Raw genomic sequence first — 144,179 nt, forward strand, 5'->3', positions numbered from 1 at the left:
GCTCATGTGTATCCGGCCTAAGGCTGGATTCACACAAGACGGAAATCTCGCGGAATGTCTACAGCCAGACTGCGCAGAAATTCTGCGAGATTTCCGCAGCTGAAAGGCAGCTTTAAAACCCCCGCCATTTTCAGCCTGTATTCTACTGTGGAAATATCTCCCCATAGAGAGAAGAGAGTCCGCAGCAGAAACGGACAAAATTGACGTGTTTCGGATTTGAATTCCAAGTCGCATGTCAGTTTCCGTGCGGCTTGTTCACAGGGGACAGTGGGCAGCGTGTGAACGAGATTTTTGCAAATCTCGTCCACTTTGCTACTTAGTGTCAGTTTTAAAAATGCATGCAGAATTTCCTTCAAGAGGATCCGCAAAATGTTTTTTTCACCAGGTACTTCTGAGTGGCCACTGCTTCCGAACCCAATGTTCAGTCCTTGCTCTGGAGTCCTATTCACACAAAAAGCAAGGAAATTTGGTGTAGCCTGCTTGTTGGCCGAGCATTATTGCAATCACCTTGAAATCCCCGCACACACACCATTCATGAAGCTTGTACTGCACACTTTCCAGCAGAAATGTAAGGTTTTCGTATGTCTTTCAGTCACAGAATGTGCTACTGGAATAGATGGATGTTAGTATTGTGTAATAAAACACCTTTTAAACTGGATTTGCTGGGATCTATGAACCACCTCCACTTTCCTGAATTGTAGTTAATGTTGAAGTGTTTCATGACTGCCGGAATGTCTCGACAATATACCAAACCGCCTTCCTCAGCAAAAACAGAAGCAATTCTGCTTCTCTGTGTGTGTACAGGAGAATCTCGTATTAGGTCACAGTAAATTCTTTTGTGGACGTTGGGATCCTAACAACTCTGATGCATCTTTAGGTAAATTCAGATCGCGAACCAAATCATTCAGTTGATGCTGGGTTAATGGTACTGGGGTTTCATCCTCCATACTGTCTGGTTGGTACATCTGATCACTTGTATCACAGTCTGAATTGGTGTCTGTTGGGGGCTTGACATTGGATGGGGATGGCACAGGGATGGATTCACTATGGGGCACTTGTCTCATGGCAGGTGGCATATTGGGACACACAATGTTACACTTATGGGTACGGCCCATGATCTTGATTGTGCAGAAGTAGCAGTCGTCACTGATTTCTTGGCTCATGCCACTCCATGAGTACACCGAACGACATGAATTCCCTTTTTCCACTTTTCCAGTTCCATAACACCTCAACCCCTCCACACATGCATGGCACACCTCGTGAGGAGCCCACGCTTTGTTCTGATCTGCTAGTTTTAATCCCAAAGTATTGAAAATAAGCATTTTTCACAGAAGACGTAATATTTTGCCTCTATTTTCCTGTCGTATGTATAACAGCCACAGCTATAGCAAAATATGTCTGGATGATTGACACAACCACGTGAAGCCATTGTACACGCCACAAAGAAACAACCAAACGGTCACTAATGATGGGAGAGGTAGCGTGAGGTATGGGTCATACTGGAGTGCCAAGATCTCTCATGTTTAGGCTTTGTGAGTGCGGCAAATCTTGCCGCGATACAGATAAAGCAATTTCATTTTCGTAATCAGCTATGTATTTATATATATCTATTTCTTGCACATTCATTACATCCCTCGAGAAACACACACGTTGTGAAAAAACCTGCCGTGATATCAAATTTTGAAGGTCATTTTAGAAATTTGCGGAAAAAAAAAATCCTCATTCCAATATTCCTCCTTATTTAAAAACAACAGACAAAAGTTGGTACGATGCAAGTTATCCACCTGCCCTATCTCAGCCTATTCCTCAACTACGCCTCTGTCTACACCCTCCAGCACTGTAATATGGAAAAACTTGACCAACTGCGACAGCTGCCTCTTAATTGAGACTATTTCCAGGGTAATGGTCTGGGGTTCCTTGCAGCAAAAAAAGATCCCAATCAGTGGGATTCAAAGGTAAAAAGAGGGGAACCTCGAGTGCTGCCCCTGGATCTGGCCCGAGTCAAATCAGTTCTAAGGCACAATAGATCCACAACCACTGTGCGGAAATAATTGAAGGTTGAGTGCAAATTTCATTTTTGGACATTTTGGTTTCTGCACTTTTTCATGTTTTGTTTATTTTCTTCTCCCCAAACCAAACACACTTAATTATTTTCCCTAATTAGATTTGTTTTAGTAGTCACTGGGGTCTCATTTATCAAAACTGTCAACGAGGACAGACTGACCTTGTTGCCCGTCGCACTTTTTTGATGATACATTCCCTTTAAGAGCTTCTGTGCCATAAGCAAGACCTTCTATTAGCCTCTGTAACTTCAATGACCCAACTCATCCTGTAATATAATTCTATGGGTAGACGTAAGAGAGTCTCCATGTTTTCCACAGGCCTTATAAATGCCCTCTGTCTATAGGTTTAGCCAATATGAAGTAGAGTTTATGAGGTTCGCTTTTGTCTGCTGCACTCCAACATGTAATCACGGACGATGTGAACTTAATATCCTTTCAATAGGTAAAGAAAGCAGAGGATTACCTGCGGTATTTGTGACATCCAACCAACATGCGCTTGATATGGATCTTAACTAGAGATGAGCGAGTATACTTGCTAAAGGCAATTGCTTGAGCGAGCATTGTCTTTAGCGAGTATCTCCCCGCTCGAGACTGCAGGTTCGGGTGCCAGCGCGGGGGAGCGGTGAGTAGCGGCTGTCAGCAGGAGGTAGCGGGGGGGGGGGGAGGGAGAGAGAGATCTCCCCTCCGTTCCTCCCCGCTCTCCCCCGCAGCTCCCTGCCCACTGCCAGCACCCGAACCTTCAGTCTCGAGCGGGGGAGATACTCACTAAAGGCAATGCACGCTCGAGCAATTGCCTTTAGCGAGTATACTCGCTCATCCAAAATCTTAACCCCTTAGTAACAAGCCCATTTTATGCCCTAATGACCAACCTGTTTTTCAGGGTTTTGGTTGTTGCATTCCTAGAGCAATAGCTTTTTATTTTTTTATTGATATAGCTGTATGAGGGCTTGTATTTTTGTGGGACAAGTTGTGTTTTTTAATGGCATCATTTTTGGGTACATATAATGTATTGTATAACTTTTATTACTTTTTGGGGAATTGGGAAAGAAAAAAAAAAGAAATTCCACAATTGTTTTTTATATTAATTTTTACGGCATTTAGCATGCAGAATAAATAATGTGAAAATATGAAAGTTTTATATAGTTTTTTTATGTTTTGCTATTTTTGTACACTACAATAGTCTTTTTTTCTTTTGTGTTGCAACGTTTCAAGAGCCATAGCATTTGTATTTTTCCATCGATGGTGCTCTATGAGGGCTTATTCATTGTAGGATGAGCTGTAGTCTTCATTTAGCTAGACATATGACTTTTTGATCAATTTTTACTCTGTTGTTTTCCAGAGTCAATAGTAACAAAATCTGCAATTCTGGTCTTTTTATTTATTTTTGTTTTTCATCATGTGGTACAAGTATGATAAATTAATTCTGTGGGTAAGCATGATTACATCAATACCAAATGTATATAGCTTTTTAAATATCTTTCTACTTTTTCACTCTCCTACTTAAAAAAAAGTGTATTTCTTTGTATCGTTGCATTCAAAGACACCTAACATTGTTTTTCCATCCACGATGCTATTTGAGGTTGCTTTTTCTTTTTTTTTTGTGGGATGAGTTGTACTTTTTATTGGTACAATTTTGTGATTCATGACTTTTTGATTGCTTACTATTCATTTTTTTTAAGGTGACATTTACAGTTACCTATTTTTGCCATATTTTTCATTATTTTAATTCACGTTGTGCGCTGTGCAGGTTAAAAAAATGTACTAACTTTTCTTTGTGGATCATTATGAATGTTACAAAATCAAATTTGTGCAGATTTTTTTTATTTGGTAAAGGGAAAAGTAGGGTTTCGACTTCTTTTACTTTTTACAGTTTTTTCACTTTTTTTCTTTTTTTGTCCCAAGTTTGATCATAAGACAACCAGTATGTGGACAGAGCTCTACAGTATGAGATAAAGGATTTGCCCCGCTAGAGGCTAATCGTATATAGGTAAAAAGGGAGGGGGACTTACACGGTGCATAGGGGAGGCTCCAGGAAGGAACACTCCACCAGCACCTCAATATCCCAGTTTGCTCTTCAATGCGTGGTGGACCTCTGTCACCCGTCTTTATCCTGTGGATCCAGGAGAGCTGGCTTGGGGAATATATTCCAACTTTCAAATAAGTGGCACTGTGCTGAAGTGTACCATAAGTAAAAACAAAACGTTCCCTGCGGTCCTTAAAGTAGTCCATCCAAGGTTACAACCAAAAAAGTATTTTTTTGCGACAGACATAGACACAAGGTGGGAATGCAACGCGTTTCAACGCTCTACGGCGTCTTTCTCAAGCATCCTGCATTACCTCATGCACCTATTGCTTCTGTCCTGGTCTTTGGAGAGCTGTCCTGACTCTTGAAACAGGACAGGCATTGGCTGCTTGAATGGGGAACTGGATGGGTCTGCCCCACTGCTCTTCTCCACAGTTGACTGTCTGGCCAAGTGTGTAGAGCTTAGGAGGAGAGATAACATTATGCTCGAGAGCAGCATATGAGGTAGGCTGCGGTGCCAAGAGTGGTACGTGGTTAACTGAGGGATATGTCCTTAAATAAAAGCTCAAAGAGTGATGGGCCTGCAAATGCTCTTAGGCAATCTGGTGCCAAGTGGGAAGTTCATTGGGCTTATGAAGAAAGCAGTCTGCAGAAATATTATTCCCTTCTATCTATTTGGGTACAGCTTTAGGAACCCATGCTTGTGAATCAAACAGCCGCAGGACCCATTTTATACTTCTTGCCGTTTGCATTATATATGTGCAATATGTCAGTATTATGGATTATATTGCATCAGTATTACAGAGAAGCAATTCTGATATTCTGACCTCTAAGGAGGAATATGGATGATGTAACATCTCTTCGAATTTTGGATGCCCTACTATACAGATGCATCTGTATTTACACAGACTCCATAGACTTTCATGAGTGTTTTACATCTGCAAAACGGATGAAATGAGTGCATGTGAATTTTTAAAATACATGTGTATTTGATACACCCAAGGCAATAGACTCCCAGGGTAGCATTGGCCCTGTATGATGCACCAAACATACCCTTGTGTAAAAAAGGTCATAATTGGAGGGAAATTGCCCACCCAGCATCTAAAACTATAGTTAGAGTCTCTTCACATCAGCGTTGAAGGTTCCATTTGGAACCTTCTTTGCTGAATTCCATTAAAATATAGGATGAAATAGTGCAACATTCATCACTACGTCGTCCTGTAAAATGCCGGACGGACAGACTGAAACCCAATGAACCCCATTATAGTCAACGGAGCCTGTTCAACGCCATGGTTCCATCATAAGATAGTGACGTTTTCCTGCTTCCATAGCAGGGCAGGAAAATTAAAACCCTTTATGCGGATGTGATGGAGCCCTTACTTGGTCCCTGGCGACTCAGAGCTTTATGGGGGTCTTCATACAGATGTCTCCTATAAGGTGGCAGCACATTCGAACCTGGAGCAGAGCGCTCACACTTTCCTGTTCAGGATTCTGCCTTTTTGCACCAATTGTGAATGACTTCCAGCTCGGAGTTACTCTATAGAGGGGGTTGTAAAATTTGTCTCTGCTATAAGTTCTAAGGACTTAACTTTGCATTCCTCTGAGCAACTTCAGTAGATGAAATTAATTATCTGTCTCCCTGCACCTCCTCTTGTGCCTGAAGATTACTACCTGCAGCACATTCCTCATCCTTCGCTGGCTGGCTTTTTTTTAAGACATAACAAAAGGCATAGTGTCTGCTGCTCTCTGCACAGACCGGGAGCGCGGTTTGTGTGCTGCATAACAAAGAAATACAAAGCACACTTTGTGCTAGCAGGGTGCAATCTAATCCATATTTGGTTTAAGCATCAGTGTTGGCAAAACCCACTTGGCCTTCACAGTGCATCTGATCCATTTTGATTATATCCCATGATGCAATACTTCCAGCGGGATATAACAATGGCCAGTGGATTTGCCAGCAGTCCTGCTGTTTTTCACATACGTGGTGAATGGCTGGATTAGAAGGGAATGTTTCTGATGGTAGACAGGATGGGGAGAGGATTGCATTGGGTCTCTTCAGAGATCAGAGTAGGAAGCAATGTCTCCACAAGATGTGTGAGAAAGGGAAAATGCTGAAGAAATCCCACAAATATCTATGAATTCTCTCAGAAGACAATAGAGGGGAAAATGCACAGATGTTTGGACCATAGGAAGAGGGGGAGATGTCATATAAAGTTTACAACTGCAAGAAGACAACGCATCCCTATTAGGCTGGTTTCACATTTTGAAAATCTCTTGCGACTTTGGTGCATTGCAAGACTTACAAAACTCGCACACATATAAACTCCATTCTTTTGAGGGAGGCGAAGCAGAAAAAAAATCGGCGCATTTCCCATATTTTTGCATTTCTCAGAACGCATCGCCCATTGTTCTCAATGGGACAGCAAAACCCAATAAAACAAAATGGGGAACATTTGCCGATCCTTTAACACGGCTGAAAGCCGCACAGGAGGATCGCTACTTCACAGAAGTGATGGGAGGCATTTCTGCCTCACACCCGCGTAATAACACACGTTAACGAGCACATTATCAGGCTGATTTTCTCAGCCCGATATCGCACTCACACGTAGGTAGCCTTAGGCTGCATTCACATGGGTGAGCACGATATCACAACGAGAAACCCAGACAGATATCGAGTTTGTTAACATGCAATTTTCATAGCAATGCATTTTTGAAATTGAAATTGAAATTCTGTGAAATTGCAATTTTCATGTGCGTACTTTAAGGGGTGAAAGGATCGCAAGCAGAGATGAGCGAGCGTACTCGTTAAGGGAAATTACTGGAGCGAGTATCGCCAATTTAGAGTACATGCCTGCTTGCCCAAAAAGATTCGGGGGGGCAGGGGGGGAACGGGTGGGAGATCTCTCTCTCCCCCCTGCTCACTCCCGCAACTTACTGCTTACCCCCGCCGGCCCCCGAATCTTTTCGGACGAGCAGGCATGTACTCGAAAATGGCGATACTCGCTCGAGTAATTTGCCTTAACGAGTACGCTCGCTCATCTCTAATCGCAAGTGTTTCCCATAGACTGCAATGGGAAAATTGCAAGGCACTTGCGTACACATCACATGGCATGCAAGTGCCGTGGAATTTTTTCCAAGTTCCCATAGGAAACAACAGGCGTCGCACAAAACTCATGCGAGTTTCTCGTTCATGTGAATAAGCCCTTAAACTCTTGTATGGAAGCAGTGATGCATACATGGACTTGGGTCAGTTGCTCTGTGACGGAAGATGCAGTCTTAGTCTGAAAACACTCTGCCATGTGCGCAAATACGTTCAGCAGTATGGAGCGTAGCTGCATCTGAACGAGGGAGATTTTTCCTCCCTCGCCGGCAGTTCAAACTCCACACCAAAATGCAGGAGTTTGAATAAAGAGGCGAGAAGACAGGGCTGCCCGATCTTCCCCATACGATATATTCACTATGTGGGGGGGGGGGGGGGAGATAAGACAGGTCTCATGTAAATCCCCGCAGTGAAAATGACACTCTAAGGGCTCTTACCCTCTTGCATGTTTTTAATGCTGCAATACCACTGCGTTTTTTTAGCACGATTGTCAATGGGACTTTCTAATGTTAAAAACACATTGCACAAAAATTGCAAAGCACAAACTTGTGATGCGTTTTTAACATTAGAAAATCCCATTGACAATCGTGCTAAAAAAACGCTGTGATATTGCAGCGTTAAAAAAATGCAAGTGGGTAAGAGCTCTTATTGAGATCAGTGGTTTCATTTTTGTCCCGCATTATCACAGCTGTATAAGGGTAGGAAAACACACCCATATGTTTAAGCCCTTAGGCATTGTTCCACATATTCATCATAACAGAAAACCACCATGCTCTGCAAGATCCATCACACAATAGACACCAGTGGCATCTCAGTTGCAGATGTGAATATAGCATAAGTTATTAGGCTGCTTATAACTCTGATGACCACTTGAATTAGAGTCTCCAAGATGTCCCGTCTTCTGCTTTGGTCTTCAGACTTCTCGATGGAGTGTCTATGAACTCTAACATCTCCGTCCACCTTGTTGCTGGTGGTCTTGCTTCTTTCCCTTTACTCTCCCATAAACTTGTTGTAGTTTTTTAATTGAACTTGATCTTCTGACAATAGACTGGGTTGTTTAAGAATCGACTTTGGTAGTAAATTTACTATTGAAGTTCAAAAAGGCCTGGATGCCATTCTTGAGTGTTACAATATTATAAGCTATTCTCTCTTGATTACTGGAGATGGGTTGTTGATCCAAATCTAATTGCCAGATTTGAAGTCGGGAAGGAATTTTTATCTGAAAGGAAGAAAATTGGCTTCTATGTCATGGGGTTATTTTGATTTCCTTTAGATCAACATTGTGCGATAATAGGCTGAACTGGATGAACGGATGTCTTTTTTCAGGCTAACAAACTATGTTATTCTATGTTCACACCTGCACAGGACAGTCCATTCAGAGCCTCTGGTGCAGACCCGACACAAGGTGCCACACAAAATAACACAGCGTGCTGCACCATTTTGTCCAGTAAGCATCATAGGGAATGCCTGAAGCCGGGCAGACTCTTTTATAGTCAATAGGGTCCATCTCGCGCTGCTCGAGTGCGACACAGACTGGATCTGGTACTTTAGATTTTTTGTTGTTCAGCTCTGAGGACAGAGCCAAGCAATGGAAAGTTGTAATACTGGTGTGAACTGGGACTCAGTATGTTATTTGTTTTTTTCCTTTATTGCTTATACAAGACTAAACTATTGGGCAAAAGGCACTATTCTTTTCTTGAACCATCTCTACATTTTAAGGGAGAAAAGCTTGACCACTACACCCAACTGAGCATTGTACAGTGGTACACGGTATCCCACAGCTCCATAGTACAGGACAGCAGAAACTCCATGTACTGCAATACAGCATGCCAAACACGGCTATGTGCATGAGGATTAAGCCTGAGGGAAGATCCTTAACTAAAGGGCCTTTTAGATGGCCTGATGTTTGAGCAAGAACGTTCCTAGGAATTTTCGTTTGCCCTATCATTAGGCCATGTGAAGGTGCCGCCAATCACCCTCATGGTCATAATTGGTGGCACATCGCCTCGAGTGAGCGGACTGGGAAATGTGCCACCAATGATGAAGTTCTATACCAACAATTGCATGAATGATCATTTGTCCTCTAATTCTCAGTCGGCTCGTGTGAAGGCCCAGTAGTTGAGCACCAAGCTCACTGATAGGCGCTCATTATTGCTGTCACAACTATTAATGTAAAAGAACCCTTAGATACCCTGTGATCAACTGAGCTTGATTCACCATAGTGGGAAAACTCATATGGACAGGTGATAGATGGGGTTTTTGAGTGTGTCTAATGGTAATATTAATGGTCCTAATGGATCCACTATTAGTTTCGAGGTTTCATTGTGTACCCCTTATTTGTCAAGGGTAAACTCAATTTAGTCTATGTAAGACTTTGCCTGAGGCAAAAAGCAGCAGAGATCCGCAGCCATGTGTAATACAGTAATACAATGTAACCTCTCCACTTCAAACGCTTTTTCATGCAGAGATCAAATGCTGTGTTTTGTATATTGTTTTATACTCATTGTACTCCAATAGATAATCCCATCAAGGGCTTTGAGGGCAGCCTTGATTAGAACTCATCTATTCCATCTATTGAACGTGAACCAGACCTGTCTCAAGTGGCTTTACTTTGTTTAAAAGTACAAAGAGATAATCAGCTGGGTACCTAGAACAGGTGCTGCATACACAAGTCCCTGAAGGCTACCAAGCTTCAATCTAATCAGCTTCTTTCTGAGAAAATTCTGCAGCATTTAATAGAAGAAAAAAAAGATGAAAAAAAGTGAAAAACCCCTGTTGTATAAACAGTTTTCAACTGTTGCAACTAAATGAGTTGAATTAACTGATTCAAGATCTAATATCCTGGATAGTTTTATTGGGTCCTGTTCACTGTGTAGTAAATTGGAGATTTGAAGATTGCATTCACACATTGCAATACACAATCTAGGGCTGCATGTTTTTCCCCAACCGCAGCTCTAGTTTGATGCTGATTTTAAAAGAAAGTAGCTACAGTATGTTGTAATTCTTGAAAATTCCTCAAAGCAACCCCCATAAGGTTCAGGCCAAAATTCTGAGCCGGGATCAGAGAGGAAATTACCTGCACTTATTGTCTGCGGTCCGCCTACTCTGCTTGTTTTGGGTCCTGTTTTTGGCTATCCAACATGATTGATGGAACCTTCAGACTACCTAATTCCAACAACGCATTGGTAACATAGTAACATAGTATGTAAGGCCGAATGAAGACAATGTCCATCTAGTCCAGCCTGTAGTGTTAGACTACCGATGCAATTATTCCTCTCTCTAATTGGCCCATGCTGCTATTGGCCAATCAGGGAGCAGATCTGGACAGATAACAGAGAACAAGTGTAGATGATATACCCACCGCCTTCTCCGATCCAGGGGCGGAATTTTGTCCTGAAATCGCAGAGTAAAATCCACAGTAATTACAGCAGACATGTGGATTAAATTTTAACAAATCTCATCTGTAGGGTTCAAATTTTTTCTTTTTTTAATAAATGTTTTTGTCTTGAGGTAAAGATTTTTAAATTTTCAGCATGTTACTTTGTATTTAGACAGAAAAAAGACAAATGTCTATCTAGTTCAGCCTATTATGCTTCAATGTTGATCCAGAGGAAGGCAAAGAAAACCCAATGAGGTATAAGCTAATTTTCCACTTTCTAGGGAAAATAGCATACATGCTATTTAATAATTTGTTCAAAGGTCTATTCTGATATAGAAATCAGGCTCACAGGCCTGTAGTTTCCTAGATCCACCTTCTTCCTTTTTTTTTTTTTGAAGGTAGGGACATTTGCCCTTTTCCAATCTTCTGGGATTTCTGTTCTCCAGGAATTTTCAAAGATTATGGCGAGTGGTCCAGCAATTACCTCCGCTGCTTCCTTTAGTATCCTAGGATGTAATTCATCTGGACCTTGAGACTTGAAATCATTTAAGTTAGCTAAGTGTTCTCCCACCATCACTCTGCTTATAGATAGCCTACATTCTTTTATTCCCCCAAAAGCACAGGGAGGATCAGTTGATGTTACATCAACTTTCTGAGAGAAAACAGATACAAATAAGGAATTTAAAAGTTCGGCCTTCTCATCATACCTAACCAATTCACCATTTTCATCTTTTAAGCATCCAATAGCATCTTTGACTTTTAATTTGCTTTTGACATACCCTCAAAATCCTTTTTTTATTGCTTTTGGCCTCTGTTGCAAACCTCAATTCATTATTAGCGTTAGCTTTTCTGACACTTGCCCTACAGTTTCTGTAGACCGCATTATATTCTTTAGATATTCCCCCCTCTTTCCATTTGATAAACATATTTTTGTTTGTTTTTAACATGTGTGCAAGTTCTGTGTTTATCCATCCTGGTCTCTTTGAATGCTTCCAATTCTTCCTTCTTTTAGGGATTGTTAACAATTGTGCTTTGAGAATCTCATTTCACAATATTTCCCAACCCTTCTTGGACATTTCTGTCTTTAAGAACATCCAGCCATTGGATTCTTCCTACTCTTTAAGTTCATTAAAATCTGCCTTTCCGAAATCCAACCTTGAATCTGCCTCCCCTTGTTATCCAAAATTCAAGGACAGCATGATCACTGCCTCCTAAGGTCCCAGCCACTCTTACTTCCTCAACCATTTCCTCCCTGTTGGTACGAATTAGGTCCAAGATAGAAGATCCCCTTGTTTTCTCTTCTACCTTTTGGAAGATAAAGTTGTCAACAAGAGCGGATAAGAATTTGTTGGATCCATTACTTTTACCTGAGAAAGATTCCCAACAAATGTCTGGATAGTTAAAATCTCCCATGTTCACTATGTTGTGCTTTTTTGAGAGCTTGGCCATCTGATGTAGAAAGAGTTCATCAATATCTTCTGCTTGTCCAGGTGGCCTATAGTAAATGCCTACAATAGTGTCCTTTCTGTTGTTCTCTCCTTGTATTCTTACCCAAAAAGTTTCTACAGAACTACCATGCTCTGAAGCTTGAATCTCTGTGGAGATCTGTGCTTTCCTAACATACAACACAACACCCCCCCCCCCTTTTTTTTGGTCTGTTTCTTATAAGCAAGTTGTATCCTTCAAGCCTTGTATTCCAATCATGTGTATCATTCCACAAAGTTTCTGTGATGCCTATGACATATTTTTCTTCCTGTGTTAGGAGCTCCAATTCTCCTTGTTTGTTTGTTTGTTACAAGGTCATTAATAAATATATTAAAAAGAATTGGACCTAGTACAGCCCCCTGTTGTACCCCACTAGTAACGGTGACCCAATCAGACTATGCACCATTAATAACCACCCTCTCTTTTTTATCACTGAGCCAGTTACTTACCTACTTACACACATTCCCACACAGACCAAGTATTCTCATTTTATATAGCAACTTTTTATGCAGCACAGTATCAATCATTTTGGAAAAATCGAAATATACAAAATCCAATGACTCTCCTCAGTCCAGTCTAGATCTTACCTCCACATATATACTGATCAGATTGGTTTGACAGGAGCAACCCCTTATATGTCCATGCTGATATGGAGTTATGCAACAGTTTTCATTGAGGTCCTCCAAGCTAGCATCTCTTACAAACCCCTCAATCATTTTACCCACAATAGTAGTTAGACTTACTGGCCTGTAGTTTCCAGCTGCACTTTTTGACCCCTTTTTAAATATTGTCACCACATTTCCTGCATGCCAATGCAGTAAAACAGACCCTTTTATTATAGAGTCCTTAAATATAAGAAACAATGCTAAGGTGGATTTGCACTTCTTCATGAGTTAGGCTGGTGACATTTAATGGAGAGTTTACTTTATAACTCTGCATTTCACTTAACTTTTCATTTTCCTGAGTGAAGACATTGATGAAAACAACTATTTAATAGATTTGCTTTTTCCTCAGCACCCTCTACAATTTTTCCTACATAAGTTTTTATAAGGCTGGCTAACAATTTTACTATTCATCTTTGTGCTTTTTAAATATTTCAAATGGTTGAATTCCAGGATGTAAATTTGCATTACTTCAATATAGCAGAGTGCAATCTGCATTTATGGTTTTTGGCATCATTTGCAAGTAGATTTACAGCAGAAAAAAATTGTGTGGACCCAACTTAACTGTGTCAGGTGCATCATCTTTTTTTGTTTATTGATAGGCTATGCTACTACATGTAAGTGTCTTTTGGAGCTCTGTGTCATGTCCATTCTCTTGGTATACTAGTCGTATTGCACCCCCTTTCTTAACTGCCCCTTCCAGTACAGGCTCCTTTGCATTTTCTAGTCACTTTTAATGCAGCAGGAGTGAAGAGTCTATTCCTGGACCTTCAGGTTCTGTATCCTGCTCTCCTAGGCAGAATTTCATTCACCCAATATATATAATAGCATGGCCTAGGACAGGGGTCCCCAACTCCAGTCCTCAGGGACCACCAACAGGTCATGTTTTCAGGATATCCTATAGTAAGCCCACCTGTGGCAATGTCTGAGGCACCGACAATAATTACATCACTTGTGCAATACTGAGAAAATCCTGAAAACATGACCTGTTGGGGGTCCCTGAGGTCTGGAGTTGGAAAACACTGGCTTAGGAGGTTGGGGCCATTTCCCGCAGGGTGGGGAGGAAAAGAAAAGATAGCCTATACTCACCCCTATTGTGTTCACCCCTCCCGTCACTCCAGGCCGTGCCCCTATTGTCCTCAGCTCACTGCTGAGTATTGCAAACACGTGCCGCCTAGCACATGTGAACAATCACTGGCCTCAGCCGTACCAAAGATGGGTATGGGGATTGATCACAGTGATCACGTGATATGATCATGCCACCTGGAAATAAGCGGGGAACTAAAGTGTCAGAAGTAGGAAAGAAAGAGAGGAGTATACTTTTTTATTTTACTGCATAAAATGGGGCATTATTGACTGGGAGATATGTGAGGACATTACTACTATCACTGGGAGAGGATAGCTGAAGGGCACTATTACTGTGAGGGGGTCACTAATGGGTCACTAGAGAGAGTACAAAGGGAATGGCTTGCTATAAAAGGGATGTGGCTTAACACAAAATAAATGCTGTCTGTCCCCTTATTTACATTCTTTAAAAGTTGGAAGGTATGCTATATTTATGTATGCATATGAATAAAATATACTGGGAATTTCTAGCCACATGATGCTGACCAAAATATTCATCCATGCCATTCTATAATTGGCTGCACATGGATTTGTGACCTCCTGAAACTTTCTCCTCCACTAACCAATCACAAGCAGCCTATTACAATGTTATTTCCTGTTTCCTTGATAAAACATCAGTAGTATCAATACAAGGCGCCAAAGATGTCATATAAGTCTAGAGCGTCCTATAATTTGGGTCTGGTTGCACCCTTGTTCTAACCACACTAACCACTTTCCAAAGTTCCTTATTATTACATTTGCTTTCAAGAGTTTGGCCGTTCTTCATACAAAATATGAAAGACAGGATCCTGTGCAGTCGGCTTTTGCAGAATATATGCAATCTGAGAGGAGAGAGGTAACGATGTGAAGAATGTGAGCAACTGGAAATAGTTAAATCAAATACAAAATCTTGCTCTGCAGAGAAAATGGTGATCAAGAGCGAAATATACAAGATTCATCATCTTTCAGGATCTTGTCGGAGTGTGAAGATCCTGACTGTTCTGCACTACTAGTGCTCGGTCGACCTTCTGCTCAGTCTACACACAAGACAGACATCTGGGACACATCCGGCGCTGGTGTCTAGGTTCTATTCCTGTTGCTTTTTATATCCATTGTTTTTGGCATTTGTGGTGATTTGGGGGGAATTTTGCCATTGTAGTGACCTGATCTTACTGGAGTTTATGATTTCACTTCCATGTACAATTTTTCCACATTGACTTTGAAAATCCATAATATGGGTGCAATGTAAAAACCGGGTGGAGTGTAAAGATTCAATAAGTACACAAACATCTACAAGTGTTCATTCCGTTGCATGCAACTCAAAGTGTTCCTGAAGCTCATCATAATCCCTTGCACACAGCCTCTATGGACTGTTGTACAGGCTCCATCGAACTCGGTGTTGAGATACTTAGAGAAGTATTAATTAGAGTTGAGTGAACATACTCTGCCGAGCTTGATGCTCATTCGAGTATTAGCGTACTCGATGGTGCTCATTACTCGAACGAGCATCAAGCCGTGTTCGACCCCGCCCCAGTTTTTGGCCCCTCCCCACATCCAAAAATGCTCGAGTCTCCCCTTTTTTCTCCATATATCGGTATAAGGGCGGATTCACACGGGTGTATTTTGATTTTAGTGGGTTCGCTAACATTTCCTTTTTTTGCACATAAAGAAAAAGCACAGCATGCTCCACTTTTGGGCGCATTTACGGACCAAAGGACCCCGTAGAAGTGCATGTGGGGGGGGTGGGTGAAAATGCACAAGGAGATGCGCAATACGCTGCAAAATTCTGTGGGAAAAAGAACACATCTGGAACTCATTAAGCAAAATAGCCATTTAAATTGGGGCATGGTTGTGTCCCGTACACAAATAACTATGCCATGCAAGCACAAACAGTATAGTAAAATATACCAATATGTGCGCAAAAAGTGCAAAAATGTTTCACTGAGTTGTGCGCAATTGCACATATGCCTGTGTGAAGCTGCACTTAATCAGACAGAGAAAATTATCATGTGAAGTCAGAGATCTATAGAGGTACAGTACAGACCTCAGACACCTCTATAGCAGCCCCATTGGGTTTCATACAAAACTGAGACATAATATGGCCATGTGTATGAGCCCTTAAAAGGGTTGTGCTAAGACAAAACGTAGGATATGGCATAACTTTTTGATTGGTGGGGATTAGACCACAAGAATCCCAACTGTTTCTAAGAAACAGGTGTTGGATGTTGCTATATGAACAGAACGGTGCTGCCAATAGAATAATTTCAACCTGAGCACCGGAGGTAACAGAGTTCAAGAGCTCAGCAATCTCTGGCGCTCCCCATTCAGGATCCCTGTTCTCGAGATCAGTGCGGGGCACAGTGGTTGAATCCCCACTAATCAGGTTATTCTCTATATTGTGGATAGGGGAAAACTTTCTATCTTGGCACAACCCTTTAAGGCAACTGTTTTAAAATGAACAGTCTCTACTGATAGAAGCCTGGGTGAGAAGAATCATTAGATTAGATAATTAGATAATTTTATTATTAAGGTTCCAAGTAGTACTTCATAGAGGTACACCATTAGCTTACTACAAGGCCTGTGGAGAGGCCAAGGAACCCTTCCCCAATCAATAACTCTAGATTCAATGGGTGTGGTAATTCCATCCTACTTCCGAATCTTGGGGGAACCTAGGGCACCAGAAGGCATCTTATTTTAATCTCTCAAGAGGTTGTCCCCTCTTCTGCGTACTTCCCTGGTAACTCACTTTTTCAGCTCTATGGTCAATGACTAAATAAAATACAACTGAGGAATCTAGTCTACAGAAATTAGCATAAAAAACCCTGCAAAGACCATTTCGAGAATTCTACAGTTTCTTTGCGCTGGCATTTCCCTTTAAACACATTTGATATTGTACAGGACTGCTTGGTTTAGTCCCTGTACGGTCTTTAATCATCAGCCAAATGACAGTAGGTTTCTTTCAGTAAATATAAATAAGGCTGTTTTGAATAGTGCCCATTCATCTGCCAGGTGCGGGCACATTGATAGTCTGATACTTGCTAAATAAAAGCTACATAAAATCAGTTTCAGACAGTGTGTAAGACAGTCTGTAATTTACCGTGATGAGTGAAACCACGATGACTTGATCTTTTCCAGCGCTGACAACCAGTATGGAAGAACACACAATGGAAATAAACCGGGTCCGCACATTCCAAAGCCGCAAAAAATGGGGTCACACAGAGTGCAGAGGACCGGTGAAGCTACACTAAAAATGTTGGCATAACCAAGTCAAAAAATACATAAAAGGCTTCAGTAAATAAAACTAGCAAAGAGTGAAGATCTGAGATATCATATCTATCTGTAAATCTATATGCATTCTGTGTTAGTCCACTTCCTCTGACCTCTCCTTTTTACTAACCTACAGATAATAGAAGGGGGGCAGATAAGATAGTAAGTATGACTGCAGGATCAGACTACACGGAGTATGTTTGTAGTCTGTAACCATGACGACACAGTTCTGCATAGGAGAGGTATTCACAAAATTGTAAAATGACTTCATTTTTAGGAAGCGTGGGGCCACAGAAAAATAGTTGCAGGAGAACACGCAGCCCGATTATGACCATGGGCTGTACATGTACTGCATAGCTGCTAGAGCTTGGAAGACCTAAATCAGTTCTGTCTGGGACTAATAATCCTAATAGCCCCAATAATTTGGGCTCATTTAGATATGACATAGGCCAAAATCTGCACTGTAAAAAACAAATATAAACTTTGAACTTCACAGAGGTCTTAGATAACCTCTTGGTTAACATATTATGTAATAACATTCATTAAAAAGGTACACAAAATGAGTAAAAAAGGATCCAGATCAGTCAAAACTCTACAAATCATATCAAAATGACAGATACAAAATGAAAAACACATTAGAATACTTAAAAACAATAATTTGTCTTGTACTGTATGCACAAAATTATAAAGATAGTATAAAAAACAGCTCTATAATAGGAAACAACTTACAGATTATTGGCATAGCCCAGGTTTGATTGTTAAATCATCATGTCAACAAAATAGCTAAAAAGGTTTTGGCCATTAAAAGGGTATTCTGGGACTTTTACTGTTGGTGACCTAACATCATGAATAGTTGATGAGATCCCCGCCAATCAGTTGATCCTCTGGGTCGCTGTCAGTGTAGCAGGGCCGATCATCATCATCGGTGGTCAGGGCTGGAAGTTTAATAGATGGCCTTACTACCACTGATATCAATGGGAGTGATGTCTTCTAATTACACATCTGGCTCTAACAGCAATAATGAACCGGAAGTGTGATGAAAGCCATCGCTTCCATTCATTTCAATGGGAATGAAGCCACTTATTACTTGGGGCCCTGGTCATCCAGGACATCTGGCCTTGTCGCACTTATAGTGGGATGAAGAATCAGCTAAATGGCAGGGATCTCGAGTGGCGGGCCGCTGACTATCAACTATTGATGACCTATACTGGAGGATAGTTCATCAATTAGTAAAAGTTCCAGACAAACCCTTTATTAGAGTCCTAAAGGGAACCACTTACATCCTATGAGCATCAACTAAGCTGTGGTACTTATAGGACAGGAAACAAGGAGTCTGAGGATATGCTTCTAAGGTTGGGTTCACATGGGACGGATTTGCCGCAGAAATTCCATGCGGCAAATCTGCCAGCGGCTCCTAATCCCGAGATTAGCCAGCCATGTGGATGAGATTTTGCAAAAATCTCGTCCACACTGGGCGGCCAATCCATCACTGGTGGGCGGATCCAGCACGGAATTGTCAGCCGCAGCATGTCAATTCTTTTTTTTTTCCCCCATTGCGTCCTCACTCCTCTCTATGTGGAGAGAAAGCCACAACGGAATGCTGGTGACCGAACTGTGGCTCTTCTGTGGAAATCTTGCGGCTTTTGGAGCGGCCAAGGTGCGAGATTTCCATCCCCGTGGAAACCCAGCCCTAAGAGTATGTTCAGATGGCGGAATTCACTGTGGCATTGCCTAGGTAAATTAGATTTTTTTAAAAGTGCCTTTATGACGCAGTCTTTAGTGCTGATCTACAAGTGCATTTTGCCCTGTCAATGGGCAAAATCCACATGCATAAATGCGATTTTCAGTGTTGGAATTTGCATGTGTATTTTGCCTATTAACAGGGTAAAATCCATGTGCGGATTCACAGTAAAAACCACGCCAGAAAGCCGTGTATTTTGACACTTTTTGAGCCAGAATTCATATAGAATTTGAGTCAGTCTGACTCTCTAGTCAGTGCACGCGGATATGTACTCGATGGGAGTGACTGAAGGAAAGAGTCAAACAGACTGACTGAGTGCCAACTTCCCCTGGTGACATTGTGAGAACGGGGAGTCAGGTAAGTATAAAATGTACATCCCCGGACTCCTTGTTCCCAGTCCTATCAGCACCATAACTTAGTTTATGGCCCTTACAGGACATGACAGGTTCCCTTTATGGCCCCTTTGATCAACCATGAATTTCCCTGAGCATCTGATGAACGAGGAAATGCTTATTCATCGGTTGACTGGGTTATTTATGCTGCCAAAAAAAATGCTTGCTGGTCGGCAGCACACCTTCCCGTGTAAATGTGGAGATGTGCCACCGACAAAGACATTCTATATGGGGATGAATGATCGTAATACCAATCATCTGCCCATGTAAACATTATAAATGACCTCTGATCAACATGCTCATTGCTGGTTGTCGCTCGTTGCCATAGGTAAATGACAACCTTGTAAAATCACCTTAGAGCACTAGTTAAGGGGTTCAAGTGGCCACTATCTGGTCCTAGTACTCACTCCTAATTCCAGTCCTTATGACCCCCGAACAGGCCTGAAGGGGGGAGGGCAACAGGTTTCTCTCAAGTCAGAGCAATAAGATTCATTATGTGGAATCTCTGGAGATCTCCCCTTACTGTAGCGATGTATAGTCAAGCATTCATATTTGGAGAGGAGTTCTGTCATACACATAAATGATACTTCATGTGTAACATACACATCCTCTATGAAGAGCAGTAATTTAGTGTGAGGCTACAGGATGAATTCCATAAAAGTTGCTAAAAGTACTTGTGGATCGTTGTATGTGGATCAAAACTTTGTTCAATGGGTACAGATTTAGCACTCTCTTTTTTAACAATACTTTTTATTGAGTTTTCATTTATACATATAAAGGCACAGCAGTATGGAAAGATTTCCAGTTCTAATCCACAAATGTAGCCACAAGCCTTGCATCTTCTGAAAGGGAATATAAACAGAATAATAGCATTCCATTGTTATTTTAGTTCACAGCTTTCAGTGCTATTTTCAGGAAGAACATTATAAAATGAACAACAATGGCCTGGCCAGGGCCAAACAGTATTTGAAAGGGGGAAAAGAAGGGTTGGATGGTGGGGTGGGGTGGGGGGGTATTCCCTCTCTCTCAGGACCACTGACCCTAGGGGCAAAGGCACCAGGTAATCATGTTTAGGTTAATAGGTTCATCCCCGTCGTAGGAAGGGCATAATTTATCCATGGGGTCTATATATAAAGAAAGTTACCATATTTATCTTCTGCTATCGAGGTTAGCATTTCGTTTATCAGATACCAGTGCATGCGGCGTTTAACTTCAGAGAAGTCCAGAGAGCTTTACACCAGGAGTGGGCAATAGTTTGTTTAGTGGCTAAGAAGAGGAAAGAAATCAATTTTCGAGAATTTGGGGACATATCCTTGATCTTTTTGTTCAACAGGGCCTCCCATGGATTTTTGCGTAGGTTGTGATATGTTACTGAGTAAATTACGGAGTATGTTCCAATCCAAAGTCTTTTGACTCTGGGGCAGGACCACCATATATGGAGCATGTCTCCAGGGAAAGAGCAACCTCGGAAACATTCTTTGGGATAGCCAGGAACCGCGTGTGCAATTCGAGTGGAGACCAAATACCAACGAAGAAGGATTTTATATGAAGTCTCCAACATTAGTATGTCACAAACCCCTTGATTGGTAGAACTCAAATTTAGCACTCTTTAACATGACTGCAGTAACACATTGTGACAATGCGATTAACAGCATTGCAGCACATTGTTGCCATAATGCGTTAAATGTTAAGATTTAATACAACTTTATAAATAATAAAAATAGAAGGACTGAGGAATGGACAAGAGTGGCGCCGCTTCTGAAAGGACAAGCTGGCCTTTGTCTAATCTTGGACAAAACCTTTAAGGCCTCATTCACACGAGTGTTTTTATGTGCCTAATTTAGCAGCGATAAAAAAAATAAAAAAAAAAAAATCGTGAAGCGCTGAAGCATTGGATTCCAATGTAGTCATTCAGATTACAGATTTTTAGCAGCGTAAAAACGTTGTGCCAGAAAAGATAGAACATTGGCGAGCAAATACGATTTTGTACATGGCCGGAACAGAAAGGTCTTGTCCTATCTTCAAATGGGAGTTGCCGAAAAAGGTAGGGTGAGGGAGTTTAGCAGTGTCCCAATGCTGCGAAAACATGACTGCTGGCTCTATTGAGCCATTAGAAGTAATTCCGAGGATCTATGCTGACTGAGGGTTTTCCGGACTGCGGCGTATATACGCAGCAGCTGCTTGTGTGAACGGACAAGAAAACACACATTTTGGCCACGACTTAATCCCAACTATTCTTCGATTTTCAGCCGCGGACAGTGTGAAAACGCATCGCTCGTGTGAATGATGCCTAAAGGTCACACCAGATTTGTCAATGGTCTCAGTTAGATACTATAACTTCAGGAAGATTTCCATGGTGCCATTCTTGTTGGCCTGCAGCCAGAGCTGTTACTAGGGTAGCTGTTCCTAATACCTTCAAGTGTTTCTACATCCGTGACGCCCAAGAGTACTGAGGCGCTTACTTCCTCCAGAAGGAGGAATTGTAATTAGTTACTAACACTTACCGGCCACCTACATAGCAGTGGATCCGGATGAGGAGGTGAGTATCAGACACCTTGCAGGGGCAGCATGTACATGTGCAGTGACTATTGGGCAACTCCATGACGAGCAATAAGTATGACGGTACTTCCTAGACAAGCCCTCCATACTAGGCACTGTCTGGGAAACATTATGGGTCCATTCTAGCTAGGGCACAGAGTAAGTGGGCAGTCTGGCAGATTATGAAGGGAACATTCTAGTAAAGGTTTTAAATGATGCTATGCCCTGGTAGGCACTGAATATAGGCGCAATCAGGAAATCCTCAAAACATGAGCTGTCGGGAGGTTGTGTTTGGGAAACACTGCATTAACCCTTTCCAATCCAATTTGTATCCTGGTTTTCCTACGGGGCTTACTCTTTTTCTGATGTTATACAATAGCGCTATATGCTGGCTAAAGCCAGTACTGCATGAAGTGACACGTTGGATAGGCTCCGACAGCAGAGAGACTGGCAATATACAGTAAGAGAACCCCGACAGACGTCTTCCAACATCGGAGCTGTACAGCCTTAAATCATAATGTCTTCACAGGTCAGACAGTGGATTGGAAAGGGTTAAAAGGATGCCATTATACACTACGCGATGCCACCTACTACGCAATGCCATTTGTTTTAAGCAGTACACCAGTCAGATAGAGGAAGATACTAATTTGTCCTTCATTTGATAATGGAGGCATGCTTAGCACGGATGTTAAGAGCTTTCCCAACATACACGCTAAACATAGGAGAAAGCCATAATGTGAACCCGGCCTCAGTGTAGGACACGTCAGTAGGTATTTTGTATGGAAGCTAATTAGCTTCTATGGTGGTCCCCCGCAATCGTAGAATCTGGCAATGTGATCATTGGAATAACAGGATTTGTCACATGACAGAAGTGTTACTTTCTAAACGGTTTCCTTTCTCCCTGTAAATAAACACAAGTTATCGAAGTTCTAGATTTTATTTTGAAAAATATACAATTCCAAAGAACAAACCCAATAATATCCAACAATATAACTAGAAATCCTTCCTGCTTCTTAACATATCAGTGGTCCCAAACAGAGTCCCATTAGTAAGGTCTATTTCTCGCTGGTTTAGTCACATCACCCTCTCAGAGCTTTTCTATTTGTAGTTTTTTTTTTTACTAAAAACTATTCTAGAGATAGTATGATTGACGACCAGGAAGACTCATCCATTATTAGCATACACTTCATGTTCTAAAGTCTTTGTAGAAAATGTATAAACCTCTATGAACAAGGTTGGCACTGCGTTTGAAATAAAGCAGCCATGTTTTTCTAAGTCTGTACAACCCCTTGAAGAACTGGGCAACCCCTTTAAGTGCTGTTATTCTTCTTTCGGGTCTGCTTCATGTCGTTTGACCCGCGAAGCCATCAAATGATCCTCCTCTGCTGTTCCTTCAGAAACCTGCCCAGCTCTGCTATATCATCATCGCCAGTCTCTGCCCAGCTCTGCTATATCATCATCGCTAGCATATAAACAGTTAATCCTCCTTGCTCTAAACTCGGCCAAGCATCTCCAGTTTCTGATCAATCATTGTTTCTATATACCCATTTGCTCCCTCATTCTGAGTCTGAGGTTCTGTATTGTCTCTATTTAATAGTTCTGGTTGCCGATTTGCTGGTTTTGAGGATACGACCTCTTGAAACACTGTTCATTGTCCCCATATTTCCTCCTAGTTCTGTTCATGGCTTGTTTTTCCTACCTTCATTGCAAGGGTTATCCCACTTTGAGCTGTCCTGCTGCAGGAAGCAGTCAGCTATGTAAATTGCATAGTGGCCCTAGTTGGTACTGCAGGTTGAGTCCCATCACTTCAATAGGCCTGCAGTACCAACTTGGGCCACTGTGCAATGCACAGCGCTGTCTGCTTTCTACAGTAAAACAACTAGAAGTGGGACAACCCCTTTAAAGACTGTTTTACATTCATTTCTTTCTCTGGTCACTGTCTGGCAACTATTAGATGTTCCACGGGGTCTGTAACAGTTACCGTGTATAATTGTAGAACATGTCAAGCGAGGTGTACATCTAAATCAGAAGTTCTGTTTGGGGTCTCCGATACCGATTCATCCAGAATTTCTGGATGAAATAGTGCAGTATGCAGGAAAATGTCCGAATGAATTACGCAAGTCACACAGATCCCATTGTAGTCAATAGGGTCTGTTCAGCACAGGTAGGTTCAACCACAGGACAGATCAATGCAGCCAGGGATTTCATTTTCCGGATTCCATAATGGCGCAGGAAGACAGAAAGCCGAACAAAGGGCTTATCAGTGGTATGAACTCCGCTTAAGGATAGTTGCACACCACCTGTTTGTGAGGTGTGCCCAAGAGCCTCGGGCGCAACTCGAATCTGACAGCAAATGGTCACAAGTCCGTGTGCTGTCTGATTTACGCAGAGCCAACCCATTAAAATGCATTGGCGCATCCCATTTCTCATCTGTAAAACAGACAGGAATAGGACATGCCACAAGTTATTTCACATAGCCAGTCACTCCACGTGAAAAACCATCAGTGAGCATGTCCTCATAGGTATAATGGGGATGTGTGCTGTCTGAGGACTAACAATGACATCACATAGCCCAAAATACGGTAGTGTGCAAGTGGCTAAAAACACATTGGGGCGTAGTTATTAATACCTCTTACCAAAAATATGCAATTTGACAAAATTGCTAATTTGTTTGTTTTTTTTTTATAAAGTGAGTGTTGTCTAGTGTTAGGCGACACGGACTGTCAGATTTACTATAATTTATGTAAATGCTAACTAAAACCTACACTTGCAGCTGGTGTAGACTTTGTTCTGGTGCACAGAGGTGCTTCCACATGTAATAGAAGCCTTAAATGTCAAGTCAAAAACCAAAGAGTCTAAATTGCTGTATAACCTGTCCACAATAAGTGTGCTAGGAAATGCAAATGTGAATCCTATAGCAGTATATTAAGAAGGGAAATAGTTTTCTGATTTAGGACACCTCTGTTCCATAAAAGGGTTGCCTGGTTTAAAACAAAAACGGAGTTAAGGGGGAAGAGGTCCTAGTACCAGACCTGTGAGGCTACAACATGAGGCCACACAGATACTTATGGTTTCACAGACCCTGCAACTTTATTGTAAAGTTGCACTAATTAAAAAGAATGGGTTATTACAAGCGGTGTTCTATATTCTCTGCCATCTTTTACGCCGAGTCCATAATGAACGTCTCAAAGTCTGGATCCAGATCTGAAACAAGCGCATCCACAAAGTCATCTACTGACGGACACTTCTGAAGCATGCCTGCAAAAAAACAGATCTAAGCATTAATAGGTAGTGGGACACATTAAATAACGTTAAAACCTTTATCCTGCACTGAAAGAGCCCAACAAGGGGAAACAGTCTCTCTGTAGTTAGCAGTTGTGCAGTACAGTGCAGTACTAGTACCGGGTGTTTCTGGTGGTGGAATGCACCACTCACTAACATAATATAGTGAAAGGGATTGGAGTTGGTCATAGGTCCTAAGCCAGCAGCCATGTGCTTACAGAACCAGGGATGATGTCACCGTCATGTGATAAGTCACCGAGGCTCTGAGCTCCACCTCTGATCACGACGGTGACATCATCACAGGTCCTGTAAGCACACGGCTGCTGTCAGGCTCTGCATGTTTTAGGACCCGCTATGACGTCTCAGTCATTTGATCAGGGGCGGAGCTCAGAGCCCTGGTGACAGATCTAATGATGGTCACATCACCACATGTAACTCACACAGTCACTCACAGACAGGTGGTTGTTAGCATTTTGACTAACCCCTGTTGAACTGGGAGTATGAAATTAGTAATTCATGGCTGCCATGTATATTTCAACCTCTTAAGTTTGTTCTCTGTAGGTTCAGAAGCCCACATGTGCTTTCTCCATCATTTTATCTCATCTAATTAAAATGTTCGCAAAGTGATAGTGAGGAGTCTGAGTAGAGGTTGCCTGCTTAGTACAGTTACCTGTTATCACAGAACTATATTAACAAGCCACCCTAACACTCTTGTTAATGTAATTCTGTGATTACAGCAGCCTCTGCACTGAGCAGGAAACTGACTCATCACTATCACTTTGTAGGTTCAGAACCCCACATGTGCTTTTTCCATTATTTTAGCTCAAGTCTATTTAGAATATTCACAAAGAACAAACTGAAAAGGTTGAAATACACATGGTGGCCATGAATTACTCATATTATACTCCTAGTCCAACAAGTGTGTAAACTAGAGATGAGCGAACGTGTTCTTAACGAACACTTACGCACCCGGACACCGGCTTTGCCGAGGACTTCAGTGTCCGCGCGTAAAGCTTCGGCGGGCGGCGGGGGCGGGGAGAGGCGCGGCGGCGCGGGCGGCAGCAGCGGGGAACAGGGGGGAGCCCTCTCTCTCTCCCTCTCCCCCCCACTCCCCGCCGCACCCCCCCGCGCTGCCACGGCGACCCCCGAACTTTTTTCGCCCGAGCACGGAATTGCTCGCAAAGTTCGGTGTTCGGGCGAAAAGGGGCGGAGCCGAACACGTTCGCTCATCTCTAGTGTAAACCCGTCTCCCTCCCTCTCCCTGAAATTGAACAATCACTCTCTGTAAAAGGCCACAAACAGTCATTAGTACGCTAATAACTTGCTGTAGCAATTATTTTGAGCGACTATTCAGACGATAGTTGTCCCATGTAAAGTCACCCTTAGACACAAACACATCTTGTAATTCCCTGTCAGGTAAAGATATTTCCAGTTATTTTAGCCACCTCTGTATCATCTCTCAGCAGGGAGGAAGTAAAGCGCTGCAGTACAAGTTTTCTCCTATATTTCCCCTATACTGAAATCACATTTTAAGTGGATCACTGAAAGATCACTTTAACATATAGTTGCTCTTGTTAGGCAGACCGTGGATAAAGACATCCCACTCAGTTTGGAACATGATTCTGGTAACAGTGTACAGAAGAACTAGAGATTGATCCAGTAAGTGTGAAATTTTCTTAGTGTCAATTTTCCATTTAGTATTGATGTATAGTGACTAGAGATGAGCGAGCGTACTCGGCCACGCCCCCTTTTCGCCCGAGTACCGCGATTTTCGAGTACTTCCATACTCGGGCGAAAAGATTCGGGGGGCGCCGTGGGTGAGTGCAGCGGGGAGTGGGGGGAGAGGGAGAGAGGGCTCCCCCCTGTTCCCTGCTGCTTCCCCCAGCGCCACCACGCCTCCCCCCGACCCCCCCCCCCCGAATCTTTTCACCCAAGTACTCGAAAATAGCGGTACTCGATCGAGTAATTACTCGAAACGAGTACGTTCGCTCATCTCTAATAGTGACTTCACTGAGCTGTAAAATATGTAGACACCTCATAACTACAGTGAGACCAAAATACTGTAGATGAAAACTGAGACTTCACAGAAAGTAGTTTTTCTCCTTGTGGAGAGCCAGCTCATACAGAGTCTTGAGAGCAGAGCATCCTGGGACAAGGTATGCAAAGTAGATCTCCTAATAAAGTGTGTGTGTGTGGGGGGGGGGGGGGGGGGGGGGGAGGAACGCTCCCTCTAATGCCGCCTAAAGTCGAATCAAAGCAAGCCGAAAAAGTATGGATCCGCTCGTAGGTTGTCCAATTTAGGCCATCAGGATTTAGAAGGATCTGTTTGAAAATGCATGCATCAAGTGTTAACACAAGCCATGATGCGATTGTGAACAGAGGCTTAAAAGTATTATTGACTCTGCCTCGGGAACTTTTCAGCACCCTGTAGTAAAACTATATGAAACCAGGTAGCTGTTCAAAATCTAACCAACGACGCCTCACTTGGGTCTTGAGAGTTTTGTTTCTTTTGCAAAAAGATACATCCAGTACCCAGAAAAACCTGGTGCTTTCCTGAAACTTGGCATAAGCTGGCACTATCCCTGGAGCCAGAACTTGAAGCACTTTACAGACTCCTTTGCTGCTTTGATGTGGTTCTTTACGAAAATAAAAAAAAAATCCTCCCATGTAAAAGTAAACATGACCTCGTTGTGGACCGCCACACCTTGTGTACATCATGCAAAATAGAAATGCCTTCAACAATTTGGCTTTTCTCGGAATAATTATAGGCAGTGTTTATTAAAAAATACAATCTCTGCCCTCTATCCTTGAACAAACATTGCCGGAGCCATTCCCCGAGCCAGCCTGCAGCTCTGACAGTTGAATCGGCAGCAGGCAACGAGAAGAAAGAGCCGCAGGCAGTAAAGAGCAGTTATACAGATTGTTCCCTGATACATGCAGTAAGCTGCTTTATGCAAGTAAAGGCACGAAGAATCAATAGTATCAGCATTAGCTCCGACGTCCAAATAAAAATCTAATTACTAACATATTCCCGGTAGAAGATCGTTATAAAGAATGCAGATAGAATCTTGTTTAACCTCTACATTCCAAAGACCATAATACAAAAGTGAACACTCATCCAAAGCCCTTAGAGCTCGTATTCCTGGCCTCCATCAGGGTGAGAAGAAATCAGTATAGTAAGGGTGATGCCATTTCCACAGAGCCACTCTCATCTATAGGTTGTGTTTGGTATTGCAGGTGCCTGAAGAGGGCCGAACTGCAATACCAGACACTTCCAATAGATAAGAAAGCTACTGATGTACTGCTGCTAACATGAAAAATGGATCTAGTACAGTTGTAGAAAAGTTTAGCTCGACTCTTAATACATTAAGGAAATGTCCTGTGGCACAGGTAATTTGCCCTCACAATAGATTTTCAATAGCTTGTTACAGAAAGTTATCATAGTCAAGTTAAAGCGACTCTCCGATCCTGGACAAACAAAGATGGCCGTACTGCTTCTCTGACTGCCTGATGCATACTGTGCATTAGCATGCATCATTAGTCTAAGCCTCTACGCCTGAGCAGGGTTGGCCAGCCGGAACAGCATGCATCTTGGACTACCAATACATACTAGTGCACAGTATGCACCAGGTAATCAGAGAAGCTGTTCGGCTTTCTTTGTTTGTCTAGGACCGGAGGGTTGCTTCATTTCACTTAAAAGGCCCCTTAGTGTACATGAAAAAAGTTTACGTTTACTTCTTATAAAGATAAACCCGCGGCTCCTCTATCCATATAACAATGTGTCCTACTGCTGGGCATTGGGTAGATCCAAACCCCTATCACTAAGCACATACAGTATATACACACCCATTTGCTTGAATAGTAGACGTTGTAGAGATTAGGGTGGATAATGGACCATGGGTATAGCTTGATATTTACAATGGAAAAGCGGTTACCAGGGACCCATACCTACCATGTACCTTTTGGGCCTTTAGGCACCAGCGACCAAATATAGGTGCTCGTTTCACACCCTCTATAATGTATACCCCTGTAGTGTACTATATGTACACTATTCTTTAATGGAAATTGAAACATCAAATGTTGTCATAGAGACCTGGGGACAGAGATCCTATAACTATAAAGCATAACTACTATAAACTTTCAGGTGACTTTTCAGAATAGGCTATCATGTGTTTGTACAGGCATTGTATGCTGCATTTATAACCAGTTTCCTCTCTCCAAGCTCTAATTTTCAGTTTTCCCTGAGCTAGTGGGTGGAGAATAGCTGCTACGATGTTTTCCATACACTACACACAAAGCATAGATGCTGCTCCTCTGTATTTATCACTCGAAGAAACAGCAGCATAGAGGACATTATACAGCAGTACAGAGCAGTGCAGACGTGATTCAAGCACTGGGGTGAGATAAAGCACTTATTAGAGGCTAGAAGAACATCAATCTTTCCCGTCAGCAGCTCCTTCCTTCTCTCCCCCCTCCTGCTCCCCCTCCATTCTCCATTGACTTCCATAGGCTGCACCTGTAACTTTATTTCCCAGTGTACAAACCTATACATAATTTTATTAGTACATTTAGAGGAAATTATAAAAATATATTACAACGTTTCTTATTTTAGCTTGTACTATTGAATTATGGATAAAAAATCTAAAGTTTAGTTGTTCTCTATTTAAAACAGACTTAATTCTTTTCAGATTTGTGATTTTTTTATTTGTTGGTTCTCATTGTAGCTCTCCCTCCGAGGGCGAGTGCTGGAGTAGGGGAGAAGTACATGAACAGTATCCAGGGTAAGGCCGTCTGCACACTGTGGAGCGGGAGCCAGCAGCAGAATCCAACCCCGACTGCAGCCGGCGACCCTGCGTACCTGTGTTCTTTCTTTCTTCTGTACTGTGGATGTTTGCGGCGAGCTGCTGTCAAACACGCGCAGTGCAGATTTTTTTCCCCAAGTATTTATTTTTCCTGCACCGTCGCTAGATGATGACTGGGAATCCGTGACCTGTCTGCAAGGTTAATTGTGGATGGGCCACAGGTCGGATGGCTCGACTGCAAGCCATCTGTTCTAAGTTGGAGCATTCTGCGATTTTTCCTCCGCTCGCGGAAATTGTAATTGATTTCTGCAAGTGTGCAGGAAAAAGCGTTTTTCCATAGCATGCTATGGACGGTATTTGCTGTGAATCCACGGAGCAGATGCCCGTCTCTGATTCCGCAGCAAAAATCCATTTGCGTGCAAACGGCTTTAAAAGGAGCTCTGGGACCTACAAGGGAAGATGCAAAGACCAGGATTGATGAAAAGCAAAAGGAGCTGCTGCTTCAGACTTTACCTTGCAGGGGGGAAAAAAAAGACAGTTTTTTTCCCCCTAAGCCATTTTTTTTGGAAAAATTGAAGAAAAAAAAAAAAGTGTAGAATATGTTCTTTTCCAATGATAAAGAATATGATATTCAGACTATATTACATTAAATAAAAATGGCTTTAGAACAAGAACTGGGGGGGGGGGGGATTATTTTCCCCCAGGGCCTTCCCATCTCTACTCAGTACTAAGGAGCACAGGTGTGTATTATGGAGCCAAGAACCAGGTCTACATAGATGTCTAAATAGAGTCTGCAGGTTAGTATTTCTCAACCTCCACATCTGTACTCTGTAGTGTCTGCCCTAGAAAGGCAGCGCGCGGTATCAGTTATGGGATACCGTACATCAAAGTCGAAGCGAAATCAATGGGAGCTGCACCTGCAATTACAAGTGCCGGCCACTACATGGGTTGGAGCAGGGGCTTCCGCTCCTACCCCAATATATATCGGCACTGACAGCAGGCGCTGCCTGGAAAACCCCTTTAAAGTAATGATACCATTTGCCTGCCCAGTCTTTGCGGAGGAGAAAAAAAAAGTCACTGTATTCTAGAAAGGAGTAAAAGTTGATCAAAGAGGATAACATGATGACCGAGCCAAGCAACAAAAAGTAACAGGATATCATCAGCGATGCAGGACTGGATGTCAGCGGAACATTATATCCCAATCCCTGGCTACAACACAGAAGAGTTGACCTGGAACAAAAGTGCTGAAATCAAGTTGATTCATTATTGCCTTAAGAGGGATATTACAGTTTCAGCAAAAAAAAGTGTTGCTTCTTTGTATTTACAATTCTCTATCTTTTATACATCAATTCCTCACCGTTTAAGATCTCTGCTTGCAGTCATAGAATGGATATAACTCATGTGATGTTGGGATAACTATACTGCAGCGAGCCGTGTAGCTGTGTGCCCATCACACAACCAGAGGGGATTTTATCCACTGCTACTGAATGCTGCAAGCAGAGATTTTGCAAAAAAGTCTGGGAAGGGTACAGAAAGTATGTTGTAATATTGTACAACTTTTCATTACTCAAAGAATCAGCATTTGCAGAAGCATCATGGACGACTCCTTCCGGAACGCGGTCAACATAGCGGGTCTTTTCAGGGGAAGGCGCACAGCGCCAGGCAATTCGTTAGCAGGAAAAATGCAGCATATTTGTGGGCAGATTTATCCCTTCCGACTACGCATGCACCGCCTTGGGGGTCACTGGGCACACTGGAGACTTGGGCTGCGGCTGTGATGACGTGGAGATCATTTCCACGTCGCTTGCAGAGAAGGGGGGGGGGGGGGGGGGGGAGGCGTTAGGGTAGGGACACTGAGCTCCAGAAACTGGCCAGCCCACCACGATCGGTGCAGCATGCACACCAGACCAATCACATGCAGCATGGGAGAAAGAAAAAAACTCTTCTGTTTGACACAGGGTGGCCAGCAAAGCAACTGTTGCGATGCTCAATTCTGTATTGTTTTAACAGTGTTGGCAGAGCTACATGTGAAAACGCTGGTGGCAAATTCCCGGTTTGCTTTCAAGGAATATCTAACACTTCACAGAGTTGAAAGTTCACTAGAAGGCATGAAGTGTAGGCAATCCTCTGAACTAAAAGGGAGTTAAAAAAAATAAAAAATGTTCAGTTGATCAGAAAAATAAAGAAATTAAAGAAGAATCGCAGTCTTCTGCTCCAGTGGCACCCTATCCAGCGCTGACGTTCCGATGCCCACAAAGCAGCTGGTGGGCATTCAGGTGCCGTACACTAGTCATGTGACTATTTGGCCAATCTCAAGCTTCAGAAGCAGAGGTAGAATTTCCATTGAAGCTTGTGGTTGGCTGAGTAGTCATGTGCACAATGAATGGCATGAGAACAGCCACCAGCTTCTTCTGGGTTCGGAGCAGCAGCCACCGAAGCTCTAGTGGTGAACAGTGCGCCACTAGAGCAATAGATGCGTGTGGTTTCTCTGTTCAAACCTCAGCATTTATTATACATATGCCCCATTTACTTTAAAGGAGTTTTCTAATATTATACAAATAGGGGTGTCCTCATAGGTCATGTGTGTATGAATGGCACGTGATAACTGCCAATTTAATAGAATGTGACTGCTGCAGCATCTTGTAGCACTGAACCGGAGTGGCAGCACTGGAGCTTCGGGATATTTAGGAGGAGAGTATGTTTATTTCCCCTTTAATTAAAGCAACTTGCTGTACCTGTCCCTTGCCGAATTTTTTGTCAAAAAAAACTTTTAATTCAGAAACCACTTGATAGAGAAGCTGCTTGGTTCTTTGGTCTACAGAGCTTGAGCTTTCATCCTAAAGCAAATAGGTTGATGCTGAACTGTAACATCACTGTGTGAAAGGTTCTAGAAGGGCAGTAGTGAAGCGTCTACCATTAGTGGAGTTGAAGTAAAAAGCATATGACTTATTATATACTCTCTGGGACTTATCCTGGTGTCTAAGTCATTGGAAGTCTGTTTTTCTTTATCAGCAGCCCATCTCTTCTCCTGTCCAAATAGTTTGCTTCGATACATCAGAGGATTTCCTAGACTCAATACAACTGTAGCATACTTTCAGTAGTAAGTAGTAATAGGTCTGAGCAGGAACTACTACTTTGGTGGGACTATACAAGATTAGAAAATAGCCATTGACACTTCTGCCCAGGGAGCATAGCTATAGGGGGTGCAGAGGCAATGCCACACCCAGTGCCTGGAGACCAAGGCCCCTCTGCCACATAAAACAGCACCAGTATTATACATGGCACAAGATTAGAGGAGGGCCCTGTTACAGACTGCATGGGGGGCCCAGGTAGACCAGGGCTCTCGATCCACAGGCTGCATCTGGTATTGCACCCAGCCATACACATGAGCAGTAAATTAGTCTCTGCTTTCCAAACCAGGTTAGCTCTTTGGCATTAAAACATTAATTTGAAATGCAGTCAGCCATGCTGGTATTGTGCATTAATTATTTCTTCACTCAGGGCAATTAGGCAACACCCAGATAATGGGCTGAGCTCCGGAGCAGTAATCTCCACTGGAATGGAGCCATCTTTCCATTTCACCATGAGGCTAAATATCTCAGAACACAAGTATAAATATTTAGATGCATTCTTCTCCTAAACTAAACTGAGCTTTTGGCATCACGCTGAAATAGAAGTGGGTTTTTGAGGTGAAACCATAATTATATTTGTACATACACAGTAAAATTCCTTTAATCCAGCATCAATGGAATCTGGTAGGCAAGGACCACCTCAGGTTAAATGACACCTTGTGCAGAATGTCTTTTGGAGCCTCCCCATGAGAAGACTAACGGATTATATGAGGGAGACTTGCTTTAGTCCCTCAGCTTGTTACAAAACACCTGGACCTCCCGCACTTCAAATTAATTTAAAGGCAATGGAAAACTTAGTAAGATGTGTGTATTGATATTTTTTCTTCACCAAGCCGCTGCAGAAAGGAATGATGCGGTTTATCTGTTTTTTGCAGAGTTTTCCTTCTCATGCATTTAGAAAGCCTCATACTTCACTTGCAGGCTTTCCTACAGGTTTCTCTCCTGGGGTGGGGGTTGCCAGTATCAAACTGGTCTCTGTCACACACACACACACAAGTGCCAGGCTCAAACTCTATACACACAACATACATTACATACACTTTAGACAGAGAGGAATTATATAAAACATGAAAGTTAATGACTGAATCACCGCAGCTGCTTTATATAAAATGAATGCATCAGAAATTGACATTACAAATCAGGATTTCATTATAAAAATAGGATTTCAATTTAAAAAAAACAAACTTCCATAAAAATTATAATATATATATTTCCTGCTTTCTGCAGCTCAGCAAGGCCTCCCTCACACAGTCGCTTTTTACGCTCCTATTGGTTTCAATGGAGCCTTTCATAGAGTCGCTCAATCGCAGCACTTTCCAGCGTCGGACTTTTTTGAGCAAAGTCTGTTCTATTTTTGATGTTTAGCACACCTCATCAATGTTGACATATGCTAAACTCCACTGTCGGACGCAGGGAGCTGCAGACGAAAGTGAAAGTAAAGTCATGGCGCTTTGCTGAATGCCTGTGTGACGCAGGCAAAAAAGTGGTGATATTGCGATTGCCAGTGTGAAGGAGCTCTTAATGGTCACACGATTCTTCTGTTGGAGGACTAAGTAAGGCAGGATAGTAACACTATGGCCTCCGACACACTACTATGTTTTGGGGTCATGTGCTATCTAATTCCATGGACAGCACACAACCACCATAATAGCCTATAAGGCTACACACATGGATGTCTTCACATAGCCTGGTGGGCCCTGTGAAAAAGCTCATGGCATGTCCTATGCGTGGCAATTTCACGGATGCAAATTAGGACATGCTAATGCATGTCAACGTGCCGAGTACTGTGCTGGCCAGTGTGAGCTGCCCCGGAGTCTCTTGGCGAAACGCACTTATGGCTAGTGTGCAACTAGACTATGAAACACGTTTTACCGTACATCCCCGGATTCTGCCTGAATCCCTGACAATTGCATTCAGATGGAACTACAGGCTTTCATTATTCAAATGAAGTCCAATAAGGTCTCTGTTAAAAGCAGATTTCCGTCCCTTTCCAGCATTTATGCTGGAAAGAATAACGTAGTTGAGCAAGTTATTCTGTTTGGCACAAATGCCGGAAAGGAAATCTGCTTAAATGGAGACTTTATTGGTCTTCGTTTGACTAATGAAAAGCCTAATGAAGTTCCATCCTGAGGTTCCTTCTAAATTCCATTTTCAAGGATTCAGACAAAACCCCAGGATGTAGAGTAAAACAGTCACAGACTTCAAGTTGTACTCCTTTCAATAAACCTGGGGCATTTGGCATTGCCTGTTTTATCCCTTCCCAGTTGTGTCTTCTTTAACCCCTTTGTGGAGGGAAATGGGAAAAAAACGAAATTCTACCATCTTTGAGTGCGCCCTGTTTCTATAGTGCACAAGCTGCAACAAAAATGACACGATAACTTTATTCTATAGGTCAGTACGATTGCCTATAGGCATGGCTTGATAGGGAATCTTCTATCACAGCCCTGGGACCTTTCAAAAGGCTCCTGACTGCCATGACAACCGCACGGCAAACCGAAATCTCATTGTGGGGGGGAGGGAGGGGGGTACAGGACCCTGGAATATCGGTTGGGGCATTTAAATTCTGTCAGAATGGACTGCGGCATTTAAAGGGCTAACAGCTCAGATGAGCGGCACAGCTTATCGGAGCTGTTGCAGGCAGGTGCCGGTTGTAATAAACAGCCAGCACCCGCATTATATGGAGCAAGATTGCCCCGTGACATCCTCTCATACATACCCCGAAGCTGCAAGACATAACTGTATGCCCTGTAGCGTTAAGGGGTTAAAGCTTGGTCTTTCATAAATATAAGGTGCAATTCAAGGTCTAAGTTTTCCTAAAAAATTTTTCTTGGGAAAAGGAGCAGATAGGAACATGGAAGACATTTTAGAAGACACAGGATTGTTTGGGGATGAGTCAGACAGATGGCAGCATCACCCAGTGGACAGAACCCACATAACAGCGGCTGGAGTTAGAAGTGTTTTAAATACTTAAAATGTCACATTTCAAGAATCATCAGTTTTCTTCACTTGCGTGGACTGTCACCCATTGACATTGATCATCAGTTGAGGGAGAAGTGAGGTTAAGAGGTTATGGATGTGCAACATTTCTAAGAAGGCCAAACGTCAAGTGAGAACAAAGCAAAGAAGCCTTAGCCACACACCAGCCGGTCCAATAACATGATTGCATGGATAGAGCAAATAGTTATGGAGGGCCGCTGACGACTGTGGATGAGACTGGCTGCAAAGTCATCATTTTTGTAGGATCTGTACACACCATCCCGCGTGAAGATTCAGAGAGTCTCCTGAAGGTGGGTGCCATGATTCCATGAAGACAACTTCTCCTGCTCATCAGGTAGCCCTTATCCAGGGATTTCCTAATGCTGAGACCTTTGAGTGGTTCCTCATGCTCCCTACTCAAATGACCCTTCACCTTTGCCTTTTTGCTTTTTCTAATGATGGACGTTCTCTGTGGTTTGCATCAGTGGTGTGTCTATTGCATAAGCAATTTTCTAGTGGGAAAAACAGACCCCCTAAAAAAGGGTTTTAGCAGCCATACGATCATGGCATCAACATTGTGAAAAATGTGTACGTCAAGAGAGATTATGTTGAGAAGGAACAATACTTCCAGCTTTTTGGGGTAAGTGGCTTTTTAGAAAAATTACGAGACCGTAGAACCTCAGCGCTCCTCGTAAGTCTAAAATTACAGCTCTAAGAGGACCATAACCCCTGTTCACACTTCTTTTGAGTAAAACAATTGTCACAAATTTGGAAAGATGACTTCCTCACCTGTGTAATTTCCGCACAATTGGACATAAACTGAACAATGTGAGCCATTAAGCTCAGTTTCCCAGTTGCGTAAAAAGTAAGATAAGTATGTCTAGTTCATTACATGATCTCTGATCATTGTCCCGTGAATTGTACATACTTTGCCAATCACTATCACCTCATCATGTAATGAGCACCTCACCCATCTAACTAAACACAGGTCTATGTCAATCTAGGGTGACATCTATGGCTTATACACACAATGTCTCCCAGGGATTAAATTGATTTTAATCCTTGTTGAAGTGTGTCTAGTATTTGACATATTCAATAACAAATGTCCCGGCCAACTCCTATAGTGGATTAAACCAATCAATAGAAGATTGAGAAACCGATAAGGCAATTAATAGTGTCTACAGAAGCCAGTGCCGCCCTGCTGAATTTTAGGAAACTTGGATTCCTGTCAATACCTTCTTTCCATAACCTAGTTAATAGTAGCAAAGTACTCCAACATGGCAGAAGAAACATCCAGTCCTAGGGATGTAAAAATCACAAGCCTCCTGGAGCTAGAACATATGTGTGAGGAGGTCTTGTCTTTACTTCCACCATTTTTTATTTTAATGTCTGTACATGACTACGAGGCGGCCATCTTGCCTAAGCGGCAGTTAATTTCAGTTAGGGATATACTTTTACAGCAGCCTCATGGGCCACAGACACGATGGACAAGAATGTATTCATTGACTTCTAAGGGAGAATGTTATGGGTATGCACTGTCACCTGTGCAGAAAGAGGGAGGAGGTGAACTATACTCTAATCTATGCAGGGGGAGAAGCTGTGACTCGCCTATTGTGCATGGCTGGTCCTCTTATCTATATACAGGGGTTACCTTTCACTGTAATGCTGTCTGTTCAGAAGTGATCTCTTTAGAACAGGAAGTATCAACTATTATTAATAGGCTTAGTGGTCATTGTGAGAACTGCAGGAATTTAGGATTTTATTTTTTTAAATAAAATGTATGTTCAACATAAGATCCGGATTTAAACATTAGGGCGCTTTCTGATGACACCCTAAAAAGTCTTAGAAGCATATTTGTAAGGGAAATTATTTTTGCTTACTAATCAGGATTATAAAATTGTCCCAAAAGTGCTGAAGTGTAGGTCAGGCCCATTGTGTGCATCCTCTAGCAAGTTTCCATAGCTGATCTGGTGGACCTTAGGAGTTACTGACAAAGGCCAGATCTAATACCTTGTTCTTGATGAAGTCAAGGCTTGCTGTCCATTGCCTGCCTGTGATTATCTTCTATATCAGTGATGCACAAAATTTTCTGGTCTGAGAGCCACATTGTCATACTCAACTACTTCCAAGGGTTGGAATGAAACTTTAGCGCGCGTTCACAAGTCGGGGAATTGAAGATTTTCCGCGAAAAATAAGCAATAAAATACACAGATTCCACAACAAAAAATAGTAATGCTATTTGTGTAACACATGTGTTACAGAAACTGCTTACCACCCTGTGCTATGCTATTCCCATAACATCCATTTACTGCAATGGGAGTTACGAAAACAGTGCAAGGATGCCGTTCTCGTTAACCCCCAGTGAGGTGGTCTGGAAGCCAGCTGTGGGTTTCTCATCTTACAAGGAAGTACTGAGATGGGAATACCCCTCTAATAAGAATGTACAATATAATCAGAAAAGGCAGAGAACTCCGCACTGGCCTAGTTCAGTAGAGCTGGAGTCCCCATTGACAGCACCGTTCTAAACTTAAATGTCAGCACCACTTGATCTACAGCCTTGCATTATAATACTGTTTTATTGACTGCCAGAGCGCACACCTACTGCATTGACAGCTCACATACTGTGTAATTAAAGTGTCTTCTCTATATGTTACACAACACAGGAGCTTGTCGCAGCCTTCTATGTGAGCATCAGCATCAAAGAGTATTGTAATGCATGGCTATACACCATCTTACAAAGAGTAGTTGGACACCTAACCAAGAATCAAAACTAGTATTTATATACGTATGTTAATACTTAGTGGGGCTCCTTTGGCCTTAATGGCATTGGATATTCACTGTGGAATACTTTCTACTAATGTCCGATACACTTCAGCTGGTATTTCCCTCCATTCATCCTGTAAACACCTGGCGAGTTCTCTCAAAGAAAAAGGACACTGTTCATATTTTCTGACATTCTAGTTCGTCCCAAAAATGCTCAGTAGGGTTCAGGCTGGGACAATATGCAGCCAGTCCAATCGTGGAACATCCATATGTAAAACAGCACTGGATTTGTGACAAGGCACACTGTCTTGTTGGAAGGATGGCTGACCATTCCCAGAGTATTGTCAGCAGCATATTATGGTATAGGATGTGAAGGTACATCTCAGTGTTCATGGTTCTTGTCACTACAACCAACAGATTGAGATCATGCCACGTAAAATATTCCCAAGGAAATAATGAAACCTCTGCTGTACTTAATCGTTGGCACAACACAATCAAGCAAAAGACATTCTCCAGGTTAAAATCGAGAGGGATCCAACTCTTGGGACCCCCATCCATCAGCAGATCGTCCGTTCCACTACCAGTGCAGTGGGGCCAGAGGCCAACATCAGCACAGTAGAAGTGGGAGCAGCGGCTTCACTTCCATTGAAATCAATGGGAGCGCTGCACTTCCTGAGGAAAAAAAAGTGCAAAAGAAACACGGCGTTTCCACTGATTTCAATGGGAGTGCAGCTGGTAGTCCCACTGCCTCCCTTGCCCGCTGATGACAATGTTTGGCCCAACTGCATTAGTTGACAGACAGGTCTCCTGAGCAACAAATCCACAATGATCAACCACTGATGACCTATGGGGAGGATAAGTCATCAGTTGGAAAAAACAAAAACAAAACAGAATGCCCCTTTAACATGTTGTGAAGCTGCTGGGAGTTTGGGGAAAACATCCAATTGTGGGACAACTTTTAGGGACAGCCACAGCAAATTGTTAAAGGGCCACTGTGGTGTGATTTTTTGGGGGGTAATTTTGTAACTAGTCCACTGTATATATAAGTCGGCTAGCAGTAGGTTTGTTACGCCTTTCTATCTGAAAATTCCTGGAGTTGCTCTGCAGTTGGGTCATTGCGAACGCCTGGGAATTACTTGAATCTCTGTTCTCTCCAGGAGTCACTATTTCAGTCACCAGAATTTTTGTATGAGGAAACTGCATGGACTGTACCACACAAGCTCTTTACAAGGTTGAATAAAAACTAATATAACAATTACGATTATTATACCTCTGTCACACAGTTATAATGAAAACGATGACAGTATGCTGTATACTTATGGTATTTAGCTTATGTAGGTAAATATGGAGGTTTATGATATTTAGTATCCTTACAGAAGGCAGAGATGGTACTGCCTCTAGCTTTTCTTGTGATGCTGGGCTGAAGCATCATGGGAATGCTAGCACAGCATAGTAGAGAATGCGGGGAGAAATCGAAAAATCAAGTTGGAATCCGTTAAGTATCAGGAGGCAGCATTGCATGGAAGTGACTGTCACACTGTGGACCTCTCCTATGTGTATTGCAACAAGGTGAAGAGACAAGGTTAGGAAAATGTCTTTGCTGGAGTGGCCATTAAAGAGTAAATACTTTCAGCTATTTAAAACAAACTTAGCATTACTTTATAGGGCTGTGCTCTATTTGGACACATTCCTCATAAAAAGCAGAGCAGGCAATGGGTCAGACACGATCACGGAAAGGGAAGCCAAAACAATCCCACTATTTTAGAACCAGATACAACTGCAAGCTATAACAATACTCTTTCATGACTTGCTGAAGAAAAGTCACAGCAGGAAATGTATACATGAAAATGACGTTTATAGAAGGATATCCCCAGCTGGAAGGACATCGTATGGAATGACTGCTTATCCGTTCTCAACTGTAACGTAGCCAAAACAAAAGTATTTGCCCTTTTATGTGGCCGATTCAAATTCCCCACCCAGCGGGTATCTAAAGGATTATCGTTCAGTGTAAATAAATGTCCAGACTGAACGAACAAATGAGAATTTGTTTGCTTCTCGATTGTCATTTGGTTTTCTGACACATCGGCCCATGTAAACAGGCAGTCGCTCACTTATGAACGACTTCCTGTTTATTGTGAATTGAGGTGGGCCGGCCCAAAAGAACCCGAGACATTGTTCCATGTAAAAGGGCCTTTAAAAGGGGAAAACTTATTTCCCGTACAAATGAGGTGTCAATGATATGGATCATCTCACAACATCCAACACTACATACTTATGCATGAATTCTGATAATCTGCTACCATTTAGGACTTAGTGTGTTGGGATAATGTGAAGATCCAGATTATCAAAGCTTTAAAAGGGGTATTTTCATCTTGGCCAACACACAGCCCAGAGGGAAACACCACTGATTACAAGGTGGTTAGGATGACAGACAGCCAACCTGGCTAAGCTACACTTCTATGGGAGTTAAGGAAATAGTGTAGCGCAGGATACTCACTATTTCTATCCTTCCAGCCAGCGTATTCAGGGTGCCTGGGGACACTAACTCAAGATGGTACGGATTGCAGGAGGTGGGATCAACACCTATCAGACCTTCATTGTGGCCGTCCACGCGCAGTTCATCTGACGTCAAGAACATTCCACCACCAGTGACGTAGCTGACATATATAGAGAATACGAGTGGATTGGGTACGTGATGTCAGCGAACGTTTGGCCATTTGGACAGCGAGGGCTTGACTATACCACGGATTCACGAAACAGCCCATATTTTTGATAGTAAGAACTACAAAGATCTTTATGGTAACACAGATGAATAAAGAGTGGTTTATAGTTCTTGGACAACCCCTTAATTTGAACTTTGAAAACCGAGAACTGTTGGGTCATTTCCTGAAGCTATTGCCAATGTTATGAAGACTTCCAAAGCAATGCGTTCATAGCATGCCATGTCCATATGCCCTATTTGCGTCATAGAAAAAAGGGGTTTCCTCCATTCAGGAAACCCCTCCATTAGCTGAAGAGACTAAGAAAGCTTGGTGAACCCACCTTGGCCATGTATCACATGGGCAGTGTAGGTCACATCTGATCGTTTGTGGTTTAGGAGCCAGAACCTTGGCGATCTGGGATGTTAACTTTTTTTACACCGTAGTTGACAGCATGTTTTATTTTATTAATGTGACATTCTTTCACTGGACATGAGAACCCAATGAGGTTAAAGAGAAAAAAGGAACTCTGCGCTATGGTCTTGGCTCCGAATGAAGTTAGGTGAGGAAACAGCTTACACTATCTACAGGTGACTGCACTTAATGTACCTCGAAAAAAAAATATTCTCCCAGTCCTGCCGTCATAAATCATGAACTTTACACTGGTATGCCCAGCTTCAGAGAGAAGCACAAGACAAACAACCAGTTCTGAAGCGCTCCTGGTCATCAGGCGGTAAAGTGTATCCTGTGATCTTCTGACCTACAAATGAGTGCAAACTATCAGACTAGAAGATATTAGCCCCTTAAAGAAGCAGTATACAGATAAAGCAAAGTTTAACTTGACATCTTCATAGGCTTTTGTTGTGCTAAGATAACTTATCAAAGTTTAACTTAGAAAAATAATCTGGTCCTTACACTTTATAATCCACTTTTCAATAGAGCTGTAGTTTTTTTGTTGTGGTTTTCCTGTCGACATAGTTGTATGTTGGCTTATTTTTTGTGGGATACGTTGTAGTTTTTATTGACATTTTCCAGTACACACAATTTACTAATTAACTTTTATTCATTTCTGTGGGTGGTAAAAAAGCAGTAATTCTGCTTTTGCCTTTTTTCAAGCTGATCACAGTGTAGCATAAATATTACAGCACAAATTAACTTTACTGTTTGGGTCTTTGCGATGACGGCATTGCTAAACACGTACATTTCATTGGAAATACAGGAAACCATGGGTAGAGGCTGCTGTGACACTAAGGCCACACACGCAAAACGTCGCATTCGAAGTCACAGCGCTTTAACGCAATTTCGAGCAGCGTTTTTGATCGCATTGTACAGTGTTTGTCAGCATTCTTTAAACGCACTTCATCATTGTGATGGGTGATGAGTTGCATTAAGAAGTGCTAAAAAGCTCAAAAATCGTGGCTTTAGAAATGCCACATTCGAACGCTAGTCTGCGACACCCCATTGAAATCAATGGAGACGGTGTACCCCGATTATAGCAGCATTTGAAACGCTGCGCTAATCGCAGTGAAAAGCGGGCTGTGTGAGAGCAGCAGGCTGTTTAAGGCAGTACATCTGTTTTTATTATATAATGGGCTATATCCCGTGTATGTACGTGGCAAAGTAGAACATGCTGCCAGGAGGCAAACCCAACCTTCACAATGGGTGGGTGCTGTGTCCCCCAATAAAGACTATGAAAAAGGGTTTTTATGGTAAGTGTAGAAACCGTTTTTTCTCGCTCACTTCATTGGGGGACACAGGAGACCATGGGACGCCCAGCAGCAGACCCTGATGTGGAGAAAAGAAAATTGTCACAGATAGTGACAATATGAAAAGGAGCCTGCAGAAAAGGATGCAAAAGCGTGAACGTACGTAGAATGTAAGCAAGAAGTGAATGAAGGGCAATGCAGTGGCTCTGCATGTTGGAAGAGACCAGAATCGAATGGTTGCATTATGGGTAAGGCACGATCACCCTGAAAGAGTGCCATAATCAAAAGGGAAATTCTGCATTTGAAAGGTAAAACAAAAAGAAAGATTACATGGAGGTCGAACGGACACAGGATGGCATAAGTGCCCTTTTTTTCTTCTCTCTGCTCCTCTACTCTTCCTCTCTAATAACTAAAAAGTCATCCTCTGATGTTATCTCAGCGGGATGATGATGTTAGCGTCCAATTCCCCCCCCCCCCAAAAAAAGTGGAAGAGACAGTGGGAGGGTCACACCTGGTTCCTATGTAAAATATGAACCGCTAGGAGGGTGAGAGGTACCGCAGATGGATAATACACCCCATAGAAGTAGGCACGACCTATATAGATGTGAAAGGAAGAAAGCCCATGAGATCTGAAGGAAGATAAAAAAAAAAAGCAACAGTAGAGAGCTGTGTGTCCAAAAAGGTCTGCAAGACTAGGCATAGGGATTAAACATCCTACAAGAGGGGAAGGACCATGACTACAACCAAGAGGAAGGAGGATTATGCCAGGGCCTAGTGAGCTTGAAGAAATGAGGACTGAACCCTTAAGAGGACTAAGGGTTATCCGTTCATCAGTAAAGAGACTGGAGAAAAAAGAAAAAAAAAACGAGTTAGAACTACCGGTATTTATCCCCACAAGAGAGCGAAGGCCTCCATCTCCATGCTAGAGTATAAGAAAATAGAATAACTTGTTTAAACTGATGACTGGAAGACCTGGACTACTGAAACGACCACTGAGGGACAGAACTGCAAGCTATAGCATCATAAGATGAGGAAATCAACCTTCGTGGGAAAACAGGCTAGGTCTGGTCCATCAGTTTGGAAAGTGCCTTCCATGTAGTACTGGTAAGGAGCACACAAGGAAGAGGAGGAGTGGAACAGACTGAGATTGAGGACATGGTGACGAAACCGTGATACCCGTGGAGTATCCAGGAGGTGAGACAGTCTACGCAGTAATGCTTTTGAACTGAAAGACAAATGGGTGGAAGTTCGAATCTATGAACAGCAATTCCTAATGTAGGTAATTGGAGACTGAACGTCTGGGAAAGTGGATGCAGATAGGGCCAAGGCAAGGTTTTCAGTTGGGAGAAAAAGACTGAGCTGATGACTTCATGAAGGTTCATGCACTTGGTACTTCGGTAGCAATGCAACAACTGCAGTGTAGATTGTGGTTGAAGCTACAGTCAAGGTCTCGAAAGGCTGGAGGAGCATTCCAGGGATTCCAAGGTCCCGCTTTGTATGATGCAGCGAAAAATCATTTGGTCGCGTCCAGAGTATGAAACCAATGATCGGAGGAGTGGTAGAAGGGAGCGAGAGGAGGGGAGCCTAATGCAGACACTGGGGTTTGAAGGCTAAGATGGATTGGTGCCAATGGAAGAACTTCCACATTTAAAGATTGATCTATTCCGGCAGCTAGCATGGTACCACTCCCATATATGTGCCTTGTGAAGGATCTGTATGCGGAAACAGTAATGATCAGAATGCCCAGGTCTTGGTCCAGAGAACCCACTTATCATCTGGAACAGGACACACATATCCTTGACAAGCTGTGTAGTGCCTCCCAAACAGATGCAATGGGAAAAAAACAACTTTTTCTATAAACTAATGTTAGGGGTAAGACCTTTTCACATCTGCACTTATATTTCCATTGCTTGGCCCTAGCCTCTAAGCCGAACAACGAAAATACTGCAAGTGCTGGATCCAGGACATTTTGAAAGGGACCAGACAAACCCTAATGACTGTAATGGGGTCCCATCCAGCTTATGGCAAGCGAACCAGCCGCATCCTAGACGAAACAATGCAGCATGCTGCTCTATTTTATCCAGGACATTATGCCAAATCTGCACCGAGGTGCTGAACGGAGAGATAATGAACAAGATATCTTTTGGTAGAATAGTATGGGAAAAAAAAAATCTAAATTCAAAGTTCCCATAAAACATAACAGGAAGAGCAGATGTCGGTGGAGAAAGACACGAGCAACAACCAGAATCCGTGCACAGGAACGTGAATGGAAAATGATCAAAGGTTTCCTGCACGTCTTCAGATAGAATCTCATTAATATTTGGACACAACATAAATCTAATACAGCCCTATCTATGGCTCACCGATATAATAACTGAGCTCTTACTGCAAAACTACGAATGATAAGTGAATAAACTGATAGGACTAATGACAGACATTATAGAGGAAGGGCATGGGCTGGGTGTCTTGATAAAGGTCACTGATCTCGGAGGTAACGCCAATATATTTTTTTTTAATTTAAATAGTATTTTTATTGAATAAATTGAAATAGGAGAACAAAGTACAACAGGAGTAAGAAAAGATATGGGCAAACATCTAGAGCGAGGTATATTGCTGTATACATGAGGTACAAGTAGTGCAGGCCCCATCGGACTATTTGTGCCACAGAGAAGATAAACTTTGTCTACTCATATTTAGTATAAATCAGAACATGCATAACCATAAAACAAGGGTTATACTAACCATCTAATCACAACAGCTTTTTCCCAACACAACCCTAGTCAACCAAAGAGATACAAGATACCTCATCTTACCTTCAACCATGAGTATAGGCTCCTTTCCTCCACCGTGTGCCAGCATTTCCTTGCGATAGCGCTCTCCCATCACCCTATAAAACAAAACACACAAGGCATTTCCAGTTACCAGCACCTGCATGCTCAGGAATAGTTAGGAGCAAACTTTTGAAAAGTTTGGTTCAGCCGCTTCAAACTTCTGCAAAAAGTTCAATTTGGTTCAAATTAGTGGAACTGAATTGGCAGTTCACCAAAACCCCTAAGGCTGCCTGCACACGGCAGAGCCGGATTGTGCAAGCAGGAGCCCGCAGTGCAATCTGACCCTGGCAGCAGTGGCATCCGCATGTCCCTGTCGTTCTCTCTCTTCATCTGTACTGCAGATGGTCTGCACAGTTCGCCGTCGGACATGTGCATGACAGATTGTTTTTTAAACTCCTGCTTTTCCCGTATTATCGCCTAGCGATGACTTTTTTGCAATGTCACCTGCGGAAGGACCGCGGGTCGGGCGGCTTCCATTGATTTCAATGGAAGCAGTCCACACGGAATCTGCTCGAAAAGAGAGCATGCTGCGATTTTTCCTGCCATTGGTTTCCGCTTGTGTGCAGGAAGAATCACTTTTCCATGGCACGCTATAGATGGTATTTGCTGCGGAACCCAAAGGCGGATGCCTGTCCAAGATTCTGCAATGCAAATCCACCCATATACAGGCGGTCTACAACTGGTCTAGAACACTGTTTAAGAGCCAAAAAAGGCCTTGTATAATACTGAAAGGGTTATACTGGGCTTTTATGGCTCTTAGTGTTATACACTAGTGTTCAGGAGTAGTATTGAGTGATCAGAACCAGTAGAACCCGGTTTTTGGGTAAAAGTTTGCTGAAAAACACCTTTAGCAAAGTTCGATCCGGAACAGGGCTTAACTGGTTCTGTTTGCTCAACAATACTCATAAATGCATGTTGGGACAATCTTTTTGCTATTGTGATATAGTCATAGCCTTCATTCTAGAGAAAGTCTGACGCACAGCACTACAATCGTCAGTGGACTTACAAGACCATGGTGGTAGTTCCGTAAAGCATTTGATTCATCCTGATTATAAACACCTTCAATGTAATCCTATGGGTCTAGATGGTTACAGACTACAAACTACTGTATGTATGTAGTCTGATCAGCGCTCATGTGTTATTTCCTGTGTATAGGTACATATAAGAGCAGCACATGATCTTGGAAACACATAGGAGATGTATGCACTAAATGTTAAAGGGGTTGTCCAGTTAGTGGACAACATGCCTCTTTAGTGCACCCTTTGTGCTTAAAAAAAAAAGTGGATCAAGCGTCACAGCCCTATAGTCGTCCCAGTGTTTGACAGATGTTGCCAGAATCCTGTGGCCATTGCAGCCTATCAAGAGGCTACAGCATCCTCGCTTGTTCTCCTGGCATCATTGCTCATATCTTGACTGCCATGATGCCAGGAGTTTGGAACCGTGACAAGCCCTCCGACTGGCTGGGACCATGGTGGGCTGCAGCACTAGAAGCAGGGAACAGACAAGTACTGCTCCTCTTACTTTAGCACATGGAGCACTAAAGGGGACATGGTGTCCGGTAACTGAAAACCCCCTTTACGATATTTTCAATCAAGACTGAATATATCTGATCAGTGAGGATCCAACTGATGGGATCGCCACATGTTGCAGGAAGGGGTGCCAGGTTCTCTGTTCCCAAACATTTATAGCATGCCCACACAACAGGCTACAACGGTCTATCGTATAAAAGCTTTTAAGCTGGGCTCACACATTGCGGTTTAATCATGATTTTGGAAAAAATGCACCGCGAGACCCCAGCCTTACTATGTGTATGCATTTAAAGTGAGTGTCACAAGACAAGAGCCTTTAACCCCTTAATGTTGTAGGACGTACAGTTACATCCTGCACGTTCAGGTCATGTGTGAAGGGAGATCGTGGGTTGTCTCGATCCATGCAACACGGGAGCAGGCTGGTTCTTAGAGATGGCAACAGCTCCGATAAACCGCACAGCTCATTGGAGCTGGTAACCCTTTAAATGCAGACGTTCATTCTGACACTTGAAAATGGTGTGCTGTGCTGTCAGCTTGCTCACTTCATATATCTCATGATCCACTGCTTGCTCAAGCGGTTTCACCTGCCCCCGGTCCTGGGCTTTAAACAGAGAATTTCATGCAGGAAAAAGTGTAATCCACGCTTGCTTGCAGAATAAAATTTGTAATCTTCCTTTATTTAGACATATTTAAAATTGCCAGGTGTACACATCTCTAAACCAGACGTGTATCGGCTGCACAGAGCCTTCGTCAGTGGTAGCGTCTGGTTTAGAGATGTGTATACCTGCCAATTTTAAATATGTCTAAATAAAGGAAGATTACAAATTTTATTCTGCAACCAAGCGTGGATGACACTTTTTCCTGCATGGAATTCTCTGTTGTTCATTCTGACAGCGACATTTAAATCCCCTGGGTGATGTTCCGGGGTCACGTACACCCCACCACCCTCCCCCCCTGCGATGAGATGGCGGGTTGTCGTGCAGGTGTCATGGCAGCCAGGGGCATGGCTTGATAGAATGCCTTTCAGATCACGGTATAATATAATGCTATGGCATTACCTTATACTGCAGGAGCGATCAAAGCATCGCAAGTTCTTGTCCCCTCTGGGGACTAATAAAAAAATATAAAAATTATTTTTAAGTTTTAATTATAAAAAAACAAAAAACACCTTTGCCATATTATAAGATATAATAAGAATCTAAATAATAAAACAAAAATATATATTTGTTATTGCTGCATTCGTAAAAGTCGATCAAAATAATGAGTTATTGACCCCGCTCTGTGAACGTCATCAGAAAAAAAAATTAAAGAACGCCAAAATTGGGCTTTTTGGTCCCCCCGTCTCCAAGAATAAATCTAATAAAACAAATTTTAAAAAGTTATGACTGTCAGAAGATGGTGACAGAAAATAATTTAAAAAAATAAATAAATATCGCGTAGCCTGAGACATTAGGCAGTAGGACGCTTTTCCTGCAGGCTCCCGCTATACCCCAGCTTTACACACTACAAATGGCATCGACCAGCGACAGCAGTGAAAAATGGGGCGCACTAAACGGCCAGGAGCTGCTCGTTAATTGCTCCTCTGTGGGGCGACGTCGTTAGGCTATACGGAGTGGTGTGTAGGTCCTCCTTGGTCCTCACTCCCGAGATAGAACGTGGGAACATGGACAGGAGCGCTATCTCTCAAGCCAAGAAGGTACTCCTGATACATTTTATTATGGCTATACGTCATATTATCCCCCTTCACTGGAAACACAGGGGAGCGTTAACGAGGGCCATGTGGGCAGAGGCACTAGATTTTATCAGGTACATGAAAGAGATCAGGAGCTCCGACTCGGTGGTGGACCACGGAATCGACAACTTCTCCAACACTTGGACAGTGTGGATAGATTATAGGAGCTCCGTGGCGTTCTCTAAATGGCTCACTGATGGTTCAACATAGGAGTTGACACAGTGCACTCCAATGACACGGGTGGACAATGTCCTACTTTAATTTAATATGCGTGGGGCCGGGGCAGAGAGTACCGATTCCTACCTTACCCCCCCCCCCCCCTCCTTTTTTCTTCTTCTTTCTCGCCTAAGTTTCAACTCATTCTTTCCCTCTTCCTCCCTTGCTACCTCTTTCTCTCTTTCTTTCACCTCCTTTTCCCTTTCGTTCTTGAATTGTACCTGATATTTGTTAAAAAGAGTTAAGTGATATGCGACAGGTGGGCTCATATACATACATATGTACTCGCCTCTTCTTTCTACCCCTTTGACAGTTTCGTCGCGGGGTTTACGTCTTAAACTATCTTTGAGGCCTCACAACCTATGGCTGGCAGGGCCCTTAGTTGGTCCTCCAGAGTGGTACAGGCCCGCAGATCGCATAGCACACGTTCGTGTTAATTAAAATTTGTTCTGTCATATAAGTCAGAATCTAATTATTGAACTGCCAGGGTTATAACTAGATAATGGTCTGTATCTAGATCAGTATCTCCATTGCTATACACAAAAGTCTCATTTCTCTCCTCCTCTGGTATATTAACCCTTTCCAATCCACTGTCTGATGTCTTAAGACATTACGATTTAAGGCTGTACAGCTCCGATGTTGGATGACATCCGTCGGGGTTCTCTTACTGTATATTGCCAGCCTCTGTACTGTCGGAGCCTATCCAACCTGTCACCTCATGCAGTACTGTCTTTAGCCAGCAGATAGCGCTTTTGTATAACGGCAGGAAAAGAGTAAGTCCCCTAGGAAAACCAAATTGGATTGGAAAGGATAAATAGACCATAACCTACTCTATGCTACTTTACAATGTAGTGCATCTCTTTGTAACCTTGATAAGTGGGTCACGTTCAGTTATTGTATGTGATTTGTAAAAGAAAACCTCAATAAATACATTTTGAAAGAAAAAAATTAAATATCTTTGTAAAAACATAAAAGGTGTCCAGAAAAAACAAAATAAAAAACAAAAAACTATAAATTTGATATGGTAGTAATCGTACTGACGCATAGAATAAAGTTATCAGGTCATTTTTCGTGCAGTGTGTATGCTGTAGAAACAGGACACACTCAAAGATGGCGGAATTTCATTTCTTTTTCCATTTCACTGCACTTAAAATTTCTTTAAAGTTTTTCAGTACATTTTATAGTACCATTGGAAAATACAAGCCTTCAAACAGCTACGTCGATGGATAAATAAAAGTTATTAATTTTTTTTAAAGGGGCGGGGAGGAAAAAACGAAAATTGAAAAAAAAAAAAGGGCTGTGTCCTTAAGGGGTTTAAAAGAGGAGTTTCAACGATGGCATAACAAAGCTAAAGTGTTGATAGCTTTTTGAAATGGCAACTAAAATGCCACGTGCCCTATAACTGGCATCTTACCACACAGTGTGCCCTCTCTGCCAGTCACAAGCATCAAGGAGGCTGGATATTATAGGGATCACAATGGATTAAGCAAACGGTTGCAGCCTCCTAAAGTTACGGAAGGTGGAAAGGTCGTTAGTAATGTCACTTATGTGTTTGATTACCGTGTACGTAGGTGCCAAGTTACAGTTTGTCAATGTAGCAGAGAGAAGATTAGGTTTTGGCACAACTCAGCATAATAATGTTCCCAGGGATTTCCAAGCAAAGCTACTGAATTACCTAAAGTCACTGATAGTTATGCACAAATAGGAAAAAACAGAATGATAAATTCAACCCTGCGACATCAGTAACTTTTTATTTTTTTTTTTTTCCGTGGAGCCCAAAATGCACAGATGGATAAAGATCTAAGAATGACAGGGAGGCAGAGAGATGAAACGCTTACCGATCAAATGGATTTCTCATGAAGCACTGTTTCCACACCATGGAGGCAACCGCCCGGGACATCAAGTAGGAGTAGTATTTGGCACCATAACCGGCTAGATGACTAAATCTCAGTTGCCAGGCCTGTGTCAAAACAAACAGATGCTATCACATATAAGCAGTGGATATAAGGAGCAGCGTCTCTGTGTACGGCGGAAGGAAAAGTGGAGCCAACAGTTTGTCATGATTCATAATAAATGGGGTGAGGTTCAATACCAGCAGCGGCCTGTAGACAAAGGTGGTGCTGTTTCTGGAGCAAAAATTACAAGTTATTTCTTAGGGCTATTTTAAAAAGGGTGACCTGTTTAACCTGCAGCTGGCATGTTAAATACCGATCTTAGTAATCCTAAATCCTCACATACAAGTGTAGTAATACATGACCCCATCCAGCTGCTCCCTAATGACATGGTTATGACATCTACGGTCCTGCTGTCCCTGTGTGTACAGAGGAGGACCTGCACCCCGTAAAGGTAGGCAAGTGATCTCCAGTGTTATCAGGGCAGGGAGAGGGAAGACTGTGCAGCCGCAGCATGATGATCAATCAGCGCACTGCTGGATCACTAAGGCAGCGGTCAGGGGTCTCTGGATCTATCAGACCCCCCTGCCTCTGAGCGATAAGGCACAGACGCTTTTCAGCAAGATTTTCTCTTGCTGAAAACTGAGTCTTATATTTAGAAAAATACAGTATATATTGGATGTGTGGGGAGTTTGTATAGAGCTAGCGTGTGAGCCAGCTATCATTCGCTGCAGCAACTGGGATTGGAGGGGAACTAAAAACTAAAACTATTTATCAAGGGATTTATCAATGTCATGAGGCACTTAAATTCATATTAAAATGTCTACAAGATGTTTAGCAGCAGTTAGGGCTCATGTCCACGGGCAAAATGAGATTTAAAATCCGCAGCGGATCTCCCGCGCGCGGATCCGCACCCCATAGGGATGCATTGACCACCCGCGGGTAGATAAATACCCGCGGATCGTCAATAAAAGTGATTTAAAAAAAAAAATGGAGCATGAAAAAATCTGGACCATGCTCCATTTTCATGCGGGTCTCCCGCGGGGACAGCTCCCGCGGGCTTCTATTGAAGCCTATGGAAGCCGTCCGGATCCGCGGGAGACCTAAAATAGGAATTTAAAGCATTTACTCACCCGCAGCGGGCCGCGAAGCTCTGCTCTTCCTCACGGCCGCATCTCCCTTGCTTCGGCTCGGCGGATGTGCCCGGCGCATGCGCGCGGCACCGGCGATGTGCCGCCGGCGTCAGGAATTCATCCGCCGGCCGAAAATGAAGATCCGGCCGTGAGGAAGAGCAGAGCTTCGCCGCCCGCTACGGAAAGGTAAATGCTTTTAAATTGCTATTTTCAGCACTCATGTCCGCGGGGCAGGAGGGACCCGCTGCAGATTCTACATGTAGAATCTGCAGCGGATCTGATTTTCCCCGTGGACATGAGGCCTTAATGGCTGGCATGACAGAGAGCTGTAAGTCATGCCGCGCTCACCTCCAGAAGAACCCGCTACAGGTCCTCTGGTCTTTTTAGAGGACTGAGCGTAAAGTTTTTAGAGCAACACAAGTTTGGACACAGCTGAACTATTCCAACTCCTCTCCAGTGTCTATAAAGTGTCACTGCCTCATGACGTGTCCTTCAGGGGGCCATAGACCTTTGGTTCTTGTTAACAGATGCTGCCAATTTTGACCCTTGTTTTCTCTAGACATACTCCTACATGGTGCCACAAGTATTTGGCTTTATCTTACAAGCATGTGACTTCACTACAGCCAACCACTGGCCTCAGTGATCTTGCGCCGTACTTGCTGGCATCATTGCTAAGGCACTGGTCAAGTGGGCGTAAGGCACACCACCGCTGCAGGAAAATCAACAATGAACAGCAGGGCCAACTATTTCTATGGGATTTACTACCTTAAAGGGGTTGTCCCGCGCCGAAACGGGGTTTTTTTTTTTTCAACCCCCCCCCCCCCCCCCCCCCGTTCGGCGCGAGACAACCCCGATGCAGGGACCTAAAGAAAGCTTACCGGAGCGCTTACCTTAATCCCCGCGCTCCGGTGACTTCTATACTTACCGTGAAGATGGCCGCCGGGATCATCTTCCTCCGTGGACCGCAGCTCTTCTGTGCGGTCCATTGCCGATTCCAGCCTCCTGATTGGCTGGAATCGGCACGTGACGGGGCGGAGCTACACGGAGCCCCATAGAGAACAGGAGAAGACCCGGACTGCGCAAGCGCGGCTAATTTGGCCATCGGAGGGCGAAAATTAGTCGGCACCATGGAGACGAGGACGCCAGCAACGGAGCAGGTAAGTATAAAACTTTTTATAACTTCTGTATGGCTCATAATTAATGCACAATGTACATTACAAAGTGCATTAATATGGCCATACAGAAGTGTATAGACCCACTTGCTGCCGCGGGACAACCCCTTTAAGCTTAATGCTTTTTAACCCCTTCCTGACATCTGACATGTATCCACAAGGAGCACCCACGACACTGGCCTCTTACCCAACCAGGCAGAAACCTGCTGAACACGGGTAAGACAAAAATCCATCTGTACATGGTTATCTTTTCCTTCTGGAGAAGACTAGTTTGGCTTGACGTCCCAGGTATGTTACAAGGCCTGTTACATGGTTGGATATTAACTTCTAGGGAAGCCACATTCCAATAAGTGGTGCTGCAGAGGCATTGTATCACCTCTAATTTGCATACCAAGTTTCCCAGAGGAGCACTGCACAGCCTATAAGTCTCCACAAGAAGGAACAGCTCCCAACTAAGCTATATAGCCATGTTAATGAAAACCGCAGGGAAGACAGCTGGAAGCCAACAAAGATATTCTATTAAAGGCTGATCTTACTGCATTACATACTAACTCTTTTCCAGAAATAGTGCCACCCTTGTCCGTGGGTTAGGAGTAGTATTACAACTCACTTTAATGGGGCTGACTTGCAATTCCAGAAACGACCCATGAACAAATGTGTCACTGTTTATGGAAATACAAAGCAGGTACTTTGTATGATGTGGTTTCATGGCAACGGGGCGTGAAAGTAAACACTAAGGTGTCCCGTAAGAACGTTAATGTTTAGGCTGGTGAAGGATGTGGACTTGTTCTGTACAAACTGGGACACTAGGAACAAAAACTGAATGCCAAAGGCGAATTACACAGTCAGGATGTGTCTGTTAGCTGAAGGTTACATTACTGCTAGTACTGACTAACGACGGCATCATTCTATGCAACACCAGGCAGATGTAACGAGTCGAGGAAGGGGATTAAGATGTTTCAGCTATTTAATAAGCACATTTGCTTGGGGCTTGATACCCGCCATGTGCAGATCATGTTGCTGCGTGTTCTCAGTAGCTGCAGCTAATCACAATGTAAAATATGATGTCAATCTAGGATGATTACTGTCAGGAGAAATGCCACTGTTTAACCTCTAGGAGCTACGGCTTAATTGACCAAAAACAACCACTCCCCCCCCAAAAAAACAAAAAACTTCTGGTTTTGTCATTGTAACGGACATAAAAACTTTTAAAGGGGGTTTCTCATTCAAGACATTTATCCACTGGAAAGGGAATAAATATGTGATCACTGGGGTCCGACCACTGGGTTCTCGAGTGATTCCGAGACTGGTGTGCCTCATGTATATGAAGCATGCGTGACCACCGCTTCATTCCCTTCAACAGGATGGAGGATTGCTGGGCACATCGATCTCTATCCCATATAGGTAAATGAAGCTATGTTGAATGCGCATCACTGGTCCGTTCACACAGGAAATTCTAAAATGCCAACCTTGAGATCATTGGGATTCCCAGACGTCAGAACCCCAGTGATCAGACATTAATCCCTTACCCTGTGCATAAGAAAGCCTTAAGGCCCTTTTACATGGACCAACAGTCTTTTAAAGGACCGCACGAGTGCTGACGTCACCGCTAAGATAGACTTGCAGCTTTTTGCTCAGTGCTTCACCTCCTATGGGAAGCGCTGAACAAGAAGCATGTACATGGAATGACAAGTTTTGTTTTGCATTTATCCATGCCTGAAAGCGCTGCGGAATAAGTTGGCGCTATACAAATAAAGATTATTATATTATTACAAGCCAGCGAGCCAACAAGGTTTTTTAAGCTGTCTGAAAAGTCAGCCCAAACAACCGCAGACGACAAGTGAGTGTTTTGCATTTACACTGATAGATTATCCCTGAAATTCATTTGTTTGAATGATAATTGTTATGTGTAAATGGGCCTTTACTAACTTTATAATGATAGTCACTGTTTTCTACTCCTATGCAACTCCCTTAAAGGGGTTGTCCCGCGCCGAAACGTTTTTTTTTTTTTTCAATAGCCCCCCCGTTCGGCGCGAGACAAACCCGATGCAGGGATAAAAAAAAAACCCGGGTAGTACTTACCCGAATCCCCGCGCTCCGGTGACTTCTTACTTACCTTGTGAAGATGGCCGCCGGGATCTTCACCCTCGGTGGACCGCAGGTCTTCTGTGCGGTCCATTGCCGATTCCAGCCTCCTGATTGGCTGGAATCGGCACACGTGACGGGGCGGAGCTACGAGGAACCGCTCTCTGGCACGAGCGGCCCCATTCAGAAGACAGAAGACAGGACTGCGCAAGTGCATCTAATCGGGCGATTAGACGCTGAAGATTAGACGGCACCATGGAGACGGGGACGCCAGCAACGGAGCAGGTAAGTGAATAACTTCTGTATGGCTCATAATTAATGCACAATGTACATTACAAAGTGCATTAATATGGCCATACAGAAGTGTATACCCCAACTTGCTTTCGCGGGACAACCCCTTTAAGTATGGAAGAAAGTATGGATTGTCCTATGGTGGAACCTTGTCTTGCATAACACAGAAGTAAGGGATAACCCACTATGTACACGCAAGATCCAAAGAGCTGGGTGAATACACATGAGGTGGCGATGCCCAAAACTGAGCACATATCGGATGGATGTACACTAATTAATCAATATCATATACAAAGTTAATCTGGATCTTTCCCCACTGGTATGCATACCTCGGTTACGTGAGTGATCTACCGATAGAAGAGCAAGAGCAAATAGCGGTGGCGAGGTTACTCTATATGGCAAGGAAACTGATAGCCCAACATTGGTTGGATGAAATGCCCCCACAGTGGGAGAATTTACAACTGAAAGTTGATTGCCTTTTAACCTGGGAAAAAAGGGATATATCTCAAAAGAAACGCTGGCCACAAATATGACAAGGAAGGGGGAAAATGACTGAGTACACCTGGAGTGGCAAACCAGAGATTAATTGTTAACTAGATTCTAGTGATGTCCCAGCCTAGGAACAAGAGTTGGGGGATCTGCTATGGGTGGTAGTGGAGGTGCAAGCTTAATAATATGGTAAATCTGTTATATGGATCACTTGTCCTTCTGTACTTGATGGAACTCTACAGGTTGACTATGGAAGAAGGGATTAAACAAAACATCAAGGAAAAAGACTCTTCATCTAAGGACATTATGTATAGACTGAAATAACTTTCATCTAATAAGTTTGGAAAAAATGTCAAAACTCAATAAAAATTATTGAATTATTAAAAAAAAAAAAAAGACAGAAACTACACCAAATGCATCCCACTGGTGCACACTGAATGATAAATCTGGTGGACACTTGCTAGAAATGTTCGTTTTCTCTTCTTCACGTCACTGTATGGGTGGCCAAACTAATGGCACATATTAATAAATCTGGCACTTTTTTCACTCCTTTTAGCTGCACCACTTTTTTTTAATAGATAGTTTTCAAAACTGCCTAGTAAGGTGTAAAAAAAATGCCCAATAAACTTTTTGCCACATTTTGCTTAGTAAACCTCTCACCACTGTGTTATACTTGGTGCACAGCCTGAATGGGCATTGCATAAGTTCTACCTGTAATGTTCTTTACAGATGTAGCAAAATGTAACCCAACATTAATAACTTGCTGCATGCAACAAGTTTTCTTACCACAACAAAAGCCAATGAAAAGCTATTGAAAAGGCAAAAAAAGTTCTGTGCTACAGTTTAACACATTAAGTGTCAAATTAAACTTTGCTACATCTGTAAATCCCACGTGTCATGCACTGGCTACCGCCTTTATTTCCCCATTCAGAATGTATTATTCTAGTGCTGCCGAATATAAGAGCAGTCACGCTCTATCACTTGGCAGGATAAACTATTCTGTCGTCACCATGTTATACCCGACACCCTCCGGTCAAATCCGTTCTCCTTAAAGTCATTCAATTTTCCATTCACAGCATAATTATTTTTATTACATATCCCAAGGGCGTTTTTATAAGTAGCTGAAAAGTTACATCTCAGTCTGTGCCTGATACTAGTCTTGTCAATTACTGCATCTGTACAAGGCAGCATCTCATACAGAGCGGGGATCGTGGATACCTGGCCAGCGGCATTATAGAAGCACTCCAAGCAGTCTATGATTCTGCTGGTCAGCAATTACCGGTCCCTATTCTTACGGACAGTAAAACGCACTCCCTTTCTGAAAGGTTTAGTTTCCTAACCTAGTAATTAACCCTTTGCAATCCAATTTTGGATTCAGGGTTTCCTAGGGGGCTTTCTCTTTCTGCAATTATACAATGGCGCCATCTGCTGGCTAGAGCCAGTACTGCAGTATGGGACATGCTGGAGAGGCTCCCGACAACAGAGCGGCCAGTAATCTATAGTAAGAATACCCTGCCGGACGTCTTCCGACATCAGAGCTGTACAGGCTTCAATCAGAATGTCTTTAGACGTCAGACAGTGGATTGGAAAGGGTAAAGCCCCACTGATCACATACTGACGGTGCATCCTACAGTGTTATAGTCCATGTACACATTGAAGGTATACAGTCTCCACAAAAATATATATGCATGCTGACATAGGGTGCCTGCACACGGGCGGAATTTCTGCGAGCCCCGCACAGAAATAGAGCATGCCGCGATTTGTTTGCCACGCGATATTTCACGCGGCCAAATAGTGGCCGTCTGCATAGGATTGCGTTTGTTAACGCCACCCTATGCAGGCTTCCAGCGGCAGAAATCCCGCCACGGAATTTCCGCTCGTGTGCAGGCGGCCTTAGGTGCCATACGCAGGTCTCCCGCGCATGAAAATCTGCTAGCGTAGTCCGGAACGCTCGTGTGCAGGCGGCCACTTAGTGGAGGGAAAAAAAAAAATCTATCTACCGACCGTCTGGTAGAACATTGGACCTTCTTTGGCTTTCAAAATCGCAGCAATTCGTTGTGGTGTAAACTTCACTAGGTGTTGGAATTCTTTGGCAAGAATATTGGCCCATGCGGAATTGGCCGTCTGCTGTTAAAGCCCATCTATGCTAAGGAATAATAAGTTGTGCATTTGGCCAAGTTAGTTGGAGCACCAGGGTTACAATTGTTCTGTTGAACAGGTGGTGCACAGTCAACTTCCCCCAATGTCCTCCTATGACCCCATTTCATGCTAAATAATTTACATGCACAGGATCCTCCTATTGATGGAGGTTTTCCTCAATCACATCATTCTTTATATTCTCTACACTGACAACCTTCTGGGGTTTTCTCAAATATGAAATCCTGGCCCGGCTAGTCTAGCACTGATGACCATGGCCTCGTTGGAAGTCGCTCAGAACGCTGGATTTTCCCATTCTGATGTGGATTCACATGGATACTAATCCATATTGGTTGTATGCTGCAGAGATTTGGTATACAGCAGGCACCTGGATATGCTATGTTCATGTCACATTACGTGACCCCTTTTGGAAAAGTTCCTGGAGCATAGACCAGAAGCATCCATAGCACTCCATTCACCCAGTGGCCAGTATCCTCTTGGCCTCTAAGGCGTTGGTGTAATTGGGAGATTTTGTTTTCTTTAATACCATTAACATAGCTCAAGTCAACAAAATGATACGGATCCGCTAAATCATCAGCGGCAAAAGTCTGAGGACGAGCGGATTCTCATGCAAATAAATTGGATGTGGGATGGATACAGCTGTCACTTACTTATGGAGCATCGGCAGCTCTTCTTACAAGCTTCAAGAAGCTGTGGATGACCAGATAAGTGGTCCTTTGGGGTTGTACCACTAAAAACATTTAACCGCTTATTCACAGAATAGGTAATAAATGCCTGATTCACTGGGTGTTAAGCCGATTACTAGAACAGGGGTCTCAAGCCCCTCGTTCCTCCTCATAACTGCAGTGAGGCGTTTGCATGTAGCGGTGGTCACACATGTGCGTTCGGTACCGTTCTAAGTAATATCTACGGGGCTGATGGAAACAGTTGACACATTCGGTCACCGCTTCCATTTAAACTACTCCCCACTGCAGTTGTGCTGTGAGGGGCTTAGGACCCCCATTCTAATGATTAGTGGGGCATGCAGCAATCAGACATTTATCCCCCTATCCCGTGGATGATATATAAATGTTTTTGTGGGACAACCAAGTTTTTTAAAACTCTTCTTTCCTTGCTAGTTAGGAGAAAACCTCGCGGTCCGCAATCTCAGAAACCCTCTGCCAAATAATTTGTCTCTTAGCTGGAAAATGTGTTTGGCTTGGAACACTAAAATAAACCGAGTGAGAGGCCATTTTCATACTGTTAACAGAGCGCAAGAGAAGATTAAAGGTCCCGGGCGCAGCACTTGACTATTTGCATGAAGCTGTCACGGATACGTATAGAACGGCGCGTAATGTAAATATTTAGGAGGTATTTACTCAGGGGAAGTGGTGAGGAATTTAGCATCCGATTAACCACTTAGAGGGTTGGAGACATAATCCAGGTGCTATTGCCATTATTCATACTTCATACTATTGTGACTTGTGGAGGGATCTACTAAAAGCAAGCACTTCATCAAATCCATTAGACAAAGACCCACACGTCATAACAAACAGGGTGACGTGTGCTGGAACTGGAGGCGCATTAAACAAACAGAGGTATTAGCTGCTGTAGAAAGTGTCAAGTTTACACATCACACAGTACATGGAGAGATGCAGCACCATTGGCACTTGTTTTTTTCCCCTAAGTTGACCACCAGCTTAGTTCTGCAGGGGCTAAATAACCGCGTACCCTCGAGGATGACCCTGCAGGATGACCTTTGAGTTTGGCTCTGTACACCCCTGTAATTATGGCATTAGGACAGTAAAGGCCCACGATTATAGCTCAAAATTCACTCAAAAGCCATCGTTTGAGCGATAATTGTTGTGTCTGAGTGAGCTGCCATCATGTACTGTTCGTGCACTATTCGTTCATCGCTAGAAATCAACGATGACTCTTATCAGCGCCGCATGCTGATTTTCTCAGCGGACTGCACTGATAGTATTCTTTCAGCCGGTATCCCGCTGGCACTTCTCAGCGGGATACCCGCTGAAAGCTCAGAGAACAAAGGAGCTGTCGGAGCTCCTGCTGTTTCTCAGAGCCATCAGCTCAGCGGGACACTGTGATAACTCCGAGAACAAAGCAGCTCTTTGCATATACAAAACAGCTGCTTTGTTCTCCGAGTTATCAGTGGTGTCTCGCTCTGCCTACATTTATCTCTTTAGGTAGCTAATTAGCTACTTAGAGTTATGCAAAGATGATTGCTCAAAACTGTCACTCAAACTGTCATTTGAGCGATCATCTTTCAGTCTAAATGCACCTTAACACATTAGGCCGAATCACCCTTAAATCTGCATAAGTGGATTCTCAGTAGAGTAAGGCCGGGCACTAGTATAGCCTCCCAGTATTCTCTGATATATCTGCTAGAGATAGAGATATTATATACACATCTTCAATCTGTGTGGCAGTGTGGGCGCAATAGATCAAGCGATCTGCTCATGCGCATTCACTTTATTTAACATTTTATGCCCTGTACTGCCGATATAGCACTGTTTTTTGAAGACATATCTACTGATGCTTACTACGCCTGCGCCATTTGGGATTCTTGCCACATGCATGTATAAGCTTGCCTTTTGACAATTACTATTTTAGTCCATGTGCCATCAAACTTTTCTTGCGCATGTGCCTTTATCTCTCCTCACGCCTGCGCTGCATAAATCACTCTTGCACACGCGCTCTTATGAACTTCCTCTCTCGTGTTCTGCGCTGCGTTGCTAAATGAGGGATGCCTGCACTGTTATATTGAGCTAAAATTAATTTATTCTGCGTACATAGGAACAACTTGTGACATTCATTCTACTCTCTGAGGAAGCTACCATGATAGAGACATGCACTTCATTTCATTTGGATCATATTTATGGCTATTTGGCATTATTATTGCTCTCTGTGGATTTATTTCCATGCTTATTATGGAGATTGCTTCATTTATAAATCAGATCAGAGCAAGCGCAAAAGAGATACAGCGAGCGAGCTTTTAACACATGTATTACATACATTTGTAGCATTTTTTTCAGTTTCATCTTTACTAAATAAAATGTATGCGGTATCAATTATGATTTTATTGTGAGACACTTCTGCTCTTTTTGGCTATATATTAAATTTAAAAGCCTCTGATCAAAAATGTTTTCACTCACTGATTGCAAGCAGAGAGCTTGTAGTTCATTATGCAATGGTGCACAAAGTGTACTAGAAAGTGGTATAACTTATTTAAAAAATCAATATGCTGTCTTTATATACAGCCTCTGTTATTTGGATCAAGTCCCAGGACTGCATACTCACTGTATGAGGTATATATGGCAACCCATAGACTGATTCCTGGGTTTTCCTTAAAATGTCTGTGGTTGAGCCCGCTAGGGGATGTTCTCCATGGTAAATTTGATCCAGGATAGAGTAACAGACCTGGAATAGAAAAGGCAAGCATGAACTCCTTAGAATAAGCTCAGCAGTGTCTATCCCATGGGCTATAAGTTAGTACTAAGTAAATCGGCACAAATCCTGTACATTCGTATAGGTGGAGCATAAGCCCATCGTACAGAGGATTGCACACACTCACCTGAAGCTGCATATCTGAAGCCGCACCAACTTTTTTGGACTCACAGAGACGAGATACCATAGTCTTAGACAAAGGCTACAATGGGAAAGAAATTATAAACAATAAGTACCAAGATAATGTTATAAGTGGAAAAACTAGTAGCATATTGTATCCCACACCGATTCTGTATGGTCCTCTCATAGCATGCAACAGGACTGTAACACAATCAGTCTGTAAGATCTTCTAGAATCTCATGAAGGTACGTATGATGTTAAATACTCTTGCATAAAAAAGACAAAGTATTGTAGAGGTGGTACCTTTATTGGCTGACCAGAAAAATGATATATGCAAGCTTTACAGGCCTACTAGACCTCTTCATCAGGCCTGACGAAGAAGCCTAGTGTCTCGAAGGCTTGTACATCACCGGCAAGTCAGACAGGCTGCGCCTGAAATTGCCAGCTATACAGGGGTCGAAGCAATCTGCTTCTGCCCTGTATCCTGGGTGTTTTGCTGGTGATAGCGGGCATCCAAAACAAGTAATAGGTCGGGGTCCCCAGCTGTGAACACCAGCCAATCATCTACTAATGACCTGTCCTGAGGTTAGGTCATCAAACAAATGCCTGGAAAACCCCCTTTATATTGGAACATTACAGAAAAAAAAAATTAAAAATGCATTGAAACCCTTTCTGTGTAATGGTTACTAAAATTCACACCCACCAAAAATATAAACAAGTGACAAGAAAGTCTCCCAGGTCTAAACTGTGGTCATTAGGTCAAAGGGTGTTCCACTACTGGGTCAGCATTTCATGACAAGTATATGGTGACAATGACGTTACCCTCTCTTCTATCCTGTAGCAAACCTAAAATTCACAATATTTCAGAGCTGGACTGCTGAAATTGTAGTTTTGCAACAGCTGGAAAGCAGCAGATTTAAGAACGCTGATCAACAGCATTACACTTACAACAGAGCATTATACAACGGTGTGTGTACGGTAGCTGTAGCCATATGTAAAAGAAATAACTATACTAAAAGACAATGTCACGGAGGTCACCTGTCCGGTCTGGAAGTGTCTTGCAAATTGGTTGACGACCCTGAAATCACTTGCAAAGTACTCCATGAGAATAGAAGGGACTTCTGAAAAGTCTGTAGCACATCTGGTACCTAGAAGAAAAAAAAAAAAATCAAACAAAAAAGTGGAAGACAGATTTAATAGGGACCAATGTCAACGAGCTATCAACTGAAGATGATTCAGGGTATTTCTGATAACATGCCCCGGTGGGTTATTCTTCACCACTAGCGGTATTTGAAAAGCCTGATGGTGAAGAATGGAACACCTGGCCATATTGCATTCACTTTGGATTCTACCCCTTTCAGGGTGAACTTGTGATGGGAGGCAGAAGGGGTTGCTAACCTCAACCTTGGGTACTACTAGCTTCTTTTCCACCAGTTCTTGCAACTTTTTGATGGCTAAAATACATCAGCACCCAAATACATTATCAACATCTGTTCTATCCTGTGCAGTGAAAGAAAAAGGCCCTTAACAGACCCATTATAAGACAGCTGGGAAGGGGGAAAGGAGAGGATTATAACTGATCATGTGAAATCACAGTACTATACAATGAATGGCCACTTTATTAGCCACAAGCACCTACTAGTGCTGCGGACCTCCTTTGGCCTTAAAACAAAAGCAATTCATTGTGGCATCCATCCACACATACCAGAGGACCCAAGCAAACATTCCCCACACCATTACTCCACCTCCACCAGCCTGAACTGTCACATGACAAGAAGGGGTCATCGATTCATGCTGCTTGCTCCAAAATCTGACCTCCCATCGATACGGTGCAACAGAAATATGGGTTCATCTGACCAAGTAGGTTTTCCACCGCTCAGTGATACAATTTCCATACTCTTGTCCACTGGAGACTGTTGGTCTTAGACAATAAGAGTGCTGGAACTGGTTGTCTACTGTTATAGCCCATCTGTGCTAAGGAAGGGCAAGTTGTCCGCTCGGGCACATTAGTTGAAGCACCAGTGTTGTATTCGACTGCAATAATGGCTGTGCATCGCCTGTTCGTCATTGATTTTTGACAGGATCCTCTTTCGCTGGAGTTAGGAATTAATTTTTCCCTTAAATGGGGAAAATTGGTTTCTGCCCCATGGTTTGTTCTTTTTTTTGCCTTCCTCTGGATCAATATTGGGGGGGGGGGGTAAATAGGCTGAACCGGATGAACGTGTGTCTTTTTTCGGCCTTACATACTATGTTACTATGATCACACCATTTTTGGTATACTGCCCACACCATTGCAGGAGAAAACCCCACAAGGTTGGCAGTGTATGAAATCCTGGCCCGGCTAGTCTAGTACCAGTGACCAGGACTTATTGATGGTGACATAATGGTTTAGAAAACTCGCAAAAACATACATGACTCAAAAACTTCACAATCTCCCATCACATATGTAACAACTGACTGCTGTGGTGACAAAGGCCACACAACCCCCGTAACGTAAAGTGTGACTGAGGCTTCACTACACGGACTCACTTCTTGCAGGTCGTCTTTAAGATGCCTGAAAGACACTGAATTAAGGATTTCTAAAACCTTAAAATGGAAAAAATGATATTTCTCAGTGTAATAAAGGAAAATAAAGAAACAGCCGTCACAAGTTCAGTGGGATTTGGTAAAAGCAGAAAACCTAATAATATTTGCACAGCTGGAAGGAGGTAGAGTCACACAGCTGTTCACACCCTTCACAAGCACTAGTGGGGCACTGCAAAACTGGCCCGACATGAAAAGCTAAAACGGTCATTGTGTTATATGGCAGCCTCCACCATCCCACTTGTGTAAACGGAGCATCATCTATGTACTGGAAGTGTACGGTGCGCTCACATCTGTGCAGCGCTACCACTTACAACAGGCTACATTGCATCGGATCTGTAGAACACAAGCTGGAAGCAATCTTGTGTCTTGGAATTGGATCTGTAGTACGACAAATACCAGCAGCCCTAGAAGGATCTCAGTGACTTCAAAGGGGGCACCAGGGGCTTTTGGCATACTGACAGTAAGAATAGCACTGCAGTCCTTCCACTAAATATAAGAAATAGAAGGTTTCGAGTGAAGCCTCAGAGATTAAGGTGAACAGAGCCCAACGCCACTCAGAATGGGTAAAACCTTCCCCTGTCTATTTTGGGTCTTGAAGAGACTCTATCATCTGCTTTTCGCACCAAAAGTGAAGCTAGGTGACTTGCTGAGTTGGAGGATGTAAGGGTTATACATCCCCCATCATTCCCCCAGTGGCAGCGCTGGAAAGTGTCACTACTTGTGCCACTCAATGCATTCAGCGATGGCTTCCAATGCCGACTCCCGGGGAACAATAGGGAAGGCAAGTATAAGACTTACATCTCCGGCCTCAGCGTTTCACCTACTTTTAGCCCATAAGTTTAGTTTATAGGGCTAAAGGTAGGCGACAGCTTCCCTTTAAGGAGCAAGCACGTTTCAAGAGCCATAACGCTTTTATACATCTAATCAACAGATAGACGGGGGCTTAGTTTTACAGCACGAAATTGTATTTTTCAGTGGAACATTTTGGAGTATGAAAGGGGTTTCCTACACAAACACTAATGATCAACTACTATTAGTGACCTACTCTGAGAATAGTTTATCAGCTGGGATCAGCTGCTCGGGAAGCCTGCTGCCAGCACCACAACAGGGATATGGAGAGGAAGATCACTGCAACCCTTGTGTAGTGGCCGACACTTGTAATTACAGGCGCAGCAGCAATTACTACACAGGGGTCAGAGCCATCTAAATCCGCTCTGAAGACGTGTGCCCCCGAGCTATGAACCCCCTTATGACCACCATCATGAGGATAGGTCATGATTAGTATTTCAGTGGAAAAACTTTATTTTTTTCATCTTTTTGTGGGTGAATGCAAAAATGCAGTGACTCCTCCAATTTCTGGGGGGCTTTATTTCCCCGCGCTTTCATTTTGCTTCAGCAGTATAAGAAATGAAAATTCTGCTGCTATTGGTTGCTATGGGCCACAAAACACAGATTTTCTTCTAGATGGCCTTCATAAGAGTGTGGTGCACTTTTCCATGGCCTACCCTGTGTTAAAGAAAAACAAATTATAGGGAAAGTGCAAAAAGAAAAATTCCACCATTACATCTTCTGGGTGGCAGTGATCTCTTGATCATTGAAAAGCAAACTATTAGGCCATACCTAGTAGGCAGATGCTTAGTTCACCAGGCTGCCTTGGTAGCCCATTAGGATATCCTCTGACAAACATCTTAGATGCCATGCTCATTGTTAAAAGCTTCGATTCCAGCTCTTATATCAGGAGTCTGGCTGTCAGTCATGACCAGGCTCCGGCTGTGATTGCCAAAGAGTCACTGATTCAGCATCCATTGGGTCTATATGCTGTATGAGACCCATTCAGGATACGTAAAATGAAGAATCTTGCCAGGACTAACCGCTGGGACCTTTACCAATTCAAGTCCCACCAATATGTGTAGCGCACCAAGCAGGTGTTGTTAATAGGTTGTAAGCCTGCATGGTGCGCTTTGGTCTGGCACCCTTTGTATGCCTATAAGTATAAGGCTAAGCAGCCATCCCCCAAGTATTTGGTAGGTGGGCAAGTGGTTGTTCTTCAGCATTGCTCCTCTTTATAGCAATTTGCCTGTCTGCATTCTGTTGGGAAGTGACATTTGTACCTCCCCTTGTGTATCTTTTTATCAGTATATCGGCAAATATGGTCGCTGACAGTGATCTATGACCCACACCAATCCCTAGTATGGGGGTGCAATCAGCCCCCAAATGAATGGAGCAGAGTTCAAGCACTTGGCAATCTCCAGCATTCTCACCTGCATGACCTCCACTCCATTCATTTGAAGACCAACCGGACCCACAGTCTTGGGACTGGGGGTCCGACCACTTGGACCCCCACTGGTCAGCTAGTTATCCCTTATCCCGTAAATAAGGAATAGCTTCCTAAAACTGGAACACCCCTTTCAAGGTTCTTCCCCGCACGGCAGCACATCCAGGTACCTGCAGCACCACAATGCATGGAAAGCATAAAAAAGGAGCCAGCGGTAAATCCATGCTGTGCCCCTTAAGACTCAGAGTTGATGGGACCCCACCCATCATAAAGCAATATCCTAGTGATATAAGCCCCCACTTCATAAGCTAGTAATAACCCTTTAGAGGTCACTTTCAAGCACATCTGCAATGAACAGATGGTCCGCCTCTACATGCATCTATGCTGTATCAGCATAAAAGGCGATTCTCCTTCTCATTCATACCCAGTAAGTTCTTCTCATGTGACAGAGCATCTGCCTCAAAGAGGACGCCAAGCAGACAATCTCCGTGACCCGTTGGCCCTTATACACAGTGCGTGATGACAACACACAATACAAATATGCGGAGTAAGAGGCATTATGAGAAAGTGGAGCGGATACAGCGTTGGATCGCTCAGAGTTTACCAAAAACAATCCAACTTTGAGACAGTTATCCAAATACTTACATTGTTATAAGCAGATAAGGAGTCCCAACGCTGAACAACCCTACAGTTAAGGCGTGTTCACATCAGCATTCTTTTTCCATTGTTCGGCTTCACCCCTTCAGATCCAAATAGCACCAAAATGGAACCCACCGACTATAATGGGAGACATTGGGCTGCAGTCCAGCATTTTCCCAGATGACATAGCGCTGCATGCAGTGCTCTTTCGTCCAGGATTTTTGCGGTAATCAGTGACGGAGGCTCTGAATGGATCCTCCGATGCAGATGTGATTTAGCCTTCATCGTTAGAGATGAGCGAGCATGCTCGGTTAAGGCAATTACTCGAGCGAGCATAGCTTTTTTCGAGTAACTGCCTATTCGTCCGAAAAGATTCGGGGGCGGCAGGGAGAGAGATCATGTAGGAGTGCAGATTGCCCTTACCAGTCACATGTTGGTAGCGTGTCCTCCCCAGCATAGAATGCATAGCATGCCCCATTTCGTGGAACAGATTCTCCATCATACCGGGGGTTAGCAGCGTTGGGGCGCTCTTTGTGCACTGTGGGAAATTCAACATTAGGACTACCACAGGTAGCTGATATTCTCCGTCTTCTTTAAGCCTCCCGCCACGTATCGTGAAGTGACAGTCCTGTTGTAGATGCACAGAACAAGCCATAGTTACATAACACCGCTGCGGTCTCTGACATCAATAGTGAACGAAAAAGCTGGCAGAGGTAGACTGAAGTAAAAGCCCGAAAATCACTTACTTTAACCGTAGCCTGATAAGTATGGGTTACACGAACAGTTCGGATTCTGCATGCAGAATGCCCGCAGCGGATTCCGGCAGCGAGCCTGGCGGGTGACCCTGTGTAATTGTATTGTGCATGACCACGGAGGATCACAGGCGGTCATGCGTCATACAGGTTTTTGGTTTGTATTACCCATGCTGTCGCTTAGCAATTATGTGGGTACCCGCAGCCCATATGCAATGTTATTTGTGTATGGCCTGCCGGTCACATGCCTCCATTGACCTTGATGGAGGGCATCTGCGCAGATTCCATGGTAAAATAGAGCATGCTGCGTGTTTTCTTCAATTCATGGAAAACGCAATTAGTTGCCCGTTCAGATGAATGGCCGTCCCATAAAACAAAGCCAGCACAAAATCCATCAGTATGGGACACAGGGGAGACCTGAGTGGGGAACCCCACTGTATGTCATTCATATGCCCTAATAAGGTATAAGAATAGGGGTTGTGTTCCTGTCAAAACCCCTTTAAATGTATGAGCACTGTACCTGGCAGCAGCGGTATCTGGCTGCAATAAATGCCAAGAGAAATGGACATAAAAGGTGACCAAGATCGAAGACCTAGTTGCATCGGCAGATATGCTAGTTGGCGTAGTGAGTGACTTGTATCCAGCCCTGTGCTAGTGTATGCCATTAATGTTTGATTTTTAGCTGATATCAATACCTAAAACTAAAGGAGTGGGTGCCAGGGGTGCTAGGACTGTGCTGCTTCCGCAACAGGCAGTAACTATGTTGCATTTTCTATACAGTTCCAAATTGCTATGCCTTACCAACAGCTTTCTAGTTATGGAGATTGGCAGGACCCCTATCAATCAGACATTGATGACATATCCACTGAGGTCTATAAGAAGAGGTTTTGTCTGGTTTTCTCATAACTTACCTGAGGAGGTTTTTCTGCACGATGAAAAAAGTCACAATAAATATACCCCAAAAGGCCTTCACTTTCATGTACAACGGCCTAGGAGGAAGGAAATGGAGAAAAATAAGACCTATTAAAAGAATTTTGGGGGGTTTTATGCTGGAAAACAATACTTCAAATAAAACACAGTCTTGAAAGACTTTCTACCGCCACAGACTGCTGCTTCCCCACCGCCAGTCTCCCAGGAAGTGACTTCATATTACATGACTCTCAGGGCCAATGACAGCTCGGCTCTGTGAACACAATATTACAGGGCTGTGCCAGGTCCAGCTGCCATGTGACACCTCAATGGACAGGATCTCGATATGAAAAACTAAGGGGAGGATTGCAGTAGGCCACAACAGGGGAGTGTGTCTTGAAGGAAACCCGTTTATACAGGCAGATAGATCGTTGGCTCGTTCAAATGAGAAATCGTTTAGTCTTTCACATTCGCTGTGTAAGTGAAGGACTGAACAAGCGCTGTTTAAACTGAACGAGCCGACAATGATTTTTTATGCCTGCATGAAACGGATGAGTGAAAAGCCAACGATTATCGTTCATCCTTGACTGCATTTACATTGAACGATTGGTTTTTAAACAATAATTGTTCCATCTAAAAGCACCCCAAGCTGCATAGGGCTGCAGACAAAGTAGGGTGACAGACATGCAAATCTCTTAGTTGTAAAGGCTGGTTTAGACACAACGATTATCGCTCAGAAAATCGTTTGAGCGATTAATCGTTGTGTTCTTTTTACAGTGCAAGGTGATCGCTCAAACGTTGAGCGATCACCTTGCGTTCCGAGCAGAGAATGCAGAAGACAAGCGAGGTGGCCCGCTTGTTTTCTGCATCCAGCTGTTCCCCGCTCTGAGCTCCCCAGCTGTATACAGCCGAGCGCTCCTAGCGGAGGAAGCAGAAGACAAATGGGGTGGCCCGCTTGTCTTCTGCATCCAGCTGTGCTCTGCTTAGAGTGTCTGGCTGTTATACAGCCGAGTGCTCCAAGTGGGGTATAAAGAACACAGCTGGACCGCTCTGCTTTTTATACCCAGCCTGTCATCAGGGAGCTGGATACAGCTGAAAAAAAATAGATGGCTTTGAGCGCTTTTTGAGCAGAAATTGTTGTGTCTAAATCAGCCTCAACTCCCCAGTGCCAGACTGGAAGGGTCTAATGAAGCTCATGCATATTCATATACTCAATCAGAAGGGCAGGGGAAGCGTGCAAAATTAATATACATGAGCTTCGCTGGACTCGCCTCTCTTCTGGTGGTCGAGAATTTCAAAAAGTATGGATTGCAAAACCATTAAACCGATCAGTATAAGTAACAGCCTATAGAAATCAGCATCGGACGCCCAGGCAGATTCCCTTTAGCGTAGATTTAAAAAATTTTAAGCAAAGTAAAGGGGGTTTTCCAAAATGCAGCAACTACTACATTCCCCAAGGTCAACAGAAGCCATGTAAACACCGGATTTAAAGGACCACCTTCTATAAAATCCATACACAATAATAAGCTGGTTGAAAAGTTTGTAACTATTTCATTATTTAACTTTTTCCACACAAATGAATTACCAGTTTTCGGACGTCCTCTGACCACACCTCTCCCTTCTCTGGCTGCTCGGAATACAGAGAAATACCAAGAAGTTGGTTGAAAAGTGAATTTAATCCTTCCATGCAGGCACCAAGCGAGAAGAATGGCGAGTACAAACTGGGCTCTATGTTATACCTAAGGGAGACACAAAAATGTTACTAGAAGCTCAAAACAGAAGCATGCCAAATAATAACCAACAGTAATGTTAAAGAGAACAATGACATTGTCCAGTGACTGCCAATGCCATGCAGATGGTGTCTGTAAAAGTTAGAAGAAACTTATATAGCCTGCACATTTGGGCAGACAAGCTATATAGAGCTGCCGTGGCCTCCATAGCTCAAAGAGCACCCACCCATAGAGGCTGCAAACACAGAGCGCATCCATAGACAACCTGCAAATAAAATATGAGCCCTTTGGAATGACTTGGCTTACTGCATTGAATACTAATAAAACGTGGTCTGATTATTCTAGATCATAATGATAGATAAACAGTAGAGATGAGCGAGTATACTCGCTAAGGCACATTACTCGGGCGAGTAGTGCCTTAGCCGAGTATCTCCCCGCTCGTCTCTAAAGATTCGGCTGCCGGCGGGGAGCAGCAGGGGAGAGCGGAGGAACAGAGGGGAGATCTCTCTCTCCCCCCCGCAACTCACCTGTCACCGGCCCCCGAATCTTGAGACGAGCGGGGAGATACTCGGCTAAGGCACTACTCGCTCGAGTAATGTGCCTTAGCGAGTATACTCGCTCATCTCTAATGAACAGTCTAACTAATCTAATAACACATAGTTCTGAATTACATGCCTTTTATTTAGCACACTGGCTAAATACCAACAATGCAGGGAAAAAAGTAAGTGAACACTGCATTAATGACTTCTCCAAGAGCTAATTGGCAAAAGGAGTTTTATTTAAGGAGATGAGAAAAGGGGTTGTCCAGGTGTGATAAGGCTTTTTAAACTTGCATCCAAATCTGTTAAAATAAAAAAGAACTTGTATTTGTCCCCCCACGATCCAGCTCTGTAGACCTGCGGTCCTCAAAGTCTTTGTTTATGAATGGCTACCAGCTGACCACTGTGGCCACGTGCTGTTCTCCTGGCATCACCGCTCAGATACTAGGAGCCAAAATACCAGGAAAATGGCACGTGACCGGTGTAGCCTCTGATTAACTGCAGTGGTTAGGTGGTAGCCATTCCTGAACAAAGACCACAGACCTAGAAGCGGGACAACTCCTTCAACCCCATGGAGCTGCTATGGCATAACCTTGAAAGAGCTTTGCACGCAAAGCATTCCAGAAATATTGATGACCTGAAAACACATTTGCAGAGAGGAATAGTTCAAAATTCGTCAAAAACTTTGTGCAAATCTTATTAAAGGAAACATTTGGTGGGGGAGATTGCTGCTAAAGTGTGATCTACAGGTCATTAAATTCAAGTATTGAATTTCTTGTTTCCTTGCACTGTGGATTTTAACGGAATGTGCTCAATAAGTGACATGAATGATACAATCGAGGTGTTAGCTTCTGTTTGTCAGTAACTGTGACTTAGAGAAAAATCAGACTACATTTTAGTAGTAGTCAATGCAGAAATCCAGGTCATTCAAGGGTTCACTTACTTTTTCTTGCAGCTGTATATACACAGAGTGCATTCATAGAGGTTCTATATAATATACGATACGCAAAGCATCCTTAACCTCTGAAAGTTTACAAAAGACAGCCAAACCTATGATGGGATATAATAATGCTACTAACAGCAGAGATTAGAACTGATCATTAACTCCAGGATGTCAGGAAATCCGCAAGTTCTGATAAATGAACACACTAATTTCCAGGTCACTACTCTTGATTTTAGGGTGAAAAGCTCTAACTGTGATCATTTCGACTGAATCTTCCATCCATCGCATCACTTCAAAAGTGTTTTCTCTCTGGCTGAGCTAATGTGCCTCATGTGCCTTTAATTAACTCGCCATCGGTAGGCCGACTCTCCGTCCCCATAACAGAAGGATCTCCCCAATTGTCATAAAAATTACAGCCAGCCCGTTACATAAGCTTCTGGTTGGCAAAAAGAGAGAACCACAAGATGTTTGACATCTGCTTCTTGCAAAGCTTGTTCTTTTCAGCTGCTGCCAGGAAAATAGATCTATTCGCCCCTCCCGATATGGTGAGTGCAGAAGTCGACAATCATAAAAGTTCAAGCAAACTTAAAAGGCAACCAAATGAATTTAGTCAATGATGGTTTTATATCGAGGAGGGAGGGCGGGCGGGAGTCGGGAATTTGGGTCACTACCCAAGTTTGGTGAAACGTATAAACAAAGAATGAAATACAGGCAACATCTGCGCAGAGAAAAAAAACTGTAAGGTTGGGAAATGAATGTTATGGTAGAAATAGCCTTCAATTATCACTGCTCGACACATTAACATGGAAACGACACACTGGTTTAACGCTTTCCAGCAAGGCTGGCGGCTTCACACAGCGGAGGCAGAGTGTATAGACAGTTTGGGGTCTATCAATACGCCAAGATTTGAAGGGCTTCAATTAGATCATAAAAACAAACTAAAATTAATAATTTGCCTTTCTTTGCCCATAAACAGCGCCACTCTATAGGCCATGTCTGGTATTGTTTGTTTCACTTAGAGGTATTCACAAGATGGGTGATAAAAATCTGATTGTTGGGGTCCTACCGCTTAGACCTCCACCGATCCTGAGAACAGACATCTTGTATCTTCCTTTTCTCATCATTGTAGGCACACTGCACCCACACAAAGTCACAACAGACTGAATGGAGAGGTGGTCGCGCATGCGCAGAACTGCCCCATTAATTTTATTGGGGCTGACGGAAAGAGTGCAACTGCTTGGCTATCTCCGTCAGCCCCACTGAAACTGAATGGAGTGGCACTGCGCATGCATGACTGCCGCTCCATTCAATCTCCTCCTCACTGTGGAGGGTGCAGCAAGCAAGCAGTGAGAAGATCAGTGGGGGTCTCTGCAGTGAGGCTTTCATCAATCAGACTTATCTATACTATGGATAGGAGATAAAAGTTTATCTTGGGTCTACCCTTTTTATACATGGCAGAGCTACATGACAGGAGAGTCGACAAGTCCTCCAATGTATGATTTCTGGAACCCAATGGATCATGACAACGGGACCCACCTCACCCCCTCGTGAATGTAGCACCAGTGAGCTTCTATGGAACTGAGGGAGACAGCAGAGCTCAGCACTCTACTGTCTCTATAGAGCAGTGTTCCCCAACTCCAGTCCTCACGGACCCCCAACAGGTCATGTTTTCAGGATTTCCTCAGTATTGCACAGATGATGTCATTATTCTCGGTGCCTCAGACATTGCTACAGGTGTTCTTACTATAGGATATGAAAACATGACCTGTTGGGGTGCCTTGGAGATTGGAACACTGCAATAGACCATGAATTGAAGAGGTGGTCAAGCATGTATACTGCAGCACCATTCGCTAGGGGGAATCTGGCTGCGCCATTCTCATGATTACTGTTGCCCTGGTGAAAAAAAATAGTCTGAATTTTCACGAAACCTGATAAGTCAAAACAGATTTTTTTGCGGGGAAAAGAAAAAAAAGAAAAAAAAAATTTAAAAAAAAAACGCAGGACTATCTAATTTCCCATGTCATCTGCTGCAGAGGTCAGCGTGCGGCCAGGGCACCTTGCTGATGTCACCAAATGTTTCCTCCATCTTGCATATGGGCAGCGATTTTTAATTGGACGCCTGCATCACATGACCCAGACATATATAACATAGGCACAGAGTAACCAACAGCCATTTTACAGTTTAGCGCAGTTGAGAAACAGCATCATGTGTATACGCCTATATAACACGTAGCTGGTGAATAGGGACATCTATAGGGACAGAGGATATATTGCTGAAAGCTTGTATACCAGCAGAGAAGTTAAACTGAGTTTCATTGGGGGGGAGGGGGGGGGGGGGGGAGTATAGAAAGTTGTTGCATCACGTTTATATGCCTGTATACAGGGAGGGGGGATATTTCTGCAGCAGTAAAGCAGACTACGCTTTGGCGCGGGGAATATTGCCGTTCTCCTGTCCTTAGACATCGGAAAACACGCTAGTCCGGCCACTAGGAATTATTTACAATAACAAAAAAAAAAACCACCACAAGGTCTACTGTACATATCCACGAATAAATGTATAGTTGGGCCTGAGCCGTGGCTGCGACAATACAGGACAAGCAGGAGCCCGTGGCGGCAGCACTCCCACACATTTACTACAGGGAGGTTACTAATGATCGTCCCGATGTGAAGCCCTCAGAACTCCCGCTTAGTGACACTCAGACAGAGACATTTATATAAGAATGGAAACAGACTAAAATTTTCACTTAGCAGAACTGTCTAAACAGTAAGATGTCCTCGTTGCCCCTAGCAACCAGTCACAGCGCAGCTTTCATCTCTCAAGCTGCTGAGGTAAAATGAAAGCTGCGCTGTGATTGGTTGCTATGGGCAGCGAGGACAGACTGTTTTGTTAAGTGAAGCCCAAAAGTTAAATTCTGCCGTAATCGTTGCTAGATGATACAAAATGTCTGCCAACAGACAGATGTGAAAATTAGGGACTTAAATGCTGTCCTAACACTCTGATTAGTCTGATGAATATACACCCAGTGGGCGCACTACGCCTTAGCGGTCCTGTGATTTTAATGACAAAGGTGACATCTATAAGCAAAAAAAATCAAGGGATGGGTTTCCTAGCTATAGCGGACCGCCCTCTGTGGGCCGAAGCCTTAAGGGAAAGTAGGAGACTGAGCTGTGTGGGACTTCCATCAAAACATGTGCCAAGTCTCCTGTTTTTGCTTGTACTGTATAGTCGCAGCCATGGTTGATGCCGCCCTATACATGTAATCATTTGTGGAGCAATGGCTGCCCCCACTTGTGTCAGGCTCTCCTTGCACACATCTGCCCCAAGCCTTCCTAAGTCCACTATAGAGCTCCGTATCCTTAATTACCGTGAAACTCGACCCCATATCGCACACAGGATTGTGTGATTTCCCTGCGGACGGGCGGCGTTTTTGACATCACTTCAGGGAAGTAGGACCAGCAAGCTTTTCCCAATGTTTTCAATGGAAAAACTCGCATCGCACTCGCTGCACAATGTGTTTGCCGGCCCCACTGAAAACAATGGGCGAGGGGTTTTGAGGGAATGCCCAAAGATAGGACATACCGCAATTTTTTTCCCACGTCACAATGCGGAGGAAGGGAAAAGTGCTCACGTATATGACTTCATTCACAAGAATGGGGTTCATTTTCGTGAGAGATTTATCCATTTCGCAATCTTGAGTGATTTTCTCGGCCGTGTGAAAGCACCCTAAGAGCTTTTACCCACGTTTTTTTTTTCACTGCAAATTCGCTGCGTTTTTTTCTTCCAGATGTCAATGGGACTTTCTAATGTTAAATTCGAAAAGCACAAAAAAAGGCAAGTTTGTGTTTTTGCGTTTTTTGTGCAATGCAAATTTAACATTAGAAAGTCCCATTGACAAAAAAGGAAAAAAAACTCTGCGAATTTGCAGCGAAAAAAAAAACCCGCTAGTGGGTAAAAGCTCTTCGGGTGCATTCTCACAAACATATGTATTTTGCTGTGTATTCGCAGGCCAGAATACGCGGTTGCCTTGTGTTTGTCTGCCTGGCCGCAGTATTTTTAATTGCATAAATATGCCGTGTATTTACATGTGTAAAATGAAGGCAGAAAATCACGATGCTTTTGTGTGTAAATACGAAGGTTTCCTGTGTATTTCGCGTCCATCACGCCCATTGCTTTCAATGGGCTTCTGAAGTGTTTAATACGCACCCAATAGGACACGGGACATTTTTTCATGCAACTGCAAATCACGTTTAAAAAAAACACGCTCAAGTGAACAAACCCATTAAAATCAATGAGTTCCAATTACTACGTATTGCGCACGTAATTAGCTGTGCAAATACGCTCATGTGAACAAGCTCTTAGGCCCAGGGAGGTGTCTGGTAAACGTAGCAAGCCTATCTTTCCCAGGTCATTTTAATTCGACCACATGGCTGGTATCCCACTACCCTGAATCATTTTGAGGCTCAGGCCCGAAAGAGAGGTATCTGTCTGTGTTAAGACCTGTCCGTAAGCATAGTCACCTGGACTTGTATATATGCACTAACCATTTAAAAATGCAAGCATCTTAGCACACATTTTGCTCAGATATTAAGTGTATAAGTGCCATAACCACATACTACGAATTATATATTTGCAGACCTACACAGCTAACGGTGGGGTTTGGGAAATTCAATTATGCCGCTGCAACCTGGAAAAGTGCACAAATCTATAATCTGCGACATTCTGTTCTCTCATATCGTGCCTCCTATGGATTGCGGCCCATTTAGTTGGCGTTTTGTTAATATAAAAACGAAAAGAAACCCAAAACAGGGAAACTGCAAATACACATTCCACTAGGAGTACACTCTGGTGGTGTTGCTGCTCTGCCAAAATGGAGCTGACCCATTCTTATTAGCTTGGGCACAGAACAGATCTATGGCAGACTATCACCCTGTTCTGGGACACCTAAGGCCGGGCTCACAGGCGGCCTGGTTCCACATGCGGGAGGCCTGCAGTGGACTCAGTCTGTGAGCCCGGACGGTGACCCTGTGTACCTGCTATTACTGTATTGCAAACAACCACGGCGACTCTGCGCAGCACAGGGGTTTTTTTTTTGTATTTCCTGCACCGTCACTTAGCGATGACGTGGGTACATGCAGCCCATACACAATTAAAATTGCTGCGTGCCGGACGAACTCCAATGACATTAATAAAGGCCGTCCACGTGGCTTCCTCAGCAAAATAGAGCATGCTGCGATTTTTCTTCCGCTTGCAGAAAATGCGAGTGTGAACGAAAAATCAAAATGCACGCTTTCATTGTGGAATCCGCAATCCAAATTCGCCCGTGTGAGCCCAGCCTAAAAGCTCTATATAAATTCTACTATGAAGATCCTCTGCCAACAGCAGCAATTGAGGAGACCTCCGTTCTGTAACTTCCCAGGTGAAAGCAGCACATCGTTGAGTTATGGAGAATACTTTGGCGCTTTCCACATGCTAGTTGTAACATATTTCTGCGTATGGCCCTGAGCTTTCTCGAGGCCAGGCAATTACTGGATGGTTGCTATGACTGTGCTGCCGCTGACCTTGCATGTCTTGCTTCCAGATTTTCTTAAACATGCACTTACAGGATTAGAGGCTTGAAGCTAGAATAGTTAGTGAAAATGACATGTGGAGAAGATTCAGAGCCGTGGAACTTCTCCATGACTCATTCTCATTATAGGTTACTCATTGTGCCCCAGGTTCTAGATAACTGCAAGAGGAGAGCAAAGCCGACTAAATACAGCAGGCAAATCTGTGCCCATCGATCAGATTATTGCCCCGATCCCTTCCGACACGCTATGTAATGGCACAAAGGCACCAAGCTGGTGAGAACAAGGAAATAGATTCAAACATGACAGGAAATGATAAACTCTGACCCAAGAGCTTACAATCACTAAATATTATGGCAGGGAGTTTTTTGGGGGGGGTGAGCAAGCAGCAACACCAACCCCTAATGACCACCACATGGTGTTTTAACGGGTGCAGTTTAAGGGCTCCTTCACACCGGCAATCGCAATATTGCCATGAGAAAATCGTGGCAAAATCCCAACTTTTTTTCCTCATTAAAACATCACTGCCCATTGCAATTTTCTCAAAGTTTGTGGTTAGCGATGTGAGAAAAAGGAGGCTTCATAGGGAAACATGGGAGATTTTTATTTTAAATATCGCACATTGCAGAAAGAAAGGACATGGCACATTTTTTTCTCTCGCAACACCGCATGAGTGAAAACATCGCAAATGTGAAGGAAAATATTGAAAATCATTGACTTCATAATTCTACGCTTTTACTCACTCTCACATTGCGGGATTTACTTGCCAGTGTGCAGGAGCCAGGCTGGGTTCACACAGGGCGGATTCCCGTCGGAAATCTCGCGGTTTGGCCGCAGCAAAAACCGCGAGATGTCCGCCGGGAGAACCGCTGCGGCTTAAGGCGCAGCGGCTTTGAAGCGGCTCGGCCGCATGCTTTTCCGTTGTGGCCGGCGCTCCCATAGAGGAGAGCGCGGCCGCGACGTAAATAAACAAAAAAGGAAAGGTAAATAGACATGCTGCATCTTTTGAAACCGCGGCCTTCTGAGAAATCTCATCCACATGGCTGGCTAATCCCGAGATTAGCGGCCGGGGGCAGATCTGCCCTGTGTGAACCCAGCCTAAGGGCTCATGTCCACGGGCAAAATAGGATTTAGGATCCGCAGCGGATTTCCTGCATGCGGATCCGCATCCCATAGGGATGCATTGACCACCCGCGGGTACATAAATACCCGCGGATCGTCAATAAAAGGGATTTAAAAAAAAATGGAGCATGGAAAAATCCGGACCATGCTCCATTTTCGTGCGGGTCTCCCGCGGGGACGGCTCCCGCGGGCTTCTATTGAAGCCTATGGAAGCCGTCCGGATCCGCGGGAGACCTAAAATAGGAATTTAAAGTATTTACCATCCGGCGCGGGCGGGGAAGGTCAGCTGTTCCTCACGGCCGCATCTTCCTTGCTTCGGCTCGGCGGATGTGCCCGGCGCATGCGCGCGGCACGTCGGCGACGTGCCGGCGACGTGCCGCCGGCGTCAGGAATTCATCCGCCGGCCGAAAATGAAGATCCGGCCGTGAGGAACAGCTGATCTTCTCCGCCCGCGCCGGATGGTAAATACTTTTAAATTCTTATTTTCGGCGCTCATGTCCGCGGGGCAGGAGGGACCCGCTGCAGATTCTACATGGAGAATCTGCAGCGGATCTTATTTTCCCCGTGGACATGAGGCCTAAGGGTTATCTGCTGCTGCACCAACTTCCTACTGCAGTGTTTTAGAAGATAGCAGTGCTGTATTCCCAATTCCCAAGGCATTTCCACACCGGGTGCTGCATATTTGTGTGCGTAAAAGAGTTTACTGTACTTTGCGTACGCAATTGCATGCTCTGAAAACACATACTTTATCTCAGCCACTGAAATGGCCAATTAGTTTAATGAGTTCCAGGTGTGTGGTTTTCTTGCACAGGAAAATAGAGCATGCAAAAAATGCACCTGTGAACAAACCTATTGAAATCAATGGGTTTTATTTTCTGCGTATTATGCGCACACATTTTTTGCTCATGTGACACAGGTCTTACTAAAAGTTAGTGTTAGGAAACTAATAATGCTGGTCTCCGATTGTTTTCACCCTCTAGATGCCCCTGTTTTATTGACCTCAGCATCTAGGTTTGACAAAGGGAGGCTCCCATTGTCAGCCCATCCACAGCGGAAAAACAAAAACCCTCAGCTCCCACCATTGCTCCCCCATTCCTCCGGTCTTCCATCGACAAGCGCTGCAGCAAAAGGCTGCTCCATTCATTTCAATGGGACAGGCAGCAGAGCACAGCGCTGTGGTATCTGCCTGCGCTATTGAGAAGAATGGAGCCGCTGCCTGGTATGTGCAACCAGCCGCCCCATGCCACCCTACACTACAGAAATGGGACTATGCATCTCAAACTGGGGAATTTGTGGGGGGTGGGAGTGGAGAAACTCTGCAGCGGATACCCACCGGCTACTGCGGTTTTCACCTTTTTAATTCCTCCTCAGACTTCACATCCTGTAACTTGGACTATAAATGCTGGGGATGTTTCATGAGGAAATTCAGCCCAGAAAATCCGCAGCATTTCCACTCTGTGTGCACATGCCAGAACTGATGCAAAGGGCTCATGTTTTTGCGGGATCTGATACAGATCTATTTAAAAAAAATGTATATAGCTTCCATCTGCACCAGTTAGACATGCATTAGCAGTTTTGAACTGATCTGTTTGACACGTAGCTCCATTTTACTATGACACATCATGTAAAACTGCATTAAACGGATACTTTAAACTGAAGTATAAATAGAGGTTAAGAGAATAGTTTCCATTTGTGTCCATCCTCCATTGACAGCAAAGCAAGAAGCAATATCTATCTATCTATATATATATATATATATATATATATATATATATATATATATATATATATATATATATGCCTTCCTCTTTGTTTCCACTATTCTAGACAGAAAAAAAAAAAAATACGTCTGCAGTTCAGTCTCCCCCCATCCCATCAAAAATATGGAACTAAGCAGTACGGAGGTGAAGTGTACTCCTAGGGCAGATCAGAAAAACAGAAGACCGAACTCTGTTGTAAACATCGCCTTTAAGGGTTGGTCACGGTCTAAATTATACCACCGTATGCCTTGAACTAAAACCGGAGCCTTGCTCATAGAGCGTCATGAAGTTCTGCTTCCCCTCCATGGTCTGTAAGGAGCGCTGAGGGTAGGAGGACATGTAAGCAATCGCGTCAGCGCTACTGGTGGTGGTCTTATTAGCAAGTGACCGCTGCATCAATAGCTCATACATAAGTAGGCTCTTAGTGAGGCCGACGTCACACGGACACATCTGTACACAACATTTGCGTGAGCAATACGCAGAGAATAGAACCTATTCATGTTAATGGGTTCATTCGCATGCATGTATTTTCAATTGGCGCGTTTGTCTCATGCAAATTAACACAAAGTACACTATAATACGCCAATGCACAAGCACAAAAAGCAGTTTATGCCGCAAAAGTGCAGCGCTGAGGCACGTACAATTGTGCTTACGCTCATGTGAAGGGGGCCCAAGTCTATTACGGCTGGTGCAGTTCTCTGCTCTGTCCCTCAGCCTGTTACAACATCGGGTGGGGGAAACATAACTAAAGGAATCTTAATACGGGCGAATAATCGGAAACAAGCATTCGTTCATCCGATCGTCTGCCCGTGTGAAGGTGCCACCAACCGTCTGACAAATACTGATGTCAGCTGATCTCATCTTTTATGTAGCCATCTTGGCAGCAGCTCATCTACCCATGTAAACACAATGGAACTGCATGCGCCCAGACAATTGTATTAACCATCATTTGGCAACTTGCAACAATGTATATTGACTGTCCGCCAGGAACAAGAGACTATCTGCCAGTGTAAAAGCACCTTTAATTACAAATTGTTTTTGCAATGCTGATAATATTTAAAGGAATATGTCCAGCATGTTTTGCAAAGTGGCCACCCCAATTTTAGTGACTGCACTGCAGATGTTGGTGCTATAGCGTAAAAACAAAATACTTAGTGACTGTATGATGCCAATATAAAACTTTGTCTAGTTCACTTATTTTCCACTAGATTTCAATAGTGACACACTGGCGCCCTCTGCTGTTCAAAGCCAAGAACAATGCAAAGTAATGAAAATCTAGTCCAAGATTTCTTCTGCTACGGAAGTTCAGCAGGGGAATAGATGGCATCAACTAATTAAAGGCCAACCTAAAGAGTTTCAGCATTTCTACAATACTTTGAATGCAGAGATACATACGAGTTTTTCAGTAGTAATAGCCCAAAGTACACTCACATAACAGCACTGAGCTCTAAGGAATCTAAAAGGTGGCCATAGCCCTTCAACAGTTGGTGGCCAGTCTCACCACCTAATACAGGGCATCCGGCAATTACATGAGTTCCCATTGAGTGCTATGCATGCAGTATTGGAGAAGGCAGCTGATAGTAATAAACTACCCCTGCCATCTCTGTTGGAAGTTCAGAGGAGTAATCAAACTCAAAACTGCAGTTTCTGCAGCACTACAGTACCCATCATTGGCACTTTAATCTAATGTGGACCAGACTGACATTCACACATGTTGGATTCTGTGAACTAAAGCTAATTAACCAGAATGAAGAGTCCTGCTTACTTTTCTGCACATAAGGCACCGGCATAAAAAGGAGGATCCCACGGCATCAACTCCTAAAGGGAAAACATGAAGAGCAAACAGATTAGAAATGAATATTTTTTGGCACAGAGTAATAAATAAATAAATAACAATTCCTAAACAAAAAGAATCGATGATGTAACACACTAAAAAGAACACAGGGGGGGCAATTAGTAGCGGCAACTTACTGCTCTGAATGCAACTCTGATACAAGAGACCAAAACTAAAACTACAATAAAAGGTGCTGGAGTGTAAGTATCAGACGTCCGTCGGTACACGCAACTGACAAAGCTCCGTAAGGCCCGATTCACACAGGCGTATGCGTATTTACGCATGCATTGGTGGAATGGCAGATGGGCATTTGTTCACAAGAGCATTTACCAAACTTGGCACGTGCAAAACGTGCATTAAAAAATAAAATAAAATGCACCGATGCTCGAAGCCATTGAAATGGCCAATTAGTGATAATTCAATATGTTCTTGTCCTGCGCAATTGTACAGGAAAATGGAGCAGGTTACATTTTTTTTTTTAAATGAATGAAACATGCAAGTAAAATGCGTGCATGTGAACGAACCTATATGCGGAGAAATCTTCCCTACATGTCCCAGGAGATCAGCCATGGCCTCTCCCTCCTCCTGACTGTCCTGTGTCTGGCTGTAAGACAACTTTCCCCCTATGCCCAGTTTGAATTGGAGCAATATATTGTTAAGCTCCGCCCCATCAGCCAAAATGGGAAAGATCAGCAGGCAATTAAAGTGGATGTCCAGAAGTATTATAACTTTACCTGCAGGTACTTTCATCTCTAACAAGCCAACCATCACCTGTCAGATCCAGTGCTGCTCCAGCAGTCCCTGCCAGTTGTTGCTTACCTTTTCTGTAGTAAGGATGTGCTGTATATACATGTGACCCCCGCAGCCAAAGGTCATATGTTGTACATGATAGCATCACTGCCAAGGCCAGCGATTGGCTGCAGTGATCATGTGGATGCATAGTACTTCTCCAGAGAACAGAGAAGTACAGCAGCAAGATGCGAGGAGGTTTTATCCTTATGTTTTAGCCTTGCATCTTGTTGCTATACTTCTCTGTTCTCTGGAGAAGTGACTTATGGGTTTTCAGTCCAAACCCAATTTTGTATAGCGTGCACACGACTCGGATTCTAATCTCCTCGCCTGTGGTTTACTCGGAATATATACTGCTGAACATCTTGTGTTTATTGTGGCTACACAGTACATCACCACTGCAGGAAAAGTAAAGTGTTCTAGCAGGGACCACTGGAGTGTCGCTGCTGGATTTGACAGGGGTGTCATGGCTTGATAGATTGCCTGGACTATAGCATTACATTGTACTGCAGGAGCAATCAAAGCAACGCAAGTTTTTGTCCCCTCTGGGGACTGAAACAAAAACGTAAAAATGTGTTTTAAAAAGTTTTATTAATTAAAAAACGGAAAAAAAAGGTAATAAAAGAGTAAAACCCAAAAAAATATTTGTTAACGCTGCGTGTGTAAAAGTCTGAACTTTCAAAGTAAAGCATTATTTACCCGACACCGTGAACTTAGTCAGAAAAAAAACTGCGCCAAAATTGCAAGTATAAGCACCGTTTGTGAAGAAAACATCCCAGCGCTCCGGAACACAGAGGGATCCGTTGTAGGCTCCTTGGTCCAGAATTCTGCTTTTTTGGTTACTCTATCTCCAAGAAAAAAAAGGTTCTAAAAAGCGATCAAAAAGCTGTATGGTATGTACCCCAAAGTGGTAACGATAGAAATTACAGGACGTACCGCAAAAAATAAGCCCTCGCACAACTATGTCGACAGAAAAAGATGCGCCCAAAAGACAGACCTCCAACAATCTACTATTAAGGACCTATACTGAGAACAGGCCATCAACAGTTTACTAGGGGGCAAGCTCTTTAAACCTCCCTATTGAGACATGACTGAACATGTGTAGTATAACTAGGGAGCCTTGGGTTGGTGATTCTGAGGTACAAGAGACTGAATCCTTACAAGTGACAAGTGAAGACCCTTTTACACGCAACAATCCATTTCTCCAAGTTAGTTCAAATGGCCAAAGTCAGCGATAAGCGTTACACATGAAAGCGAAATTATCGCTCACTTGTCGTTAGCGGTCATTTAAGTTGACTTTTCTTTCAGTTTGAACAACCTCGTTAGCACTCCCTGGCTTCTCATGCGGCCTAAAAACTCCCCGCACAGCGTTGGTGCAGGGAGCAGACGAGAGGCCGCAAGCAGCCTTTCAGTTTGAAAGCAGTGCACAAGTAATGAACGACCTTAGTGGGGGCGTCGGTGCTCGTGCAGTCGCTTCACAGATGGTCGGACGGTGTAAAAGGGGCTTAACATGTCTGACTGCGGTGGCCAATCATTGGCCATCATGCTCCTGTGAAGTGTGGAAAAGACATGGAATAAAATGTTTTATGGTACACCCGCAAACCGATTTTCATATCTCTAGAATGAAGGCTAAAATCCTCTCACCGGGTTTGTGGGGTTCAGCTTCATCTTCATTCCCAGCATCATTTCAAAATCTTTTAATGTTCTGAAAAAGTAGATAAGCGTGAACGCAGAACAAATAGTGAGAAGTGCGCAGCCTGACGGATCTAATTATCCCCAACACAGACGTACTGAGTAACACCAGCACAATGCATATGGAATGCTAAGAACTTGGGAGGGGAGCTGCCGTGAAATGAGTTCAACTTTGTATACATGTATATAGAACTTGTATCCCGCTGCGGTGATGTCAGAATGAACAGAGCGCCGGCCAAGCAAGCACAGTCACTGCTCCAATGGGTCTAATGGAAATACCCGAGTGCTTGCCTTTCGCATAACTCAGCAGTCTCATTGAAAGCTAATGGAGCGCAAGCGAACTTGTGTGAGCAGCGCTCCATTCAGTAACCCCTTAGTGAGGGCGACACGTGACCCGTGTTCTCAAGATCAGTAGGGGTCTCAGCTGCGAGACCCCACCAATCAGCAGGTTATCACCTATTCACTTAACTTGAAACCTTGATAGCCCCGCTTTAAACATTCTGGCGCACCTTTCCTTAGAACGCTGCATAGTGCTATTCCTTCTATCGCTCCTGGAAATGGATGAATAAATTGACAACTGGGTGTCACAGTCTAACGTTTCCCAATAACTGCTAACACCAACAGACCGAACGGTGACACACCCTATTGACTGGGGGAATGGAAACACCCAGTAATTTATTCAGAGGAACAGCACAATGCAGAATTAACCCTTTCCAATCCACTGTCTGACATCTAAAGACATTATGATTTAAGGCTGTGCAGCTCCGATGTTGGAAGACGTCCGTCAGGGTTCTCTTACTGTATATGGTCAGCCTCTCTGCTGTCAGAGCCTATCCAATGTGTCACCTCATGCAGTACTGGCTTTAGCCAGCATATAGCGCCATTGTATAACAGCAGAAAAAGAGTAAGCCCCCCTAGGAAAACTAGTATACAAATTGGATTGGAAAGGGTTAAAATTCTCATTTTTATGTGAAATGCAAGTAATTCCTAAGACATTTCAGGAGTTGCAACAGGTCCTCTTTAAAGGCGTTATCAGGGACTAAAATATTCAGGATGGGTCATTAGTGTATTATATCGGTGGGGGTCCGACTGCCAACTAACTAAGACAACATGGAGGTTGTAACATCCGCATTATTGTCAGACTGTTTATTCTAAAGTCATGGTTACCAGGGGAGCGTGGATGCTCTGGTTAGACTTGGGGTTTTGTGATGCGTCTGGTGACATTCCGGCATGCATGCAGGAGTTTGCGCGTGCGCAATTTTTTTTGTGTAACGTTTGACATGTTTGCATCACAACATCCCCCCACGCACACGCATTCAGTGGCGAGGACGCCGGTAAAGGCATCCAGAGCATGGACCAGTTACCACAACAGAGATACAGTGGTAGGTATGGTACCAAAATAATGTTTTATTGTTTGTAATGTACATGCTGATTCTAATTTATGTAGTGGGCGTATATTTAACCCAGATTGGTGGTTTGTTATTTATATGCCAGTATGTCTAGGCGGGATAAAGACCTGGGAAGGCTGAAACGTTGCCTGCTGTGTGATTATGGAATAAAGATTTGGTAACATTTTCACCATATATGCTGCCACAGTCTTTTCAATCCCAACACCCCACTGATCAGCTGCTTGAAGGTGCACAGCGCTTGCCCAAGTGCAGTGGCCATACATCGAACACACTAACATCACAGCATGCAGTAAGCAAGAGATCTGGAGCTCTGTGTCAGAAAAATGGTGCCAGGCCACTATTCGGCCATGTTCATATGAGTTTCATGCTGCAGACAAAACCCCCATTAAATCTGTATGTAGACCTGCAACATATAAATGTTAGATCTTCAGCATGTCAATTTATGCTGTAAGTGTTCAGTGTGGATTTCACACTTGGCGCTACAAAGGGTAAAATCTGCAGGTTTCCGCACCAAAAATCCATTGCAGCTCCAGTGTGTGACTTATCCTAAATATACAGTATAAAATCTATCAGTGCTGAACAACATACAACATGGTGTTAGATAGTAAACATTTACTTATAGACAAAAGACTGCGGACTATAGGAATCAACTGCAGCACTGAAGGCAAACTGAACGGGCTTCTGCATCAATGGAAGAACCACCAGGAGATTCAGCATTCTGTGCAGATTAGTACTGCGTTTATTGTAAACTTAGAGTAAATGCAGGAAGGGTGATAAAAGATATCACTCACCAGTTCCATCCCTTGCTAACCCGGTCCTGCCAGCAAGGCTATTTACATGCTGCAGCAGCGATGTGGGTATACGGGCAAATTGCTGCAGCAGACATGTAAGCAAAGCTCAGGGTGGGTAGGACCTGAACAGCAGTGAATCACACTAATTATTATAGCATCGTTTGTTTTAACGCTTTTAATGCATTTACCCAAAGTTTGCTTTTTCTTATTATTATAACACATACGCCGCCATTAATATATATTCACAGCAGTCAGGACGCAGTTTTCGGTGACAGAGCTCCACTTGCCTTGTATAGTTACTAGTTTCCTGGTTTGAACAGCCCCACGCTGTGTGATACATCCCCTAACAAGTGTAACTCACCGTTCTCGAAGTCTGTTGGATAACTTTTCAAGAAACGACATCACGGTGTCTGTCAATAACAGAGAAGGTTGGAAAAGCCAAGAAAAGCAGAAAGAAACTGCAGCTTACATAATGCTGACAACCAATTCATTTCCGTTCTTATGTCCATCTTAAAGGTCACTCCACCTTAACGAAAATCTATCCCTATAAACCCGGCATAAACTACTAAAATGTGCCGACAGCTGAAGAGTCAGATTCAGCAATGTAATCTCTGAACTCACTGTCACTCCTCCGCAGAAATCCAGCAAAGGGTGCATGCTCTGTATGTAATGCCCCCCTGAAGTAGAATCCTTGATGCTTCATTATCATACAGAGCTGTTTGCTGGCTTACCACAAGGAGTGTGAGTTCAGAGATAAGAGTTCCCTTATTGGAACATAGCTTCAGCTATCCACATATTATGGTAGCTTAGAAGTATTTATGGCGACAGCTTCCCTTAAAAGTAAAATATGCCTTTCAGGAACTTCAATCAGGATACATTTTTTTAGGCACTAATCTCTGTTCTGACCCCATGCCATATAGAGGTGTTCGATAAATGTAATGGGTGGATGCATCATGGAATTACAGAAGCTGAACCAAGCAGCCAGTTGGCATACTTCACTCAGCAGACGAGCCAAAACATTACCTGGATTTTTTGCCATGGTGCCAAGCAACGCCCTGTGTGCAAATGTGGGGTAACCAATAAGTTGAGCTAAAGCATTTCTATTGCTGAGCAGTTCATCCAAGCACTTCATCTGATTGCTGTTGGGATACAGAAAGATCTTATAAGCGGCTTCTCGAACCTAAAGAAAACAGATGACAGTAATAATGTAACATCACATATGGACAATGCAGCAAATGCAACATATGTAATCTGAAGGGTCATTTACATTAAAACAACAATGCCAAATCAGCTGATCGGCAGAGATCCCGAGCGGTTGATCCCCACGATCTACTAGCTTTCCTGAAAGCTTGCTCCTGGAGAACCCCTTTAATGCTTGCTACTGTGCACCAGTACCATGATAATAGTACAACATACACCTCCAAACCACTTACCAGATCATCCGAACAGTCGGCATGCAATCCACTGATCTGTATGTACTTCCCATCCCAGGAAAAATTAGAGCGGATATGTTCTGGTATAATACTGACATCTATTCTATTTGGCAGGTTGGTTCCCATCAGGAAGTCAGTAGTTAGGTCTGCGATCGCAACATTCAGGTTGACGGCTTTCTGACGCTGCAATGAAACAAAGAAATTATTCTTTGGATACAGATATCAGACTGAACTAAATTTTCTACACCCAGGGAAATGAAACTTGCTGCAGGGGTAGTAAGTACCTACTGGAAGAGTGACAGCGCTAGCTGCTGTCTTCTAGGAAACCCTGGTGGGAAACACTGCTAGACACAAAGTTATTAGGAAACTTAAAGGGGTTGTCCCGCGGCAGCAAGTGGGTCTATACACTTCTGTATGGCCATATTAATGCACTTTGTAATGTACATTGTGCATTAATTATGAGCCATACAGAAGTTATAAGAAGTTTTTCACTTACCTGCTCCGTTGCTAGCGTCCTCGTTTCCATGGAGCCGACTAATTTTCACTGTCTAATGGCCAAATTAGCCGCGCTTGCGCAGTCCGGGTCTTCTTCTTTTCTCAATAGGGCTCCGTGTAGCTCCGTCACGTGCCGATTCCAGCCAATCAGGAGGCTGGAATCGGCAATGGACCGCACAGAAGCCCTGCGGTCCACCGAGGGAGAAGAATCCGGCGGCCATCTTCAACCGGTAAGTAAGAAGTCATCGGAGCGTGGGGATTCAGGTAAGCGCTGTGCGGTTTTATTTTTAAGTCCCTGCATCGGGGTTGTCTCGCGCCGAACGGGGGGGGGGGTTTGAAAAAAAAAAAAAAACCCGTTTCGGCGCGGGACAACCCCTTTAAATAGTTCAGACACCCTTAATAAGAGTTGTTTCACAAACATAGCCCATTTTAATGTGAAATCAGGGGCTCAGATTCTCTAACCTTCCGGCGACCAGCTGGTTTTGATAGGGGAATACAAGAATGGGCATCCATACGATGTCCAAATACCATATGGTCAGCGCTGGTCGTCCATACACATTGACAAGCTGAGATCTGCAAAGCAGCTCTGCTTTAGCTAATAGTTCCAAGTAGGGTATCCCCCTCTATGATGTCAATATGTCCAGATTTGTGTATGATCCCTTTAAAATCATGGGAGGAAAAAAGGATCATTTTATGCAACATGCTTCTCAGCTCAATGCAATGAGTCAAGGTCGACAAGAATATTGACCAGCACTCGTTTACTGTTCTTTATACAGGCTGAGAGTCATTGCTATGTGGACTGCTATCAGTAAATAGGACTATCGTTTGTCCCTACAGGCCGGGTGCACATCGCCCCATTCACATGGGAAGATGATGTAGCGTTCATAGGCGGATTGTTGCCTCTTTTACACAGCCCAGTGTCATAATTGAGCAGAGTAAGGTTGCTTTCACACAGGCTACAAAATCACATGATCTTGTCGCGATGTGACAGCGCTACAAAACGCATGTATGTAAGGCTCATGGTTTCCAATGGCTTTGCGCAAGAAAATCGCGGGTAGCAGAGACGTGATTTTTCACAAGAAAAAGCATCACTGGCGCTACAAAATCGCGTGTACAAAGCTGCGATATAGCAGCGATTTTGTAGCGCCAATATCGCTGTCATCCGTGTGAAAGAGGCCTAAATGGGCCTTTAGATCTGACAGCACCACACAGAGAGAACGCACACGTTTACCTTCTCGTATCAAGATGAACTGACCTTTTCCTCGCTCATGTGGATTCCGCTGATCTCAAAATCAATTAAAAACAATTCAGCCACGCGTCTGTAAAGGACGAAAAAGGGATTAGGAAGACTAAAGGGGGTTCTCTGATTAGCAGCAATGGCACAAAGTGTAGTTGTAACCTGGCGCCCTACAATAGCAACAGGTGACACATGCTGGGCATAGACACAGTAAAACTTGCAATGCCACTCCCCTCCATCTGATAAGTCATGTGCACATGGGTTACCCTCAGTGGATAACTCCGTCATGTACTTTTATTCACAGGTTATTTATTACAAGACTACTGTTTTCGAAACTTTTTTTAAACCAGTAATATTGGTGTAAGACTCTAGGAAAGTTCTTTCACCCGGGGAAGAGCAGAAATGAAGAAACGACACCACAACTCATAACTGCACAACATGAACTCCAAAATATGCGCTAAATAGCCACTTTATCAGAGATCCCATCTAATAGCAGGTTGGACCATAGGTATTCAGTACCACAGAAATTCTACTAGATGCCGAAATTGTTCTACAGTAATATTGGCCCACACGGACAGGAAGCTTCTTGCAATTGTCGCAATTAGATGGAGGTGCCGACATGCTCTGACCAGCTGACAGGAAGGGTTCATAGATTCATGCTGCTTGTGCCAAATTCTGCCCTCCCATCAGCACGGGGCAACAGAACTCTGGATTGATCTAACCAGGTGATGTTTTTCAACTGCTCAGTGATCCAATTTTTGCAACCTGGCGTTAGCTTCTCTTAGACAGTAATGGTGCTAGAACTAATCGTCTGCTATTCTAGCCCGAATGAGGAGTTGTGCATTCAGACAAGTTAGTTGGAGCACCAAATTGGGCAGCAATTTGGTTGACTGTGTACTGGCTGTTTGTCAGAACAATTTCTGACATCCTCCTCCGACCCCTTTCTTGAAGAGTTGCTTCCATTCCCAGGATCCTATTTCGCTCATTCTTTTTCCTCAATCGCACCATTCTCGGTATATTTTCCACACTTTTGCACAAGAAAACCCCACGCGGTTGGCAGTGTATGAAATCATGGCCCGGCTAGTCTAGCACGGAAGACCAGACCTCGTTGAAGTTGCTCAAATCGCTCAATTTTCCCATCTAATGTGGATTCACACTAAAAGTGATAAATGGAAAACTTAGCACTTGATTTTATGTTGTACGAATCTAATTTTCATGCAAAATGCCAATCACAAAAGGGATGGTATCTCTAATAAAGTGGCACTTACCCCAAGTGTTTTAGAAAAAAAAAAAACACAACCCAACATACCTGGTTTCTGGGTCCAGAGAATCCACAACAGATTTGTTTTCCAGAAGTCGTTTTAAACTGTTGCACAATTCGACATTTGTGTTTAACCTATAAAATAGATATCCGTCTATAAAGATCAGAATGAAAGAGCACGAGTCTACATAACACTGCGAATAGAAGAGAATTGTTCTGGAAGTCAGAAGTGCTATTACTAATAATGTAACAATGCAAGTACTCCACCTGTCATATCGTATTTAATGCACTCTAGTGAAGATCAAGACCCCTACGGGTCCACTGAATTGTCATAGCAGACATAATCCACGGACAGAGGTGACGATGTGTTTGGGAGAAAGCAGCCGTGCTTTTCTAACCCTGGACAACCCCTTTAAGGCATGTTGAGTAAGCGCTGATAATCTACACACGGAACATTTCCCTACAGTACTATAAAAAAATAGTTCCCAACCCTCTACTGTAAAATGTGATGTGAAATAAGTGTAATCATGTGTTCACCAGGCACTTATTTTAGGCAAATTAAGCATCAGAAAACTAAAACTGCTTGTCACGTTCATTGGGGACACAGTAGACCTTGGATATAGCTCCTGCCACTAGGAGGCGACACCAAGTAAAGAAAGCATTCTCCCTCCTACCAGCTATACTCCTCCTAGCTAGATCAGCTTGTAGAAAAGCAGTGAGAGAAAACCAATGAAGACCATCAATACAGATCCTAGCGGGAAAACCAGTGAGAAGCAGACCAGAGTAAGGATCTCGTTTCTTGTAAAATCACACTACCAACGCACGTAAGCAAAACATAACTGGGCGAGTGCCGCGTCCCCCAATGACATGACAAGAAAGGGATTTTACAGTAGGTACGCCTGTGTCATTGGGGGACACAGGAAGATCTTGGGATATTCAAAAGCAGTACCCAAGGGGGCGGAAAAAGGATGTCGACAGCCTGCCACTCCAAGTGGGGGAAGCAGGCGGCTGATCCGGCTGGCAGATGCCAACACTTCCTGCAGAACAAGAAGTAACGAGGACAGAGAGTAGCTTCTACCAGAATATTCGCGCTAGAAAACCCGGTAACTGACCTGAAGACAGGATGTACTCTATTGTTGTGCAACTATTAACTCCAACTGACTTAGGGTGCAAAATCTGAAAGCGGACACATGCCGTCCATAGATGGGGAAAAGGATTTGTCTGCTTGTCGCAGTTGGCCGCAACACCCACTACATATTGCAAAGCCAAGATGGGAGTAACCAGGCAAATGCACAAAGGAGTTGCATAATGACATATGATACGGAGAAGTACCCCAAGGTAATTACTCCCTAATGGAGGAGGTAAATGCAGCAGACTAGTGGTTTGCCACAAGGGAGCCTATGCCATCAAGAACTGCCGATACCTTGTAATAATCGGTTTGCCGGTACTGTATAATTGCAGCAGGCATAAACTCACTATGGAGTAAATGCCTAGGGAAAAGAGATGCTAGAATAGTATTTGGAGCTTGAGGAAGTACGAATAGCTGCTGAAACGCCGCTCTGGGTTCCCCCAGGATGCTGCTGAAGAGGAGAAGGCCGCTAGGAAGAGTCCTAGGATGAAGTCGGGCAGGATCAGAGGTAGCCGACGGTCTATGGGGGTACAACACGGAAGAAAGGAAGTCCTGCCACCCCAACCACACGCCAACTGAAAGTGCCCACCCCCCCTGTCCTTCTCGAGCAGTGCACCAACCAGATGTCCCACCTCCAGCAGAGGCCATTATAGGCCTAGAAGCACCAGCCTGCAGTAGGGCGGACTCCCCGCTTTTGCGACTGCTTCAGGAAACAGGAGCATCAGAGTGGTGGGTAAAGGATTGCAGCCAGCAGTAGAAAGAGGCATTGGTCCGATAGGCGGATGTGCAGGAAGGTGAAGAATGTAACAGGCAGGGAGGAGAAGACTTGGGAGTTAGCTAGACCATGGCTGAAGGGTAGGGATGAGGAGGTGGGACACTGCAAGGTGTGGAGGAGAGGGACGATGGCACTATGCTTACCTCATCCTGTCTACTTACTTCATCTTCATCCTCAACTCTTCGGCTCCCTTGGGGCACCAGCAGGGTCACCTCCTCGGCAAAGTCACTTAGTTGTGAGAGGAGAGCAGGCAGAAATCACAGGTGACCCCATGACTGGCATGATACAGAAAGTTAGTGCTACTCTGTTCCACTTTCCTGCCCTTGGGAGAGGGACCACACTGTGCCTCATATAGCAATGTTCGCCCTCCCTACTTGGGGACAATCAAGGAAGTTTAGATGAGCCCCAATTCCTACCCAGAGGGCAAAGAAAAATAAACTAAAATAAGAAGGGACAGAAGACATGTAGAGCAGGAGGTCTGCCTCCAATGGACACCAAGCTAAGACTGGTCCAGCTCAGTGCTTGCTGGAGGGACTGCCTCCTAGTGGCAGGAGCTATTACTAAGGTCTACTGTGTCCCCAATGACACTCTGTTAGCAACATTCTGCAGCAGCATGTCACATAGATGTAGATATACAACACGGCATGGTCACACAATCTACAGACACTGGTAACATACTTCTCCACCATGGTACCTATGCTCCTGCAGGCCTCTTCAGCGGCTTCTCGGAACGCCGGGTCAGGGTGGGCGACCTTCACAAAATCAGCCTGCCAGTATGAGTAATATCATTAGTACATAAAAGGCAGTGAATACAGATGCAATACAGACATAAAAACACAATTATTATAAAAATGCAAGATTATTCAAGAAAAAGTACTGCCGACGCTCAAAAATCGTGTGACTAAAAATGCGATTTTCTCACAGCGATCGCCAGTGTGCAAAAAACCTTAATCTCAGAAAACCCTTTTAAAATCTCTGCTTTGTGTCAGTGAATGGAAATGTCCAGATCCTGCGTCCTCATCTGTAGGGACCGTAGGAGGGTACGATTGGGTTCATCCCCTCCAGGTACCAACAAGAACGTTTCCATTCACCGACATCGCGTCATGTGACTGCACCAATATGTGTAGCCATACGTCACTGCGGTCACATGACTGACAGACATTCCGCCATTATAGCCGTGTCAACCCGAGCACCATTGTTTCTAGGTTCATAGAAAAACAAGCAGAGAAGAACCAAGTCATTATATCTGCATCATCAAGCTTTTGTTCTCACCAAGTCCGCAACTTTGCAGAGCTCATCGCTCAGTTGGTCAAACAGCTTCACCGTCTCTGCACTGGGAGGTGTATTACACACTCTGTCCACTAGGGATTCCGCTTTTCTTAGGGTATTATCCTGAACGATATGAAACCCCTCTGGAGAACTTAACTCAGGAACTCCAAACAGACCCTGCAGAACGAAAAACGGACAGCGTTACACGTGAAAGACATAACGGACCCAACATGCCTGAACGAGAAGCGATGCCCCGTGGAGGGAAGAGCGCCGAGCGACCTACCGTCATTAATATTACACTCCTGCTATGTATTCGCCAGACTTGTTACGTACATATGGGGACTAATAATCTATATATTGAGATAATGGAATCTAGGAAGAGTAGTGTCATCCAATATGGCCGCCTTCAGCCATAATGTCTAGGGCTCTCACATCAGTGTTTGCTGTGGGTGCGCCGCAGCACTCAATGCATCGCATAGTGCTACATGCAGACAAATCCCCAAGCGTGATCTTGGCGTATATACACATCAAGATCATGTATCACACATATGTAATAAGCCCATAGGGCTCCTGCGCACTGGCGAGAGCGATACTGGGCGGTGATTCACAGCCTTATATCGCCCTCGCAATCCATGTGACTCCCTTGGATGCGAGGAGTTTCATGTGAAAACATGCCTCGCATCACTGCGGGGAATCCCTTCATTCCATAGCTTTCAATGGGGCAGCAGCAGCGCCGGCCCTGTTGAAAGTGATGGGAGAAGATCATGATCCTTTGAACTGCAGTAACAGCTGCGGAAGGGGATTCCTTCATCACTGAACACCCTGCTGCTGCCACTGTGTTCAGTGATGAGGAGACTCCCCGCAGGGATGAAGGAATCCCCTTCCACAGCTGCGTCAAGGGATTGCGACCGTTTCCCATTGCTTTCAATGGGGCCGGCGCTGCTGCTGCCGCATCGAAAACAATGGGCAATATCGCAAAAAGAAAGGAGATGCTGCGATTTTGTTTTCACGCTGCATCGCAGAAGCGAAAACATCGTAAACGAGAATGAAACCATTGAATTCGTTGGTTTCATAATCACGCGTTTTCGCTCTTGCACCGTGCGAAAATCGCCAGTGTGAAGGAGCCCCTAGACTAGAGCCTCACGACAACTGCGGGATGGGGTAGAAAACAAAAACAGGAGACCCAAAAGTCATCTTGGCCCCCGGACCGCGGATTTGTGCCCTACTCATTTGAAAGGGTGAAATCTGATGGGAAAGGCTGCAGCCTCGGGCCGGGCTCACACCGGCGTAACTTCATTGCGTATTACACGCAGAATACACGGGGAATGGAGGTGATTAAAGTACATTGATTTTTTTTTGCGTATAACAATCATGCATGTTCCTTATGTGTGATAGAGCCTTATTGCTCTCTATGGGCGCGTAATAAACGCTGTACATGCGCAATTACATTGTGTATGCATGGCGTTTATATGCAACATCGCCAGGCATCAGAGCGGGAAATTTAAAAAAAAAGGAACAAGTCAGTCTAAAATAAAGTTAAAAAATAAAAGTCGCCGCCCTACGCAGTGATATTCCTGCTCACCGTCGCTCATACAGTGGTAGAATATGATGTTCTACAAGCAGCGATTTACACATATGCTCATGTCAGTGGCCTAAGGCCGGCTGCACACCAACAGGCGCCCGCAACGGAACCCGACTCTGTGCCTGGCGTCCACACGAACCTGACAGCTCGCCGTCGGACTGCGCAGTATGGATTTTTCTTTGACCCCTTCACGACCAAGGACATACCAGTACGTCCTCTGGCCGCGGGGTATGTATGAAAAGAGGTTGCGATGCAACAGCTGACACCCGCGGGCAATAGCCGCGAGCGGCCGCGCGGCCATTAACCATTTAAATGCCGCTGTCATTTCTGACAGCGGCATTTAAATTCCCCGCGGTGAGATCGGGGGAGCCGTGCAGGTGTCATGGCAGCCGGGGGCCTAATGAAAGGCCCCAGGGCTGCCTTAACAGACTGCCTATCAAGCCATCCACACAGAGTGGCTTGATAGACTGCCTGTCAAAAAGCAGTATGACATAATGCTATAGCATTACGTCATACTGCAGGAGCGATCAAAGCATCGCATGTTAAAGTCCCTCAGGGGGACTTCAAAGTAATGTAAAAAAAGAAAAATCAATAAAGTTTTTTATAATTGAAAAAAAAAAAGTTGTAAAAGTTTAAATCACCCCCCTTTTGCCATATCCATTATTAAAAAATCTAAATATTAAAAATATGTATTTGGTATCGCCGCATCCGTAAAAGTCCGAACTATCAAAGTAGCGCATTATTTGTCCCGCACGGTGAACGTCGTCCGAGAAAATAAAGAACGCCAGAAATTCACTTTTTTAGTTACCCTGTCTCCCAGAAAAAAGGGAATAAAAAGCGATCAAAAAGTCGTATGTATTCCAAAATGGTAATATCAGAAACTACAGAACATCCTGGAAAAAATGAGCCCTCGCTCAACTACGTCGACGGAAAAATAAAAAAGTTATCGCGTGCACAGAATGACCGCAGAAAATAATTGAAAAAAATTAAATGTCTTTGAAAAAAAAAAAAAAGAGGAGTATAGTAAAAAAAAACCTATACAAGTTTGGTATCGTAGTAATCGTGCCGACCCACAGAATAAAGTTATCATGTCATTTTTGTTGCCGTTTGTGCGCCGTAGAAGCAAAACGCACTAAAAGATGGCGAAATGTTGTTTGTTTTTTTTCATTTTACTCCACTTAGAATTTTTAAAAAGTTTTTCAGTACATTATATGGTACTTTAAATAGCACCATTGAAAAATACAACTCGTCCCACAAAAAACAAGCCCTCATACAGCGAGGTCGATGGATAAATAAAGGAGTTACGATTTTTTTAAAGGGGGGGGGGGGAGGAAAAAAGGAAAATGGAAAAAGAAAAATGGCCGCGTCATTAAGGGGTTAAACTCTGCGCAGTTTCGATTGCGGAAAAGGCTGCAAGTGAACATGGTGAACCCAGATCTCTGTTGTCCCATGCTGATGGGAGGTCAGAATTTGGCGCAAGCAGCACAAATCGCTGAGCCTTTCCTCTATGGAGCATGTCAGCACCACCATGTGATATGTGCCAGCTACAAGAAGCTTCCTGCCCGCAGGGGCCGATATATAGAACGTGTGTGTTAGTGACTACTACTGGCGCGGCTCCGCTCACCGTGCTCTTCCCGAACACGTCCAACCTCCGCTGCTGGTTCACATTGAACGCGGCACCGACAGGAGACCAGCCGGTGCTGACCCGCCGGCACGCGGGGAGGCGCAGGGTGCCCAGCAGCCGCCGCACTGCCAGCATGGTGTACAGCAGAGGACGCCGGCTGTATACTGCTGCTCAACCTCCAGCCGACCCCGGAACACTGCACCACTAGTAGGAGGGGCTACAGCGTGCGGCTCCTGACAGCTACCTGCTGATTGCTTGATTGACAGCGACCATGACCAGTAAGAAAGAAGACTTAGGACAGTGGGCGGTTCCAATGGTAACCATTGGTCAGCGGTCTGTACACATCCCGCGAGTTGCATGCTGGGAGTTGTAGTTTTCGTTGCATTTGCTTCTGTATATCAAGCGTGTTGTTATATTCTGTATTGATACTGAAATCCCTCCCTGTTATCTTCATAAAGATTCATAAAAACTGGCACAGTGCACATGTAGAGCAGTTGTCCATAGCAACTAATCAGCTCGTTTTTTTTACATAAAAAAAGAGCACAAATCTGGTTGGTTGCTATGGGCTATGCCATGGCAACTCATGGCTCATGGCAAATCAGCCTTCATCCTGCGCCATCCAAAGGATGCAATTTTACGTCCTGTGGCAACAACTACCATGCTACTAAGACGAAAGCTTATGTCCTATAGCGTTAAGGTGGTAAGAGGTCATCTGAGAGCCATATCCTAGGACAGAGGCGTATCTTGAAGATTCGGGGCCCCAATGCAAAATTTCTAACAGGGCCCCGACCACTATAATGCTTTATTCATACTACTACGCTCCCTATATGAGGAAGATAGGCCTTGTGGGCCCCCTAAGGCTCCTGGGCCTGGGTGCAACCGCATCCCCTATAGTTACGCCCCTGTCCTAGGAATAAACTACTGTTTGTGCCACCATTAACATCTATGTAATTCCACAGATCGGCGGTGTGGTCACTTGCGTTTGCTGTTAAATTCGCCAAAATTCCTCTAAAGTCACATATACAATCCACAAGCCTTTCAGGCTTGGTGTGTACAGTCTCGCTATAGGACATACAGTTACGTCCAGTGGGGTCAGGGTATGTAAGAAGAGAGATCGCGGGGCGACCACTCTTCATACAGCGCGGGCATCAGCCCCCACCCAGCGGCAACAGCTCAATTCGGCTGCGTGGACGATCGGGGCTGATACCCCTTTAAATGCTGTTGTCAGTTCTGACAGCGGCATTTAAATCTCCCGAACAATGCACTTTTTTGGTCACCCTGTCCACAAGAAAAAAATTCAAAAAGCGATCAAAAAGTCATATGCATTCCAAAATTATACCAATGCAAACTACAGGACGTACCGCACAAAATGAGCCCTCGCACAACTATGTGGACAGAAAAATAAATAAGTTATTGCACGCAGAAGATGGCGGCAGAAAATAATTTAAAAAATTAAATGTCTTAAAAAAAATAAAAAAAAATTAGTGGAGCAAATAAAAAAACTATACAAGTTTGGTATCGCAGCAATCGCACTGACCCATAGAATAAAGTTATCATGTCGTTTTGCTGCAGTTTGTGTGCCGTAGAAACAAGACGCACCGAAAGATGGTGGAATGTGTTTTTTTTTTTCATTTTACTCCACTTACAATTTTTTTAAAGTTTTTCAGTGCATTATATGGTACATTAAATAGCACTCGTCCCGCAAAAAACAAGCCCTCATACAGCGACGTCGATGGATAAATAAAGGAGTTTAGATTTTTTAAAAGGGGTGAGGAAAAAATGATAATAGAAAAAAAAGGACAGCGTCATTAATGGGTTAACCCTTTACCTACACTAGAGCACCAAGATATTCTTAAAAAGAAGAAAACAAATTTAGGATGTTGTGCTCTTGACTCCATTTTCTTCATAAAACTGGCCCTGCTGTTCCTACATTATGCTGCATAAAAGAACACTAGCAGAATAGTTGGTATATTTGGAGATCTTGGCACAGATTTGGCAGCAAGGCCCAGGAGCTTCTATATATATAATAAGCCTGGCATTAAAGAGGAAACTGATATAACTGTGTGAGTGCAGAGATACAAGAAATACATTGCACTTACCTTGGACTCTCCTACTTGTTGGTCATTAGTTGGAGCTGAGGTGGAGGGCTCTTCTTAGCCTTTGGGCAGCCCTTCTCCACCCCGACCGCACCGCATGGTATAGCCACTTTGTGAAAAAGGCGGCTCTAAACATGCAGCTGCAATCTATGTCTACCAGGCCATTGACACCTCCTTCTGTCTGTGTTGTTTGCAATCTTGTGCAACTAGTAAATGGGACAGAAGAGGTGTCATCGTAGTCCAGCCAAAGTTGTCTGTAGGCCTATAATGAATAAGAGTTATATATTAGATTGGGTTTGTATTGCAGTATATATAGTTTCAGAGCCTCATGTGGTGCAGTGTGTTAAGGCAGCAGAATGCAGTCCTAAGCTCTCGCTCATGACGCGCACTGGGTACTTCAGGTTTTTTATACCAGTCCTAATAGAACAGAGGGGAGAAAATATACATATAATTAGACATTATTATCATTATAACCATTATTATTATTGCCCAAATAGATAACAAAGGAGGTAATCCTGGGGGAAACCTGTCACTACGTGCTTAATTTCCCCACTATGCCCCCATGATAATTGTGAAGGTGTTGATCCAAATACTATGCTGTCCTATACTGAACAGAGGCTGAAATTACAAAAAACAGGGCCTCTTTCTTCCAGAAACAGCACCATACTTGTCAATAGGCTGTCTCTGCTATTGCAGCTTGGTCTAGGTCTCATACCTCAGAGAAGTCATCATCCAGCTGGTGTTGGTGTTGGTGGTCGTGATATTTTCTAATTTTCCTGTAGTAAACAGAGGGTAAAATTAGAAAAAATATGGCTGCTTTCTTCCAGAAACAGCACCACACTTGTCGATAGGCTGTCTCTAGTATTGCAGCTCGGTCTAGGTCACATACCTCAGAGAAGTCATCCAGCTCAGGCGGTGTTGGTGGTCAAGAAGTTTCCACATTCCCCTATAATGAACAGAGGGTGAAATTAAACGAATGAAAAAAGTGTGAAATTAGAAAAAAACATGGCCCTGGCAGTTCTGTATATTGTTCTGTGTCCTGTAAAGACACAGAACAAGATTATATACAAGTCATAGAAGTATAGGTCATATCAAAAGTCTTAAATATGTTTAATGAGTAAAATGAGAAAAACATGGCACTTTCTTTCAGACACAGCGCCACTTCTGTCTACGGACTATGTCTGGTATTGCAGCTCAGTCCAAATCACATACCTCATAGATGCTCTGCCATACAGGCCTCATGCCAGTTTGTAGGATTCCTTCTAGAGGATCCCTGTTTTATGAGGCAGCCCTATACACTAATGATATTCTTCTTCCTATTACATTTAATATTAATCTCCTTATATTAATGCCAGTACACAATACCTCATCATTATTCTCCATGATGCTGTTGTTTGGTGAATGAGGTGGCATTGATGATTCTGCCATCGTATTGTGCTATAGTCAACAAAGACAAGAAGAAGGAAAAATCAGAAAACACGAACATTAAAAGGATCTGGCCCATAAAACATTAAAGGGACAGTGACACCTTGGAACAGCACCATAAACTAAGTTGTGGTGCTGTTCGGGGGAAGATGACCGGGGGATGTATTTGTTATTCTCACCTGGTCCCCGCAGTGTCCCCAGGTGAAGATCGCATGCGGTCTCAGGAGGAATAAAGGGGAACAACACCACGAAGACTTCCAAAAGAGATGTTCCAGAATCATTTCATGGGTGATACATGTATTTACTAACACACACATGTCAGGAGAGCGGACCGCTCCTAGTTAAGGACTCCGGGGAGAAGTAAAAACATTTACCTGCTAGTAAATCATCCAGCAGCAATATATGTGGTAACTGACTTACTGGATATTATCAGAGATTATAGGAACAGCAGTCTATTGTAAATGGAGCTTAAATAATCAATATCCTAGTATAACACTGTGCAACACAATGTTTGTAACAGACAAGCAGATAGGCGGCTTATAGTAACCTTAGTGCGCTGAATTCAAATATGATATCTGTTTTTTTCTGCCACATAAGGTTTTTCAGTTTTGGGGAATAATAAAATCCAATTGCTGTTGTACTTTATTTTTTGGAAAAATGCCTATACAATTATTCCTGTCGGCTCGCCACTAACCTGCTTAGTAAAGAGAATAACATAAGTCATGAAAAATAAGTAACTATTTGGCAATCGCTGTCACACACCACGCACTGATTGAACACCATAAGGGTGGGTGTAAGTAACATATAGGGTATGTTTTCACGTGGTGGAAACACTGCGGATCATCCACCAGTAAGTTGTAATTAATGAACTGTGTTTTTACGGGTCATTGGTTAGACTGGGGCTAGTTTTCAAAATGTAATAACAATATGGCTGAGCGGCGCAGATGTCTGAACAACCCAGGCAATTTCTGCTATGTCTGCAGACAGTTCACAACAGACACAGCGGAGGAAAATAGCATCCTTGGTAAAGTGGGCCGATCACAAGTATTTGGGAATAAGCTTGGTGGCCAAGATGAGAAGTGGCAGTGCACATCATCTGTGTGTCATATAACACTCATCTCACACAGGGGCCGAAAGGCAAGAGTAGAATGTCAGTCGCCATTCTGATGGTATGATGAGAACAAAGAGACCACCATACTGACTGTTATTTCTGCATGACAAAGACCTAAAGTTTCTTCAGTAAACAGAAAGATAATGTTCTGTATCCAGATATACCTTCTGCAAAAAACCTGTGCCTCATGATGCAAGATGACCTATTCCTGATCCAATGGGAGGGTTGCTATTGGCCTCTGGCTGGGCAGCATCCCTGGAACTTCTATGGTGGTCACTATTACTACTCGGGTCCTTATAAGAGACACTGTTCCTACTGGGGCACTATAGGGGACACTGTTACTACTGGCGCCACTATGGGGGACACTTACTACTGTAGACACTATGGTAGTCACTATTAGTACTGAGGCCACGGTCGGGGTCACTATTACTACTGGGGTCACTATTGGGACTCATTTCCATGGCCATAAGAGCATTCAGTAGTGCAAATGCGGTTTGTATTTGAATGACCAAAAATCGCCTGCTCTGATGTGTTTTTAAGGGCTTATTTAGATGACCGTATATCGGCTCGGTTTTCACATCGAGCCGATATGCGGTGTCCTTGTCTGCAGGGTGGGGAGGATGGAAGAGCCAGGAGCAGGAACTGAGCTCCCGCCCCTTCCCCGCCCCTCGCCACTTTCTGCAATGAGAGGGGCGGGGCGGAGCTAAGCGCTGGGACTTAGCCCTGTAGTAGACATGATAATTAATTAGTATAAAATGTCTATCGATTTGTATAAACCAAATGTATTATGCTGTTGTAATAACTCTTAGCTCTGTGGAATTTAAAGGACACACACACAATCTAATCATGGTATTTGCTCTGATTACACAAGTTGCACAACCAGCCTCTAAGAGTTAAAGGTTATAGGATTATATGTATATACTGAGTGTTTACCTAGCCCCCTTCCACTCCCATCCTGAAGCTAGTTAAACAATGATTCATCACTACACGGAGCTGACTTCAGCTAGGACAGAGTCCATGCCACATCAGCACTTGGAGATGGTGGGCAGAGAGGTGGGTGATTCTATATGATCCGACAAATGAGAATCCTATATGTTACTGATGTAATCTGTTGCACGCCCATTAAAGGGCGGTTATCATGTGTTATAATAAAAAGCCTGAGCCTTTACACATTGTAGAGACTCTCCCGGTTTTAGACCAGCATTTGTGTCTGATCCTGGTCGATGATGTGTGCACACGATACAATTTGGAAGCTACAAAATACCCCAAAACCTGCTGGAGAAAACTATAATCCAGATCAGCCCCACCCCCGTCTCGCCCCCTCCTATTGCAAATATGTAAATGTGAGGCCCGCTGCACTCTGACATCACTGATGACATCACTGGGTTCCAGATTTGTTACATGGAACAGCAGTTTTATGGTCATGGATGAAAGATTCTTATGTGATAGTTATAGTATACAGCAAGCATATACATTGGGGCTCATGTACTGATACAGTGACCTGGTTATTGCTAGTTGACTGGTTATTAGGACAATGGGAAAAACTGATTTGTAGTTACACATTGTCAGAAGTACGTTTTACCTTTAGTGGGGAAATATACAATACTGAAATCTGCATGTATGATCCACTAGTTCAAGTTTTACTGACTGCTATAGGAACATTGTCCCATTACCCCAACCGCTGACAATCGCTAGAAAAAAATCCTTCTACAAACGTATAGTTTCAGCGAGATGCTGGTGTGATTAACAAGGCATATGAATAGCGGATTCCACTATTAAAAAAAGGAAAAAATAAATAAATATAGAAAAACATTAGACACATTTATAATATAATACCTATAATATAAGATATTTGCATATTTTGTATCCCCATGATGATAACAAAGTATACTTTAAAAGGGTTTTCCAATATTAATTTATTAATGACCTACCTGCAGGAAAAGTCATGAGTATCAGCTCAGTGGATACTTTGTGATCAGCTTATTGTCAAAGAACCCTTCTAACCAGTAAGAATTGTCCAAAGTATAGAACCCCTCTAAAGCCTCCTGCACATAGGCGGACATTTCGCAGCAGGATTTCCCGCAGAATTCCCGCCCGTGAAAGCTGCCATAGGATTTCATTAGAAAACGCAATCCTATGCACGAGATTTCGCACGGAAAACAAATTGCAGTATGCACTATTTCTGTGCGGGCCTCACAGAGCCCAGCACAGAAATGTCACTCCCCGGCTGCAGTTTGTACTGCATATTCAAGCTGGCAGATTACCTTTATGCCTTACAGACCCTCTAGACTACAGTCATGTGCTAATTATAATTAGTATTGCTATATGATTGGCTAAAAAGCTGCATATGACAAGAATAGTGATCAAGCAGAATGTAAAACTAGTTGCTGCAATAATTTTAAGGGGATGTTCATCATAACAGGAAAATGTATTGAATGAAGAGTTACTCCTAGAATTATAACAAACTATTTACCACTCTGTGTTTTTTTCATATGAAGATGAAAATAGGGGATGGAAAAGTACCTGTACAGCGCCACCCATTGGAAGGTCACTTCCCTATAAGCTAATTTCTGACTATTCAACAGGCCTTATTGCAACATGACTAAGAATTTAAGCCAAAGTAGTCTTCTGCAGCAGTAGAATAGAGCCACCTACAGATAAATCGTGTCAGGGTTTTTACCCCTTGTCAGTGCTGTGCAGCGTACTGGCTGGCTGCGTGAGAGATCTGTGTTGTAGACCTGGGGAAATAAAGTTTCTCCTTGAGGAGAGAGTTTGGTTGCCTTAAGCTATACTTATATAAGCCATGCAAAGCTGCCTGGGAAAATGTATGCACATAGGGGAGGGAAAATTATGTCCACAATGCGAACTATTGGAAGGTGGCTTCCTTGTAAGTCTGTGTCTGACCTTTCAACGGGTCTTGCAATATAACTAAAGCTATAAACCAGAGTCGTCTACTGAAAGAAAAGACACCTAGGCTGTGGACTGGCAACAGGCAAATAAGTGAGCCCCTGAAACAGAATTGGTCCTCTAGTCCCGCACACCCATATGAGCGGTGCACAGTACACTCACCGTATTACAGTGTATACAGATAAGCTGTATGGGCATGTATGCGTCGCTCACAGCACTGCAAGGGCCACTATGTAGTCTAAAGTAACAGCCAGGCTACCAACAGGGCACCCAGGAAAGGAATGCTCCAAAGTTAAAGGGGATTTCCAGGGAAATACGATTGATGACCTATCATCACGTTCGGTCATCAACAGTTGATAGGCTGGGGTCTGCCACTAGGGACCCTGGTCGATCAGCTGAGGGGGCGCAATAACACAGAAGTCAGAGCAGTATCAATGGGAACCATGACTGAAGTTACAAGCACTGGTCACTATAAGGATGTCTGCACAGAGGCTTCTGCTCTGACATCTGTGTTTTGGGAGAGAAAGTCTCCGCACTGACCTCTGTGTAGTGGCTGGCGCTTGAAACTGCAGGCACAGCTCTCATTGATTTCAATGAGAGCCATGCCTGCGGTTACAAGCGTCAATCACTACACGGAGGTCACTACACTAGTAGAAGGAAGTGAAGGGGGGACTATGGAGTGAGGCAGTGAAGAGGTTAGTCAGGAAAAGGAGAGAGGAGATGAGATGGACACGAAGGAAGCTGACAGCCATATGAAGACCCAGCTTCTTCCGTCCCCTCTGTCCTGCTGTAAATAGAGATACGTTATGTAAACTTATGTAAAGCAGTCCTGTGTGCAGCAGCCCATAAATCACCCGTATGGTGAGAAACTGTTTGTTTTCCCAAACCTGAAGTTTTTTCAAGCCAGCTCTGCTTTCTACCGGACAAAGCTTCAGACAAGCAGTAGAGAATCTTCATAGGAAGTTTGTAAAGAAAACCCGAGCACAGTGTTTCAAAAGTGGCAAAACTGTTAGTGGGTTTGATAAGGGGTATTTTCTTGTCAATTCTCTCTCTATAGCGCTTTCTTAGCTCTGATGCTGCCTCCTCAAAGTGTGTTTATCAGTGTATGAAGTGTTAAACAGTGTATATGCAAGTTGTATATGCAATTTCTAGTGCTTAAGAGTAATGCAGACAACCACGGGCATGAAAGTAAATGGTGTGTCTGTCATATACCTACATACATGTGTTAGTTTTATTTCGCTACCAAGTGCTTTTAATCCAAGCCCTGGCATCGCAATCACCTAATTCCATTAGTTGTCCATATTCTGTATATCTTCATTGGTGCACTAGATTACAAGGAGCGTGCTGCGCTCATTGCCATCATGACACAGCTCCTCAGCCACATCTTAGAAACCACTCAGAGAGTGCAAGCCTCATCCAGCTTGTCACTCATTGCACATTGGGCCCCAGAATGAATTTTAACCCCTTAATGACATGGCCTATTTTGAGCTTAAGGACCAAGCCTTATTTTTCAAATCTGACATCTGTCACTTTCTGTGCTAATAACTTTTGAATGCTTTTACTTATCAAGGTGATTCTGAGATTGTTTTTTCGTGACATATTGTACTTTATGTTAGTGTAAAAATTTCATCAATAAATTTTGTCCTTATTAGGAAAAAAAATCCAAATTTACTGAAAATTTGGAAAAATTCACAATTTTCAAACTTTGAATTGTTTTCTTTGTAAGATAGAAAGTCAAACACCACAACATAGTTATTAATTAACATTTCCCATAGGCCTACTTTACACAGCAATCATTTTTTAAGTGTTATTTTACTTTTTGCAGACTCCACAAAGTATATAAATTTAGCAGTAATTTTTCACATTTACTAGCAAATTTCAAAATCTAAATTTTTTAAGGACCAATGCAGTTCAGACATAGTTTTGCCGAGCCTGTATATCAGAATCCCCCATGAATTGCCCCATTTTAAAATCAGCACCCTTCAAAGTATTCAAAATGGCATTTAGAAAGTTTATTAACCCTTTAGATGTTTTACAGGAATTAAAGGAAAGTGCATCAAAAATTAGAACAGTTCCTTTTTTCTACTGATTTTCAATATAAAACCTTTTTTTATATATAAAACAGTAGGAGTTAGCAGAGAAACAAAACTTGGAATGTATTACCCAGATTCCGCAGTTTTTAGAAGTGCCCCATATGTGGACGTAGCCTGTTGTATGGGCACATGGCAGGTCTCAGAAGGAAAGGAGCGCTTCTTGTCTTTTTGAATGCAGATTTGGCAGGAATAATTTTCAGACCCCATGTAGTGTTTGCAGTGCCCCTGAGGTAGCAGTACATTTGAAACCCCCAATAACTGACCCCATTTTGGAAGCTACACCCCTCAGGGAATTTATTAAGGGGTGTAGTGAGCGGTTTGAACCCACAGATGTTTGAGGATTTTTTTTTAACAATTTGAGTTCAATACGAAAAAATCCAATTTTTCACATAATGTTTAGCTTTAGGCCCAGATTTTCATTTTTCACCAGTGGCAGAAGGAAAAACGTACCCCATGATGCGTTACCCAGTTGCTCTCGAACACGGAAATGCCCCATATGTGGACGTAGCCTGTTGTATGGGCACATGGCAGGACTCAGAAGGATAGGAGCGCTTCTTGGCTTTTTGAATGCAGATTTTGCTGGAATAATTTTCAGACCCCATGTAGTGTTTGCAGTGCCCCTGAGGTACCAGTGCATTTGAAACCCCCAACAACTGACCCCATTTTGGAAACTACACCCCTCAGGGAATTTTTAAGGGGTGTAGTGAGCGGTTTGAACCCACAGGTATTTGAGGAATTTTTTTAACAGTTTGAGTTCAATACAAAAAAAATCACATTTTTCACATAATGTTCAGCTTTAGGCCCAGATTTATATTTTTTACCAGTGGCAGAAGGAAAAAACGTACCCCATGATGCGTTACCCAGTTGCTCTCGAACACGGAAATGCCCCATATGTGGACGTAGCCTGTTGTATGGGCACATGGCAGGACTCAGAAGGATAGGAGCGCTTCTTGGCTTTTTGAATGCAGATTTCGCTGGAATAATTTTCAGACCCCATGTAGTGTTTGCAGTGCCCCTGAGGTACCAGTGCATTTGAAACCCCCAACAACTGACCCCATTTTGGAAACTACACCCCTCAGGGAATTTTTTAAGGGGTGTAGTGAGCGGTTTGAACCCACAGGTATTTGAGGAATTTTTTTAACAGTTTGAGTTCAATACAAAAAAAATCACATTTTTCACATAATGTTCAGCTTTAGGCCCAGATTTATATTTTTTACCAGTGGCAGAAGGAAAAAACGTACCCCATGATGCGTTACCCAGTTGCTCTCGAACACGGAAATGCCCCATATGTGGACGTAGCCTGTTGTATGGGCACATGGCAGGACTCAGAAGGATAGGAGCGCTTCTTGGCTTTTTGAATGCAGATTTTGCTGGAATAATTTTCAGACCCCATGTAGTGTTTGCAGTGCCCCTGAGGTACCAGTGCATTTGAAACCCCCAACAACTGACCCCATTTTGGAAACTACACCCCTCAGGGAATTTTTTAAGGGGTGTAGTGAGCGGTTTGAACCCACAGGTATTTGAGGAATTTTTTTAACAGTTTGAGTTCAATACAAAAAAAATCACATTTTTCACATAATGTTCAGCTTTAGGCCCAGATTTATATTTTTTACCAGTGGCAGAAGGAAAAAACGTACCCCATGATGCGTTACCCAGTTGCTCTCGAACACGGAAATGCCCCATATGTGGACGTAGCCTGTTGTATGGGCACATGGCAGGACTCAGAAGGATAGGAGAGCTTCTTGGCTTTTTGAATGCAGATTTTGCTGGAATAATTTTCAGACCCCATGTAGTGTTTGCAGTGCCCCTGAGGTACCAGTGCATTTGAGACCCCCAACAACTGACCCCATTTTGGAAACTACACCCCTCAGGGAATTTTTTAAGGGGTGTAGTGAGCGGTTTGAACCCACAGGTGTTTGAGGAATTTTTTTTAACAATTTGAGTTGAGAACGAAAAATTCACATTTTTCCAATAATGCTCAGCTTTAGGCCCAGATTTTCATTTTTCACCAGGGGCAGAAGGAGAAAACATAGTCCATAATGCGTTACCCAATTACTCTCGAGCACGGAAATGCCCCATATGTGGATGTAAACTGTTGTTTGGGCACATGGCAGGGCTCAGAAAGAAAGGAGCGCTTTTTTTGAATGCAGATTTTGCTGGAATAATTTTCAGACACCGTGTAGTGTTTGCAGTGACCCTGAGGTACCAGTGCATTTGAGACCCCCAACAACTGACCCCATTTTGGAAACTACACCCCTCAGGGAATTTTTTAAGGGGTGTAGTGAGCGGTTTGAACCCACAGGTGTTTGAGGAATTTTTTTTAACAATTTGAGTTGAGAACGAAAAATTCACATTTTTCCAATAATGCTCAGCTTTAGGCCCAGATTTTCATTTTTCACCAGGGGCAGAGGAGAAAACATAGTCCATAATGCATTACCCAATTACTCTCGAGCACGGAAATGCCCCATATGTGGATGTAAACTGTTGTTTGGGCACATGGCAGGGCTCAGAAAGAAAGGAGCGCTTTTTTTGAATGCAGATTTTGCTGGAATAATTTTCAGACACCGTGTAGTGTTTGCAGTGCCCCTGAGGTACCAGTGCATTTGAGACCCCCAACAACTGACCCCATTTTGGAAACTACACCCCTCAGGGAATTTTTTAAGGGGTGTAGTGAGCGGTTTGAACCCACAGGTATTTGAGGAATTTTTTTTAACAATTTGAGTTGAGAACGAAAAATTCACATTTTTCCAATAATGCTCAGTTTAGGCCCAGATTTTTATTTTTTACCAGGGGCAGAAGGAGAAAACGTAACCCATGATGTTACCCAACAGGAAAATGCCCCATATGTGAATCTAAACTGTTTTTAGGGCGCAGGGCTCAGAAGGGAAGGACTTAGCATGTGGCTTTATGTACAAGCTGTGCGAAGTACATCAGGGTAAAACGTCAGGGCAATAAAAAAATTTAAATTTCAGGGACGTGTGGTAGATCTTAAAACACTCATTTATACAGAGGTCGGGTTGTGTGGGGCACGTTTCACACTGGTATCTGGTGTCTTTTCTTATCCCCTGTTTGTAGCACACTCTGCACCTCTTTTGGGTCCTTCCCTTCGTCGCAGTGGAGGGAATTTCACTGAGAAAATGCTGCCCTGGTACAATTCTTGTGGCCTTGCTTCCAGAAGTACTGGGCCTCTCCCCCACCTCCTGGTCCCCAAATATTAGGTCCTTGATAACTTCCTCTTGAAATTCAAGGAATGTCCCCCTGTGGCCTGCACCTCGGAACAGCACGTAGGCATTATACAGTGCCATCTGTACGAGGTGCACGGCCAGTTTTTTGTACCACACCCGTGTTTTCCGCATGGCTCTATAGGGCTCCAGTACCTGGTCTGATAGATCGACCCCTCCCATGTACTTATTATAGTCGAGGACGCAGTCTGGTTTGGGGGTCTCTGCACTGGTACCTCGTACTGGGCAGGGGGTACTGCTGTGGCCGTGTATTGTCATCAACATAAGGACATCCCTCTTGTCCTTATATTTAACGCACAATACATTGTCGCTGCATTGGGCCCGGCTCTCACCCCTTCTGAGCTGTTGCCCAAGCAGCGTCTTAGGGAGGCTTTTTTGATTTTTCCGAACAGTGCCACATGCCACTGTTCCTCTGGAAGCGAGGCACTGAAACAGGGGGACACTGGTATAAAAGTTATCCAGGTACAGATGGTAACCCTGGTCTAATAGTGGGTGCACCAGTTCCCACACTATTTCCCCTGTTACTCCCAGCACAGGGGGGCATTCTGGGGGCTCAATTTTAGTGTCCTTCCCCTCGTAAATACGGAACTTGTGGGTGTACCCTGATGTACTTTCGCACAGCTTGTACAACTTCACACCATACCGTGCCCGCTTACTGGGCAGGTACTGGCGGAATTTTAGCATCCCCTTGAAGTGTACCAGGGACTCGTCTACTGCAATGTTTATCTGTGGGGCATATGCCTGGGCAAACTTGGCGTTAAAATGGTCTATTACGGGCCTGATCTTATACAACCGATCGTAATTGGGGTGATCGCTGGGGGGGCACAGCTGGTTGTCATTGTAGTGCAGAAATTTTAAAATACACTCAAAGCGCGTCCTCGACATCGCCATGCGGAACATTGGGGTGTGGTACAAAATATCGGTAGACCAGTACGCCCTGATTGTTGGCTTCTTTATTAGCCCCATGGTTAGTATAAGCCCCCAAAATTTTTGTATCTCTGGTGCATCCACAGGGGTCCACTTATCGGGTCTGGCATAGCTGGAGGTGGGATTTTGTTGAATAAAATTCTGGGCGTACAAATTAGTCTGGGTAACAATGTGGGCAATGAACTCTTCTGAAAAAAAAAACTTGAAGAAGTCCTTCCCTCTGAGCCCTTCCGGATCAAATTGAATCCCTGGGTTCCCAATAAAATCAGGGATCTGGGGTCTGTAATCTTCCGGGGTACTCCAGTGAGCATCTGATGCATTGGGGTCAGTGGCGGTCCTTGGACGCCTTCTCGGGGGTGCAGGGAGCTCAGACTCGCTGGATGAGGATGAGGATGAGGAGTCGGAGAATGCCAAAAAAGTGGGGTCGTCATCACCACTACCTGAGTCCGAGTCTGATGCAATGATTGCATACAGTTCCTCTGAAGTGTACCTCCTGCGGGCCATATTTATATAAAATGGGGCACACGGGGAAAAAGTTTTATTAGATGGGACACTGCGGGATGGGGTGACCACGGGACGGGGGTCGGAAAGAACGCGGAAACTTATGTGGTGTATTCACGTAAGTGTTTTTTTTTTTTACTTTTTTTTTTTTTTTACACAGACGAATACACTGACACAACACGGACTAACGACACACTACACACTAGATGGACTAACGACACGCTACACTAACTAATGACGGGTGACGGGACAGGTAACGAAATGGGAACAACAGGAACTTTTTTTTTTTTTTTTTTTTTTTTTTTACACAGACGAATACACTGACACAACACGGACTAACGACACGCTACACACTAGACGGACTAACTAAACGCTACACTAACTAATAACGGGTGACGGGACAGGTAACGAAATGGGAACAACAGGAACTTTTTTTTTTTTTTTTTTTTTTTTTTTACACAGACGAATACACTGACACAACACGGACTAACGACACGCTACACACTAGACGGACTAACTAAACGCTACACTAACTAATAACGGGTGACGGGACAGGTAACGAAATGGGAACAACAGGAACTTTTTTTTTTTTTTTACACCAAGGGATACACTGACTACACGCTGCGCTACACTACACTGCTGATCGCACGCTACAGCTCACTCACTACACTTCTGATCACACACTACAGATCCCTCACTCACTACACTACACTGCACTTCTGATCACTCACTCCACTCTGCTACACTACACTGCCTGATCAATCACTCACTACACTCACTACACTACACTGCCTGATCAATCACTCACTACACTCACTACACTACACTGCCTGATCAATCACTCACTACACTACACCACACTGATCACTAACACTCACTCCACTACACCACACTGATGACTAACTCCTCTCCACTACACTGATCACTAACTCCACTCTGCTACACTACACTCCACTACACTACACTCCACTCCACTCCACTCCACTACACTACACTCACTCCCTGCCTAATCTACACTCTAATCGCACTTTATATTCACAAACAACACAGTAGGTGCTCTCTGTACAAGCACCGGAAACACACTGCGGTGCTTGCACATGGAGCCCCTACTGTAAACAGCGCGAAGTCCGCTGCTGCGCTGTGATTGGTCAGGGAGTTTTTCCCTGACCAATCACAGCGATCGTGGGGGAGGGACCGCTCTGATTGGTTCCCAGCCCGGACGCAGCACTTGTCTGCTGACTATGTCAGCAGACATCACTGCTGTGTCGCCACGATTGTCACCGTGGCGACACTTTAATGACATGACGTACCAGGTACGTCATGTTGCGGGAAGTATCCCGCTACCATGACGTACCAGGTACGTCCAGGAGCGGGAAGGGGTTAATGGTGTGTCTTAGGGTCCTCAGTCCAATTGTTGTAGTACTTCTTTTAATTTACAATCGGAAAATAAAACTACAGGGATCTGCGTTCTCTCACGTGGTAGGAGGGCAGAAGCCTATGTGGTGTGCATAGCTCTCCGCAGCAGATTTACCATGAAGCACAGAACATGTTATATAACAATAAGGTGCCGCCTATTTTTAACCTGTCCATCTTTGCTCAGCTCAGCTGCCGAGTTTTGGGTAGAGCTATCATGTCACATGATCGCTTGACTCCCCAGATGATGTGTACCGGCACAAACTGCAAACCACATTAATTATGGAAAAAAACATATTATGTATTACTGAGTTTGCAATAGCCCTACTAGAAAAATATTGGGTTTTTTTTAACCCACACAGTGAATGAGAAAACAAAATAAAAGCTTGTCAAAAAGTTGCATGCACCCCAAAAATGGTACAAATGGAAACTAGAGTTCTTTTTGCAATAAACAAGACCTTCCACAGTTCATTTGGTGAAAAAAAATGTTATGGCTCATGTAAAGCAGCAATGAAAATTCAATCCTTTTCTTGTCATTTTTTTAAATAAAAAGGGTTTTTATTGTTACAAAGTAATAAGAAACGTATAAAAAAATTATAATTGTATTGATCCAAAGAATGAAGTAAGTCTAATATTTATAATGTATGCTATAGAGAAAAGTGCCACAATCATATTGAAACATAGACTAAAGGTAACATTTCATTAATACCAAATCCTTTAAAATAAAACCCCCAAAAAGGCAGATTTTTTTTTCATTGCCCCCTCAATAAAAATTAATAAAAGTTAAACATATTGTGTGTACTCCAAAGTGATACCATTAAGAGACAAGTTGTCCTGCAAAAAAACAAGGCCTCATATGGCTATGTTGCCGAAAATGTAAAAATGTTATGGCTATTGGAAAGCAACAAAGTTAAAAAATATATATTATTTTCAGACCCTAGACCAGGCTCTGATTGGCCCACAACGGAACAGGTGAATCCCCTTGTGGGCCCTGACCAAGAGTGGGCCATCATCACCCGCATAAGTGGTGTATAACACAGTACACTCACTGCATTACATACTGATAGGATGCATGCAGAATTTTGGATAGCCTATATGTCCATATAATAAACTTATAAAATAAACTTTATTTCATCTCCTCAAATACAAAGGCTGGTGAAGATGAGATCTAGGTGTACTTGCATTTTGAGGTGTATTCCCCTCCGTAGGCCCTGCCTTTTTGACAAAAAAAATACCCAACTGCTACTAAATCTTCTCTTAGCAAAAAGTAATCAATGTTCGATCGTTCACATTATGTTTTGATTTCATAAAAATTATTGTCGAAAATAAAAATGCAGTTCTCATATAGAAGCTGTGTGAGTTATTTAAAAAAGTTTTTTTTTACATTTTTCATGGTTTTTCAGGAACTTTTTGGAATTACCTTTTGGGACATTTGATTCAGTATGTTTTTAAACAATTGCGGGGGTTGCCTGGATGTGCCCACATGAATGTCTCTAAGAAAAAAAAGAAAGCGGTGGACATAGTGAAGAGTAGACCGCTTATGAACGGAATTAATCATTGCATAATATGTGTACTATGTGCCAACTTCAAGGCATTTGAGGGTCACCTAGCAGTTGTCTGATTGAGCTGAAGTTTTGCACAGCTTGTTTTTTTGATGATTGGAACAGGATTAGTGGGTGGAAGCAGCAAAAGTTTAGCGTACAGAAAATTACCTATAGCTAAGGGCCACCCTACCATACACCCTTGCAGATAATATAATGAGACAGGAAGAGACATTGTGTGAATATCATCCTTTGAAGAAAAAGCATTTCTTTAGTTTAGCACTCCAGTAAAAACATGGAAAAATCCCAGCATGAGTATTTTAAATGCCTACATTCAAGGGATGAAGAATTCACCCAAGCAAAAGTAGACATCACTGAATTTACCTAAAATGATAGTTTTGAGTTGAAAAAAAAATCATTCTAAAGTGCCAAACATTAAGGATCTCATTTCCTTCTAACTTGCTGTCCCTTGCCTGTTGCCTTGCGAAATCTATCTCTAGCAGCAGAGACACCGAGGTGGTTCATAGGAAGTAGTGGTGGTGAGTTTGCTTGCTGCTTTCTTATGCTGCCCATAGATATATAGGGAGAAGAGAGGGGGTAAGGAGGAGGAGGCCACTAGAGGAAGACAGAAGCTGAGATATTCACAAAGAGACGTGGAAACAGCTTCTAGTAACTGTTTTAAGTCACCACAGTGCTGAAATCCCATCTACACTGCCCAGTACTGCTGTATAATGTCCTTCATGTTGCTGTTATGTCTGAGGGTGTACACTACAGACATCAGTGAGGGGGATCAGCTCTTGTCTATGTATGCTGTTTACAGGAAACAACATATCAGCTAGTCTACACCCACCAGCTCAGGGAAAGCTGAGAAATAGAGGTTGAGCCTGGAAAGGAAGAAAACTGGTGATGCATTTTATATACAAGCCATATAATGGCCCAAAATAGTGCTACTCCTCGTGTACACACATGACATCTTATTCTGAAAAGTTAAAGTAAAGTTAATAAGACTGTACATCCAGAGTGACATAAATGTATGTAGGTGTACGTTAGCTTCTAAATTGCTAAAGCGCACTGTATATAGGGGGGCATATGGGTGGACTGTTCATGAGTAGAGATGAGCGAACACGTTCGGCTCCGCCCCTTTTTCGCCCGAACACCGAACTTTGCGAACACTTCAGTGTTCGGGCGAAAAAGTTCGGGGGCCGCCGTGGCAGCGCGGGGGGGTGCGGCGGGGAGTGGGGGGGAGAGGGAGAGAGAGAGGGCTCCCCCCTGTTCCCCGCTACTGCCGCCCGCGCCGCCGCGCATCTCCCCGCCCCCCGGCGGCACCCGGACACTTACGCGCGAACACTGCAGTGTTCGGCAAAGCCGGTGTCCGGGTGCGGATGTGTCCGTAACGGACACGTTCGCTCATCCCTATTCATGAGGCATATAGATGGCACTGGAAGTGGAAGTACAAAAAGTGAACAAATATGTATTGAAGGTTACTGTCCTGTCTGAAGGCTGAGATGAATGTCGTCAGATGACCATGAATAAAATCCAAGTTCAGCCACTGGGAACCCTGCCCAAGCTTGAATTTGGTTGTATCTGTATTTCTCATTTACCACAATGGAGTCGGACCATAAATGTGGGAACAGGACATGGAATGTAACGTCTGGACATGGGATTGAGTCAAGGTCCACACCTGTGGCTTCTATAATGTGTTCAGTAGATCACCTTTGCTCTACTTCGTACTATTAAGATACATAAAGAGGCTCAGATACACAACACCTAAATATAAACTGACTTCTTTATTAACTTCATTCAAGATATCAAATGTAGAAGTTCTGATTAGAAATCATAGCAATAGTATTAATTGTGGCCCTGCTGATGAAGATGTTGATGGGCCTGTGACTCACGAAGAGTCAAGAAATTCAGCACGCAGGAGAGGAAAATCCCCAGTAGAGGAAACCTCTTGGGACCCATGGCTGATGGACCGCCCTCCCTTAAGTCTGTGGGTTTCCACTGTGTCCATTGTTGAGGACAGAGACCGAGCCCGGACTTTGCCTCTTGATACAGCAGATAATTCACTTTACTTGTGAATGTACCTAACTGAAGGAAATCTAGAAAATGTCAAGTTCAGGGATGAGAACAGAGACCAAGCCTGGAATCTGCCTCCTGATGCAGAAGATAACTCACTTCTTTTGTGAATATATCCAACTGCGGAAAGTCCGGTAGAAATCAAGTCCAGTGGTGAACGCAGAGACCAATCCTGGAATCCTCCTCTTGATGCAGCGGGAAAACTCATTTCTTTTGTGACTACAGTGATCCCTCGCTATATCACGGTTCAATGATTGCAGCTTCAGCGTATCGCGGATTTTAGACCATATACATTTCCGTGCTCGCTTAGTTTTTTGCTATATCGTGGAATTTGAGGTACATACAGGAAATTAAATACACCACTAGCACTTGCAAATGCGGGATTGTACATGGCACACTATTGTCTGATGAAATGTGTTCTGTATCTTGGGCGCTGATTGGCTGATTGATCGCAGCATCGGTCTGTTTGTTCACTTTTGCGATCATTTGGCAGTTCACCTGACAGAATTATTTGGGCAAATATAACGCCGCTACTTTGCAGATTTACACATATCGCAGGGGTCTCTGGAACGTAATCCCCGCGATAGACGAGGGATCACTGTATTTCAACTGCAGAAAATCCGGTAGTAGTCAAGTTCAGGGATGAGAACAGAGACCAAGCCTGGAATCTCCCTCTTGATGCAACAGATAACTTGCTTCTTTTGTGAATATATCCAACTGCGGAAAGTCTGGTAGAAATCAAGTCCAGTGGATGAGAAATCCGGTGGTGAGAATAGACACCAAGCCTGGAATCTGTCTCTTCTTTTTGAAATGCAGGTCTAATTTTGGCAGCCATGTCATTAACTTGTATGGTCATCGCCTCCAGCTGGATCCCATATTCATTGTCAGAACACAACGAGACCCCGCTCTGGAAAAGCAATCAGCGAAAACAGTAAATATAATGGTTAAAGACTGAACACGGAGAAGCAGAATTACATATAAGCGTCACACAATTTACTCCCAGCAATTACTAATATACAGCTTTTGTGGGAGAAGATTCAGTTCAACCTGCAATTAATTTAAATCTTTGCCCATTTTGGGATATGGAGTCTAGTGGGTGGTCCTACATCATGATTGACAGCTAACTCTGTGTGCGCACTCATAGTGAAGGCTGTCAATCACTGAGAAGATCCGCCCACTGGACGCCTAAGCCCAGAATGGACAGAGAGTTAAACAAACAGAAGTTTCTACAAAGCTGTATACTGATCTGCTCAGCAAGGCCCGGGAGCGGCTTCTCTTCAGCAGACTCAGCAATTACATAGCATGAAATCCAGGGGGCTTAAAAGAACTTTTCTTGGGTGACAGTCTCACATGTATATTTGGGTCAACATGTTTGACTGAGTATATCCCAGGTGGGATGCCCTCTCATCCTTATATGCTGTCAGCTCAATACATTTCCAAAAATTTAAACTAATGATATTTAGTGCAGAGAACTACCGGCAGGTAGTATATACTGTGTATATAGTAATTAATTATGGCATACCTTTATATAGATGGTGTTTTGCTTCAGAGAGTTCCCCTGGCAGCAGGCAGCTGATCATAAGGTGTTCTGTAAAAAAGGATAATTGTATAATTTCAGTGCTCCATCACGTGCGGTCAGTATGGTTTACCCAACAATGAAAGTAATATACATTAGGACTCATCATTTACACAGGAATTTCATATGTCTAGACTGCACTACTGCTGCTGTCCAAATAATAGTGCCAAAGACTTATATAAAAAGCACCGTCCAATCACTAACCTAGGGATTGTAGCCGCATCCTATGCACCCTGGTTTTAGGGTGGATGAATGGGAAAAAATACCAGGCCCCACCCCATCTCATTGGAGGGACCCCCCCCCCCCAATCCAATGTAAATTTACCATTGACCCCTTCAGTAGGGAAAATGATATAGACCACCATAGAATGTTACATTAACCTCTTCACTGCCTTAGATCACCAGTACATTTAAATGTAATCCTTTACCTACACCTGATCACCAGAAAAACAAAATTGGGGGCTTGGTGCTCATGACACCATTTTTATTTTCCAGAAAACCAGCCCTGCTGGTTCTACAGTAGCAGTATAAGAGTATAGGTGGTATATTTGGAGGTCTTGGCACAGATTTGGCATCAAGGCCCAGGAGCTTCTACATATAATAAGCCTGGCATTAAAGTGGAAACTGATATAACTGTGTGAGTGCAGAGATACAAGAAATATACTGCATTTACCTTGGACTCTCCTACTTGTTGGTCATTAGTTGGAGCTGAGGTGGAGGGCTCTTCTCAGTCTTTGGTCAGCCCTTCTCCACCCTGACCGCACCGCCCAGTATAGCCGCCTGAATGGCTTTTTGGAAAAGGCGGCTCTAAACATGCAGCTGCAATCTATGTCTACCAGGCCATTGACACCTCCTTCTGTCTGTGTTGCTTGTGATCTTGTGCAACTAGTAAACGGGACAGTAGCGGTGTCATCATAGTCCAGCCAAAGTTGTCTGTAGGCCTATAATGAATAAAAGAGTTATATATTAGATTAGATTTTTGTATTGCAGTATATATAGTTTCAGAGCCTCTTGCAGGTTCAATCCCCGCATGGTTCAGATAGCCATCTCAAGGCTGACTCAACCCTCTATCCTTCCATGGTTGGTAAAATGAGTACCCTTGCTGGGGGGAAAAGATGCCTGGGGAAGGTAATGGCAAACCACCCCACAAAAAAACAGTCTGATCATGATGTGACACCACCCTAGGAGGTTCCCTAAACGCAACCATATAAAAAAAGTTTTTCCTCTAGTGTTGTTGTAAAACACAGGAGGAAAATTGATGCCAGAACTGATCTCATAATTGTCTATGGGACAGTCCAAGGCATCTGACGCATCGCGTTTGATCCCAGATAGAAAAACGCAACATGCAGCATTATTCTATCTGGCTATATCCAGCTATGAATGCCTAAATGGTACAAAAGAATGCCCCAGGCATCAGCTGTGATGAATGGGAACCCAACCTAAGCATAAGTTACTACTAGTCATTGGTTATATTCTTATAGATATCATTATATACATCTACATAGTACTTACCTGAGGGTTTGCGGTCAGGGAGGGCACACCAGGTATTTCAGGTGCTATATACCAGTCCTAATCAAACAGAGCAGGAAATATACATATAATTAGATATTATTACTATCATGATTATTATTACTATTATTATTATTATTAATGAAAGGAAACTGACCTGTGGGATGACTAATCCAGGATACCGGGCTGAAAATCTTGGTGCCTAAAAAGAAAACAAGGAAGGTATTAAAGAGTTTCTGCGCTTTGAATAATAATTTCTTATTAAAGGGGTCCCTTAACCATAGGCTAATTACAAAATGTCCTCCTGCTAGGACCCCAGTGATCAGCTGTAATCCTTAGGGAAACCTGTCAATGAGTGCTTAATTTCCCTGCAGTGCCCCCTCGGGGCAAGTGAAGCATTACACAGGCCATATTAAAATTAATTTTTGGTCTGTTAATATGAACCAGAATAGGACACACAGCAATTTTTTTATGTGTAACATCAGTCTGCGTAATAAAAGCATATTCGAATAGATTATATAGGTTAGTTTAATTCAATGGGTCCGTGTGCTGTACATATTCAGTCAGTAAAACTATGGACTGAATACGGACTGAGAAAAGCCTGTGTGAATGGGCCCTGACACTAAGTTCATCTATTTTATTTAAACTGTATTAGCCAATGTAAACCAAAGACCACTAGGATGGGTAACAGCAGTGCAGACCTTAGGGGAGAACAATCTATAGCAAGGGTACACAACTTTGTCTGGTCTGAGGGCCACATTGTCATACTGAACCACTTCCAAGAGCCAGAAGGGTATTCCCATCTGAGACATTTATGGTATATGCTAAGTTTATGCCAGAAGTAAGTTTCATTTCCAGGATTCTATTGGGAGAATGGAGGTTACCTCTTCCCCAATCAAGATTCCAGAGAGGAGGAGACAATGCATGGGGCTCTCTGCATTGTAAAAGATGGATGTCCAGATATTTCATAAGTCCTATAAACCACAATATAGAATAAAATAATGAAGAAAATAATATGCATCAAAAGTGATTCTAACCTAAGACTGGGATTCGTTGGATGGCCCTGGCAGTTCTGTGTCTAGTTCTGTGTCCTGTAAAGACAATATGGGAGAAGATTATATACAAGTCATAGAAGTCTTAGGCTGCATGTCCACGGGCGATGATCACACCGAAACACGTTGTGTGAAACTTTCAATAGCATTGCTATGAAAAGCGCAGCACCGGCATCCACAAGTAGAGAATCATAGATAGGCTCACCGCAGAGACCTGACAGCACTCCCCTCTCATCCCCCACGGCAGAATATTGCTAGCAATATTCCGCCTCAGTTGTTGAAAGGGGGTCTAAGTCATATAAAAATTCTTTAATATCTTTAATGGGTAAAAGGAGAAAAACATGGCCACTTTCTTCCAGAAACAGCGCCACTTCCGTCTATGGACTATGTCTGGTATTGCAGCTTAGTCCAATTCACATACCTCAAAAATGTCATCCAGGTTATATGATAATTGTGAAGGTGTTGATCCAAATACTATGCTGTCCTATAATGAACAGAGGGGGAAATTAGAAAAAAACATGGTTTCTTCCAGAAACAGCACCACACTTGTCAATAGGCTGTCTCTGGTATTGCAGCTTGGTCTATGTCTCATACCTCAGATAAGTCATCATCCAGCTCAGGTGGTGTTGGATTTGGTGGCTGCGATATTTCCACATTCTCCTGTAGTAAATAGAGGGTAAATTTAGAAAAAATATGTCTGCTTTCTTCCAGAAACAGTGCCACACTTGTCCATAGGCTGTCTCTGGTATTGCAGCTCAGTCCAATGCACATACCTCATAGATGTCATATAACTCAGATGGTACTGGTGAAGGTGGTGGTGATATTTCCACATTCTCCTATAGTGAACAGAGGGTAAAATTAGAAAAAACATTGTTGCTTTCTTCCAGAAACGCCTCCACTTGTGTCCATAGACTGTCTCTGGTATTGCAGCTAAGGCTAATTCACATACCTCAAAGATTTCATAAAGTTGAGATGGTGTTGGTGAGGCTGGTGGTGTTGTTTCCAGATCCTCCTATAGTGAACAGAGAGAACATCACTGCTACCCAAAGATCCATACAGACATACAGACAGACACCTACCTCAAATCTTGCGAGCTGACAGGTAACTCTTGGAAGTACCTGAAATAAAAGACAGAAGGTTTAGATCAGATGAACAACACTTGTTTGTCACATAGACCCATATGGGGGTTGATAAAGTCCTTTTTAGAAGAATGTTCTCAGTTTTGAGGTCATTTAGGGCAAAAATGACATTTCAGACACCTCACCCTCTGCTGATACCGCAGGGAATCCCTTCTTACATTCATTATTGGAATTGAGGTTAGTAAACACGAAATGGTATTTTTGGAACATGTGAAATCCATCTACATACCCAGGTGCGTAACTAAAGGCTCAGGGGCCCTGATGCAAAAGGTGAGTTGGGGCCCCTCTCTATCTGTATCTGTACCTGTACCCATACCTAAACCATGCTGCACAGAGGCATAACTTGAAGCTCCTGGGCCCCAATATAAAACCTGTTACAGGGCCCCCAACTATAATGCTTTATTCATAGTACTGGGCTCCCTGTATGGAGAAGATAGGCCTTATGGGCCCCCTAAGGCTCCTGGGCCCGGGTGCAACCGCATCCCCTGCACCCTCTATAGTTATGCCCTGTACATACCCACAGAACCCTTAGGGTAGGGGTGGTTTTGGACAAGAGGGTTGTTGAGTTGCTATGTAGAGTCATAATCATTTCTGAAGGAGCTCCTATTCTATTAGACCCTCTTCATATCTGTGCCATGGTTTCTATTATGTACGGACACCACAACACAGTGCCGAATCTGTTGCATGATAGACACCACTGGCAACCTACAGACCCCATTGATCTACAAGGAGGTCCATTGGGTTCCACTGAGGTTTCCAGCATTTTGACTTGGAAAATAACATTATAAACAAAGCTGTTTTTCAAGTCAAATATAAGAGAATCTGTAATGGAGGCCTTAAAAGGAACCTCTGATGCAGATGTGGTCGTCCAAACAGAATGAAGTAATAAAATATGCATAATAAGAAATGGGCAGGAAAAAGTGAATCTAACCTGTACTACGCTGTCTTCGGTGCACTGTCCAGGCAGTGGGGGTCCTGGGTCTTGTGCCGAAATCTGCTAAGAGAATACGGGAGGGTATTATATACAAGAACTTTCTCAGTATTATAAAAACAATTGCAGGCAAGAAAAGGTTAAATGCCTTAAAGGGGTTGCATGATAGGAGATTATCGTTCAAAATGTTTTTATTGGGTTTACACACAAACAATTTAAAGAATTTAGTGTAATAACTTGATATGCACGTCGCTTCACATTCTCCTGTGCATTTTGTCATAAAATGTCATTCAAAAAACAATTTGTATGAACTAGAAAAGAAATAGTAAGGGTTAACATAGTGACGATCAGTGGTAAGAAAGAGAGTTATAGGTAGATGATAGAGGACAGAGTAGAAGGGAGGCAGAGAGGTCAGTGGGGCAGGGTGAGGGAGGGGAATGGGGGGCACTATGGCCTCACAAAGGTAACTTGTGTTTGAGCAATATAAACCACAGGGGTAATGGATTTAGGTTGGGACAGCACCCGATTGGAGACAGTTCTTCTGGGCTTTGGAGTCGCGGAATAGTATCCAGGCTGACCAGATGAAGTAATACCTCTCTCTTTTGTTTTCGTCTCGTGCCATTATTTCCTCCATTTGGACTATATGGTCCATAGTTTCCAGCCATTGGATTCTCGAGGGGGGCGAGGGAGACTTCCAGAGTCTCGGAATTATTTGTTCCATGGCTATTAGAAAGAATTTGAGTGGGCTTTTTTTGTTTTTGGCTATGGAGCCAGGGAGTATAGATAGTAGTGCCGCCTCCGGTGTGAGGATTACCGAGTCCCTGAAGATTGCATTATAGAGGTTAGTTATGTCGCTCCAGAGGGGGGAGATCAAAGGGCACTCCCACCAAATATGGAGGAGACTACCTCTGCCCCGGTAGCACCGCCAGCAGGTGTCTGTGGTCTGGGGATGCATCCTGGTTAGAGTAGTGGGTGTTCTGTAACACTGTGAGAGTAGTTTGTAGTTGGTTTCTTGAAATTTGGACGAGGTTGTTAGTGTGTGTGTGTTAAGGCAAAGGACTTAAGCCAGTCTTCGTCTGAGAACGTTTTCCCCAGCTCTCTCTCCCACTTTCCCATGTACGCAACAGCATCATTTTGAGTCTTTGCCGACACGAGGAGATGGTACATTACCAAGACTCCGGACCTTATCGGTATAGGAGACATACAGAGTCGTTCAAACTGGGAAAGAGGAGAACCAAGAGCTTCCATGGGTCTCTGGATCTGGACAAGGTGTCTTATTTGGAGATTTCTTAGCCACGCTCCAGGTCTGGAGGCCCCCCTCCTAGGATCTCATTCATAGGCCTAACCCCTGACGTGGGGATGACATCTCTGATCCGCAAAGGAGGGCATGTCCCCTCTGGTAGATGGGAGGGCTTCTCGTTTAACAGGGGGAAATCTGGATTCCCAGACAAAGGGGTGAAGGGACCTGGTGCATGATATGAGATTAAAAACAACGTGGCTTCCTTGCAAAATTATTTAATTTAAGTTCCTCATTTATTCCAACATATTCCACAGTGCTGTACAGAGATTGTCATCAGTCCCATTGGCCTTCGCCCCCACAAGAGCTTACGATCAAGGGTGTGAGTACCATCGAGGCTGACTGTACATCTACCCATGGAGAAATGTTTGGTCCATCAAATGTTTCTTCTTCTTATCCGGTGGCTGGGACAGTGGCTTCAGAGAGCGGCAGCTGTGGACACTGAGGGAGTGGCAGCGTGCCCTCCAAGACTGGACAGCATAGAGCTGGGTGAGAGTGAGGAAGGGGGACGGGGAGGCTGTGGGAAAGGCTTGACGGGAGCGGGGACACTGCAGTAAAACAGCCCAATGCTGCGCTGCTTCTCCCTCACTGTCTGTCGCCGCTCTCTGGTCCCATGTGCTGCCAGTGCAGAGAGGCTGTCAGGGAAGCCACTGTCGTTGCTGTAGAAGAAGGCGCTGTGCCACTGGGGAAGCCGCAGTGGACACCGAGGGAGCTGCGGCGTGGCATCGGGGACTGGACAGCACAGCGCTGGGTGAGAGCTAGGATGGGGGACAGGGAGGCTGTGGGGAAGGCTGGAGGGGAGCAGGGACACTGCAGTAAGACTGGCCGATGCTGCGCCACCGCTCCCTTACTGTCCACCACCACTCTCTAGTCCCACATGTGCTGCCAGTGCAGGGAGGCCGGCAGGGAAGCCGCTGTTACCGCCGGATAAGAACAAGCCACTGTGCCGCTGGGGAAGCCGCTGTTAGGCAGTGCCAGGACCTCAGAACTGGACAGGGGGAACCAGCCCTGCAGCCAATTAAAAACTGGGGGCATGCCTAGGCTCTCAAGCAGCCTGTATCTTGTCACCACCCACACTTTAGGTGGTGACAAGATACAGTAATACCCATCTGCTCCTCCCCTTCTAGAAACTTCTAGCTAAATCCTCCACAGCTTAAAGGTTATTGGTTTAAAGTTAGGAGGCTGAAGAGAGCTGAATCTCTGTGGCTGGTCTATTTTTCCTTTAACCTGAGCTCTATCATCCTCCAACCACCAAGTCCAGGTCTATACATTAATACAATTTGTCTAACAAGATACAAATGGAACTATTAGAGTATCGAAAACAGTTAAGGCAGACATTTCCCAGAACCATCTCAACATCATAAAGAGACCGTTCTGGGTCACTACAAATAGTGGTTGTAAAATGCTGAATCCCATAACTGAGATATGGACTTATAGACAGGTAATATTACATTGGGATGATAGAGTTTTCTCTCTCTTTGTATATACCCTAAAATCTTATTTCCAGTTGAACCTGATATGCTTAACACTATTAGTAAATGTCAGGTTAGTGGAAAGAAAAATGTTTGATCTGGCTTAGATGTGAAAGGACCCATGCTAATGCGTACAGCCACATACTGATGCATGTGAATGCCATAGACGTATAATAAAAAAGATGACTGTGAAATAGGGGCGTGCGCCATAATTTGGTGCAACTGGAGTAAGCATGCTCCCTGGATACATGCTGATTGACTGATGCCTTGTCATAAAGGGGACAATTTCTACTATGTCGTAGGAAGAAAGTGCCAGACTAAGGAGTACAGGAACTGTTGGTCGTAAGGAAAGAGGAACAGGATCACTGCAACCTGGAGGGCAGGAGAAACCACTGGCACTGGCAAGAGGACTGATAGAGGAGCGTAGAGGAGTGCTACTGACCCCCCTGACGACACATTGACATGGCTGGGGTCGGTGGAAGCTGTGAACCCTGCACACCGATTTGTAAGTGAGGCTAGCATTTGAACAGACTTTGAGCCTAAAAATGCACACCAACAGGGACACAGACTGCCCAGGGACAATAGGCTGTTGATAATTACTCATCCCTCAAACCCCCATTCACGGACTGAGCTATTTTTGCAAGGGGGAAAGTAACACAGATTTTATTCACAGCCTGCCTTGGGCAGTGGGTGAGCCTTAGATAAAAGAGACCTTGCATGTGTTTTTTATAACCTGTATTTCTTTGGTGCTATTATCAGTAGTAAGTTGTTGATGATATTACTTAGGAGGTATTACTACATTGTGTCTACAGAGTCAAAAAGGAAAGATCAGATGCTCACTCATTATTATTATATTGTGTACTTTTATTTTTGCATTCTTAAATAAATATTGTACACTTTGGTTACTTCATCTGCTGCATCGTATTCCTGAATTTTGCGTTGCTGCATCTCTACCCAGGACAGATTCATGAAATCAGAAAGCCTGAGAATGTGGAGTCATCATCAGAATCTGCATAAAGACCATTGCTTGTACCTATAGTCTCCAGCCAAACCTCCTCATTTGCTTTCAGAGATAGAATAGAAGCTCCGGAGGCTTGGTGAGTGTGGGACCCATACTGATGATACATGTACTGCACAACCTTACCATTATGTTTTAGGGTAATGTGTACATTTTTACTATAGACTGTAATTTGGTATGTAAGAAAATACAGACCATCTACTGGAGCTATGAACTTTCCACTTCCTGTATTGTAAATACTTTGCTCATTGTAAAAAACTTTTCCAAATACAATTGGCATATCAGCCGATGGAGAAGCAGATGTCAGCCCAACATGAAATGCATAGGTTTTCCTGTTCATCGGTGGTCCTGGTAAACCTGGTTGACCTTGAAGACCTGCAGCTCCTGGAAGCCCAACAAATCCAGGAGGACCTGTTTTACCAGGAGGACCTTGTGCACCTTTTTCTCCAGTTGTACCTGCAACATACCAATGAAAGAAGTAAGCTAAGCCACATTCTGGAATTTTAAAGGGGTTGTCCATAGGATAAGGGATAACTTTATGATCGGTGAGGCTCTGAGAACTTGGACCCCCACCAATCCCAAAAGTCCCTGCATGAATACAGCAGACGTCGTGGATGTGCAGTACCACTCCTTTTATTTCGAGTGTCAGAGTTTGCTGAACACTTGTACTCCTCAATTTCTGGCACTCCCATTGAAATGAACGGAGATGGCACATGTGCGTTCTTCTGACTGTCAGGGGTCCTAGCAGGCATACTCCCACTGGTAATAAAGATATTCCCTGTCTTGTTGATAAGGGATAACTTTATATCTTGGCACAACACCATTAATGTATATACAGAAAGTTTTTCCATTTACAATATTACTGTTGTATGACATTAGAAGAAAGGGGTCCGTTTTGTTATCCAGACCTAGCGCCACTCTCGTACACAAGCTTTGTCTAGTATTGCAGTTTTGCTCCATTTAAACTGCGATTTTAATATTTATTAACCCCTTGAGTGGCACTCCCAGAAAATCTCCTGGGCTTGCTGCACTGACCATGCAGTTAACCCCTTCCCTCCATATGACGTAAGGGTACGTCATGGGACCAGGGTACTTCCCACAACATGACGTACCCTTAAGTCATAGGGATAGAGCGAGATCATGCCAGATCTTGCTCTATCCGGCAGTGGGAGCCGGCTGTCACTGATAGCCGGCCTCCCCCTGCAACAGCGGGGTTACATCGGAGATGCGCCCCCCGCTGTTAACCCCTTCCCTGCCACAATCTTAATAGATCACAGCAGAGAAAGGGTTCACAGAGGGAGCACGCTCTCCTGTGACTTCAGTATGCTGTCGCAATGTTATCGCAAAGAGCCCGGCTGGTTACCATTGCAACAGGATGCCAGATACGGGTGTCCTGTATTGCCAGTGCCTGTCATCGCTGTAATAAGCGATAAGGCATTGCAGGAGAGAAGTCGTGCAATGCCTTATCACGGTGATCATTAGTGCTATGCTGTAAGTCCCCAAAAGGGACACAGATGGTGTAAACAAAGATTAAAATAATGTTCAAAAATTAAAATGTAAAAAAAAACCCCTTTTTATGTTTTTTCTCATATTAGCATACAAAAAAAATCCCACATATTTGGTATCGTTGTGTCCGCAAAGACATGTACAATAAATAAAACACACTTTTTTAATTTTTAGCATTTTGGCTCCCAAAGAATGCAATAAAAATGATCAAAAAAAGGGGATTCCCCGCAAAAAGCGTAAAAAAAACGCTAAAAAACGGAGGCAAAATGCTAATTTTGTAGCATTTTGACTCCCAAAAAATGCAATAAAAGTGATCAAAAAAGGGGACTCCCTATAGGGAGTAAAGAATCCCCTCCCACAACTGTCACAGCAAAGCCCTCCTACCGAGTTTCCCCGAAAATAGGTCCTACCCCGATAGTAAGACCTATCGGGTTTTCGGGGGAGACTTGAAATATAAGGCCTCCCCCGAAAATAGGACTTATCTCGGGTGCCTCACAAACAAAAAAAAAACTCACATGGTCCACGGCATCCCGATGGTGTCAGCGTCGGCGGTGGTATCGGCGGCGGCGGCTCTGTCAGCGGGAGCGACGGCGGCTCTGTTAGTGAGAGCGGCAGCGGCTCTGTCAGTGGGAGCGGCTGCGGTGTCCGGCATCCTCCTCCGTCTCACAGCTGCCTTTTGCTGGCAGCGGGGCTTTGAATACCCCGCCTCCAGCAAAGAAAGCGCTGTGATTGGCTAATCGAGCGCCGGCATCATTCACAGCCAGCGCCCGATGAGCCAATCACAGCGCTCGCTTTGCTGGAGGTGGAGTATTCAAAGCCCTGTCACCAGCAAATGGCATTTGTGAGATGAGGAGTACGCCGCGCCGCTGCCGGATACCATTGGAAGGCATCGGGATGCCGCGGACCAAGTAAGTAAAAGCCCCTCCCCTGAAAACAAGACACTGTGCCCCTTTCGGGGCAAACAAAAAATATAAGACAGTGTCTTATTTTGGGGGAAACATAGTATTGATTTCAATGGAGCTGCCCATTGAAGGCAATAGGATGCCAGCACCCCCGCAGTGATTTTCAGGGAAGGGCTTGAAATATAAGCTGTGACAGCTGTGGGAGGGGATTCTTTGCTCCCCGCAGAGAGTCCCCTTTACTCCTCATGCAGTTTAAACCCGGAGAATTCTGGTGACCGCTCACTGCTCTGCACATTTCAGCACTAGAGCTGTCCACAGAAACCTTCCGGGGTTTAACTGCATGGTCAGTGCAGCAAGTCCCGGAGATTTTCCGGGCGTGCCACTCAAGGGGTTAAGGGTGCATTCTGGGACTACTAATTTTTCTTTTAAATTTTATGCCCTCAATAAGGCAGGGTAGGTTTTATTGCACTTATTTATCCTTTTTAAGAATTACATACCCGTGTCACCTTTTGGTCCTGGTTGCCCATCTTTACCATCTCTTCCTTGGGGTCCATGCTGGCCATTCTGACCTGGTGTTCCTGGGATACCTGGAACTCCTGTATTACATTCATTATGTTTGATGGCTACTTCACAATTCCCTAACAAACAGTGTAGGACCACAAGAACTGTGATTGGAAACATAACTCGTCCCATCTAAGAACAGAGAAAATTAGAATTGATAGCATTGAGTAGAACATTCTGTATAGTAGGCACAATACAGTTCAGACAAAGCATATAGCTTAGCCAGTTATATATTACATTATGTAAATTTTACTGATTTTCATACACTATCCTTCCTACCCAAAGTAATTGGACACCTGAGCAAGAAAACTAGTATTTTTTTTCATATGGTAAAATCTCTGGGGTCTACTTTGGATGTACCTGGGTGAGAAAGATACCTTGGGAACCCCTTTTATCTGAGTGTGTTGTGCCAACGTTTAAGTATTGTGGGGAATCCGTTATGGTCTGGAGATGATTTACAGAGGTGTATCTTGAAATTCTAGACAATAATGTGCTGTTGACGATGTGGTAATAGTGTAGGAATGGTCAGCAATTTTTCCAGCAAGACAAACGCACCTCATCACAAATCCAGTGCTGTGTTACATTGGTTTGAGGATATGAGTGTTCCAAAATCAAACTGGCTGCACAGAATCCTAGTCTGAACCCTACTGAACACATTTGGGATGAACTGGAACATCGGGTTAGGAAGTATGAACAGCAGCCATCTTCTTTGAGAGAACCTGCCATGTTTGCAGGATGAATGGAGGGAAATACCAGCTGAAGGGTATCAGACATTAGTAGAAAGTATACCATGGCAAGTATGCATTGTCACTGGGGCCAAAGGAAGCCCCACTAAGTATTAATATATGGAAATGAATGCCACTTTTGGATCTTTCTCAGGTGTCCAATTACTTTTGTTGGGATATTGTTTATGAGATGAAGTAGTAGATTGAAGAGTCAAAGTTCATGAGCCAAGAAGCGAAAATCCAGTGATCCAGCAGTGAAGTCTGCCTGTCTAAACAGTCTGCATGAGCGGCTACGACCTTAGCAGTGACGTCATCGCTCATGCAGTCATTTAGATGTCTTTTGTCCCTTCTAAATGGGACAACAGAGTCAGTACGTTGGCGCTGATCATTTTATCCCATGACAGGACCTCTCTAAGGAATGCCTCTCCCCTCCAGTTTATAGAAAAGACATGCAGGAGAGCAAATCTCCTGAGTGTGATGTCAAATGAAATGGGTCTTAAGTCATAAAATTAAAAAAAAAAAAAGAATACTTATAACTGCTGCTAAACAAGCCAAAGTTCTATTGTCAATGCGCTGGAGCTGAAATGTATTATGATCCTTGTTTTGTCTTTCCTGGTGTCTTTAATTCGGCCACTTGTAGTTGTGTTTATATATACAGAATGTCAAAATCCTGGTAATCTTTTCTTAAGAATACGTAGCTGTCCCACGTTATTGATTCTCTAAAGTAAACTAGAGCAGAACTGTGAGATATAAATTAACAGAATAATACATTCCAGAAACAGTAATGCTGGTTTCACACGCGGCGTTGTTAGGAAAACACTCCTGCAGTTTGCGATGCAGTTTTTTGAGCCAAAGCAAGAAGTGGATCCAGCGGGAAGGAGAAGAAGAAGTCGGCCCTTATAGTCCCCATGCTTTTTTAATTCGCTTCTGGTTTGGGCTCGAAAAAAATGCATTAAAAACTGGGAGAGTGTTTTCTAAAAAATGCCATCTGAGAATCACCCTAAGACCAGTTTCACACCTCGTTAAAAAAATAAGTCAAATATACAACAGAAAGGAAACTTAGGCCAACTGATGTCCAACATCTTTAGAAAAAAACAAAGAATACAGCTAGAGTACTGTGCAAAAGTTTTAGGAAAGTGTGGAAAAAATGCTGCAAAGTAGGGATTGTTTCAAAAATAGAAGACATCTGATTGGCTCCAAATTTATTCTGCAGCAGGACAACGAACCCTAACATAAAGTCAATGTCATTAAAGCTGGGTTCACACAGGGTGGATTTGCCGCGGAAATTCCCTGCGGAATCTTGCTGTAAGAAATCCGCCTGTGGCAGCTAATCCTGGGATTGTCAAAAATCTTGTCCACATGGGGCGGACAATCTGTTACGGCAAAGCCTGCATTAGCCGTCACAGCAAAGCCGGCGCGGATTCCCAGGACGCAGCATGTCCATTCTTTTTTTTTTACGTTGCCCCTGCACAGGAAAAGCATTCGGCAACGCAGCTCCAAAACCTGCGGCTAAGTGCCGCAGGTTTTGAAGTTGCGCTTATCCCAAAAACATCTTGCGGTTTTGTGCTGCAGCAAAACCTCGAGATTACCATAGGGATTACGTCCCGTGTGACCCCAGTCTTAAAGAGTTGTCCAAGTTGTACCATATCGGTTCAAGCCCTTCCGCATTGAGTAACATTACAAATTGTCACATACTCACCTTTACCCGCTCCCGCTCCAGTGCTGTTTACTGCTGCAGTCCTGCCCGGTTTACGGGTTGTCACAATGGCTGAGCTCTGTCATTGGCTGCAGTCCCTGTAACGTCCTGTAAACCAGGCAGGACTGCAGCCTGTAAACAGAGACCAGAGAGGGGAATCGAGCACCGCGGGAGGGTGGAGAGGTGAGTATATGACTATTTGTAATGTTACTCCATGGGAAAGGGGTTGTGCAGGGATGGTACAACTCAGGCAACCCCTATAAGAATCTTCAGTTATAAGTAAGAACAGGAATCTTGCAAGTGATGTTATGGCCACCATAGAGCCCTGATCTCAATACCACTGAATGTGTCTGGGATTACATGAACCGACAGAAGGATTTGAAAAAGACTAAATCCACAACAGATCTGTGATTAGTTCCAAGGTGTTTGAAAAAAAACATCCTGCCAAGTTCCTTAAAAAACTGTGTGCAGGTGTATCTAGAAGGATTGAAGCTCTTTTGGTGACATCAAATATTAATTTGATTCTTTTCTTAATCCCCTTTAACCCCTTAGTGACCAAGCCTGTTTTGCCTTAATGACCAGGCCAAATTTTGGAAATCTGACAAGTGATTCTGACAGTATTTTTTGCCACATATTGTACTTCATTTAGGTCAGAGGTTCCCAAACATTTTTTGACCACTTGCCGACTTTTTTTTTGTTTTCTGTCGCCCCCCTGCCTGCCTAAGGCCGGATGCACACGACCGGGGTCAGATTCTGCATCCGAGAACCCTCAGTAGAATCTGACTCTGTGCCCAGCCGACATCTGCACATACCTGTCATTTCTTTTCTGTACTTCAGATGGTCTGCATGGCTGAGCGCTGTGGCCAATCAGAGGCATTGCTCAGCCATTCATTGAATATAGCATTGCGCTCCTCTGCCACAGCTGTCACAGCTGTGGCAGGGGATTCCTTTATCCCTGCAGTCCCCAAACGGATGAAGGAATCCCCTGCCATACCTGTCACAGCAGGGAAGCGCAATCTACTTCCTATGTTTTCAATGGGGCCGGTGCTGCTGCCGCCGGCCTCATTGACAAGGCGAAACCCCTGGATGTGACAGTATCCAGGGGTTGTCACAGCCGCAGCAAGGGATACTGCTTGCACTATTATGTGAGATTTTTTTTTCTTTGGTCATGCGATTTTTAACACATGCGATGTGTGATTTTTTTATCGCATATATACATGCGCTAAATAATCACTTGTGTGACTGAGCCCTTAAAGTCAAATGGGTTTTCCCCAGCTGACATAGTGCTACTCACTTTGATAGGGTGTTTTGTGGCGTGGACAATTGTGAAAAAAGAAAAACATGAACAATTTTTATTCCAATCTTTATTGAACAGACACAAAATGCAAGTAAGTATTTGGATTTGGGACGAAACAAATCAGAAAAATCAGAACCTAGTAAAATTCTTACATAAAATGAATACACAAATAATGCTGTTAATGGGAGGGACGAGCCGGATGTTTCAAATTTCCATGTCCAGTAATTTGCAATTGATTTCTTTTTTTAAAAGGACCCCTTCTCATGAGGTATAAAGATGGAAAAGCTATCAAAAACTTTCTTGTGATAGTCCATAATGTAGGATAAGCCACAGGTACGTGCAATGCGTTGCTGCAGGTATGAAAACTTGTAAAAAGTTACACATGAACACAGTGCACCACAAAGCAGATGAGTATAGTTCATGCAAAACCTCTTGGGCTCTGGCGGATCACGTGAAAACGATGCCCAGTAAAATTAGCTACTGCGCAGGTCTGTTTTGTCTATCGCCAGAGCCGAAGAACAGGTAAGTAATTTCTATGTCTATTATAAGTATTATGTAAACAATCTGTATGAGGTGTATTATGTCATTTATAGAACGCCTAAATGTTGATGATGACCTGCCTAAATGGGGTTCGATGTGGACCCCTAAATGTTTTTCTTGCTGACAAGGACCCCCAGCAAGTCAAAATTGAGTCCGGGGGGGGGGGGGGGGGGGGGGAGAGGAGATGAAATGTAAACTTTTTTTTTACTTTACCTGATCACTATTATCCATTGGATAATGGCGATCATGAGACCGGGAACCACATACCACAGTCCCCGGTGACATCTCCCTGCTCACAACTACTCATGCTAGCCGGGAACAGGGAGATTTTAAATCTCCTGGCTCCTCGGTCTTCTGCACATGCACCCAACTTTTTACACCTGGTGTGCATGCACAGAAGATAGAATCAGGTCTTGGAAGGACCAGATCGCCACGGACATCGCGGAGGACGGAGGTGAGTACTTTCAGCTCTCCTCATGGATCTGGTGCGTGAGGGGAGCTGAAACTTTAACTTTTACCTTAACTTTTACTTTGCAGGAGGTCACTATTATCACTGATAATAGTGATCTCGTGCCTGGGAAATGCAAACCGCAGCTCCCCATTTTTGGTCGGCAGGAGCAGCGCATGGAAACAGGAGGCCAGGAAGGAAGATGGCGGCGAGTGACTGCAGCAGGCTATAGGTAAACCGTTTCAGACCCCCAAAGCAATTCGAGCACTGAAGGGAGCTGAAACGGTCACCCTTCATGCTCCGCAATTTTCTTTCATTTGGTCGCCAATATCTGTTAGATATCGGTGATCGGATGACTTGGGACACCAATTTTATCCCCCCCTCACATACATAGTGACCGTATAGCTGTATATACTAGATCCACACAGGCACTTTGCAGACCTCTAAACAATTGCAATATTGCTATATCCAGTGATCACAGGTGACCTCTTTTCTTACTCGAAGTCTTCAATTTCCATTTTTCTTCATCTGGTCCAGACCGTCATGATGACTTCTGGTCACAACTTGTCTCTGCAGAATTAGACACAGACATGTTTGACTCCTCAATTTTCCAGGAATCTAGCTTCATTTTCCAAACTTTTATATGATCTGCCCATCCATAGTGCTTCATATAGTAATAATGCCACTTGCCCCTGATAGCCCCCCTTTAGTGGTAATGCCCGTCATAAGCCACCCTCATGTGTGCATGTCACCCAATCGCGAGCTGTACGGTGCGGACTGCAGAGGCCAGGAGCAGGATGAGCAACATGCACAGGTGAGTACAACTTTTTTTTGCACATTACACCAAAAAAACTTCCTCCCCTCTACTGGCCCCAGGACCCAACTGGTCCACCAGGAATTTTTCCGGTGGGTTGAACATTCCGTCTGCCCCTGAATGTATGTCACTATTGTAGTGCCCTCCAGCACTTCAATGTCTGTCTCCTATGGTGTGTATGTGTTTGTGCTGTTGAGTGTAATAGACTATGTTGTTATGCGTCTTTTTCTTCGGCTTGCGAAATGTTGGGTCCATGTCTCATGTTGGTGCCACCAAACTTAGTAGCGTCTGTGTGTCTGTTCTCTCTCACCTGCCGTGTGGCGTGATTGGTGATGGAAGAGTTTTTGGAGGCGGGGTTAGAGTGAGAAGGAGTCGGGGGGAAGGAAATTGTGGAGGCAGGAAGCTGAAGCCCTGACGTTTCCATCTAAGCCCAGGCCGTGCCAATCCCTGTGAGCTGTGGGATGCCCACCCCCAAGGAACTTGCATCAGATAAGTGAGACTGGTGACGACTGTATTCCAGGTGTAATAATGCAGTAGTAAGAGTGGCCTGTAGGGGGCCTCTGAGCACAGTTTATTTGACTTTAGTGACTCATTGCTTGGAAGGGATACAGGTGGCGCCTGAACCGTAAGTTATAAGCCTTTTTGGCACAGTTGCTAACTTTACCCCTGCGTGCAACCAGGCCAAGACGCATTTGTAGGATGCATCCAAGATGAGCCATCATGACCCATAATCGTGCTTACTGCTGTCTTCCCGACCCAAGTCCTAACCCCCGGTCGCTGCACTAGCACACAATCTATGATTGAAAACATTATATCTGGCTGAAACAAGTAAGAATTGAGCTATACCTCCGATTGTGTCTTCAATAACGTTGTGCTGGATAAGCTATTTCTCTTTATAGAATAACACTGTATGCCGGGCTATTCTGTCCAGTAGTTTATCAGAGTCTGCGATGGAGGCGCTAATGGAACATCTAAAGCAGATGCAAGCAGAACTAAAGCAAACATGAAGCAAACCAAAATGCCTTATTCTAACTCCACGTATCAATCCCTGCCAACCAGAGGTGCTGCATATGGACACCAGGACTAGGAGGACCTAATCATGCAGCGGCACATAGTAGCACCAGTGCAGTATTTGGTCTCATGGTGCTTTGAACACCTGACCATAAACTCCCATAGAGCTCAAGATTGAAGAGTTTAGCAGTAGTTAAATGAGATGCCAGAGAAATGTGTGGCAACTCCAACTCCGCGCAACAGTCTGGAGACATGCGTCACACAATTCTGCACATTGAATCTGTAATAAGAAAGAATATAAGATCTGCCATCATTTTACTTCTCTAGGTTTACATCACACAAGAAGTTTGTTATATGTTGTAGAACTTGTTGCTGCGCAAGTTCAAAAATATACGACCATGCAAAAAGCAGATCTTGATTGCTAGTTACCGCCACCTATATGGTAGAACAGTGTAATGCACACGGCACACATGGGGAATCTCACACTGAATCTGGCTGTGACCGCGGTGGGTGACCCTGTGTACCTGTGTATGTAGACGGCTGTGTCTGCATGGACCTCTCTTCTTCTGGCTTCTCTGTATTGCCGATGGTCCGCACGGCCCGCCGTCGGACATGCACAGTACAGATTTTTTTTTTTTTAAACTCTTGCTTTTCCCGCAGAATCCGCGGCCCATCCGCAGGAAAATGGAGCATCCTGCAATTTTTCATCCGTGTGCGGGAAGCGCAATTAGTTTTTGCTTGTGCATGAAGAATCTTTTTTGCATAGCAAGCTATGGAAGATTATTGTTGTGGAATGTAGAAGGCAGGAGCCTGCTCCGGATTCCGCAGCAAAAATCGACCGGCGTGCATTAGGGCTAACCCTGCTTGGGGAGGGGGGGATGGGGGAGAATAATCCTTCCCAACAGGCCCTGGCGCTAACCCGTATGGGACACGGTGACCTGGCACCTTTGCTGTTTATAAATGAGTTCTCAGTGCCAACACTCAGAGCCTTTGGCATAACAAGACTCTCTTCCTGAGAATTACCAATGATTTACCATGAACAGGCATAACAATTCTATATTCAAATTATACAATATCAATGATTATACTGAGATAACAATAAAGATCATCACACAACTTTATAAAGTTAAAAATGGGGGGCGTGGCCTGGCTATGGAGGAGTGAGGACACGTTTCTCCTCGGCTCCGTCTTCATACCCAGAGAAAACCAACAAAAATGGCACATAAAAACAATAAAACGGGCAATAGGAGGAAGAAATCGCTGAGGAGCAACACCCACCTACCAGACAGTCCGACTCCAGCGGGCATCCAGCGGTTCTTCCCCGGCCAGAAGCGTCCCGAGGAAGTGGAATCCCAGCCTGGCGTGGCGGCCGTGGCACACCGAAGCTCACCACAGACGGCGCGGCGGGAGGACCCCCCACCACCTGCACGGAACATAGCAGCGGCGGGAAACAAGGCGGCAGGAGAAGCAGAGAGCCGGGATCCCCCCCCTGCGCAGAGCGGGTCCCCTGCACCAGCGCTGCCGGCAGGGCAAGACTCAGCGGCGGGGACGCCGGCGGAGATCTCTCCCGACAGCTCCATGACAGCAGAGGAGCTCCCGATGACGTGGGACGGTGCAGAGAGAAGACAGAGGCGGATGCGCTCCTCGGCGCCGCCGGAGCGCCCAGCAGAGGTGAGCGGGGGCCCAGCAGAGGTGAGCGGGGAGCAGCGGTCTCATGGCCCCACACCGTCCAAGATGGCGGCCGCAGCGGGGCACACGTGCGCAGAGGCTCCAGAGGAGAGCGGGAGCCAGAGCAGAGGGAGCGCTGAGGCATTCATGGACACCCCCAACAGAGATCCTCAAACCCCAGTAGTAAGAGCTAATCCAGACTCCCCTGGGCGCACTGTGTCAATTTTCCCCAGTCATACTCAGAAAGCTCCTCCTGGCAGTAACATAAACATCCCTCTTGGAGGTACTGAGGTTGCTCTTCCTGGCAGTAACAAGATTGCTCCTCCTGGCAGTAACAAGATTGCTCCTCCTGGCAGTAACAAGATTGCTCCTCCTGGCAGTACCAAGATTGCTCCTCCTGGCAGTAACATGATTGCTCCTCCTGGCAGTAACATGATTGCTCCTTCTGGCAGTAACATGATCGCTCCTCCTGGCAGTAACATAAACATCCCTCTTGGAGGTGCTGAGGTTGCTCTTCCTGGCAGTAACATGATTGCTCCTCCTGGCAGTAACATAATTGCTCCTCCTGGCAGTAACATAATTGCTCCTCTTGGCAGTAACATGATCGCTCCTCCTGGCAGTAACATGATCGCTCCTCCTGGCAGTGACTTGATTGCGCCTCCTGGCAGTGACTTGATTGCGCCTCCTGGCAGTGACTTGATTGCGCCTCCTGGCAGTGACTTGATTGCGCCTCCTGGCAGTGACTTGATTGCGCCTCCTGGCAGTGACTTGATTGCGCCTCCTGGCAGTAACATGATTGCGCCTCCTGGCAGTAATGAAAAGGCTTCTCCTGGCAGCAACACAACCACCCCACCCAGCATGATTGTAACTGCCCCACATGGTGGCAACTGGTTTGCTCCTCCCGGCAACATTATGAGCGCTCCTGCCGGCAATATCATGAGCACTCCTCCCAGCAGTAACACGAACGTCACTCCCGACAGGAGGAGGAGCGCTCCTCCAGGCAGCAAGACAAGCGTCCTCCCCGGCAGCAAGACGAGCGTCCTCCCCGGCAGCAAGACGAGCGTCCTCCCCGGCAGCAAGACGAGCGCCCTCCCCGGCAGCAAGACGAGCGGCCCTCCAGGCAGTAACAACAGCGCTCCTCCCGGCAGTAACAACAGCGCTCCCCCCGGCAGTAACAACAGCGCTCCCCCCGGCAGTAACAACAGCGCTCCCCCCGGCAGTAACAAGAGCGCCCCCCCCGGCAGTAACAAGAGCGCCCCCCCCGGCAGTAACAAGAGCGCTCCTCCCGGCAGTAACAAGAGCGCCCCCCCCGGCAGTAACAAGAGCGCCCCCCCCCGGCAGTAACAAGAGCGCTCCTCCCGGCAGTAACAAGAGCGCTCCTCCCGGCAGTAACAAGAGCGCTCCTCCCGGCAGTAACAAGAGCGCTCCTCCACAGTCTGCCAACATAGACTGTACAAACACAGCTGCCTACCCACCATCTAGAGAGTCTGCAGGCACCTCGGCGCTCACAGACATTGGAGCCCTCAGCGCACATATCCTGGCGATCCCAACAAAAGCAGACATGGAAGCATATATTGCAAGGCTTGAAAATACTTACAAAACAGAAGTGGCAGCGGTGCGAGAAGAAGTGCAACAGGTAGATACGAGAGTCGCCACAGTGGAGACATCCCTGACAGAACTGGCGACCAAAGTGAACGCTCAAGAAGCCTTATTACAGACCCAAGCCCTCCAATTACAATACCTGACGGACTCGCTGGACGATGTGGAGAATAGAGGGAGAAGGAACAACATCAGAGTCCGGGGCATACCGGAAACAATAGAACCACAACACCTGGAAGACACTCTTCGCCACCTCTTTAACCTCATCCTAGAGGTCCCGCCGGACACCCCGCTGGAGCTGGATCGCGCTCACAGATCGCTAGGCCCTAGAGCAACAGACCCAGATCGGCCACGGGACATTATCTGCCGGGTCCATAAATATAGAGTGAAGGAAGCCATAATGAAGAGGGCATGGGAGACCAGCCCCATACAATTCCAAGACAGGCCCGTACAGCTGCTCCCAGACCTATCACGACTCACTTTGATGAAGAGAAAATCCCTGCGCCCCCTATTGGATATCATGCGCCAGCACAATATGGCCTACACCTGGGGATTCCCCTTCTGTCTGCAAGTCCGACATGCGGGCCGCCTAATAGTACTGCGAAACCCAGAAGATCTTGCCAACTTCAGTGTGGCTTTGGACATTCCTATGCCGATTATTCAAGACTGGCCCTGTCTGCCCTTGCCTTCTGGGGGAGGGGCCCCACGACCACAAAGAGAGAATGGGGGAAGAAGAAGAGGGGACGGAACAGGCCGACGTCGCAGATCCCGTAGTCCCCTAGCCAGATAAAGGACACTCCTAAACCTAAAAACCCTAGACCTCAAAGAGACAGGAGAATTTAAGAAACCCGTGACTCCACCTGAAATGGCGCATCTCCCACCGCCAAGCAAGCAGCATCCACAACGAGAGAAGAGTTCCAGATCGACCCTCACCTTGCCAGTCTTCTTTCTCCCTCCTCCCCCTCTTTCTCCTGCTCCTTTTTCTCCCATCCATATAGACTTTCCAATAGCAAGGAGCAGCGGCCTGCAATGTTCCTCACATCGTGGAGGGGATGGAGAAGGGAGGAACCCAGCACACAATAGTTTCCAAGCCTCGACACCCAGCAACGGGAGGAAGAGAGAGACTTGGCATCACCACACCAGAAACCGGCGAGGGTAACGTCCGGATGGACAACCTACACAATGCATATACACAGATAGCGTTAGGCTTACTAGCGGTGGGAACACGTAGGCGCAACACAAATGATAGGTGGACATGGGGGTCGGTAGGCTAGATTTCTCAACCTGTTATAATAGTTAAACGTTCATGGTTATGTCCTCTGCCCATTAAAGCCATTTAGCTAGATAATATAGTGCCATATACAGATAACTTTCCATAACATAACATTTCTCTGGGGTGAGGGAGAGCTCCGCCCACTAGAAAGCCCGCTACCCACTGGACCCCAGCGTCCTTTAAAAACCAGACGCTAGCTAAATACAGAGCTGCCCTATACCCTCTCTTTAAGGTAGTTGTTCTCATCTGACATACTACCTCTACTAATCTTTCTTTCACCCTCTCTTTTTACTAATTCTTCCTCTACTTCGTAGGTACTAGTTGACCTCCTTATTTAGGAGCAAATCGTTGTTAAGTGTTTGTCTCGTCTTTTTGTTTGTTTTTCGGTTTTGTTTTGTATGGCCCTTCCCCCTCCTTTCTTTAACAACATGGCACCACTCAAACTTAGTTCACTAAATATTCGGGGATTTAATGTTCCCCAGAAAAGATCACAGGTCTTATACCAGCTGCACAAGCAGAGGGTCCAAGTGGCACTATTTCAAGAGACACATTTTAAAGTGGGACACGTCCCTGCCATACGAGATAGGTATTACTCGCATTGGTTCCACAGCGCCAACCCCGACAGCCGGGCGGGGGGGGTTTCCATCGCGATACATAGGTCCCTAGCTCACCATCTCATAGAAACCAAAACAGACCCTCAGGGACGATATGTCCTCATTAAAGTGAAAATAGGAACCACTAAAATCACAATTGCAAACTGGTATGCACCAAACCAACAGCAGGCAATAGCTAACCAGGCCTTCTTGAAGGTACTGGCAGAGTTCGCAGAGGGGGTTGTCGTGGCTGGAGGGGACTACAATATGACTTTAAACCCAGAAATAGACTCCTCGGCGAACAGAGGCAATGTTCCCCCTGGGCAACTACGGACCTTTAAGAACGCAGCGCATGCACTCCAGCTGGTGGATGTGTGGCGTATCCTGCATCCACAGGATAGGGACTACACCTTCTTTTCACATCCACATAATTCCTACAGTCGCATAGACTACTTTCTTATGGGACATCATGCCCTGTCGTGGCAACCTACGGCCACAATAGGGGATATGGTGTGGTCGGACCACGCTCCTGTATTCCTGACCCTAACCTTACCAGATCAAACCGACCGCCAGTGGACGTGGAGGTTGAATGACAACCTCCTGAAAGATAGCGTATGTGAAGCAGAAGTTAAAGAACAGATTGAAACATTTCTTGCGACACATGCCACAGACACCACTTCAGCTCCTATACAATGGGAGGCACTGAAGTGCGTCCTGAGGGGCACTCTAATAAAACATGGCTCTCGGCTCAAAAAAGAAAGAGCCACTACTATTACTAAACTCCTTAAACAGATCCACACCTTAGAGTCTGCACATAAAAAAACCCTCTCGCCAGATACCCTGGCAGATCTGGTTCGGGTCAGGAAAGAGCTAAAATCAAAATTAGACCAGGCTTATACCCATCTAAGAAACCAACACAAGCGCTTTCACTATGAGTATTCTAATAAAGCGGGCAAGCCCCTGTCCCGTCTGATCCACCCGAGGGCCACACAGACATTTATTCCACGAATCAAAAACGCGACGGGCACTGACACATATAATCCTACGGAAATCCTGGATATATTTCAGAAATACTATTCCCAGCTCTATAATCTTAAGGGACAATTCGCGGATATGAACGAAAATTTACTAAAAGACCGAATTTCCAAATATGTAGCAGAAACAGCCCTGCCGCTACTGGACCCCGACCACAGTGACGCATTGGAAAGGGATATCACAGCGGAGGAGATAGAGGAGGTTATCAAAAGCACCCCTGCGGGGAAGAGCCCAGGGCCCGACGGTTTTACCCCCGCCTTTTACAAATTTCTTAGACAGCAGCTCGCCCCTTTTCTAGCCAGGGCGTTCTCTACGGTCTCCCAGGAGTCCCCTTTCCCGCAACAGGCCCTTGAGGCACATATAAGTGTAATTCCGAAACCAGGAAAAGACCCCACAGTTTCCACTAACTATAGGCCGATCTCACTGATCAACGTGGACATAAAGATTTATGCCAAGGTCCTGGCCAACAGGCTTTCTCCGCATCTCCCGAGCATTGTACACACGGACCAGGTGGGCTTCGTCAGAGGGAGAGAAGCCAGAGATAATGTAATAAAAACCCTGCTCCTTGTGGCTAGGGCTCGAGACGGTGATGCCCCAATGTGTTTGTTGTCGGTAGATGCGGAGAAAGCCTTTGACAGAGTTCATTGGGGGTTTCTTGAGGCAGCCCTCAGGCAGATAGGGCTGGGTCCTAAATTTTTGTCCAGAACACTAGCTCTTTACACTTGCCCCACGGCCAGGGTTAGGATAAATGGCACACTATCCTCCCCCATCCACATCAGGAACGGGACCAGGCAGGGCTGCCCCCTGTCTCCTCTGCTGTACGTCTTAGTGATGGAGCATCT

At 44.1% G+C, this 144,179-nt stretch overlaps 1 protein-coding gene and 1 pseudogene across 1 annotated transcript; both read right to left on the bottom strand.

The window, feature by feature from the left end:
* Positions 1-22,672: 22,672 nt before the first annotated feature.
* MIPEP (mitochondrial intermediate peptidase) lies at positions 22,673-98,530 on the bottom strand. The gene is made up of 19 exons (XM_066582271.1): positions 98,345-98,530; positions 95,142-95,315; positions 94,548-94,636; positions 92,014-92,100; positions 90,723-90,786; positions 88,973-89,155; positions 88,563-88,719; positions 87,901-87,949; positions 85,292-85,352; positions 82,790-82,842; positions 70,951-71,104; positions 69,368-69,445; positions 68,128-68,332; positions 63,243-63,352; positions 62,212-62,286; positions 61,938-62,057; positions 51,260-51,381; positions 45,927-46,000; positions 22,673-25,012 (listed from the first exon to the last, which is right to left on the bottom strand). The coding sequence occupies exons 1-19, from the start codon at positions 98,477-98,479 to the stop codon at positions 24,915-24,917; spliced, it is 2,088 nt and encodes a 695-aa protein (XP_066438368.1). The 5' UTR covers positions 98,480-98,530; the 3' UTR covers positions 22,673-24,914.
* Positions 98,531-127,616: 29,086 nt separating this feature from the next.
* Positions 127,617-133,009, bottom strand: LOC136605595 (adiponectin pseudogene; annotated as a pseudogene).
* Positions 133,010-144,179: the final 11,170 nt, after the last annotated feature.

This window comes from Eleutherodactylus coqui, chromosome 1 (genome assembly GCF_035609145.1).
Source record: "Eleutherodactylus coqui strain aEleCoq1 chromosome 1, aEleCoq1.hap1, whole genome shotgun sequence".
Taxonomy (NCBI): Eukaryota; Metazoa; Chordata; class Amphibia; order Anura; family Eleutherodactylidae; genus Eleutherodactylus; species Eleutherodactylus coqui.

Excerpts from the sequence above, each read along its gene's own strand:
- MIPEP (XM_066582271.1), bottom strand. The coding sequence starts at position 98,479 with ATGCTGGCAGTGCGGCGGCTGCTGGGCACCCTGCGCCTCCCCGCGTGC. Across the intron at positions 71,105-82,789 it reads GGTGCCTTATGTGCAGAAAA|GTATAACATAGAGCCCAGTT; the intron begins GTAAGCAGGACT and ends TGTCTCCCTTAG. Across the intron at positions 62,058-62,211 it reads CTTCAGATATGCAGCTTCAG|GTCTGTTACTCTATCCTGGA; the intron begins GTGAGTGTGTGC and ends TTTCTATTCCAG.